At 37.3% G+C, this 144179-nt stretch overlaps 2 protein-coding genes across 6 annotated transcripts in view; one reads left to right on the top strand and one right to left on the bottom strand.

The window, feature by feature from the left end:
- LOC126762147 (hemicentin-1) overlaps nucleotides 1–25679 on the top strand; it is a 268515-nt gene extending 242836 nt beyond the window's left edge. The window contains exons 17-18 of one of the 3 annotated variants that reach the window (XM_050478685.1): nucleotides 9568–9824; nucleotides 19490–25679. In XM_050478685.1, the coding sequence (XP_050334642.1) occupies nucleotides 9568–9824 (257 nt within the window). In that variant the 3' untranslated portion in view covers nucleotides 19490–25679. Of the gene's footprint in view, nucleotides 1–9567; nucleotides 9825–19477 lie in introns of all 3 variants that reach the window. The other 2 variants (XM_050478702.1, XM_050478695.1) reach the window with 2 other exon arrangements.
- Nucleotides 25680–43790: 18111 nt separating this feature from the next.
- LOC126762105 (uncharacterized) lies at nucleotides 43791–141190 on the bottom strand. 3 transcript variants are annotated; one of them, XR_007667422.1, is made up of 8 exons: nucleotides 140238–141190; nucleotides 78936–79206; nucleotides 78458–78773; nucleotides 75457–78390; nucleotides 59607–59886; nucleotides 59289–59409; nucleotides 44096–48854; nucleotides 43791–43990 (listed from the first exon to the last, which is right to left on the bottom strand). XR_007667422.1 is itself a non-coding variant. In XM_050478625.1 (7 exons), the coding sequence occupies exons 1-7, from the start codon at nucleotides 140922–140924 to the stop codon at nucleotides 48463–48465; spliced, it is 5001 nt and encodes a 1666-aa protein (XP_050334582.1). In that variant the 5' UTR covers nucleotides 140925–141190; the 3' UTR covers nucleotides 44083–48462. The 3 variants fall into 3 exon arrangements, 1 of the variants encoding a protein (XP_050334582.1); XR_007667423.1 differs by lacking the exon at nucleotides 43791–43990 and having other exon boundaries at nucleotides 44083–44687; nucleotides 45466–48854; XM_050478625.1 differs by lacking the exon at nucleotides 43791–43990 and having other exon boundaries at nucleotides 44083–48854.
- Between the last annotated feature and the right edge of the window lie 2989 nt (nucleotides 141191–144179).

Genomic DNA, 144179 nt, shown 5'->3' with positions numbered 1-144179 from the left:
TTAATAAATTATTCGAAGTTCAACAATATTTTATTTAACAATTTTAGAGCATTTTATTTACACTTATTTTTTAATTCTGACAGTTTTTAAATTTAAGTTTTCTTTAATTTGAAATATTTACTCTAAACTCTCTTAAATTTCAAATAACCTTCAATACGAAGTTTTTAAATTTTAGAAAATTTTTATTTCTAAAAATTTTTAAATTTAAATTTCCTTACACGTTAAACACATAATTTCAAATAGGTATAGTTTAATCCCAAAAACTTAGTCATTAGTAAATGTTTTAATGTTAAACAATTATTTACTTACAAAATTTTTTTTGTTAATTCTGAGGATTTTAGAATTCATATTGTTTTTTAAGCTTTAAAAATTACGAACTTAAAATTTCTGAAATAAAATTAAATTTCCTTAAATTTTGGAAAATTTCGAACTTAAAATTCTTTAATTATAAAGATTTGTAGATATCTATTTTTAAACATTGAAAATTTTCGAACTTACAGTTTTATAAGTTTTATTTAAATTTTCCTTAAAAATTACTGTAACTATAAATTGTTTTACATATGAATTTTTAAGCTTTGAAAATTTTCTTCTTTCTTAAATTCTGATAATTTGTGAATATTTGAAATAATAATAGATCTAAAAGAAACAATTTTCGAATTTAAATTTTTTAAATTCTGAAAAATTTTCGAACGTAAATTTTATATAGTTTTAAAGTTTCTTTAGTTATACAAGTTTTTAAAAATGAAGTTTGGAATATTGAAAGTTTTCGAATTATTTTTAAATTTGGAAGTTTTTTCTAATAATATATAACAAATATGATTTTTTAAATTTTAAAAATTTTCGAACTTAAAATTTCTTGAATTTTCAAAACTGTTGAACATAAACTTTCTTTAATTATAAGATTTTTTAAAAATATTCAATCTCAAATATTTATGAATTCTGAAATTTTTTAAAATAAGTAATTTGAAATTTTGGAAATTTGTTATCTTATCGTTTTTGTAACTTTGTAAATTTTTAAATATTGAGAATTTTCGAATTTTTGAATTCAAGTTTTTTTAGTTCTAAATTTATTGAACTATTGTTTTTTTTAACACCGAAAACTTTCGAAACTGAAATTTTTTACTTCGAAAATTGAAAATTTATATTTTTTAGTTATAAAAATGTTTAAGTTTAAATTTTAAATTTTAGAATATTTTCGAAAATTAAATTTCTTAAATTGTAAAATTTTTGAATTTCACTGATGAAATTTCTTTTTTTTACAAAAATATTTAAATATGAAATTTCATACTTTGAGAATATTTGAATTTAAAGTTTCCTAAATCCCTTTAAAAATTGTCGAACTTATAATTTTTTATATTTCGAAAAATTATAACTTGCTAAAAAAAGTTTCGAACTTAAAATTTCTTAAATTGTAAAATTTTCCGAATTTTAGATTTTTATTTAATTATGAAAATCTTAAGGTTTCTTCAATTCTATAAATTTTGCAAACATGTTTTAAATTTTTCTTTTTGAATTTCACTTTTTCTCGATTCTCATATGTAAGTTTTTTAAATCTGAAAATCTTTGATTCATTTTCCTCACACTTTATTTTGTATTGCAAATATCGAAACCACTTATGTATAAATCAAATTGACATAATACCTTAAAATAAGTTCATTCTATTTAGGATAGATCGATCAATCGATTTCAAATATTCCTAACGACTTATTCAAGTTTTTTTGCTGTATTCCAATACATTACTTTTAGGAAGTAAACTCCAATGAATTAATAAATTATTTCAAAACCATAATAACAGATTTCAACTCGAAATCAAAGTAACGAGCTTGAAATAAGTCGACCTATTTTTTTTACCAGCATGCTACCGAAATATTGCTCTACTCATTCAAACTTCGAATGAATAAAATAATTGTAAAATTGTAAAAATTTAGCAACTAATCAAAAAATATTATAATTTTTAATAGAATTTCAAAAATTTCTGTAATTTTTGTAGTTATGTAATTATAATTTTGATAAATATTTGTGATGCGTTTTTATTGTAATTATTTTCTACTTTGTTGGCATGTAAAAATCGTAATTATTAAGCACAATGTTTGTTTGTTGTTTTAAGTTTTAATTTTATTTCACTCAATTTATTTATAAATTTTTACTTGCTTGTGTAAATACTACCAAAGCCACTGTCAATTTACATATGTATATAAATCGTATTGTACAAATATTTCTATCAAATTAGTAACGTTCTGTGTAATAAGATTATATTCAATTGTTTAGACTACGTATATTTGCCTAGTCATAGTATGAGTTTAAAAATTATAGTTTTTAGCTTAATAAATATATTGGACGATGCTCTCCCTGTAAAAGTACTCGTATGATATTTTTTATTTATAGCATTTGTTTATTTTTTGCAATATTTTAATTACTTTTTTTATAACCACTGCTTACACCAATATATGTGAAACATTTGAGTTCAAGTGTATTCAAAAATAAAATTTGGCCTCAAAAGGTTGAAATGCAAATTTATATAAAGAGAAGTTCCGTTATATGTCAGAAATTTCTCCACTATCTTGTTCATATTTTATAAATCGTGTTTATCAGTACAACGGAACTCATCTTTTATTTGATAATTTTTTTTAAGTAACATAAAGCTTTAATCTCAAATTATTCGTCGGATATTATTTTCTATTTGAAGTACTTGCTCCTGTTCTCTCTCAATCTGTCTCCAGACGAAACACTCCCTCAAAGCACTTTGATATCTACAATGGGTTGTAATGCATATGCTTAACTCATATCTTCTTATATGATCGCTCAGTAACAAAAGTGTGTAACTTTCTCTGTAAACCCTAGAAATTTCAGTAATTATTCGATTTTGGTAATTCACCCCCTGCCCTCGTTTGTGAAATCATATGTATTAAGTGTTTCTGTCCACTTTCATGGCAGAAAATAAACGAATTTTGTGAACTATTTTAATATCTCCGACATGGTTTCTTGCAAAACTACAAGTGAAAATAACCCCTTATATGATATTGCGTTATGTTCAGTTAAACTCCATCAGCAAGAACACTTTGTTCGGACCCTTCAGTTTTTCTGAACTATGACGAATGACGATACTTTGATTCAAAGAAATTATTTTCTACTTCTTTACTTAGTGATAAAATAAAAATTGTGTATTAGGTTCTCTCTATTTTGAAGTTGAGTCCAATCTACGATGACTCGTTTGAGTATTTCGACTGGTAAGTGAGGAATGAAACACCTGATGTTTTGCTCCAAAGCCTGATTCAAAGCGAGATCATAGACTCTAGACTTTACATATCCCCACAGGAAAAAGTTTAACGGTGTGACTTGGTTGCCGAAAACGTGAAATTGTCTGTTCACCGACGTGTTCTCTCAATAAATCCATTAATGGATGCGATGTGGAAGAAATATCACCGTCTTGCCGAAATCAAAAGCTTAAATTTTAGGTATCAAATAGTCGGTTATCATTGTGCGACAACGGTCGCTATTGACGGTTACGTTCTCACCGGCATCTTTTTTGAAAAAATATGGAGCAATGATTCCACCGGCCAACAAACCACATCAAACAGTGGGTTTTTAGGATGAAATAACAGTTTTGGGATCCCTTCAGGTTGTTCTTCGTTCCAAATGCAGGAATTTTGTTTATTTACATACACATTGAGCCAGAAATTGGCCTCATCGCTGAACATAATTTGACTCGAAAACTTCGGATCTTCTGGGAGCTTTTCAAGAGCCCATAGAGGGAAGTGATTTCGCTTGGGAAGATCGAGGGGTGCCAAGATGGGTGATGGTGTTGCGAATAATGCGCTCAGTAGGCCGATTATTTTGACCATAAGTTAAGCGAAGCGTGCGAAACACATTTTACAAGTATACAGAACGTGAATTCTCGCAATGAAGTTGAATGCTTTGTAAACGTTGTTCAAGCGGAAGTCTCTTCAGGATGAAATTCCAAACAATACTGAACAAAAATAACAATACAGTTTGACTCACGCTTGAGGTGTCAAAAAAGGCTATTGAAAAAGTGCTTCTGCTTGGATCTCCTGTTATATACATATTTCGTCTGTTTAAAAATTTATATGATTAAAAATGTATGATCTTTATTTGGATCAAGGCTACAATTCTACTCATAGGATTACAAACACTTTCTATGGTGTATTCTCTGAGCCTTTCTCCTTATTTTCATCAACTTTGTTTGAGTAATTTTCACGTATTTTAATACAAACCTTTATTATCGACTTCAAAAAAGGCAATGCAAGCTTTTTAATGCTTAACCAAATATTCTAGACACTTTTTCTAAGTGATGGCTGCGATATTGCTTTTTATTTTTGGAACACGAACACGGAAATCATATTCATAAGCCCAAATCATCGTATCAGTAATGATGCATTTGATGAATGCATGATCCACGTTGAGATCTTCCACTATTTCCCAGATGTCAACACGACGACTTTCAAGCAGTGTTTCCTTATCTTTTTCGATGTTATCATAACTAACAGAGGTGGAGGGACATCGCGTATGCCATAAATTTTCAACGTCTTCTTAACTCTCACTAAATTCTCTGTGTCACTCAAGTACTTGTGTTCGTGATACCACCTTGTGCTTCTCTGTGTCTGATTTAATACTTCAATCCGAATTCAGCCGATGTTAAGCCATCGAACAATATCGCTTCTAAAGTGCAAACGCTCGTTCGCTCGCGGCACTGCGTAGCTCTTTAATCCCTGTTGTTCTTATTTTTAATGATTTAATTTTCCTTTATTTCAATTTATTATATGTTTTTGTTACTTTGCAACAACATTACATCCGGTGAATCCGATGTCCGTACAACCCACAGCGTCTGCGGCACTTAAGCCCAAATGTTGGCTCAAAGCGACAGACGCGCCGAACTTTTATGCCGCTCCATCGGCTATTGGAAATTGAAGTTAAAATTTCAATTATGCAACACTCGAGGACATGCACGATTGGGGCCGATGATTTTTCCGCCGAAGCGCTTGTGTTTATTGTGCGCGGCATTGTTTGAATTTCATTTATTGTTAGTCGGCCATTCAGGCTTTGGCAATAATTGTTGGCTACGAATGCGGCTGTGTATTTGTATATGTATATGTGTGTGTGTGTGCTTATGCATATAAATAAACGCTTATGCATATTAATGTGCGTGAGTGTGTGTGCGCGTAATAAATTACGAACAATGCAACGCACTTGTGGCCAGTTTTGTTGATTGTTGTTGCCGCTGTTGTTGTTGTTGTGTTGGTTGTTGTTGCACTCAACAGTTTGTGGCCTGCATCATGGCGAAAACACGAAAAATGCATTTGCAATACAACAAAGGGAACACCGGCAGAAAAAAAACAGTTAAACAAAACAATGAAAAACTAAAAAAACACGCTTGCAAGCTACAACAACAAAAACATTATTGCTGAACTGGCGTGTGCACACACAAAAATACGCAATAAAGCGCGCAAATAGCCACGAAAAGTAACAATTGCACAACAATCGAAAATGCATTTCACCGCAATAACAGCAACAACAACAACAACAACAATGGTATAACATATAACAACAAAACAAACAGCAGCCACAGCGCGTACATCGCTGAGGCCCTGAGCTACGCGAATAGCACTGAATGGCCGGCAATAGCAGCGCTCTACAACAACAACAACAATAATAGCGCCAACAATAAGCGCACACAACAATAACAAGAAAGTTTACAATTTGTTATTTGATGTCAACATGATGAAGTTGAAAGCATCAACAATGGTGTCCACCAAACCGACAACTAAATAAACTTTACGTGCAACATTTCCGTTAGTGCCACATGTGCACGCCAATAAATATACCGCTCACATACGTACACACTCACAAACATGTGTGTCTAGTTGTCTGCGCCTACATATGCAGTTTCAATAAATTTACTCATGTTTGTATTTAAGGGCGAACCAATTGCACAAATTGAAAGACAACAAACAGCGGTGTCACCCTCCTCCCACCCTGTGGTGGTTGCAATGCTGCACTTTTTCTTATTTTATGCGTTTCAATATTTTTGTTCACTAAATGCAGGTGGGAGTTTTGAAGATTTGTTGAAATATCACATAATTTAGGGGGAAATCGGTCTATGAGAGCCACAAGAGAGCAAAACTAGAGCCTTATAGGTAGTCAATTTGAATAGTCTTTCATTATTTGATTTTTGGTTTTCGATAAAAGCACCTGCGACCTTCGCCAACGCAGAGACTACTCTATTCAGGAGAAGATCAGTAATGACGTTCTGTTACAATCTCTACTAACCTCATCAGTTTATCTCTTTAGCAATCAGTCAGTGGACTTGCCAGAAAATTTTCAAAAAGCCGGTATTTGCTAGCTTAAAATCAGCGTAGTATCTTTAATTAATAAAACAGCGACAAAAAATAATATTGCCCTATTCCATTCGCAGTAGTGTCGAAGCATTCAGATCAGTGAGTTTCAACGCTCTGAGCGAATGAGCTTCTAGATGCGCCTCGTCCGTAGCGACACCCTTGAAAAATATGATTTCCTCTAGTAATAAGTTTAGTTCGACATAATATACAAACAAACGATTTCGATTTTTTCTTTTTTGAGCCTCAGTGAAATAGTAAAAGAGTCTATTTACTATATAGAGCTTTCTAATAGCCCATATTGCCTATAATATAGAGTATCCGACAAAACTATGAATACCCTATGAATGTAAAGATCAAAATGATTATATCTTTCGAGAAATGAAATTTATTGCCTAGTTTGTTTTCTATTTTGCTTATGTGCATTAAAAAAATTTAATTTAAATATTGTACATTTGTAATATAGTTCCAAAATTCGCTATCATCTGAGAAAGAATATAAGTAATATTTAGCAACAACAGTTAGTATAACCCTATACATTATAGGGTTACCTTCTAAGTAGAGTTTAAATACTTAGTGTTGCCACGTTTAGCGTTATTTGCAACCAAAAGACTTCGAGACATGCTGTCTACCAGCAGAGGAGGAAGATATTGTGGTTTGTTATTCCAAGAGCCCTTAAATATAATAAAGATCTTTTGTTTATTGGAACGACAAGAAGATCGTTCCGCCTTAACATCCATATATGTATTGGTTTAAAACTCAATAGGATATAAGTCAAGTACAGAAATTAGTAGGAGCTCCATCAATTTGGTGTTATTGTCCTGCTGGTATATAAAGTTACTTTCTAAGCTTATTTTTTGCGCTGTGGGCTCTAAATTTGAACTCAACATCTGTACGTAGGACTATCCCTTCTGTTTACCGTTGACCATTAAGGTGCTTTGTATGCATTTACTTTGGAGCCTCCCATGACTCTTTCGCCAAATTTTTTCTATGCCTTTTGTATTTTTTAATTCGAATTTGCTCTCATCACTCCAAATTACTTTATTCCAAAAATTTGGCGATATTTGATAGTACTTTTTGGCAAACTCCAATTTCGCCTTCTAGCTATTTTTACTGATGAAAGGCTTTTTGATCTTGTAGTGGCTGGAATTACCATCTTCTCGAATTCTACGCTGAATTGTTGCTCTGTTGAATAAATAGCGCTGTAACAGTCAGGTCTTTCTTCACTTCTCTTATTATTTAAGTCTATTCGCAAGTATGGCTGCTTTTGGGAGGCCTGGTCTTGCCGCATTCTCCAGTCCACCATTTTTCTTGTAATTTCTGACCACTTTTTGGATTGTGACCGTGCTCCAATAATATTTTTTTTGTGATTTTGCCGTCCCTTAGTTCATAAAGTTGATCCTGAATAATCAGTTTTCGCAAGTCAACACTTATTTCTATAGATCTTGGCATGTCACTGAATAGAATCTTATAAGTATTGACTAAAACAACTTATTGAGATTGAAATGATAAAGCTTTACCATTCTTAAGTGTGTGTTCTGATATTTATAGTATAAAAATTATTTACACAAGAAACACTACGCCCAAATACTCGTATTGTCGCGGTTGCTTGCTTTTGTCGCGTGCATAGCTCCAGTGATCATCAAAAAGTCTTCATTCTGCAAACGAAGCAAAAGCTAACGGTAAATAATATACCGTTGTAATATGTGCAATTTTTTGGTTGTTCAACACTTGGAAGAAATATTCAAAAAGTAGTATGAAATGTGATGGACTAACTCTGACGGTTACAATATATAAATGATCAACGTGATGAGCTGAGTTGATTTAGTCATGTCCGTCTGTCTGTCCGACTGAACATACGCGCACTAGTCGTTCAGTTTTTTAGATATTGATCTTAAATTTCGCATACATCCTTTCCATGCCAAGAAATTGCTCATTTGTCGGAACTGCCGATATCAGACTAATAGCCGCATACTGATGTCATAGAAACTTAGCGCTCGGTATCAAGAGCTTGTAAGGTAAACTTCTTTATTTGACGAGATATCTTCACGAAATTTGGCACGGATTATTAACTGCGGTAACAATGCGATCTCCGAAGATATTGTTCAGAACGGACCACTAAAGCATATAGCTGCCACACAAACTAAGCGCGCAAGCTCAAGTCCTTGCTTAGACATTTTTTTCATCTTCACAGTATTTAACAGAGGTTACTATTTAAGCCAATAATAAAACGTCTGAAGAAATATTCCAGATGGGATCTCTGTATATTTTAGCTGCAATGGAAACTGCATGACTTAAATGAACAGTTGCGGTGTACCCGAAGTTAGCGTGTTTCTTGCTCCTTATTTTGTTTTTAATAAAGCTGTTGAACTCTGTTTTAGAGCAAATGGTATATTTCATATATTGCATACATTTATTTTCTGATTCTTTTGATTTTATCGTAATTGCGAAAGCAGGGGTTTATTGTCCACCGAAGCTTTGATTCAGAGAAGTGAAAGATAAAAGTTCATATAATTTTAGTAGACCAAATAAGAGAAATTTTTCGATTATAATTCGATCAAAGGACAGTTCATATGCCGACTTTGTATCTTTCGCTCAGCTTAGTCACAAAATAAGCAATGCGCATGCTTACAATTACATTACATCCAACATTGAACATTGACTTAGTGTGGCACTGTTGTGCGAAAAAAACACAATCACCAGCCATCTACTATAATACACATTTTAACATATAAGTATACACTGAAAGCCGATATGTATAAGCAACTGTGTAATACGAATATTACAATTAAGCCAAAAGTACTTTTTGAACTCTTAGATGAACCAAGTATTTAGAAATTTCTTTTACATACATGCGTTTTCGAAAAATTTGCGAAGTTGCGTAGGTTGAGTAATTATTGTTCGGTCTTGTTACATACATATCCCTCTTAGTTAGTCCAGCAATTAGTTAGTGCTGCTATAGCTTTTGTTAAACCTTATATTTCTTCTCTCACTCACTCTATATCTCAATTTTTTCTAACTCCTACTATCTCCCTATGTAATCAAAAATGTTATTCGAGCGATTCGATTTTGTACTCATCTTTTTCCAACTTTCTCTTCTTACCTCACCGCTGGTAGTAATCACGACAGAAAATCTTCAAATTTCCCAATAGAAAATTATTCCAACTTTTTTCTCACTAAAAGCAAAAAAAAAACAACAAAAACAATTTTCTCGTAGGCGACTTCCTAATACCTCTGCTTGATTGCACCAACAATGCCGGCAGTAGCAACAATTTCACAGTCACAGCAAGCGATGGCACCGGCAGCACAAGCGGCAAGAGCAAGCAGTGCTCGGGCGTTGCAGCTGTCAGCCGCTCGAAGCGTTATCCCCCCTACCTATTCGTGCCGTGCGGCGGCAAGGGCAACAAAATCATGGCGCCACTGAATGGAAGGCAACAGAAATTACTGATTTATCAGAGCTGCAGTGATGTTTGAGTTTGTACAATTCGACTACCACTTAGCACACACACACACACAAAATGACAGACAGACAGGCAGAGTTACAAGCACTCCTACTTACAGTAGCCAAAAAAACAACAACTTGTCTAATTAATAAATTCAAACCTGACAGACCTTTGCACACTTCTACGGGTGTGTTTTGTCCTTCATTGATATAGTCTCACCCACACATATACACAAACCTATGGTTGCACAATTTTACGACTTTCCAATCATTTAATTCATCTCCTTATGCACTTTCATTTCTGCATTTGTTTTGACTTTTCGGTCTCTGGTAATTCCTTCAACTTTGCTGATTGCTAGAGTACTCAAGCAACTCGACTACATAGTTGCCGTTACTTTAACGGAGAAAACTGTATTTTTTTAAGAACAAGTTGAGCAGCTTTTTGGCATTTTTATGTACCAACGGCTAAGATGTTCTTTCCACAAGATTTCAGTTGTGTTATGGAAGAAGAAAGATCTTGAAAGTATTTGGACATCCTTCAATGGTTCGACTGCTTGCTGAAGTATAAGAGGCACGAAAGTTTGAACAACAATTGAGTTGAGATTCACAGCCAGCATTACTTGCCCGTCATTAACATGGCCCGCTTTCGCTCACTGATGTCTCAAAAACTATCAGGTTGTTAGCTGGCCTGCTTTCTTGTCTCTTCTAAAATAATAACAGGAACTCTTTTCTATTATTTGCGTTGAAACTTTAGGAAGTTGAAATAAAATATTCAAATTTCTCCGCTCCCAATACTTCTTGACCTTTCTAGTGTACTTCATTTTGGTTTAAAAGCTAATTTTTCTATTTGGTTATAAGAGAACTTGTAGCCTGTCGTATTTTTCTGCACTGAGGTTGTGGAACCAGTAAGTTAGGTGCTTTAAAGAAATTAGCAGTGGCAATTTTCTTACCACACTTGATTTGAAGCCTGTTATTCTGTTTCGCAAAATATTTCAATTACCTAACAACAGAGTGAACACAACGGAAACAAAAACTTACAAACCATGACTCTTAGATTGGATTTCTTGGATAATTAATATTGAGACAGCTTTAGCAAGAATAAATTCTGTATCCATCTAGTTTCCATTTAAAAACTTTAAATTAAATTTTCGTGTTTTTATAAATTATTTTAAGCTTATGTAGAGCGTTGTCTGAAATAAACATTTTTGAAAAATTTCTGTCATTTTTTGTGGCTTTTTTCTTATCGATTTTCACCTCATTTTTAATATTTTTTGTAAGAAATCTTGACGAAAATCATCAGAAAAAACACAGAACCTTCAAACTTAATGGGGAGTATTTCTCAAGCATCATTCGATAGAACATTCTTTAGCATATACTTTTTGAAGATAATCTGAAATGTAATAGCAGTTCTTGAATCTCTTCTGGTTGGTCTTCGTCCCAAATGCGGGAATTTTGTTTATTTACATACCCATTGAGTCAGAAAAGGCCCTCGTCGATGAACAAATTTTGGCTTGTAAACGTCAGATCTTCTGGAAACTATTCAAGAGTCAATAGGCCGAAACGATATGTTTGGGAGCTAAGTGTCGAAGCATAGTCGTAAGAAGCGGCGAAAAATATTCTTTACAGAACTTCAGTTTTCTTGCTGGACGTTGTCTATTCGGTTCGTATTTGTAAATGTTGTTCAGGCGTAAATCTTTCCACAGTGAAATGCCAAACAATACTGAACAAAAATAACATGAAAGCTTGACACAACTCATGCGTTTTCTGTTCAAAAAAGGCCATTGAAAAAGTAACTCTACTTGGATCACCAGTTGCATAGAATGTGTATTTATTAATTTGTTTCTTACATAAGTCGAGTAAACCTATAAATGCGAAACATGCAGAAATTAAGAAAACAGCTTACATGATCAACATGGCGTATACGTAACAAAATGCAATATAATCCTTTTTTCGACGAAGACTATTTTATAGCGCTTTACTATGATATATTTACATTTCTCCGTCACTTTCCTCTTAATTTTTACCTCAGCTATACAATTTCGAAAATATTATATATAAACTAAATATACAGCAATAAAGCAGGCTCCAATTCGATTATGCTAGAAAATTGAAACTTGCAATATAGTTTTAATTTCTTGCTATTGACTCAAAATATATGTTACATAACTCATAGTAAATTTCATTAAATTTTCCTTGCTTCAACTCACTTGTGTGCATACTCGACTTTTCTTAATTGGTTATTTGGCAAATAGTTACAACAAAATTGAATATTGGTTACAGTATTTTTTGAGAAATGTGTGAAATTGAGCCATATGCGAGGTAAATTTGTTTAAAATATTTTTTAATTCCTCGAAGTGAAAGCAACAGCTGTTTATAACGCTGTGATTTGACATATGTAAATTGAAGATTTTGCCAACACATGTTGCAAATACAACAGGAGATTAGCATACACATATAAGCATACATAAGCAAGTGTATTTAGAATAAGCATTTGCTAGTTTCTATTTTCAATTTTTACTTTTATTTCTCAATTTCCCGCAATGATTAGTTTTGCTGCATACTTGCTGAGAGTGCATTCGTTCATTTTGCTTGAATACATACATATTTTTTGCCCTAAAATCACAAAGAGGGCACACAACATGTAAAGCTCGATTGTAAGCTGCTGTGGTTACTAAAATGTGCACAGAAAAAAATCATGAAAACTAAAAGGGGAGTAATTAAAATCAAATAAAATCAACATTCACTTTTCAATTTTTACTGCTTCTAGTATTTCTGGCGCATAAAAAGTAAAAATACTCACAGGTGTTATTTGCATGCGGGCTGAAGTGCGCTCAGAGAGGTGGGCAGTTGGGCCGTTAACGGGTGGGCGGCCAATTAGGCAGCCCGCAAGTGTAAATATTGGCATTAAATACGCAAATAACTGTGAGCAGCTGGTAGGTAATAGCTAATTTGAGAAGTGAGGGGGCTTTTTATATGCTGAGGCACATAAGCACACAAATATAGGTGTAACTGTATCAAAAATAATGCAACACATGACAGCCAGGGCGTATACGCAACATCGCTGTGTATAAGATATGAGCGCACGTGTATGCGTTTGTGTGCGCCATTAACAGACAATTGATTGTTTTCTCAACTCCACTATTTCTTCTCGTTATGCATTTATCCTTTGTTTGTTTAAAAATTGCCTTTGCTTCGTCAATCAAGTCAAATTAATTGATAAAAACTTACAGCTTTACACAAACTCAGCTGTCAAGTGAAGCACTCAAGTTGCACAATGTGACTTTAGATTATTGCTTTGTATATTTTTTATTACTTTTTTTTGTTTTTGTGAAATTTTCGCTTTGCTTTGTAATAAAATATGCTTGTCTTTGCTGCGTGTCAAATGCCATAATTTTCTCAGACCTTTGAGTGCAGCGCCCACTATCAACGCGCAGCTCATTAGAGTAATGCCCTTTGCCACTTACAAAGGTGTTACAACATAATGGCGCATGTCGAATATATTATGTTACGCAACTATCGCGCGCTTTGAAGTTACTTTATCATTCAAAGTAAAATTTTTTCTGTTAAAAAGTGTAATGCGAAGGGCAAACTACTGTGAGTCATAAGTTACGAATTTAATTATATTTATTAAATTAATTTGTTTAAAAAATTCAGCCTGACAATATTGAGTGATTATTGAGCTTATTTTTAGAGCAAATATGGTTTTTTGAAATATTGCGCAGTATTTTAATGTCGCTTTTGTAGTCGATAATGTCCTTCTAAAATTTCTAAAGCCTAACTTGCACTTGGGGTACAAATGTGATGAAATCAAGTTGATATCGCCTTGAGTGGAAAAATGTATTGCCTAAAAATAGTTAAAAAAAATTTCATAAAATATTTATCGGTAAATAGCCTTCAGCATTGATTTACGTGTAGCGCGATATTTTTTTATTCTTATTGATGAGTCGACGTTGCGAGTTTTCGAGAGAAAAGTTCTGGGAAAGATTTATGGTCCTTTGCGCGTTGGCCACGGCGAATATCGCATTCGATGGAACGATGAGCTGTACGAGATCTACGACGACATAGTTCAGCGAATTAAAACACTAGGTCATGTTGTCCGAATGGGCGAAAACACTCCAGCTCTGAAAGTATTCGACGCTGTACCTGCAGAGGAAGAGGAAGACCTCCACTCCGTTGGAAGGACCAGGTGGAGAAGGACCTGACTACGCTTGGAATATCCAACTGGCGCCACGTAGCGAAAAGAAGAAACGATTGGCGCGCTGTTGTTAACTCGGCTATAATCGCGTAAGCATTGTCTGCGCCAATTAAGAAGAAGTATTGAGAACAAACGTTAGGGTCTTTACGATAATTTGCTCGAAAATTTCTTTTTCGTCAGATTTTTCAATACTGCTCGAGAACATTCTTTTTCACTTCTACTTATGATAAATACTTACTTTTCCACAGTCTAACAAGAAGTCATTTTATGGGGCATATCTAGTGCGTAATTCAAATAAAATCGATTTTTCCGATATCTTATATTTGATAAGAAAAATTTTAATATATGTGGGACTGACAGACGGACGCAAGAAAACTAGAAGTGGACGCAACTTTTAAACACCTACTACTAACATATGCAACACTGCGAGCCTGACGAACACAAAACATAAAATGAAGATAATAACGAAGGGACGCTAGCGCGTAACTGAACGAGAACGACGAGTCGTGTTATGGTCATCAAACCTGAAAGACGTACTATTTTAGCATCATCTAAAATATTTTATAATAAACCATTGTTAAACTGGAATTAATAATTTAAAATAAACCTATGTAATTTAATTATAAACCTACATATATAAACGCCTAATAGCCTCCCAAAGTGTTTTGAATGCCAAGTGAGATTTTTGTTATTTTTTGTTTGGCACAAATGTTAAGGTCTTCACGTTAAGTTTTTTTCTCAAAATCTCATTTTCAGTCACATTTGTCAAAGCTGTTCGACAACATACTTGTCTTTACTTCGCTAAATGCAAAGTATCAAGTGCGTAGTTAAGAAAATTGTTTTGTTTTTACGATAATGCAAAATATTTTGAGTTGTAACCTCCTAAAGAGTAGCCGTTTAGTTCTATCAGCACCATTAGCTTAGCTTCAAAATGCGATTTCCTCAAAACTATTTTTATCACATTTCCACAAAATTTTAGATGAATTTCAAATATTTAAAAAAATGCCAATATATTTTCAATTCTTGAATTTTCTTCGAATATAAGCCATTCCATGAACGATATTTTGTAGTAGAGGCTTTTTCAGCTTTGATCTTTGGAGAAGGTGGAGTATCCTTTTCTATGGCTGCTCCAACAATGCACAAAAGATATTTAAGTTTTTTCTTAAAAAATGCTATTTTAAAAAATTAAATTATTTATTTTTAATTAAAATAAATATGTTCAAAATTGTCAGGCTGTCACACTATCTGTGTTCCTTATGGTCGCCTGCTTTCGATTTTCTTCCATGATCATTTTATGTTTAAATCTCCCTTATGAAATAAGCTTAGTTTTCCAAATTTAGTTTTCAGCAGTTTAAGCTTCAGTAAAATGCAAATATACTAAGGGAAATGTTCTCAGCTAAACTGGTAGAACTATTTCACTTTCTGTTGTTTAGAAATATGATTTTGAATTGTCTATAATTTCATCCTTTATAATATATTAATTTCTAGATAATATTGAATTTTATCTGAATTCTGAAAGCCAAGCCTATTTTTCCACTTTGACAATATAGGTACATATCTGACTATTGGAAAACAAGAAACTTCAAAGCTGCACATTTAACTAAAATATTAAAGAGTATCTCTTTCAAATGTGGCCGAGACTGAGTCTCCGATGGTCCATCCATTGAGTCCAATTTTTTATGACTCGTTCGATCATTTCTACTGGTAACTGACTCGCGTATTGCTCCAAAGCCTGAATCGTAATGAAAATGTCCGGAAAGACTTTAGACTTTACATTATTCCCACATGAAAAATCTAACGGTGAGTTTCCACGATCCTGGCGACCAATCAACAGATCCAAAACGTGAAATAATCTGATTACCGAAGTGTTGGCTCAATAAATCTGTTTATTGATGTGATTTGTGGGAAGTGGTGTCATCTTGTTGAAAACAAATTTCGCCGAGATCATGACCTTCAATTTCTGGCATCTAGTAGTCAGTTGTCATGGCTCGATAACGGTCGCCATTGACGGTTGAGTTCTCACCGGCATCATTTTTGAAAAAAATATGGACCGATGATTCCACCGCCCCACAAACCAAACCAAACCATAGTTTATTCTGGATAAAATAGCAGCTCTTGAAACTCTTCAGTTTGCTCTTTGACCCAAATGCCGCAATTTCGCTTGTTCTCATGTTTATTGACGCAGAAATAGGATCTTCTTAGAACTTTGCCTGAACCAACAGAGTGAAGCGATCTCGCTTGGGATAGTCGAGCGGCCTTTAAGTTATAAATGTTCCAACTTTAGATTTCTACTTAAAAAAAAACTAATGAAAACTTGAATCACCCGTTAGTATAAAAAGGCGAATATACCCTACTCTCTCTCTCTTTCCCTCCCTTTTTCTCTCTTATTCGCTTACTTCATGACTACGAATTCAGAACTATTTTAATATCTTTACATTCATGCTGCCTAAAAATTGTTTAGAACTTCTTCTCACTTTGCTTTAAGCAAAAAAAAAAAATTCAATTTCCTATTTTTCCTAACCATTTCTTTGCCACCTTATCAATACAAAAGTGTTTCAGCAAAAACACAAAATCTAAAATTATTTGGTCTGTGCCACCTGATAAGCTGGTGTGTTGATACGACTTCCATTACACACGTGGTTACTTCATACTTACATTCTAATGCCTTCAGATATTAAGTTGAAAAGTGAAATGATTTTTTGCTGCAAGTTCAATGCTTAAGCTGCCTCCAGCAGCAGCACTTAAAGCACCAAAATGCATTTAAAGCTTCGCCCTACCTTCGAGATGGCCGAAGCGCAACCAGCTTCTGCGGCAGATCCTCTTCATGTCGCCGCTGCTGTGAGTGGCAATCCTTACACAAACTTACTCAAGCTTTATTTATGTATAAACCAGTACATGTAAGTGCATGTATGTGTATTGAGAGTATAATTGTATGTGTGCGCAATGCGTAATTTCCGCCTTTACAAGCAGGTTTACTTGCACGAACTGAATGTAATCGAAATGATGAAGTCGGTGATTTGGTTGTGGCTGATGGTTCATGCGTTACGATTTCACATGAATACTATACATGCTTTATATACATATGTATATGTATACTATACATACAAACATACATATGTATGTGTGGCTGCATAAGCACTGTATTATGGCAAGTGTGGTATATTTTCTCTTTATTTCGCTCTTGTGCGAGTCTTTTTTTCGCATATATGCAACACTTCTATCAACGCGATTTGACACACTCAACTGCAGCAACAATAATAGCAACAACTATAACAACATCAACATTCGACATGCTATCAGCGTGATGGCAAACCGCATGAGCTTCACTAAGGAAGTTCTCTGTGTGTGTGTGTGTGTGCGTGTGCATATGAGTGTGTTCGCGTACATGCGTATGTGTGTGTATCTTTATGACCATAAGACGCCATATAGCAAGGAACACAACTGCGACGCACTCTCATATAAAGTGCAATAACAATAAAATGTACAGAAATAACGGAGCTATATAAAAGCTGAAAGTTAACGGCATAAAGCCAAATGCGAACGCGAGTGCCGTGCCCACAGCACTCATATGCTGCAGGAGGAGTAAAACACACACACACACATGTATATACCGCCTCACACGAGTAAATGTATATTACCGCACGTTGCACGCTTGTTGCGTCGCATAAAAATGTTGCGAGTATGAGTAAGTGCCGCGTCGGGGAGTTGGCGCTGACAGTTCCGTAGAAGTAAAAGCGAAGTGTAAGCAAATCTAAAGCAATAGCGCCGCACATAATAAAACGATATAAAAATGAAATAAACTCAAAACATAATGGCGACGTCGACTGAAAATAAAATAATAAAAACAATATGTATATATCTCTCAAGCCATATTGCACACATACACACATATACATAAATACATGCTCATGTATAGTATGTCTTGGCTTGTGTCTGCGAGTGTGCTCTCTTATGGGCTCAGGGGTCAAGGCGGCACTTGGCAGATCGCATGTCAGCGCTGAGCAGTGATTCTCGCCAAGCGGCACTTTTGCGTGTTTTTCAGTGATTTCTCGAAGCTTTAGCACCTTTCGCTTTAATTACTTCGGCATGCCTTTGAAATGGCGTCTAATGGCACTGCGAAATTTGGACACATTTTCCTTTTGGCTTTTTTGCTTTTTAATATGCTTTTTTATTTCTCATTTGCCAAAGCTTTTTATGTGTTCCCTGCTTTTTGTTGTAAATGTGTGATATTTATGTAATTCACAAAAACATTCTGCTAATTAATTTATTACTTATATTTGAAAAAGTCAATTTGTTTTGATATATTAGGTATGCAATAATAGAAAATTAATTTTGAAGAGGCGATCACTAGACGTTTTACATTTAGTACGGAAGTTAATGATGTGATTTGCTATAAAAGTGGAAAGAGATTGTACTATATAACTCATAACTAACCGTGCGTAAGAATATTATAGGATAAATAATTTGCTATAATTATTTAGTTTAAAAATTTTAAGACAGAAAAAATTTGCTATAATTATTTGCTATAAAAATATTGCTATTATTAAGAATGCCATTAAATTTATCAATACATATAGTATATCAGCTCATTGTGGAATAAATGTTTAGCTATAATTATTTGGAATAGTAATTTTGGAACAAATATTTTGCCATAAAAATATTATGGCGTAAATATTTTGCTATAAAACATTACGAAGTAATTGTTTTCCCCTAATTTTTTGCTATAAAAATATCATTGAATAAATGTTTGCTTTGATAATTTGCTATAAAAATTTTGATATAAATATTTGGATATAAAAAATATTATTGAATAAAACTTTTGCTATAAATCATTGCGGCGTAAATGTATTTCTAAACTTTTTTTTCTATAAAAACTGTATGGAGTAAACGTTTTGCTATAATCATTTGATATAGAAACATTGAAATTTACTATACAAATTATGAAACAAGTATTTGGCCATAAAAAGATCTTCAGTAAAACCTTTACTATAAAATATTGTGGAGGAAACAATGTTTTGCTCTAATCATTTGCTATAAAAACATTATGAAATAAATTGTATGCTTTAATTATTTGTTTTAAAAAATTTATAAACAAACGTCTTGCTATAATAATTTGCTATAAAACGAATTTGATTGTTAATCTTATGTGCTTTATTCTATTATTAAAACAAGTTGGCTTCTTTAGCTTACCAGAAATATTACACACACTAAACTAACTGCATCACCGATTTTATATATAAAAATAAACATTTATGTATTTAAAATACTAATAATTCAACTCTTTTTTCAACTTTATTTCGTGCTTTCGCTTTGTTCTACTCTATCATTGCACCACACCTACACACATACACGCACAATTTAATTTTCTAAACCCACAAATACACCACATCCCTTTCCACGAACTCCACACTTGCCACCTATGACCACACTCAACAACAAAAAACTCAAATATTTGCAACTGTGGTGTGTTTTCTTTTATTGCAACGCCAGTCTACATTACAGACCCCGACTTGATTTTGCCACGCGGCGAAATGGAATTCACGACGATGGATCCGATGCTAAAGTAAGCAAATCGCCGCTGCAGAGAAGTTAAAAACTCAACAACAACAACAACAATGTGAAACAATGCATTTTAAGGAATTTCGGTTTGGTATGTTCTAAGATTGCAGCTCGAATTTTTTTATAAAACAAGTTTAGCATAAAATTATTATAGTTAAAATAAATTTAAGTTTTAGTCCAATTAAGAGAGCATAGTTAGCATAAGTTGTGAGTATTATTAAGAAAAAAAATTAAAGCAAAAATACAAAATAGTGTCTATAAAATTTGTAAATATTTAGCATATGAGTACACAAAGAAAACAAGTAACTCTAGAAGTCATTATCGCTGAAATAATATTTCGAAATTAAAGCAAGCTAGAAATTCGGCAAACAGAGATTCATATTCGGTTTCTAAGGTTGGACGCTCGCTCAAATATACTTACTTTCTTCGCCATTGTCCCCAGCCTAAGTTTGTTTATGGCTTAAGTTGATTTAACGATAATGATTTTCGGAAATATGTTGCTTTGAATTTAAGAAAAGATAAATAATCTATGAGCATCAGACAGCCATACACACATTCTGGGTATATTTAGGTTAATTTTTGACAATTATGTAATACAACAACAGGCAATTGGGAACAGAGTGTGGCATGCTGGCTATTAATGGAGTTGTTAAGCAATTAAAATATAGTTCGAATTTCTGCTGATGTTTGTGGAAATTCGCATAGAATCTCAAAAAATTTCAAGAAATTTGAATACGCACCTCAAATGATCTTCATGAAGCGTTGGACATACCAATTGGTGCATATCCAGCTCACACTAAATATTATCGAGCTATGCGCTAAATTTATAAAGGAAAGTTTTTTAGATAGAGGTTATGATAAGAACTTTAACTTAAGTTTATATATTATCATTAAATAGTGTTTTCCCACAGCCAAATTAACTAAGTGCACTAAGATTATAATTGAAAAACCAGCCAGCTGTCAAGATTGCATAATTGCTTGTGTTCTCATTTGGTAGTTTTTCTAGGGCCTAAAATTCTACAGCTGTTTTCTATTTTATCAATGCACACAACAAAATTTTTAGTCTGGACAAGAACCCGCAGAGTTAAAGACAGTCAAGTATATAGTATGGGCAACAACTCACAGAGTTGCTTTCCAGTTTTGACTCGATTTCAAATCGATTAAGAATTAATGTAGTGAAATCAAGTTTTTATTTTGTTCAATAAAAATTCGAAAGAAATTTAATCGGGCAAGGGCCGGTTAATTGATCAATTGACTCCTGTGCGTGGGGGCTATAAAACTTTGTTATACAATATTTGTACATTGTATACTTTATATATTCATACTCTTTCAGCTGGCTAGTTACATGAGTCCTTTCGACGCTGTGAGGTTGAATTACAATCTAATGCTGTTTCATTTGAGATCTGAGTGATTCTGTACAAGAGCCCTAAAAGTCTTGGAGCAATTCCAAAACGATTACTAAAACTTCTACAATAGCGGTTATCTTTATAACAAAATTTCTATAATTTTTCTTTCAAAAATAATTTTATGAGCTAATAGTTAGGCGTTTAGGTTATTAAGCAAGTAAACTATTTGAATTTAGTAGTGCTTTTGACTAATTTTACGGTAATTTTTTCTATCATAGTTCATGACTTAATATACAATAAGTGTTTTTTACAATTTTTGCGGTAGTTTTTGATGTATGTTAAACCCCAACAGTTTACATCTCTGTTGGGGTTTCACCTTAAATATACTGCAGTACAAATAGTACTAATTTTTCTAATATTCAGCAAAATAATATTTGCTGCATTAGTAAATAATTTACATTACAGCCATTAGGGGATAGTATACCAGGAGTATTTTTTTTTATTTTTTGTGAAAATTAAATACTAATTTTGAAGATGATTTTGATCACCTTTCTGGCACTTTGTGGATACAATGTCAATGGAAATTTTCATCTTTTGAAGCAAACAGATCAGACGCCCAATTTTCGGCTTCTACGTAGGAATCGAAAGGCTGCTCAGCCAATATGTGTTCCATTGGTGAAAACAAATGGTAATTAGAAAAGGCCAAGTCTGGTGAGTACGACGAGTGAGATAGCGGCTCCCAGCCAAATACTTCGATATCCTGAACCGACTTTGTTTTGAGTGCATTGCCGTCTAGGGAAATTAATTTGCGATGTCTTTTGGTCCATTCCGGTAGATTTTCGATCAATGCATGGTTCAAAGCTTTGATCAATTAATGTCTGTAGCGATTAGTATGAACAGTTTCATTAGGTTTTAGAAGCTCATGATATAACATACCCTTCTGAGCCAACCAAACTCTTGCCTTCTTACTGATCACATTTTCTTTGTTGATTCTGATAGAGCAAGATCACTATATCTACTATTTTTCAAATAGAAAAAAATTAATGGTCGCCGCAAAACATCACTTTTCGGTACAAAATTTGACAATTTCAAATTTTTTGTTCAATGACTGTAAGGTTATTGAATATGTTTGACAGATGTCATGACGACCAAAGAGAAAAGAATAAGGTTCGTTCCCAACAAATATTTCATATCAACATCTATGTATCTTAACGCTCAGTTCATACCGGTACACCTGGCAGTTTCGGCAATATTCTCTTTTATGGCTACCATTTTAAAGTAAGAGATGTTTTGAGGTAAGATGAATATCGAATTCGAAGTTCGACAGTTTAAATCTTCATATTATTTAAACAAAGCGAGAGAGCTGAGAAACAAAAAGATTCTTAATTATAATTAATTATAAAAAATTTCTGAGCGCTTTGAAGAGTATTTTAGGAATTGCATTGCTTTTCCTGAATAATATTCATTTATAAAGGCCATTTCTCTTAAATTTACCTAAACATATATTGGCTGAATAATCAAAATATTTTTGGAAATACCCAAATGTAACGCTGCATATTTTCTAGGTATGAGAGAAAAATATAATTATTTTAATTCCATTTTTGTTTCAATATGGTTTCACTAACAAGTAATGGTTAAGCTTAATTAACTACTTATTATTATATATACATATAATTAGTTAGTTGTTTCTATATAAGACCCCTGCCATACATTTTAGTTTTACTTATGTTATGATAGTTCGTGAAAAAAGCATTTCAAGCCAGATCTTAAGATAACATCAAGCGAATTCGAATCCGGCCGCACTCTGTTTGTAATAAATATTGCCAACTGTAAATGATTTTTAGTGAATAACTGCAGTTCCCACTAGGCAACCAAGTACTTACACGTGTCTGCCAAAAATGCATTATATAAACTAATTGTAAATTTACAACTCTTACACTTGATTTGCTGTAGGAATAAGCCTCTTAAGCGATAGTGCGCCCACAATACAACTACAACTACAAATAACGTTAGTTTCCAAAGCTAACTAAGAAAAAAATGTGCAGAAAGCGCATTTACAAACGAAAAAGTCACACACACAAACATATGTATATATTCTACTTCATCGTAACCAAAAAAATGTTAAAAAGTAAAGTTAGCTCTGTACAAACAACAACAAAACATAAAAACGAAAATCAAATGAATAAATTCACAGATCAAATAGACAAAGAGAGTAATCAAAATCATTTGTAAATTACTTCATTTTATAGCGATTAGACAAATATATCTAGAGCATATATACATATAAGTACATAAAAACATACATACATACATACATATACATATGTATAAGTTAAGTTTGGTTAAGTTTGACTAGTGTAGCTGATGGAAATCAAAAGGAATTTAATTTAAGTTTAACAAGGTAAATGAAAATGTCTAATGAAGAGCAAAATAAACAGAGAATACGAAGAGAAAACATTAAAAAGAAATAAACCAAATACAAATAATATAAAACATTAAAAAATATATAAAAAAAATTTAATAAGACTTAAAAATATATTTAAAATTGTCTGTAAAATAGTAAAGTTCGAAAATAAATGCAATTGCAACAACAACAAGAACAGTGTTAGTGGCATTTAGTGTTTACTTCAATGTATGCTAACTAATAGACATAGCCATACATATATACATACATAACTTCATATACTCACACATACACACACATGCAAGCAAAGCTGCAGTTTAAACAATAAAAACAAACCGTTGGAAATTCACACATTTTTGCTAACTGTAATTTCTTCTCTTCAAATGTAAACAGCATTCAATTAAAAATAATAATAAACATTGAAGCATATGCAAATAACAGCAACAAAAACGAACGACACTCTTGTATAAAGTTTAAAGAAAATTAGAAAATACTAAAACAACAAAAACAAACGACACTCTTGTATAAAATTTAAAGAAAATTAGAAAATTCTATAACAACAATAAAAAAAGTTGCACTGAAACGCAGCTGTTGCCAAAAGCTGCTAAAAAACTTTGAGATTTTGTTAAAAATATTAAAGAAAAAAATGCTTAATTTAAAATACAAAAAATTGAAATTAAAAATTTAAATACTTATATTTAAAATATAAAAATATTAAAACTAAAATATAAAAAAAGTTAAAAAATAAAAATTAAAAAATAAGCAAAATAAAAATATTAAAGTATAAAAAATTAAAAATAGAATAAATAAAAATAAAAAATTTAAAAATAAAAAAATATTATAAAAAAAAAATAAAACATTAATAACTAAAACAAAAAATTATATATATGTTTATACTGCAGCTGTTGAGGAACTAGTAAATAAAATAAAAAAGTTTAAAAAATTTAAATTAAGTTAAAAGTAATTGAGAGTACACTAAAAAATAATTTATGTAAATGTATAAATGTTATTAATAAATGATACGATTGAATTTACAGCCAAGGCAATGCAATAGCTACATATAAAGCCATAAACAAATACACCAATGCATAAATATACATACATACACGCATACACACAGAGTAATAGAAGATGCGAAAACAAGTGTACTGAATAAATATAACACAAAAAACAAAAATTAATTAAAAAAATTAAAAAAAACATGTTAAACAAACTTAAAAAATCGCAAAAAACGCGCATAACGGTAAACCAAAACTCAACAACAGCAAAGTGACCAACAGATGCATCAAAAACCCAAACAAAAAACATTTAAGCACACCAAAAAAACTGAACAAGAACTCTGCATGCCGGCATTCCTTATAATTTCTTCATTCCGATTTCGAACAATGCAAAATCACATTCATACAAATAACGGTTATCGCTGAATTTTGCATTCTGCGCATTTTTCCAGCCTCAATAACACACATATTTATAGTATGTAGCGCATACCATGCAAAAATAACGCAATAACGCAATGGCATTTTTTAGTGCTGCCAGATTGATGCGTTTATTATTCCAATTTCAATTTGCGCCTGCACACAAAGCTAACTGTAACACATAACTCGCATATTTGCGCTGACTACAAGTGGTTTTATTTATTGTTTTTAATTTTTATTGTAATGCACTCAATTTGCACACGAACACGCACACATACAGGCGAACAGTAATTTTTTTACCGCATTCAGTTGGTCATTAGCTGTGTAATTAAAAGTGCATCATTACTAATGAGTGTGTTATAAATAATTACCGAAATCGCAATTAAAAACTCACAACAAAACTGCAAACACACACACACATACAAATACAAATACACACCGCCATGCATACACACATATATGTACATGTATAGGCATATCTGAGCGTTTGCAGCGGAAAAAAGTAAATAGTAATGGAGGCCAGCAAATATTAGTCGTACGTAATGGCGAAACTTATAATTAATAAAACATCATGGAAAATTATGCACATTTCATGAGCAGCGTGTGTTGCATGCGCGTGTTGCACTGGCAGGCGCACGCTTCCACACACACAGGATCATACATGTTTGCGAGCATATAAAAATATAGACTTTCGATACTGCATAGTACATTTGCCAATATTCACACACTCGCCAACACACACATACACACACATAACGGCAGTGACTCATATGTATGTATTTGTAAGCGCATATACTAATTGAGCATTCATTCACACAACCAAATAATAATAGTAATAAAAGTGTAATGAAATTAAATTAACAAAGACTAAGAGTATTTGCGAGAACAAGAAAAAAACATAAAGCAAAACAAAACAAAAGCAAAAACAAATAAATACAAAAATAATTATAATTATGAAACGAATTAAATTTGCATTTTTTATTTACCTGCAAAGTCGTACATAACTTCCGAAGGCATGCCATTAGCAGGCAATTTGGTAAAGTCGGAAAAAGCGGTAAGTATGTAATACATTTTTATACGAAGTCATACAAAAATTATAACAGAAAGCATATTTTATTTAAACAAATTTGGTGAGGTGCGAAAAAATTGGTCTCTTGCCTTTTTAGGAAATGTAAATATTAGTATGAAGCTACCTAATTTAATTGAAAACTATAAATTATAATTTTGATATTGAGAACCCAAATTTGTATTCAACTATAATTTGCTCAAATATACGGAATCATCAAACCTTTTTGGTGAAAGTAAAGCTATCATTGAGTTAAAAAACAGCAGGATATTTGAGAAATGTGATTTAGCGATTATATCAAAATGAAAGTTAAAACAAACACGCGTTTTTCTGATCACTAATCAAAGTGCAATGGAGCCTGTAAGTTTGGAGATTTTACTAAATAATGAAAGGGTGATACATTTCGAGGTTTCATAATCTTTTAATAAAAAAAAAACAAACTCACAAATTTGTTGTTGAATGTTTTCTTTGGCATCTATATTTTGAAAATTGTTTCTTTAAATGTTGTATGCGCTTACGTCTCAAATGTTTCATTCGTTGAGTTCAATTTTCGATGACTCGTTCGAGCATTTCGACTGTTAACTGCAAATAATGTTTTTCTCCAAGACCTGAATCGAAGTGGGATTGACCACATAAACTTTAGACTTTACATATACCCACTGAAAAAAGCCTAACGGTGTGATATGAGACGATCTTGGTGGCCAATCGACCGGTGCAAAACATGAAATTATCTATAGCGAAGTGTTCTCGCAATAAACCCATTGATTGATGAAATATGTGGGAAGTGGCGCCGTCCTATTGAAACTAAATGTCGTCGAGATTGCGAGCTTTAATTTCAGGCGTCAAGTAGTCCGTTATCATGGCGCGATAACGGTCGCCATTGATGGTTAAGTTCTTACCCGAATTATTTTAGAAGAAATTCCACCGGCCCACAAACCATACCAAACCTTTGATTTTTCTGGATAAAATGGAAGCTCTTGAATATCTCCAAGTTACTCTTCGTCACAAATGCTGTAATTTAGCTTGTTTACGTGCACATTGAGTCAGAAATGGGCCCCATCGCTGAATAAAATTTGGTCCGAAAACGTCGAATCTTTTTGGAACTTTTCAAGAGCCCATAGAATGAAGCGATATCGCTTGGCAAGGTCTAGCGGATTCAACTCTTGCACAAGCTGTATTTTGTCCGCTTTCAATTTAAGATCTCGACGTAAAATGCGCCACGTCGTTCCGTACGTCAGTTTGAGTTGCTGCGAGCGGCACCATATCGAATTTTACTGGAAGCGGTCTGCTTGACCATAACTTGAGCGAAGCGCGCTAAATACATTCTTTACATAACGTAAATATTCGTAATAAAGTTGAGCGATTTGTAAACGTTGTTCAAGCGTAAGTCTTTCCATGCTGAAATGCGAAACAATACTGAACAAAAATAGCATATTTGTAAAAAAAAGGCTGTTGAAAACGTACCTCTACTTGGATTACCCCTTAAAAGGACCTCGGTCGCTTCTAAACAGATTAGGCTTACTCCATGCCGCTCAAAAGCACAGCGGATCAAAATAATGCGTTGATCAGCGCCCTGAGGATGCTAAGCGTTTTCAGTACCAATTGGCAGTGTGGCATGAACACACTAACCCCCTTGGTAGGGTTCGAGGCCCATCTAAAACCTCTGCCGTGCTTTGGGTCCGGCACCCGATTGCAATGCAACTCCACATTCAACTGACAAGGTCAGTTCTTCCGCATTTGGGTTTTAACCACAACCACCACGAATCTCCACAAAAGGCCAAACCCAATGAGCAGATTGGAGTTACCTCCAAGGGCTGCTGCTCCCCGTGGTACCAGAATTAAGTCTCCGGTCAGACCTAGTAGCCAAAGCTACTACCAGTTGAGCTTCCATACGGCTCTGGACTGGTAGCCAGGATATTAGTCGCCACTTATGACAGGCATGCCTTATCACGGGTACATTCGGTTTCCACCCCGAACCCAAGGGGGTCCCCCCTACCCGCAGGGGGAGCTCTTATGAGGCAGTGCGCTTAAAGTCGACCAGCGAAAAGAGGGCGGCATCTCAACTAGCACATACCACACCAACCTAATGACAAAAGGAGGGAAACGTACTCTGAGGTCTGCCAGTGTTTTAACGGGACGAAGGCAGTCTTGACATTAACCTACCAACCGTTTCTGTAGAGTGTCACCCCCACTACCAAGTCCCAATACGTCCTCTTATTCATAATCCGTATTGGTCACGAATCAATGATCCGAAGGAGTTCTACAAGTCCGTGAAGTCGGCAGGCCATTTGATGTTACTCAGAATGCAACGCGCTGAAGCTAACCTGCCATTCATTCCAATACTTGCTGGCTTCAAATTATAATTTGGCATCAACTTTGCGGAGTCGAATCTAAAGCTGAAGATCTCATCCTTGTCTTACCTACCTGTTTTTGTTGTTCGACACTCATGAGCGTTGTAAATAAATTAGAAAAATGTTACGTATACGCCCTGTTCACAAATAAATTAGAATATCAATCATTTTAAAAGCAAACATAAGTTCCGTTAAAACAAACTCTGATGAATATAATGTGATTACTACAGCCTTAAGTTAGTTATTTAAGCCTTGAACGCTAATATTCAGCAATATTTATAATTAATTTAATTGTAAGTCTTTCGAAGTGAGTTTAAACGCCAGCGAGGCTTCATCATACAAACCGCTCCACGACAAAAAAGAAAATAGCATTAAATCAGCAACACTAGAACTTTGCATTGCAACAACTCAATGCTTTACTAAAAGGCACTTTTAATACAATCGGCAACATGACGTATACGTAACATTTTTTAACTTACCTTACAGTGCCCTTCAATGACTACATGGAAGACCAACAACAAATCTGCTATGAAGGTGTTAATATGTACGCAATGAATATAATTAATTTTCCTTTCAGCTTCGATACATTAAGTTCCAAGTTATTTTCAAGGCTGAGTGCCAAGTAAAGCCAAAAGCATTAAAAACAGAGCAATGGCACGCTGAGGAGGAAATGCAATGTACTCGTATATGTTTTTTTTTAGCAATTAAAAAGATGGATTAAGGAAGCTGAAGAAGGTTGCAGCTTGAGGACATGAAAAAGTTGAGCAACATAATGTCGATAAGGCAAATCAAACATTCAGTTGAATAATGAGAATTATATGAGAAGAAAATGAAGAGTAGAATATTTATATAGTATGTAACGCGAAATTTTTCTGTTCACAATTTTGGTGATATTTATAATATTTAATTTGAACTATAAGAAAACTCTCTTTTAAATTACCTCTTAAAGTTACACTTAAAGTATGCTGCATGAGATCAGCAGTTTCGCTTCTGATTGTAGAAAGTTACAACCGGACGATTCATTGTCAAGAGACGAGAGAAAATAAACCGAATAGAACCACTTGAGAAAACCTTCAAGATGTTTATGTATAGTATACTTATTGTACTCGAAATAATGAGTTTACTAATGAGGATGTTGGTCAACAGAAACAAAACAGGGCAAGTCATATCCAACTTACAGCCTCCTTACTTCACTTTTGAAATTATTTCTAAATGTTCAGTCGAAAGAATGTATTGGGTAGTCGAAAAAGTATGTAATATTGGAAAGGTGAGATTTTGAGCTTCATTTAACTAAAAATAAATTAAGTTCGGGGAAGTTAAAAAAAGTTACAGCTGTTCAAAAATGCAATTATGGAAAAGATTGGCATCGCTAAGAAACATTCATCATCAAACGGTTTTGAACCATTTCCAAAAGGCTGTGTAAAAAAAGAAGTCGGTGTTTGGGTATTGCATGAATTGTCTGTGAAAAATTTAATGGACCGAATTAACATCTGCGATTCTTTGCTGAAACGAAATGAAATCGAACCATTTCTGAAGCGAATGGTAACAGGAGACGAAAAGTGGATCAAATACGACAATAATGTGAGAAAAAATCATGGCCCAAGCGTGGTGAAGCTCAACAAATGGTTGCAAAGCCAGCATTGACGCCTCGAAAGGTTATGCTGAGTGTTTGGTGGGATTGGAAAGGAATTATTCACTATGAGCTGCTCCAGCCTGGTCGACCGATTGATTCTACCGATTGATTCTACTGTCAACAACTGATGAGATTGAAACAAGCAATTGAAAAAAAACGGTCAGAACTGATCAACAGAAAAGTCTTCGTCTTCCATCAGGACAACGCCAGACCATACACGTCTTTGATGACTGGAAGAGCTTGCCTGAGAAGTTTCGATGCAACCACCATATAGCCGTGACCTTGCACCGTCGCGCTATCATTTGTTTCGGCCAATGCAGAACTCCCTTATGGGAGTAAAGTTGGCTTCAAGAGAAGCCCGTGAAAATTACTTGTCGCAGTTTTTCGCCGAGAAACCAGAAAATTTTTACACTGATGGAATAATGTCTCTAGCGGAAAAACAACAAAAAGTGGTCGATCAAAATGAAATTTGATTAATAATACGAAAAGACTTTTTTGACTACCCAATTTAAATACAAGTATATATGTATATATATTACATTTTTCGTAGAGTCGATATAGTTCACCATAACAGCAAAAATTACACAGTAGACTGCTTTACCTAACTATATAATAGACTTTCAATAATTTTACCCTAAGTACAAAAGTTTTTTTTTTATACTACAAATTTCGATTTTTTCACATAGAAAAATTTTAAAATATTTCGTATACGCAATGGTAAACGTAAACCAATGAAAGCTGTTATAACTAAAAATTCAACGAAAACTTTTTTTTATAGTTCATTCTTATAATCTCCAACTTCATTTTGCACGACCTTTCCAGCTAAGACACATAACAGATGTATGGGAAATTGGACTAAGCGTTGGCATGTCTATATTGGCTCAGAGGCCTATTTCGAAGGTTATAATAGAGCTTTGTATTCAATTACTTCAAAATTTAGTTTTTTGTCAATTTATGGAATGCCGACCTTCATTATTTAGTTTTGAGTTTCATTGAGTTGAGGAAAGTGGAAGATCCGAAACGAAAACTACAATAACGACCAGAACCCTCAAAATGGTCTGACTGAATCACTCAAAGGAAACGAGACCTTAACGGTCATAACATTAGTCGCACTCATCATTTTGGTGACCATGAAACATCTTTGCGGCGTATTTTGAAAAATTACTTGGATTTGTTTCCATAGAAGAGGCAAAGAGTTAAAGCATACTGCTGACATATTTTACACATTGGTGGATCAACTAAAGGTAAGATTTACTGAACTCCCGGATAAACAGCTTCGACTCTACATGGTCTCTTTTGTGTTAGTTATTAAAATTATATGCCAGCTATACTCTAAATACTAACGAGCTCAAGGCAAACTTTCGTGTGGAAATCAGCGCCATACCAATAGACTTTTTATAAAAATGGCTAATTACATACCCACCTCAAAGTTGGAGTAACCTGCACAATATTTGCCCTAAAAACTACCTTAATTCCGCATTGAAATCTTTATTCTATATTCCACAAGCGTAGCATCATTAAATAAAATTGCTGAGAGTTGTAAAGTTGCTTTTACGCGAGAAATATTGCCACCTGCGTAACGAATAAGCAGTCGAACTACTTGTATGTGTGCGCAACACAAAATGAAATTATATCAATTTTATTTATTTATTGAATTTTTACAGTCTTCGCCGAGCATATTCCACTCCAGCATTCATATCCGTCACAATGGCGCTCAATTATCTAACCATCAAGTTGCATTGAAGTGCTTCCATTCAGTCACGTAGCAATGCAAACAAACTTCCCACACACCACACACACACACACACATGGAAGGCACACTAACAAACACATTTGTAGCACTGCAGCAGTTGAAGCGTGTTCATGAGAGCGCCTCCGGCCTGAGATGAATAAACGATGAAAGAAGATGTAAAAATTTATCATTTTCGTACTCAATATGCTGGCGAGGAAGACGCCCGCAATGCTGTCGTGCTTGCAATTGTGGTTTTCGCATTGGCTGCCCCGGTGCATCCTTCGAATCCTTTCGTTATGTTGTGTCGTTCGTGCGTGTGTTCGTTTGTTCGGCTCGATTAGGGCTTTCAATCGATTGTTCGTGGCGGGAAAGCTGTATTTTGCTGGCGCTCAGGCAAAGCAATAAACAATGGCGCTGGCGAAGAAAGTGCTAAATTGGTATTTACGTTTGTTGCATACACTCAGGCGTTCGGTTACACAACACGCACACACACCCACGCTCACATGGACACACGTGCGCACGGCGGCTTTCCATCAAAACGCCTGTCGAAGCAACGAACAGACAGACAGACAGGTAATAACAAAAACTACACAGTAAAGCAACAAAAATGAAATACAATAACAACAACAACAATGGCAGTGACGAAGCGTTGAGAAAATGTTGAAAATGGTGGCGACGGGGGTGAACGAAACAGACACAAGATTGATTACAATGAATGCGTTGAATTTACAATGCACACTGAGACGCACATACACACACACACACACCGCACACCAACACATATGCATTAGTGTACAATCTGTCGGCATGCACGCAACATCTCAGCTGTCTATTTAAGCATTGGATCCTATACATTCTCATTCAGCTTGTGTCTGCTTTACGGGTGCTCTTTAATATGTATGTGTGTGTATGGGTTTGTGTGTGTGAGTTATCTGATTCTTAGAACGCCGCTTTACCGCTCTATCCTCTTGCGGGACAGCATCCATAAGCGTATAGGTTTACTAATCCGCCACCGAGGCTATCTCCTTACAAACACACATGCATAAACACAAGCATCGACACATACTCACACACATACATACACATGTATATATATACATACATATATACGCACGTATATGCGCCTTACAGCTTACTCTACATGGCAGCGAACAGCTACTTTCCTGCTGGAACGTGAGGCAAAAGCGAGAACTCTGAAAGTAGAGCGATCGATTACCTCGCTCGTTAACAGATTCCACACCGCAACAGCAGCGCTGAGATCTGGCACTTGGTTAGCGGTGTTGCTATCGGAAAAGCTCACGCTTTAACTTATGCATATATGCGCGTGTATATGTGTGTACATGTATGTATAGTCTTGTAATTTGTGTTTCTGCACAAATGCGTCAATAAATTGTTTCCTTTGCTCTCACTTTAAAACGCAAACCTTTAAGTGAAATGCTGGAAGAATTATTATTTTTTCGAAGATTTCTCTAATCTTATGCGTTACTAAATATTATACAATTGGCTTCTAAAAGATCACTACATAAAGTTAACTCAGTTAAGTAACTTCATCGATTTTAATTTCAATATTTACATTCGCATCGCTTAAGCACATCGAAGCTCTTCATTAAAGGCTGCATGCGAACCTGTGTTGGCGAGTTTATTTCATCAGTTTCATTTCGCAAATTTAATTGCCATATATACATATATAGAATACATTGAAGGAATACGAGAATGTTTTTTTTTTTTATATACCAAATAATATTCAAAATGCGCGCGATCTAACTCTAAGGTATAAGTTATGATGGAAGATGTTATCAAAAAATAAAATACCCACACTCAAACAAAAAAAATCAAAAATAGACAAAATGGCGGCGTTTTTTTTTAAATTGTTCAATTTGACACTGACAATTTCACCCCAAAGAAAAACGCCTTTAAAGATAAACTGATGGAACTGAGCGGTAATACTTTAGAAGCCTATAACTCCAAATATTTGGGTTTAAAATATTAGTATTTGTGCAATTTTATTTAAAGTTGTCTCGAGTTCTCATAATGTTATCTTTCAGTTTAAACAACTTCTAAGTGCCCTGAAAATAAGCGGAAATGAAATGAGGCTAAAATTTTGAGAATGTGGCCGTATTTCAATTTTCGAGCGGAGCCAAGGGCTGTGCGCTCTTAAATATGGAAAAATCGGTTTGCTTTTTCATCAGAAAGAAAACCAATGGTTTAAAATCTTGCAACATGCTGCTATCTTTCAAAAGTATAGATTTTTTTATTTTTTAAGAGCTGACAAACTTTTTTTTAAAAAAAAGGTTGACATTTGCATCTCTCATTTGAAAATAATCGAGCTGAAGATAAGATTTAGCGTTATATAAAGTTGAATTCCGAGTGACTGTCTGTGTGTCCGTCTAACCATCCGAATGTTATTCTAATGAAACTTGGAACACGTGTTCGTTGATGGATGGCAAGAAGTTCGTGGATGGCCGTAGTCGGACCACTGCTCTGCCCAAAACACGCTATTAAACGAAAATCTATAAAGTGTCAAACCTTAGCAGTAAATTAAGAAATAAGACTGCAATTTGGTACAAGAGGTTCCAGAAATAAGGGCCACCTGTAGACTGAACTAAAAAAAGTGAACTAGGCTTCGCCCACTTCGAGTTTTAATGTAAATATATTCTAAACTACTTAAGCTACAATATCCGAATTCATTCAGGACAAATCACTTGAGAACCACAACCGAAATGAATAAAAATAAATGATATCGAAAGACCGACCCAACCCAATCACTCCCCATATAACGGTACTTTTAAAAGCGCGATAAATCAATACACAAATACTCTAGAGGCATTAAATTTTACACCTGGCATGATACAAGAGGTATTTATTGGAGCCGGGGTGTAAAATGGTCAATGGGCATAATATCGCCCACATTTCGGTGAAAAGTCATCAGGACCTACTCAGCTCACACAAACCAAGTTTGGAAAGAATTCCAGTGCAAACACAGTGAAATCCAACTAAGACCAAGCCATTTCCCATATAAACCAGTCTCAAAATACATCTTTCTCTTTCCAAAATTCGAATCAAGCTCCAATGAATGTATCGAGATAAAATTTTGTCCAAGTGGTAAGCTTAAAGTATGCTACGTTATATCCAAAATTTGGACGAATCGGTCCTAACTTGTCAAATAATACCGGAAATGTGGATCAAATTGAGGGAGCGTATTTTTCGGCAAAACCTTGTACCAGACCCCATATACTTTACAACCTTTATGTAGCTAGCTTTAATCTTTCGTGTTGCGAAGGTATGAAATATTCGGTTATACTCGAAATTAGCCCTTCCATACTTGTTTTCTTTGTGATTAATACTATGGTACCGTCTGTTATTTTTTAATTCCTGTAATGAACTGCCCTAAATGCAAAATTTTCTTCCAAGAATGTATTGTTATATATTCAATTTATAACACCGTTCAATAAAATATATAAATTTACAATTTTTCTTAACACTAACTTACTATTATTATATATCATAAACTAAAACTAATACTCCTCCTCGATAATCCGGTGACCCATCAACATAAACACAGCTGCATCCTCCGTTTCGTAGGGCTGGAATAACATATCTGAACCCTGAGGTCCAAACAACGGTGTCGATGACCGTTGAACTTCCTCAAATCCCATTTTCCAGTCGCAGTAATCTGTTGTCTCAACGACAGAAGTAACTGTAACGTCCAATGATTCATCGTAGCTTTCCTCTGACTCAATAATTCTGTTACCCATCAGCATAAACAATGCGGCACTCTCCTTTTCGAAAGGCACAACTAAAATCTCCGGTGCTTGTGAACCCAGCAAGGGTGTTGACGAACGCTGAACTTCGTGAATTTTCGTTTTCCACTCGTTGTAATCAATTGCTTCAATCGAGTTATACATATTGGTAGAAATGTCTGCTCCTATCAGTTCCTCAAAGTCCTGTGCTGCGCAGAAATGCTTGTAGAATCCTCGTTGGTTGAGCTCTGTAACCTTCTCAAATCTGCCACTGGTGATCATTGCGATGTATTCGGCTACTTGTGTCAATGTAATTCCGTAAGAGGCCATATTTTTTGAAATATTTGAATTTTTTCTTTTAATTTTGCGGAAGCGTTTTGAACTCTTATCAGCGTGTGCTCGTGAGCTAATGACTTTAAATCACCTGTGGTGTCCTTTTTATAGCTGACGAGTTTTAGCTAGCTTAGTGGAAGCAGGTAAAGAAAAGCGCAGGTAGAGAAGTAATGTAGTGATCAGGTAGCTAAATTAGGCCACCTTTCTTTTATGTAACCTTAACCGGGTACCTATAATAAAACTTTTGTTCAAAATATACCTGACAGTTGATGTTGTGGTTGAGATATTATAAAAGTCATTGGGACAATCGGTACTAAGGAATTCTATTATAACAAAATTAAAGCTACCCTATCTATTGTTGGTCATATATTTATAAGATGCAATTATTGTGCGATGAAAAATGAAGTGGACACCTACTGACTTATTATTACATACGATGTGGGTTCAACAAGGTATCTACATATATCTTTATAAATGAATGACGGTGTGTTACTGAGCTTTTAAAATAATTGCATTACTTGCATTTATCAAACTCATCGAATAGAAGTATTGAATATTTGGCAAAGCTCACAAGATATTATTTTCAGCTTTAACCTACTAATTCAATGTTTTGTGGAACTATTTCTTTATTTTATGAGAATGTTTAGTCGAAGTTTCTAAATATAAAAAAGCTCATTGAATCTTTCATTCGAACTGTGCAACATGAATCGTGAGAGCTTCGGTAGTTAGTCGGCTTAGATGAAGCAATGCACCAGACATTAATTCCAGGTCAAAGTGGAGTCAGCAGCAATTGACTCTAAAGCAGAGGAGTAGAAACTATATATATCTATATATAAGGTAAGTATGTATATGTGTGTGTCAATGTACCGCTTGGCCGTGCAGGTAGGTGCCACATTACAAAATCGTTGCACACACTCCTTTCATAATGGAGACACAAAAATATACGAATATGTATATTCTTGTATTCAACATACATATTTTCCTACATCCACTCGGCTGAGTACATATGTCTGTGTATGCGTTTAGTGCGTACAATTACGAATATGAATGCGTGTGCTGCGCTGCGTTTTGATTTGTGACTAGCAGCGTTTGTCAGGTAATGAAAGTGTTACTGTCCACAATGGTACCACGCTCCTCCCGCCTTACTCTCCTACTGGGCTCTAGGGTTGCGGCTTCAATTTCAGGCTCACATCATCGTTCTCGTCATCGTCATCTTGAAATGGTCAATAGTGAAAATCAACAATAACAGCAGCAGTCGCATGAGGCACGTCGAAATCAGCTGCACAGCACACACACGCACAGACACTATATGTTTACCTTTATAAGTACTTACCAGTGTGTTTTGTGTGTGCGTGTTTGTGTGACGCACTTAGTGATGTTTGCATTGCCATTGACGCAACAGTTAGAATGAGTGAGATAGCGCTGAGAGCTATTGTATATACATACGTACAAAGCCACTCTTCATACACACAAACACATACATACACAAATGTATATATGTATATGAGTTGCATTCGTAGGCACCAAAGTCCTTGCAATGTTCAATATGCATTTGCACATTTCGCTAGTGAATCAGTGTGTCAATGTAATATGCCGACCGATTCAACTCACTCGCCCCCACAAAGTTTCGCTAACGGTACACTGTTTATCATGGTTGACCCCAAACTCAACTGCCGTGCGTTTAAAGGGTGGTTGAGATAAAATAAATGAAAAAAATTAAATATACATATATAAAAGTTAAAATAAAACAAAAAATGTACAATAAATAAAAAAAATTAAAATTAAAATAAATAAAAAAAATATAAATAAAATATAAAAAATAAAACAAATGAAATAAAAAGATCAAATAAAATAAATGAAATAAAGAATGTAAATAAATATACAAATTAAAGTAAAATGAAAATTAATAAAACCAAGAAACAAATAAAAAATAAAAAATAAAAAAAAAAAATAAAAAAATATATAAAAAATTAAATTAAATTAATAAAAAAAAATTATTTATAAAATATAAAAAATAAAACAAAATAAAATTTAAAAAATAAAAAAATAAAGCAAACCATTGAAAGAAAAATTTAATTGAAACTAAAACTAAAATAAAATTGAAATCTAAAACTAAAATTAAAATTAAATTCTATTTATTCATTTAACCACTACCATTTTCCAAAAAATTATTTCAGAATATTTCAGACGGTAAACATAAAAAATAACGTAGAAGTTTAGAGTGTTTCTATATTCAGTAAAATAATTTTTGGAAAAACCCTTTGGGCCACCCTGTACCGCGCATGATGCATACAGGCCATCGGTTTGCTTTAGTGGTTGTGACACAATAAACACACACTAGCGCATATCAGCGCTGGGCAACGTTATGACATTATGATTACGATTCATTGTTTCTGTTGCTGTTGTTGCATATTGTTGCACGTAACTTAATTAATGAATTTATTGCTGTTGCTGTCACTATTACGCAGTGCCACGCTTCACTCCCGCCAGCCAGCTTACCGTTAAGCCGGCCACTTGTTGCTATTTTTGTAATTTCGCCTGTTGGCCCAGTCATAGCAACTTTAGCAGTTCTGTCAAATATGATTCATGCGAGCCCGCACACACACACACACACTGTCACTTTCACCAGCACATGACCGAAAACAACTTAACTTGACAGTGGCAACACTACACACATCTGTATTTGCACTCGTCGGGCGTGCGCGCCTGTGTGCGATCGTGTTGCAACAGACACACGGCAATAACGGTGACAAGTGTCAAGTGAAAACTATGTCGGCCACGTTGCGCCAAATGTCAGCGTGGCACAGCATTCAACATCGTTGACATATGAACTCCTCAGTCGGCAGTGCTTGTATGTGTATATTTCCGCGATTGTGTTCGTCTGTGTAACTTAGTGTTAGTCAGTCTCACAACCATGCAACAGGTGAAGAATTTAATAATGTTTCAGTGAGCCTAGTCTTCGGAGAATTTATATTCATATAGTCTAATTTACATATATTTTGAATTGGGGGAGGAAAATAACAAGAAGATTTATATTAATATTAGAAATTTTTGCGATTCACTCCTAACCTTGTCTCTCGGTGCACATTCTTATTTTCAAATATGCTTCAAGAATTGCGAGACTTTTATGTAAAATGTTGTAAAAAGAAATAACTGATTTTGCATTGAAGATTTGTTTTAGCGTTATTAGAACGATCTGGGTTGGGTCAAATGTGAACCGTTATGTTCTATTACTTATCGCTACTTTTAAGATATTTTTATAAAGCCACTATCATTTAACTCTCGTGGGTCTAGGCAAAAAACTGAATCGGTCGATTTCCACAAGCTACCTTCAGGCAAATTTTTCTCCAGTAAAATCATCTGCCATGGAAAAAAAGCAGGTAATAATCAGCTTCTGGCGAGCCACAATCGATTTGTGTGGCGTGGCATAGTTCTGATGGAACATAATTCTTCCTCTATGGATCAAAGCTGGCCGCTTATGGACGATTGTTTCCAATACCAGCAACCATGTGTTTCAGAAATGTATTGATGTTTTCCAATTCTACAGTGATTCGCCAATGAAAATTTTATCCAAAAAGGTTTTTGCGTTAACTAGTCTTCACAAGCTTCTTCTTGTATCCAATCACGAAAGTATGAAGCAAAATAATTTGGTGAAATTAAGACTTTGAAGCTCCTAGTAAGAGAGTCAATGATCTCAAAAATACTAATTGCCGTTATGTTCACATTTAGTGGCTCTCTTAATATATGAAAGAGTTTCCAATAGAAAAAACAAAATTTGGAATGCGATAAAGTTCCCTTCCTGTGACCATATATCATACAAGATCTGTACTGCTTCTTGACTATAAAACCACAGGAATATCGATACAAAATTTGTTTTTTTAAAATAGTCTTAGGCTATTATCAACATTTCCTCAAGGCTAATGTGAAAATGGAAACGTTTGCAGGATTGTTCATCTTCATCAGCTTGATCGCATCTAAGTAAATTGAAAATCACATTAACTAAATTTTTTTATAATGGGCAACATTCCTTCTTTTAGATTCATATTCAAATTTATTTTTTAATCTACTTAGTAGATCCTCACTATATATACGTGAGATATATCTTGTGACCCTGCCAAACGCTGTTCCACTTTTTCAACTGATTTTGGTGGACTGAAAAAAATTTAACACATAAAATTGGATAAAAGTAGGCATATAAGAATAAGAAAGATTTCTCTGTGAGACTATTAAAAATTGTGCAACTCATACGCTCCTTCAAAATATCGGCGGTCAGTTTCAACTGTTATCTTCTTACCTCTGTCTGTTGTTCGAAAGTGATGAGAGACCCTCTCAATGCTTAACGATCTCTCAGTAGTTAGGTGAATCCCAGAGAAATATTATCAGTACTCGCTGAATTTTTAACTATAAATATATTTGTATTATTTATTTCTTTATGTGTATAGGTAGGTAAATAGTAAGACTTTTTAATTAAAATTCCGCACGAAAACTTATTAGCCGAAATATTTGTTCTTTTTTAGTTGGTATAAGTCTCATTGACATCTGTGCCAAATGTTACATCAAAATAATCATTTTTGTTTAGCATACGCTTGTCTTTCTCAAGTACATAAAGTGCATTCGGCGATTTTTACGATGAGCGAAATTATTCAACAAAGAAGTTCCATTAAATTTTGTATGCAGAATCAAATTTCTGGTGCCGAAACGTTCAGAATGTTGGAAAAGGTCTTCAGTGATAATTGTTTGACGCGAGCAAGTATTTTTGATTGGTACAAATTATTCGAGAACGCGTCGACAATAAACCACAATCCATGGCGGCCATCAACTTCAACTGATGATCATTACTTGGCCAATTGGTCCTTGAAAATCGACAATTATCAGCACCTTCAGAATATCAAAAGGATCAGAGAAAAGAATTATGAAAAATCATTTGAGCCTAAGAAAATTAAAAGCACGATTGGTGCCAAAATAACTCAATTTTTTCGAAAAACATCGTCACATTAAAGCATGTGAAGCAATGTTTACCGACTACCAGGATGTCATGAAACATATTATTACTGGCGATGAGTCTTGGATCTACGCTTACGACCTGGAAACAGACGTTCAATCGGCCGAATATCGTAGCAAAGCAGCTCAAAATCAATATTATATTGACAGTTTTCTTCTATCATCGAGGTGTGGTGCATACCGAATTTCTTCCGACCGGCTAAACTGTCAGCAAGGAATACTATTTGAGTGTCATGCGTCACATTTCGTAATATGTGGTCGGTATTATGGACCGACAACTCTTGGTTTTTGCACCACGATAATAGTAGTATTCATTACATAATTCATAGTTTGTCATAAATGGTTTACAACTTATACAAATAGAGTTGTCAACTTTTTTATTTGGATAGCTAGTGCTTCATTTCGAGGTTATTTATTCGGCGGATAAATTAAGACAGAAAAGTATAATTTTATTTTTAAAAATCCTAGCATCATATGTGGCATAGGAAAGAGAACATAGAAGGACTTTGTAGTCTTTCAGCAATTCGACTGGTAAAAGGCAAATGAGACGCGTGATGTTTTCCTCCAGGCCTAAATTGAATTTGAAGTGGCATGAATATTCTTTAAATATATCTCAATCACTAGAAGTAACAAAAAATAAAAATTTGAAATTTATAATATTTTTAAAAACATCTACAAAATTGAAAAATTTGTGAAAAAATCGACCATTTTTTTGAGTAGCCGCCATTTTATGAAAATTTTTTTTTTTTTAGTTTTGCTGCTTCATGACATAGCGACATTCGTACTCATTTGACGACAAGGGAGAAAATCATGGCGATGAGGACACGGCGTCTTTTTCCCCCTCTTTTCTTCAAGGACGCATAACTCGATGGAAAAAAATTTTTTTTGAAATATATTTTGTGTACTCTTCTAAGTTTAATAAACAAATGATAAAAAAATGTATAGTAAAAATATCTGTTTTTTTTATTAATTGTTGAAAAAAGCTCGAAATTCGAGCCTCTAGACTAGAATACCCCCTTAAGTCTAACGCTGTGATATCACACGATATTGGTGACCAATCAACCGACCTAAAACGTGAAATTATTGACTCGCCGAAGTGTTTTCTCAATAAATCCATTGATTGATGCGATGGCTGGGAAGTGGCACCGTCTTGTTGAAACGAAATGTCTCCCAGATCACGAGATTCAATTTGAGTCATCAAATTGTCGCTTATCATTACGCGATAACAGTCGCCATTGACGATTATGTTCTCACCGGCATCATTTTCGAAGAAATAGGAAACGGATTCCAATTTTTTTCAATTTTGTACCAAAAATTATGTAGCAATGGCAAAAGTTAACTTCTATGTCCCGGAAAGTTTCTGTGCGGCCGCACGATGACCTAGGAAGCACTAACTGCCTAATTTAAGAGTTCTGAAAAATAGAATGAAAGCTAGTTTTTGACCAGCAGCTGAAATAACTGCGTAGTTTTGAACAAAAATCAAATTTCTCTAAGCCAGTCTCAATTTGATGACTTCTGATGGCGTACTTACCTGAAAAATGCACAAAAATACAAAAACAATTGTAAATATATATGTAACAGTGTTATAAACCATATTTCTTGTCCTTTACCTTCCATAAGTGTTTCAAAGCTGCAAGTTCCGCCGCTACAAAGTACACGAGTCCACTGTTTTTATACAACTTGCCCGCTCTTTTGCTTTGCACTGCATATTATTCGCATTACGTTGGTTGTTTTTTTTCGTTAGACGCTATTCTTCACGACTTTTGTACTTTACTGCGCGCCGTCAACGTTGCAATACAAAATGAACTGAAAATATCGTCTGAACTTGAAAACATAAATTTTCCTCCCGATTGCCAGCTATGATGGCTACATTGCACCCGCCAGCGCAGCACTAGCTCCATCGTGCGGCAATAAATTCTGATTTCAATTTAGATATAAAAAATCTGCATAAAACTCAAAACAAAGTGACTGTGCGCACAACAACAACGGCAGCAAGAAAAAATACCGAACTAAAAGCAAATAAAAGAAAAATAAGCAAATAAAAAATATAAATAAATCTTATTGAGAGCATATTATGGCAAACTTGCTTTGGCAATACTTTATTTATTTATTTATTTACTGCTTTGTGTATGTGTGTGCTTGGGTGCGCGCAGTTGTATGGCAAAGCAAATGAAATATTTCACATAAAGCCACTGCAATTTAATCACTGAAGTATCTAAAATTGGCATTTGGGTGTGTGTGAGTGTGTGCGTTTGTGTGGAATATCGGTTCGAAGTATCAGTATGTCTGTATGCGTGTAGGCGCAAAAAGTTTGTAATAAAAACTCCCAATCGAATTTGTAGTACAAAATACAATTAAATAAAATTTAAATTTACATTAGTCCAATTTGCTAGCGATTGGGTAGCTCAGGTCCGCATATGCGTATATTAGGGTGTGCGTTATTTGCCAAGTTGATTATCCATCCATCTGACATTGTCATCGCAAACAACATATCCAAAGATAAACAAGTTCGATTATTTTCAATTTAAAGGATACTTGAATCACATATCGGCACCCAAAATGGTAACCAATATATAACCATTTTATAACCAAAACCCAAATTTGTTTCACTATGAGTGGATCAGTGGTATCTATTATATCGTTTTAACTTTGTCTGTAAACTTATGAAAAGTGACGATGTAAAATACATATGTGGGATTTTTTTTCAATTTTTGCATTACATTTTTTATTTCCAAAGCAAACAAGCCTAAAACTTCCAGGAAGTGGTATTCTTATAAAAAAAAGTTTTGCTAAATTTTTAAATAAAACCACTCTTTTTTAAGTTAGGCGCAGTTAAAGTTATTTATATTGAATGTTGCTCATACGACATGGTGTACAGTGCTCAGTACACTTCATGTGCAATTTTAACTGCATATAACTTTGAAACAAGTAATTTTAAGGAAAAAATTATTAAAACCTTTTCTGTAGAACAAAAAACTTTGTATTTAAATATTACTTCCTCAAAGCTTTAGAGTGACTTGCTTTCTATATGGTATAGGAAATATAACTCAGCCACGGTTTCAATGGCAAATAAAGAGCTTGTTGGGTTTAGATATTTTTTTAGAGCAAAAACTGAAACTGAAAAAGAATCAACATGAAATAAAGCACGCCTTAATGTATATACACGCGTGTCTATGTGTGTGTGTTTACTGAAAAATTGAAAACCCTTCCTCCTCCCACTTTAAAATCACCTTTTTTACTATCTCCATTTTATTTGTAAAATATTACAGTTAACTACAAGTATGATTCACATTAAGGTTACAATTACATATACATACAGAACATAACTGTGTTGTGCCTTTGCTAACTTCGATTAGCAGCACTTTTCAATTGAATATTTCTTTGTTAATTAAGTGTTTGTTGTTTTATTTGTTTTATTTTGGTCTTCATGAATATTAGTAAAATGCAGTTATTACACTTAATTAGAATATTTCTGCTCCACATTTGCAGTTCATGTGGCTGCAAGTACATACACATATATACATATACATATATACATACTTATAAAAGTATTCATATATGGTATATATGTAGGTACATGCCGTTATTGCTTTTTGTTTAACAATTTTAATATATATATTTTTTTGTTGTTGGAGAGTTTGCTTGCTATTTGCACTTCTGAAGTTGCAGTTCTTTTTCGAAGCCACTTAACAGCAACAATAACTTTACTAAATTTACCGTTATTGGAAATAAAACAAAGTTATTCGCAGTAAGCTCAGCTGGTTTAGCAAATAAAAGAAAATTAATAATCCAATTCGGCATTATAATTTATTTATCAAGAATTGTTTACCAACTTAAGAAACTACAAAGGGGAAAAACGTATAAATATATTGTAAATTTCTGACGGAAAGGACATATTAATATGAGTGCAGTAAAATTTATTCTTTAAAATTTTCATTGAGATTTCAACCCTGCTTCATTAATATTTTGATCCTTATTTCATTCAAAGTTCCAACGTCTACGTAAATAGCTCTGGCTAGAAAAATAAGACTCAAACTCATAAAAAATTACATAAAATTTAAATAGCAACAGCCGTCTTCGTATCGCCATTAGTCTGCTCGCAAAGCTTGGACTCAGCTTTCTTAATACGAAGGCTGCTATATATATTCTGGCCTAGGGCAACACTAAGTGTTGCCAGGTGCAAGATGACATTTCCATTGGAAAGTTTGACATTTTTTAGCATAACATCACTCAGAACATTTTGTCATTTAATCGTGAATTGTTTTATTTACAGGGAATTAAAAAATTCATCTCGGCCAAAAAATGGAATTAACTCGTGAACATTTTCGTGCGATCATTTTTCACAACTTTCGACGTGGATTATCACGACAAGAGTGCATCGATGAACTAAAATCTTTGTATGGCTATGAAGCACCATCCTATAGCACTGTGAAAAACTGGTACAACGAATTCAATCGTGGCCGACGCTCGCTCAAAGACGAATTCCGTGAAGGTCGTCCAAAAACAGCCGTTGTGCCAGAAAACATCGATACCGTACGTGAACTGATAATGCAAGACCGTCACGTAACATATCTTCAGATAGAGGCATGCCTATGCATTTCTCCCACCAGCATACATTCGATATCGCATGAACACCTGGCCGTAAAAAAGGTTTGTTCTCGTTGGATCCCGCACAATTTGACAACCGCTCAAAAAAACGCTCGTGTGGATTGGTGTAAAGAAATGCTGAAAAAATACGAACGCGGTGCTTCAAAAGACGTTTATAAGATCGTCGCAGGAGACGAATCATGGCTCTATGCGTATGAGCCCGAAACAAAACAGCAATCGACAAAAAAAAAAACATTTTCGTTGATAAATATGCCTATTTACATTATTAGGCCAGAAATATATATAGCAACCTACGTACTAATGGTACTAATATCGGGTTCTCAACAGGGACGCTACAAAAATAATAGGGACAGAAAACGATGCCATTTTTCCCGCTCTTTTGACATTTCTCTTAAATAAGATCATCATGAAAAAATATATACGATCCAACAAAGAGTCGATATTATTAAATTGAAGAAATGAAGCCGCCACAAGAATCGTCGTATGTTCATGAATTGAGCTGAGGAACAACTTGAAAATGATCCGTGTTTTCATCGAAAAGTTATCTTCAGAGATGAGACTAATTTCTGGCTAAATGGCTTCGTCAATAAGTAAAATAGAAGTTATTGGTCAGGCATCAGTTCACACTTACTCGTTATTTCCTCGCTTTCATATAGCCACCTAAAGAATATATGACGTTTTAGGAAGTTTCAAATGTCGTTTTTTTAGCTTTTCTACAGTTATTTTATCATATTTTTCTTGTTCTGTATAAATTGTATAACGTAATCAATCACTCTGAATCCGAACATGCAATCTTGCAAGTAACCATGGAAGGACGAAGTCTCCGTCTTAACATTACGGAAAGTCTATATTTCCGAATAAAAAATTCGTTAAAAACCTTTCTTGCCAGCTCACATTTTTCTCGAGAAATATCTTAACTAGTAATTTCTTCGGCACTGAATTCAGATCTTTTTTTCTTGTTTTTAAAAATATTTCTTAATTATTTTAAATGATCCTTGATAGTTGATTGAAACCAAACAGCGCAACGAAAGAATGACTGGCGCGCTGTTGTAAACTCGCCTGTAATAGATGTCTAACCAATTACTAGAAGACTAAAATATTAAGTAACATAATTGAAAAGCAGTCTTTCAAAATTCAAAATTTAAATCGTGGCACGCTCGGTTGCCAACCAGTTCCGCCTGCAACAACCCACTGACGCTTTACTTTCGGTGCGTAAATAAAACTTTTCGAACATTGTCCTTCGAGCAATGCAACAACTTCTAAATGAAGTGACTGAGTTACCGAAAGAATTTTGTAACTTTTAATCGCAACTAAGCAAGAGAGAGCTAAATAAAATCATACTGGACCCTAAGTGCCGCGGCGCTTACAAACACACAAACTCGTTTTGTATGAGTGAAATAGGAAGCGGATATTTTTCAGTAGTTTTTGGTGTAGTAACTTGTATATATTCATAGAAGTCCGAAAAATTATAACAAAATGAAAATTTCGATCCGCAAAACTTGCCGATACGGAGAAAAATCATAAACTGAAGAAATACTAAAATGAAAATATTAAATAAAAAACATTTTCAGCTGATTCCAAACTCGCGAAATATATAAAAAATATATACAATATATGTATAACTGAAGTGTGTAACATTTTAAGTTATGGCGTGCTCTCTCTCTGGCTTCAAGAAAACAACAAATCTTTCAGCAAAACCAGTTCTCTCGCATTTCGGCCGGCAACCGACTTATTAATATTTCACTTAAAAACTAAAAACTATAATAATTGGAAAATATATTAATCTAATAGATAAATACCCACAAAATAAACGATGAAAAGAGCCCAACTCAAAATTGTCGAAAATTGAAATTACGTAACCAACCTGCAACGCGATCGTGTAGGGTATTAATGCTTTACTGCAAGGCAACAACAACCAGCATAAGCGTCGAAAAACCAAAACAGTAATAGAACTAAGTACAAAATTGGCGAAAGTTGAACTGCAACCAACGAAGCAATAAATCCGCGCTGCGCGCTATCATCCCCTCAATTTTTCAATATATGTACATAGTATACATATATCTATATATATGTATTTACAAGGTGCGTTCCAAAGTAAAGAAGAACCTAGCGCCCCCTGGTGGCGACATCTATATGTCTGCTATATTTATCGATTGTCCAGTGAGAATTTCATGACATTTCATAGACTAAAGTGAAGTTATTGCGTTTTAAGTGTCAGTATGTTTGTGTTATCGGTGCGAAAATGAGCTTCGAACAAAGAGCCAACATTAAATTTTTTTTAAACTGGAAAAACTTTTACCGAAACGTTTCAATTGATGAAACAAGTTTATGGCGATGATTGCCTATTCCTTAGCAGAGTGCACGAGTGGTTTCAATGTTTTCAAAGTGGTCGTGAGGACATAAATGACGATCAATCCGTTATCACCGGAAATTCCATCAAAACTGTGCGTGAATTCATCAAAAATCAGCCGAAATCGTGGCTGAAATTCATGGAAATGTAATTAAACATCTCCAAAATATCGATTTATCGCAATTTGACTGAACATTTGGGCTTACGAAAGGTTTGTGCACGGTTTGTTCTGCACAAATTGATTGACGACCATAAATTGCTCAGAATCCAACATCCGATCGACGCTTGTGACCGATTATTTGACCAAAAATCACATTTTAACCATTAACCACTCTCCGTATTCACCTGATATGGCACCGTGCGACTTCTTCCTTTTCAGAAAAATGCATTTGCCCATGAAAGGAAAGCGTTATGCAGACGTAGAGGTCATTCAAAAGGCTTGCACCGGCATACTGGCGGCCATATCTGGCCAACGAGCTAAAACACTCGTTCGACATGCTTTTGGACCGTGCAAAAAGCATATTGAAGCAGAAGGAGACTATTTTGAATAAAATAAATTGATTTTGCCGAAAAAAACATTTTTTTTTTCTAAGTCCTGTTTACTTTGGAACGCACCTTGTATATAAATTTGCGTGAGTGTTAATGCCCGCTTGCAGCTATCAAAAAATAAAGTTGTTACGCAGCGCTATTTAGCGCTTCTACGAGCAGGACATGTTTGCACCGCACAACACACTCTCTCTCTCTCTCTTACGTTCTACAACACAACGCGCTCCGCTTGCTGGCCATCAACGTGCAAGGAGCGCGCGCGGCGGAAGTGCACACGACATTATTGCATTTGATTTCCGTTTGTTATTAACTTGTCCGGCTGTTGTGGAAGTGCGTGGCTAGTGGAGTAGACAGCGAACAGCAAGCGTTTGGGTTGATTGTTTGTGTTGTTTTACTTTCCGGTTGCATCGTTGCCACCGCAACATCCGCCAGTTGCCTGTTTATCGGCTGCAACACCGGCGGCATCCGTTGCACTGCCACCACCACAACCTGCCGCAGTTGTGGCGCCCATCGCCGCACCGCTGCCGCCCGACTCCTTCACGGTGAATGTGACGTAGTACCGTTTATTACTGTCCAACTTGTCCGAGGGCAGTGAAATAAGTTGTTTGCTCTTGCCATGCGATAGCTCCAGCGCAACTTTGCCGCCACCACAACCGCCACTGCCACCCGTGCCGCCGCAACCGCCGCTGGTCAGTATCTTCGGCAGATAGAAACTCCCCACACCGGTCTTCTTGTACGCGCCAAAACCGAACTTCGGCATTGTGTGATGGTTCATCATGGGTACTGCAAAAGCAAGAAATGCGTTAAATTTATAAATAACAACTACTGCAACAACAATGTACATATATAAACAGCAAACAGTTAGTTGTTGGACGAGTATTTACTCGCGCAAATATAAATAGAAAGTTGAGAAATTTCTTAGCTAATTAAAGTGCAAAAAAGTGATTACAACGAATTTTACACAAGATTAAGTCATTTGGCGAATTCGCTGAGTAATTAATGAGTGACCGTGAGCGCGAGTTGATAAAATGGCAGCGTCTCCACAAGCGCAAGCTGTCAGAGTAGCAGAATGTAGCGAAGGAGTTGTTTGATTTTGACGAGATTTTTGTTACAAGAACCAGAACGAGAAACAAGAATGTAAAAATAGCAGTAAAAACTCAAATAAGAACAAAAAAAGTTTTAGCAAAATATTTGGTTTTAAACCAGGGTTTCTTCCGTAGAGCAAATAAGTAAAGGTTAAATAAAGCAGTAAGTAAAAGTCAGACGGAGACTGGAGAAATGTCGGGACGACAAATGCGATAGTGTAGAAGGTGTAGAATAGTAATAATGACTTCAACCTTTAAAACCGCCAAATAACTTACAACAAATCGAACCATAACTAAAAATTCAAGTATCGCTTTTTTAAACTCTTTGTGCTCCACAGCACCCGACCGCCAAGAAATAACTCGAGGGAAGGATGTATGTATATGTGTGAAGGAAGTCTGTTTATCTGTGAACTATGCTACTGATCGATTTGTGAAAATGAGATAAGTTTATTTTAACGAGGTTGATCTCCGAACAGAAAATCACAGTTGAACCAATTTCATTACCAGAAATTATATATGGCTGGCTTAAGAAGGAATGTTATTGGTGCTGCATCATCCAAAGTCAAAAAATGTTATTAATAGTTTACCCACGTAACGCTGATAGGTTTTTTGAAATTCCAAATTTTGATTTTTTAAAACATTCTAAACGAAAAGCTCGATAAAGATGAACCGCAGCTATATACCTTTCACAAATACAAAAGACTCCTTACAAGAAATTTGATCGTTGAGTTTACTTATATGGCAGCTATATGCAATAGTGGCCCGATATCTGCGGTTCCAACAAATGAGCAACACCTCGTGAAGAGAAGGACGTACTCAAATTTCAGATTGATATCTCAAACGCTGAGAGACTAATTCGCATATATACCGAAAGACGGACCGACATGACTAAACCGGACGCAGCCCGTCCCGCTAATCATTTATACAAAGGGTCATCCATTTCGAGGTTCCCTACTACATCGAACTTCTAATGTTGTTATCACCCGAAAGAATATTACTTGGCTTTTAGTTTTCGAAGATAATATCTTTCAAATGCTGTGTCTCAGTTGTACCATCCGTTAAATCCAATTTTCGATGACTCTTTCGAGTCATTTCGAATGGTAACTAGCGATGATTTGTTCCAAGGTCTGATCCGAAGAGAAATTGTCCGCATAGACTATAAACTTTACATATCTTCACAGTAAAACTTTAACGGTCTAACCCAAACATGAAAATACTGGCTGTTCTTGATTGATGCGATGTGTGAGAAGTGGCGTTGTCTTGTTGAAACCAAATGTTGCCGAGATTACGAGATTCAATTTCAGGCATCAAATAGTCGGTTATCATGAAGCGATAACGGTCGCCATTGATGGTTACATCCTCACCGACATCCTTATTGAAGAAATGTGGACCGATGATTACAACGGTCCACAAACAACATCAAACCGTTGTTTTTTTTCTGTATGAAATGACAGGTCTTGAATATTTTCAGGTTGCTCTTTGTCCCGAATGCGGCAATTTTGCTTGTTTACATACCCATGGAGACTGAAATGAGCCCCATCGCTGAACGAAATTTGGTCGTCGGATCTTCAGGTAACTTTTTAAGAGCCCATAGAGCGAAGCGATGTCGCTTGGGAAGGTTGAGCGGCTGCACTTCTTACACAAGCAATATTTTGTACGCTTTTAATTTAAGATCTCGGCATAAAAATGCACCAATTCGGTCAAATATTATCCAATAATGAATGCCGAGTCTCAAGATAAGTGGTGGTGTTGCAAATAGTACGCTCAGTAGGCCGATCATGTTGACCATAAGTTGAGCGAAGCGCTATCGGTTGCTTTATAACAACGCTGGATCTGGACCAGCATTGGTAGAAAGCTCTCAATAACACTTCTCACTAACTTTCTCGTTGAGCTTCCAACTTTGTATGAAAAAAATGCAATGTTCCCTTCCTCTAGCAGATCTGCCTTAGTTATAGTCTCTATTAGTTGTTGGCTCGGCGGGACATGTAATATCAACAACCCGCGTTGGAGTCCAAGTTTTCAAGGATTATATATTGTATATGTCTGAAGCCATGCAAGAACCCATATTCGCTGAGCCTCATGGTAGCCTTCAAAGTCTCAGCAGTCACTACTGATGAACAAGTATGCTAAATTCTCTCACTATAGAGAACAATTGCTTCAACGCAAGTATTAACAAAATAACTTATAGAAGTAGTTCTTGATGAAAACTCTTCTGGTCAATAAAGAATTGTGGGGTGAAATTATGAAATTATATTTTTCCTATATGCGCATGACATTTTCTAGTACAAAAAGTTTAAAAGAGTGTCAGTCTTCACCACGGCTATTTCAGACATGGTATTACGGAAGGTCCTTCTGAGTTGGAAAACAAACTTTTATATAGGATTCTTATAAATGTAATATATTCGAAGAAATACTTCCGGTAAGCACCGATTTCTAAAAATGAAGAACTTAAAAATCAAAATTTCTCCAACTCCAAAGACACATCTTTGGAAAAAATCTTCAAAAACACAAAAGTATTGAGAAAACTGTGGTTTATCGGACGTGAGAACCTCTCCAGGAGCTTTGCAGACAGCAGACACATAAATCACATACTTAAATGACTTAAATTTTTGTCAGTTGCTGACAAGCTTTATTGCATTTCGCCAGAAACAAACTTCAGCGCACTACGTTTGTCAGCTACTACAATGTCCGGCTGTGGACGAGCTGCTTCGCTTTGTGGCTCTGCGGATGTAAGTATGTGTGGGTGTATGCAACCGAATGTATGTCACACAACAGAAATCAGTTTCATGTTTACATTCACATTATTCCCGCTAAGAATTTCGGCTATTGTGTTGTGTTGTTGTTGTTTGTATTGCGTCCTTTCGTTATTTTCTGTTACTTAAGCGAAATAAATTGCATTTGCTGATTGTCGCCGCTCATATTGCTACGCATTTATATACATACATATGTATGTATGTGTTTGTGTGCTTGTGTGTGCGTATGTGCGTATGTGGAGGCAACATTCGCTTCATCACCACCAGCGGTTGTTCATTTACCACTTCTCCGTTATGTGGACACTGTCAGTGAAGCAACAGTGCAACGTCTGACCATTCAGACCATTGCATCAACTGAATATTGAAACAACAGCAACAACAATAACACTTCTAATGGGTTTACACAAAATTGTAAGGAATGTTCAACATACACACATGAACACATACACACATATACATATATACTTACACCCACACATGCATGAAACCGAAAATCGCTAAGATATTTCCGTTACGAAAATGCAGCAGCACAATAATGGCGGCGAAGATCTCCACAGAGAAAGAAGCAGACTCAGAGCGACTGTGTTGAAAACTAAAGAAAAAAGTTTGCAAAAGAAAATTATAATAAAAGTTCCACCAGAGTTGCATTTCGGGCTCCCCGGGGGGACGCACTGAAATATTGTATCATTCGCGCGCGCTGTGGGCCAGCACATTAAAACAACGAAAACAGCGACGACAACAACAACAACAATGGCAACAACAACAACAGCCAGCTAAAATGCCAACAATGGATTTGTAAAAGTGAAAGAAAACGACCGGAAAGGAGAGCACAGCCAAAGCAGCGACAGTGACAACGACGAAATGAAAGTAAAGCAACAAATAAAGTAAAATAAAATAAATAAAATGCGAAGCAAAAGTGACATTTAAATGCGAGCAACGGCGAATTTTTAAACTTAACTGGGAGAGAAAGCGGAATACACGTTAAGGAGATTGAGGGAATGAGTTCATATATAAGTAGTACGCTGGCATATGTATGTAGTGGTGTTGGTTCTTTCAGCCATTTGGGTGGACGGATGCAGAAAACACAACACAGAAAACACAACGGTAAATGACAAATGGCGCAGTGTGCGTGAAGTGGCACACCAAAAATACGCGCAAAATGATGTTACGTTTAAACCAGCAGGCCGTGGGCCAAAAGCAGTAGCTGGCCGATCTGGATAAAATGGTAAATTTAATCAGACGATTTGAGATGTAAGAATTCTGGCAAATAAATATTTGGTAAATATTATATATATATTGACGTTATATACTGAAAAGTGTATGTTTATTAGAGCGCGTGGATTTTTTGGTACAAAATCAGGTATGTTTGGGATACCTGAACATCGATTTATCGCAGTTTGACCGAACATTTGGGCTTACGAAAGTTGTGTGCACGGTTTGTTCCGCAAAAATTGATTGACGACCAAAAATTGCTCAGAATCCAACATTCGAAGGACATCATGTGACCGATTATTTGACCAAAAATCACGTATTCACCTGACCACCTGATATGGCACCGTGCGACTTCTACCTTTTTGGAAACATTCATTTACCCATGAAAGGAAAGCATTATGCAGACGTAACGGCCATTTAAAAGGCTTGCACCGGCATATTTGCGGTCATACCGGCCAACGAGCTAAAACACTCGTTCGACATGCTTTCGGACCATGCAAAAAGCTGTATTGAAGCAGAAAGATACTATTTTGAAGAAAATAAATTGATTTTGCCGAAAAAAACCATTTATTCTGTTTTTTTTTTTTAAGTCCTGTTTACTTTGGAACGCGCCTTGTATAATTCTCATGCGAATATCTCAAAAACTGACTAAGAAATTTTATAATTCCAAAGAAACTTTGGCAAGCCTAATTAGCTCAAATAAGCTGGATTTGGTATGAGCTTAACCAAATAATGAACACTGAATAACATGAACATTTTCAGTGTTGTACTCAAAGGGTGTGGGGCTCAAGCCACCACCATTTATTAAAATGACAAAAATAGCTGTACGCGATAGCAAAATTTTGAAGACAAATTCGTAATAAGGACACCTCAAATACCCGACAGCCCTCTTAGCACAGCAGTGGCAAATCTTGCCATCAGATTTTTTGAAACGCCTTCTGATCTGGATTTCGACTAATTTTTCACACGTGAGATGGCATACCTTCAAGCATTATTAGTACTAAGTTTTAACCCAATATATTCATTAGCTCTCGATTTCTATGCCGTAGAATGTCAGAAGGAAATTAAATTGTGTTGCCTGGGAAGTGAGCGCACTTGTGCTTAGAATTCGCCCAGATGGTATTGTCAACGTAATACCACAGAACTTCTTCTGCAGTGACTTAAGTGTCATGAAACGTGTGCCGCAACGCCAGGCTGATCTATCTCGAAGCATATTTGTTTTCATACTGCGGACGAAGTGTCGAAAAATAGCTTCTAGACCACGCATTTGTCACAGGAAGTCTGCAGAATATGCGAAGAAAACTATAAATTATGGCATATATATTGTAGATCTACATCGCAGTTCTTTAACGTTTCCTATGCAGTAGTCGGTAACTTGTTGTCTATTGACTTTTGCTTCTGCCCCAATTGGCACTGCCAGTGATCAAGTGCAACTTTGAACTTCAAACGTCGCACGACGTTGTCATTATCCAAAAGGCCTTTGAATCTATCTATCATGCAGTCCATAAGATTTTCCATTTCTTTGGTATTCAAAGCACATAATTTTGCTGGAAGCAAAAAACTCAGTTGAAATCCATCAATAATTCTCTAGAAAAGCGCTTCCTCAAACCGTCGCCGATTGTATCCAACAGAGGAATACACACTGAGACCCTGTAGTATTCTTCGCAAGTTCTCACGCAGAAGTTTTTGCGTTTTGTTTTTGGTTTTTCTTCATCAACTTTCGGTTCTGCTGCGCTTTTTTCGTGTCTGAATAAATGGATCGAAAATGTTTCTCAGCTTTTTGTATTCGATTTCGGAACGTTACAAGCGGCATATCTATCATATTTAATGCCTTTATCCAGATCAATCGATTCTTTGTGAAGAATTAGCTGCAGCTTTCGCTGTTTCTTTATTTTTCCAATTACTTTTTTTAATATTCCATCCACGCAGAAGCAATTTCCTAGAGGACTCATTTTCTTACAACTCTTCGTTCACCTCGCACTTTAGCAACGTTTTGAAACCAACACGCTACTATATATGTATAAGCTGAAGAAAATTTTCTGGTTAATAATAAGCATCTTCTCATAATTAGAATTTTTTTATTGTCGCGCACGTGTAGGCAAAGTCAACTGCTTTGCGGTTACAGGCGGCGCGCTCTATGACAAACAAACAGATCATTAGGTGGCGCAGCTGGACGAACCGACAAAGTGCGACCACAATCTACAAACATACCTTTACCGTTTCGTTAAGCCCCAAATGCCAAGTGCGACTATCACACCTAGAGCACGCTAATAACCAACCGCCGCAGCCGTTGACTGCCTTTCCAAAGGGTGCCAAACAATGCCTACAGTCCACAACACGTGGAAGTCGAAAGACGAAGCAAAGTCAAAAAAGCCGCAAAGTCACTGCAGGTGCACAGCAGCGGCAACTGGCTGCTTAACCCGCACAGCAAACTGACTTTAGCAGCTCAAAAGTGTCTACTCCCCGCTGTCCTTAGTCCTACCACTTTCATCCAATCTTTGCAAACTAATTTCCTCGTTCGCCCTCTACTTTTCTTCTTCCTCAACTTAATCTAAAGCAAACGCCTGTCATTCAAGACTTTCCGCCTTCCATCAAATCCAACTCGCTGCTGCTGTTGTTGCTGTTGTTTAGGTCTCATCCGCAACGCATCGCTTGTGTCTTCTGTCACCTGCATTCTATTTAAATTTTAATTCTCGCTTAATGAGTCACTTTTCTCTGCTGCTGGCCCTTTAACCTTTCTGCTGTCGCTCCCTGCTTCCTTCCGCCGCATGGCCTCTCACACCGGCGTTGTCGGGCTTTTGTCGCCCGGTTTTGTGTTCATCCTCGGCCGGTTGCTTCAGCTGCGTTCAAAGGAGTTATGTTCTCGACTTTATTTTGTGTAAGCGGCCCGATTAGAAGCTTGTCAAGCTCAACCGCTTTGTCTAACTAAGTTTGCTTGCGAAATTAAACAAAAAGAAAATGTACATATATACTGTAATAGTATATACCTGCGTGTATAAAATGAATATTTAAAATGGTCGTCGGACATTTTGAAGCTGTTTTTGTTTTCAAATATGATAAGCATAATAACAGGCCGCAAAATAAAATGGTGATAAATTTGTTTTGGACCAACTTTAAAGTGGCAGCCACTGAGAAGCTAAAAAATACGGTTATGTCCCTTTTCTTTGCGGCGCTTTTCTTTCAGCGACAAACACATAATTAACTCGCTTTTCATTCAGCAAAAAATGTGTTTTCCTTTTATTTTTTGACACAAGCAGGAAGTTTCATGAAACTGAGCAGCATTTGTAAAGTGCTTTTGGGTTTTCTGGTATTTGTTTGGATCGCAATTTAAAGTGGTTTCAGTGGTTTTATTTATTTTAGAATTTCATTTCATTACCTACTTGATCTAGCTCAGAGTATGTGAAAGAATATAGTGATATTAGGCAAAAATAAGAAAGGCGACGAATTCAAAGCTCTAAGCCAAGTTTCAGAAATTAATTTTTCGTACCCGACTAATTCTTAACCCGTCAATTACTGAAAGAGAAAGGTTTTCATATGTAAGGTCTACAACCGACCAGCTTCTCAACACACCGAGAAAGGTAAATCAATCCGCAACTATTTTTTTATTTTAAGGCCCCTTTCGTCAAACATTCCAGGACTTCAACTTGTAAACATATGATTTTTTCAACATAATGTTGTAGAAAACAAATGGAGCAGCAGGAACTAACAAAGAGAAACAATCAGCATGTAATACTTTCGTTCTAGCCTCCGCGTCCCTGTGGCTAGTCATTATTTTGAAATTGAAGACAACTTGTCCAACTTATGTACAACCAGCATAATAAAAAAATAAAGAAACTTGAGCAATCCATCACAATAAATGATGGAAGTGAGAACAGTTCAAAATAGTAAAAACAGAACTAAGTAGTATTATACGTACTAAAATGGGAAGGTAGAAAACCTTTCAAAGGGCTGCTGGTAGCGTATCGCTTCAACTGAATTTATCTGAGAAAAACTTGGCCAGCTCATAAAAAATAGAAGATAATAGATCTTAAATTGCTCATAGCCTTTACTGTTGAGACTTCCACTTACTCTCCAGTCGATTCTAATAATTTTTCTTTGAAAAAAAAACTTATACGTAACAACTTACATATAATGAGTAGTCGAAAAAGTCTTTTCGTATTTATAATCAATCTTCAACTTATTTTTTGTTTTTATAATGAACTTTAATGAACCAAATATGTACTACTTTGGTTAACCACTTTTTAAAATTTTTTCGCTAGAGACATTATTTCATCAGTGTAGAACTTTTCTGGTTTCTCTGCGAAAAACTGCGAAAAGTAATTTTCACAGGCTTCTTTTGAAGCCAACTTTACTCCGTTAAGCGAGTTCTGCATTGCCTGAAACAAATGGTAGACCGATGGTGCAAGATCAGGTCTATATTGTGTATGCATCAAAACTCCTCAGCCAAGCTCTCCCAGTTTTTTCCGAGTCATCAAAGATGTGTGTGGTGTAGCGTTGTCTTTCTGTTGACCAGTTCTGGCCATTTTTTTCTATTGCTTGCTTCAATCTCATCATTTGTTAATAGTAAAATGTAGACGTTCGACCAGGCTGGAGCAGCTCATAGTAAATGATTCCTTTCCAATCCCACCAAACACTCAGCATAACCGTTTGAGGCGTCAATCCTGGCTTTGCGACCATTTGTTGAGCTTACCACGCTTGGACCATGATCTTTTTCGCACATTATTATCGTATTTGATCCACTTTTCGTCTCCTGTTACCATTCGCTTCAGAAATGGTTTGATTTCATTTCGTTTCCGCAAAGAATAGCGGATGTAAATTTGGTCCTTTAAACTTTTAACAGACAATTCATGTAGTACTCAAACATCGAGCATCTTTTTGTAGTCAGCCCTTTTGAAATGGTTCAAAGCCGTTTGATGCTGAATGTTAATTTCCTTAGCGATGTCATGGCTGCTTATGTGACGGTTCTGGTCAATCTTTTCCATAATTTCATCGACTTTTTTAAACGAAAGTTCGACCAGAGAGAGGTGCATCTTTCACATCGAAACTTCCAGAACGGAATCGAGCGAACCATTGTGGTTGTACCCGAACTGATATAGCATCGTCTGAGTAAACTTCACCATTTCATTGGTGGCTTACGTGGCTATCTTCCATTTTTTATACAAAAATTTCAAAATATAGCGAATTTCTTCATTATCTTCATTAATTTTTGAACAGCTGTAGCTTTTTTTCAACTTCCCCGAATTGTTGAATATTTTTTTTATGGATAAATGAAGTTTAAAGTTTCACCTTTACAACACTATATGGTATGACACAATGTGATTGGCAGCACTACAGATACAGATATACGACTTCAACAACATCTATTGACAAAATACGAAAATACTTTTTCGACTGCTCAATATAAGGCCGGAAAAGACATAAAGGGACAGTGTGGAGTTGACATATGATATGGCAGATGATATAAACTTGAAGTATGGGGATTTAAAGTGAAAAATTTTGCTCAAATATATAAGATCACATGTTGAAGCGTGATCTGAAAGCAAGCGCAAGTCATCACCGTCGATGGTTTTACTACTACTTTATATATTCTTCTATACTTCTCCTTTTTCCTTTCTTATATTTTAGGTGCCATATGTCAATTCATATTCAAAATAATACGCTGATAGCACAACTCTTAATAAGTTCTGTGGTTAAACCATGCTAAAGGTCACACTATAAACGAGTGTGACCTCTAGCAGAGAAAAGCGTGTGAAGACTATGCAAATAATTCCCCTCAAATAATTTCGAGAAAAGCAAGTAAATTATTTATGTGTTCAAACAAGTATTGACAGCTTGTTATCAACAGCGAATATGCTATCAAATACATAAATATCTATGGAAGCGAAGTTTCACTTTACGCGCGGTTTATCGACCATCTGGCAACCCTTTAGTTTTAGATTAATAGCAGCATCTGCATACAAATTTGCGATTCGATTTTACAGCCAATAAAACCCTCAGCAAAGACCTCAAATACAACTGCAAGTGGAAATAAACGCACGCACACAAACATACGACCACACATACATACATACATACATATATTTATAAATGTGTATATGTACTTGTATGCATATATAAGTATTTGAATAAATGTATATATACTACGGACATTGAGGTAAAATACTCACTGTAAGCGGCGCACGGTATGCCAGTGTAGGCGTGGGCAGCGTGCAGGCAGCGGTGGGTCTTGGTGGTGCACTGCAGCGCCTTCTCGTAAGCGTTGTAGTCGGGACTCAAACGGCGTTCCGCCTAAAAGTATGCAAATAAAAATTTAATTTATTACATTTCGCACTCCACTTTTCGCGCCGCTTCGAGTGCTACGCATATAAAGCATGCATAATTTTCAATAACTTTCAGCCGGAAGCTCACTTTCAACACATGTCAATCATAATACGCACACAAACATATATATATACACTTGTATGTATTTGCATGTAAATGCTTACCTCCTCGTAAACCTCGTTGATGTTCTGGAAATTATAGGTGCCCGGCTTCTGCAGTGCCTTCAGTGTCTCGTAGAGGAACAACTCGAAATTCTTGAATGTGTACTCGCTGAATGGATAGCGCCGCAAGCGCGTGCCCGTCTCACCACCCAGCGCGGCACATGATTTGTGGTAATCGTCAACGGCGCGCTTCACCAGCACGGCTTCGTTCAGTTTGGTGGAGCGTATTTGCAGGGACTTCAATTCCAGCAGGTGTTGGAAGATCTTGCGCTCCATGTAATACCTGCGTTAGACAGCAAAACGAGAGGTGATAAAAGTGTGCAAGCACAGGGCGAACAAACACCAACGCACACACACACAGTTAAATATGAACAAACGCTTAAAGCGAGGCATAAATAAGTAAATCAAAGAGCCACCAAGATACTGGCTAGCATTCAGGCAGCAGGCAGGATTTGTTGAACGCGATATATGTGTGTGCGTGTGTAAGTGTGAGTGAGGCAGGAGGGTGTTGAAAAAAATTCATAAAAGTGGCAAAGCAAATAGAGGCAATAGCGCGCTGCTGGCTGACTGCCGCTGTTCTTGCGCGATTGGACTCACCAAGGTGGTTGTTTTTGTTTTTATTGTTGTTGTCACTTTCTCTTTTTCGCATTTTATTCGACTAAGGCGAGTTGTATTGCATTTGACGTGCGAAAAGAGGGAGTATGGCTGATATATTGTTTGCTTGCGCTTCAAAGGCACTTGCTGCTGACAGCCAACTCTACAAAGGCTTAAGCCATAGCGGATTTAAAGGAAATCACTATACAGCAGAGATTTTTAGGGAGTGGCTGGCACAGCATGCTAAACTCAAACGAATGACGAAGTGAACTGTCAATTTTCGACCGCAAGGCATCCAACGCGGCCCCCTCTCTTTGCACTGTTTTTCTCGGTACCACTCTCTTCATGAATCTGCTTTGTTAAACTCACTCATTTAGCTTTAAAACGTTCGCGTCAATTCGTCAAATGCAAGAATAAGAAGAAATTGTTGTCGAAAAGTATCATGAAGAGGCAGATCAGACCTGCGGGCATGCGGTTTTATTGCGGTATCAGATGGTAAGCAGTTGAGAGCTTGTAAGAGTAAATATTGTGCCATTAAGAATCGTGTTTTGGTGAATCAAAACTAATTTCGGAAAATAATTCAACAACAACAACTTCGGGGAAAAAGAGCACCAAAATGCTTCGCAAAAAAATACTTTAAAAAACGTCTTCAATGCAAAGGAAACAACAGCATCGGATGAGAGACTCCCCTTTTGATAAGAAACATGGCAAAGGCATTAAGGATTACAATTTAAGAGTATCCACCTGGAATGTCCGGTCACTTAATTTGGATGATTGATGTCCTCATAAGAGTAAAGTCTGTCATCACCGCCGTCCAAGGAATGCGATAGACGGGACAAGGACTGAGGTAAGTAGGTCCTTGTGGCATTTACTACAGAAGCCAAAAAGAAGCGCAAATTTGGTGTGGGATTCGTGGTTGAAGGGAGACTCTGTCGCCGAGCCCTGGCATTCACCCTGGTGGATGAACGTCTAGCCACGGAAGAGAAAAATTATGTAAATAAAGGTGTCTTCTATGAGCGCTTGAATCGCATCTATGAAAGCTGTCCCCGCCACGATGTCAAATTCGTGCTTGGCGACTTTAACGCCAGGTATCTTTGGCACAACGGTCGAGTAAAATCAGCCTCAATGATGAAAGATCCCTGAATGGGTTGATGCTGATCGACTTCGTCGAAGCCCGAAATATGGTTATCTGTAGTACTAGATTCTAGCACAGAAAAAATCAGCAAGCTACCTGGCTGCCTCCGGACAAAAACCCACCCATTCGATCGATCATATTCGACTTGCACTCCTTCTCTCAGAGGGCACTCATCAGCAACTCGGTATTAGAAAACTGTGGGACTGAAATGACCGTCCTTCCTTCCGGACGGCTGCAAACGAAGCCATTGGTTTTTGGAAAAGGCAAAAAACAGCTAATACGATGACGATTATCATGTCTGCCTACCTCGCAACGTTACAATCGACCACTCCAATAACATCAAAACGGCTAATTAGCATAAATATGTGAAGTTCACGTGCGGGATGGGATAGATACCAGTTGAAGAGAGAACCGAGACGCATTTGCCGACAGACAAAGAGAAAGGCACAAATGCGTGAGTATGAAGAGCTTGATAAGCTGGCCAACAGGGGAAATGCTCGAAAAATCTACGAATAGATGCGGCATTCAACAGAAGATGTCCAGACCGGAGCACATTCTTGTAAAAGCCCCCGATATGATCTGATTCCAAGAACATACTAAGATTATGGAGGGAACTCTTCCCTGCCTGCTGACCGAGCTATTCAAATACGGTGGCGAAAAACCGATAAGGAACATACATCAGCTCTTCGTAGAATATGATATTGTTTTTCAATAATTTCAAATTTTGCCATGGAGAGGCTCTGCATCCACTATGGCTGATTAAGCTAGCAACTGTCAATCTCAGCACGCCCATATGATTACTGTGGGATGTACAGTACGTACATATACGACCAGCAGAATGGAAAGTAAATTTATTCACCTAAGCTTTCTTTTTTCAAGACTTCCGCGAAATCTCGGTACACAAATCCGTTTAACGCTCCGTCCATTTGCGCCACAAAATAGCATATTTCGTTGCGCGATGTACATTTGCCTGCAATTCCAGTGGCGCTGCGCATGCATTTGTGCAAACTCACTTAGAAAAATGACGACTATTAAGAGCTCGTCACTCCAACCACACTTCCCGAGCAGAAAGAGACGTCCAAATTGGTCAAAGTGAGCAAAAGTGAAAAACCCGTTACTTTGCTTAGTTGACGCCGTTGGCGTCACGCTGCTACTGTTTCTAGCATCGTTGTTCTTTAGCGCGTTCTTGAGTTGGTTGCTTTCACCATTTTCGTATATTTTCGCTTGAATTTCTTTCGCCATTGTTTACGCGGCATTTGTTGCACGGTGCACAGCAACACGTTGTACTTGTCAAATTTGTGTCACTAAGTGGAAGTGTCGCAGTATTGCACGTCGCCAACACAGCCGCATAGCTGCACAGCGCACTCGCACAGCCGCGGGCATGTCAATGGAGACAAAAAACTGAAATCTGCTATTCACCGTTAGAGGGCAAAACACACAGTGGGAAGGGTAAGGAAATAAATGAAAATGCCTCGAAATATTTATGCCAAGGCCAACACAGAGGCGCACAGAAAAAGTTAGCAACAACAATATAAAAAACAATCGACTAGTTGACGAATGAAATTCACAGCAATCCAAGCAAAAGTGAAGAGTGAAAACTGTTGATCCTTGCGAGTGGCTAAATAGTAAATGCTCGCCAAGGGGGGGCGACAGCACAACGCACGCCGCTAGGGCTGATGAATAGCTAGCACGACGAAACCGAAAATTTGCAACAAAAACTAGCAATGCGACAAAAACGCTGCGCCGCAGCCGCATTCTTTTATGACTTAACCGCCGCTGAGCACGCCATGGCAACGAACGGCATTCGCACGCCCACACAATTCGGCTCGATATGCGCTTTCGCTTGGCAGGTAAAGTTGCCGTTGGGAAATCGTTAAAAGCACTTAAAAGGCCATTCGTACGAAGATAAAGGTGAAGTGGGTATTTAAGATTACAGTTGGTGAATACCGCCCCGCCACCGTCGCCATTTGACCCCTGCGAAAAAAGGCTGAACTGCGCAAACAAGACAGGTTAGTAGGAAAAGTTAAAAATCTACGCCGATTTGTTGCTGTTTTTGGGGCACGCTGCAGTGTCATAGGGTCAGCGGTAATTGCTGAGTAAGCCATGCGATATCAGTTTGGGGACCCGATTTTTGCCTCTTCAGCATTTGCGTACTCAAAAATTCGTTTTTCCGCGGCTTGTTGCCACTCGTTGGCAATTCTGAATGCCGCAATTGACGGCTTACTGCCGATGGAGTGTTTATATTTTCTTTCGATTATTTTCTTGAATTGCGTAATGTGTATTTCCTAGTACTTTGCTGCGGCTTATGTGGCATCAAATGGCATTGAATCGGTTGCACGTTTCAATTTGGCTTTCTGGCAACGAAATTATTAATTCTGACTTTTCATGGAAAGCGCAAGAAGTATGCGCTGATTTCTTCGAATTTGCAATATAAAATAAGAAGTAATTCATCTTCATCAACCAGTTGACGAGTTTTCTGCAGAAGTGCTCCAAATTGATTATGAACTTATTTTGAAATTGCTTTCTGACATTGCAGCGGGTATCTCTCTTGGCTGACAATTCTTGAAGTGGTTCATTTCGCTGACACAAACCAATAACGTCGTAAGAGTCAAGCTAAGGCAAAAAATCTTATAAGTTAATAAAGTTAGCTGCTTCCTATTAAAATTGCAGTTTAGATACGGCACAAAAGATTAAATTGCAGCAAGAGAGAAAGCTATAAAATAAAATGCAGAGAGACAAGAGAAACGGAATGAGAAAAAGAGAGGGAGGGAAAAAATGAAGGAAATAGAGTTAAGAGAGAACTAGAAAGAGAGCGAGACAGAGTTCGCAGGCTATAACTTGAAAACATTAGCAACAGTTCTTTCTGCGACAGAAAATATTTAATTACAGAGCGGCCTTAAATTGCTTTGAGAGAGAAAGAGGAAGGTAGAGATAGGAGAGAAACATAGTTTCCAAAGGATCCGAAAATGTCCAGTCCCCTTCTATATTCACACCATACGAGTACTAACGCTTGAGATAACCCTAATATATATAGTATGATTTAGAATGTGGAAGGCTGCAAATTTGCTTAAACTACTTATCGCTAATCAATTTGCGGCATCATGTGATAAATTGTCTGTATGGCCTCCCATCATGCCATACGTCCGTCCTTGAAACGGATAGATAGAAAGGAATTGAGAGAGAGAGAGAACGGGGCGAGTTTGTAGACTTTAATTTGATTTTACAAAAGAAACCGATCCTCCTGAGGCAACCGTTTTTGATCACAGATCGTCCTGGTGGGACAACGCCATAAGCTTTCTGATCCCACTGGACATAACATATTTTTCGTATATGATTACAGACCATACGAACACTTAGGATTACTCTGACATATGTATATGTTTTGAAATGTGGAAGGCAGCAATTTTCTTAAATTCTCATGCGTCCAACGGATGACTTTAAACGTAACTTTATGAAGTTTGGCAGGCATATCTATTAGATTGATATATGAACCCGCTATCACATCTCACAGATAGCTTGATTGATTTAAATTTCTGAGCTCAGTTTGATCATGAATAAAATAAGTTCAATAAAAATCATTCATCGATTTTATTTAAAATACAACAGGCAATTAAGTACAAGAAGTGTAAGGTTAGGAAAGCACTTTCTAAAAAGGTTATCGAAGATAAACTGTAAAATATGCCACATCTTCTCTTTGCTGATGCCCTGCTTTGACATGTGTTCAAACAATACTGAGCCAAGCAAGCACAAACAGATGATTGTTTAGCAAATAATATTTTTTTTTATTTAGATCACATAGCGTAACCCCGTCGCATGTTTACAACGTAAGATTCAGATTTTTAAAGACATTATCTATGGGAAAAATAATGGATCTATATTTACTAGATATTATATACAATATATGTTTTAATTATCCAACGCAGGATAACTCTTGCCAGCAGGTGCTACTTCGGACTGAGTAGGCAATTGAGCAGCAAAGTCCAAACTCTATAAGTCACACATAAAATAGATGGACGAGTCGACGTTGCGAGTTTTCGAGAAAAAAGTTCTGTGAAAGATTTATGGTCCTTTGCGCATTGGCCACGGCGAATATCGCATTCGATGGAATGATGAGCTGTACAGATAAATACTTCAGCGAATTGCGGCTACGCTGGCATCATGTTGTAACGAACACACTCCAGCCTGAAAGTATTCGACGCTTACCCGCGGGGGGAAGCAGAGGAAGAGGAAGACCTCCACTCCGTTGGAAGGACCAGATGGAGAAGGACCTGGCTACGCTTGGAATATCCAATTGGCGCCACATAGCGAAAAGAAGAAACGACTGGCGCGCTGTTGTTAACTCGGCTGTAATCGCGTAAGCGGTGTCTACGCCAATTAAGAAGAAGAAGATATGTTTTAATTAACAACCCGTAACCCGAAAATATTGATTTCAAGTTATGGAACAAATTTACACTGGGGCCATATAAGACCCAGTAGACTTGATACCAAAAATCTATGTAAATAATGACAACCTTAACTCCATTTTAGTGGATTGTAGTTAAGTAGGTTAGTAGTTGTCTGATCATTCCCTCGACTTTGTAGTAATGTTCCGAACCTGTCCTTCGTATAACTTATCTGATATCTAAATCCTTTGTCTCAAGCTTTCCCAGTGTAGAGTTTTCTTTTTTAAACGGCACTTTTGTAACAGTTAACGAATGGTAAAAGCTCGGTGGAACAGCAGTGCCTCAGGGTCTGGACTCCAGCAAACCCGAACGAGGATAAGACTTTCTTCTCTAAGAACAATATTTCTAAAGAGGCTGCAAATATGTCGAACTTGTATTTTCTCTGAACTTTTGCACTTTTTTTAATAAATAAATAATCTGTGGACGATCAAAGGCAAACCTTTCGGCATTCTTAATCTATGAAATTAAAAAATTGTTCTGCCTTGCTATATACTCTCATGCTTCTCTTCAATAAGTGTCCGTCTTCTGGTAATTTTATTTCAGATTGGAAATTGAAATTCATTACCCCTATCCTTAAGGGGGATTGAAAGGATATTGTTTCAAATTATAGACCTAATTCTAAACTCCCTACCATTTCCAAGATTGTTGAGTGTTCTGTTAAAAATAAGTTTTTCTTTGCTGTTAAGTCAATCATTAACGTCAATCAGCACGGAATTTTCTCTGGTCGCTCTATTGTACCAAATTTAGCGGTTTTTAGTGATTATTGCATGTCTGCCTTCTCCGCTGGATTTCAAATAGATTGTGGTTACACAGATTTTTCTAAAGCCTTTGATAAAGTTTCACACAATTTCTAACTCTCTTTAGGCCTTCACTCTGTCTTCTTGTAGTGGATCAAGTCATTTTAGCACAATAGATATTGTGTTGTTATTGTCGATGGGGTGTTATCCGACTCTTTCATTGCATCATCGGAAGTGCCACAAGGAAGCGTTTTAGGTCCTATGCTCTTTGTGCTGTTTATCAACGACATTTCCTGTTGTTTGCTTTTTGCTAGATTTTTGCTATATGCAGGTGATTTAAAAACTTTCACAACAATCAAGAACTCCGAAAATGTTATTAAACCTCAATGTGATGTTGATAGTTTTTATGATTGGTATTTAAAATCGCAACTTTTTCTGAATTTAGATAAATGTTATCAAATCTCCTTTGTAAGCTACTTGGGACTTGCGTCCTAAAATGTGTAGCTGAAATTAAAGATCTTGGGATAATCTTTGACAACAGATTTTCTTGCAATAACCAAATCAATTATATCACTTCTAAATAATTTTCAGTGATTGGCTTAGTCCGTCGAAGTGCTTCGAAATTTTCCGACTCCTATACGTTAAAATTATTGTACAGATGATTTGTTCGTTCTATCTTGGAGTATGCTGTGTTCATCTGGAGACTATAGTACCTATCGTCAATTGATTGGATTGAACGTGTTCAAAAGATTTTTCTTAAATTTTCCCTCCGCTCCTTAAAATTTGTTGACCGCGTACCGTCGTATACGTTTCGTTCCTTGCTGATACATATACATACGTTAAATCACTTGAAAATCGACGGTCCGTTTCCCTTTCATATGTTTTCAGTGTAATTAATGGAGGTATTGACTGTCCTTATTTATTAGGAAAAATTAATTTCAATATAACTCAGCTTTGCCTAAGATCTATGTATTTCCGAATTTTATTGTAAAATGGAGAAAACATATTCAAAATCTAAATGGGTTCCACATATCTAATCAGCTTCGAGCTTGATTCAAATCGAATAAGATTTGTCAATACAACAATAACAATGAGAAGTGATGTACCATACCAGCAACCCTTATTCTACATGATATCTTCCTTTCGAATTTAAAATAAAATTATAAAAAGGTTTATTTTGATCTGTGCGCCAATTCACTTTATGGACTTCCAAAGTAAGTAACGGTAGTTTAGAAGTATCAGTGCAACTTCAGCAACTAAGCTTTAATTACGCGCTCATTACTTTGATACTGGCGAGTGGAAGGATGATATGTACGAGCAAAGAACAGCGGGGGGTAGCACAGGCTTACACACACACACACACACACACACAACAATAACAGTGTGCGCAAATGAAAACATTTTGTTGCAAGTGTACTGTTATAATTTGTTGAATGTAATTAAATTAATACGCTTACTTAGACATCAAAAACAACGGAAAATAGTGTAAATAAACGCTTCATATTCAGAGCTGTTGATTCGCTTTTTAGACGCTTAATGCGAGAGCGGCAGAGCGCGACAGCGGGAGAGCGAGCGCACATTGTTCTTAAAGGCGGATATTTGCGTGGGACAAACGAAGTGCGGCGACAAGATGCGGGCGTGCGGTTGAACGCAACCAATTCGGTTAACGCCGCGACTAATAAGGCAGGAGGCGGCCAAAGGGTGGGGTGGCGTGTGGTGAAGATGCGATGCGACAAGTTTAAAGTATTTTACGGGAATTAAAAGTTTACTGTGAGAACGAAGACCTGCGGCTGGGGCTGCGTTTAGTTTAGATCCGTGCGTTGGCAGCCAGCAACAAGAACAACACGCACACAGTCAACAACAACAGCTGTTTAATCGGCAAAGTGGCGATAAACACAAAACACGAAGTGAGCGGCGCTAATAACAACAAACCGACACACACATACAAGCACGCGCTTGCAACAGCGCCACAGAGAGTGGGCGGCAGAATGTGGTGGTTAGGGCGGCGCGGCGGGTTAGAGTGACATCTTAGCAAAACTAAATCCTTGTTAATGCTGCTTACATTTGGCATTAGCGCGAATGCAAATAATGAGCAACAATGACAATGACAACAGCAACAATAGCAACAACAACTACAGCCGGTGTCACGAGGCTGAAGGTGGCACCAGCAATGCGTTTGTATATTTTACAATTAAAAGCACTAAGCGGTAAATACACACTTATTCATATATAAACAAGTGACTTGCGGCAGCGACATGCCAACAAACACTCACACTCATACGCACACGCGCACCCACGCTGGCATACTCTCTGCGGCGCTGTGGGGCACCCACTTCGCCGCTGACAACTAATAAGTGACTATTAGGCAAGTTTAAATTGTTGTTGTTGTAGCGTTTCCACGCAATCGCTGTCGGATTTGCTATTGTTCATTTGTTGATTTGTTGTTGTTGCACATTAGTTGTATTGTTTTTATTACAGCAACGGCAATTATACAAACAACACGCATTAAGCGGCGCATTGCAGATTTTATAATGTGCACATAACGGTTCTTTATCCTTTTGTCAACGCGAAACTTGCTGCAAATGAAGTGCAGAGATGTGTGCCTGGTGCCTCAGCTGTATACAGCTTCTGGCATGGAATGTGGCTGAAAATTAGCAGCAGTGATTCAGACGAAGCAGACTTAAGTGCATAAACAAATGAAAACTAACTTGCTGATTACCATAAATAAGCAACAAAAAATAAAAATGTTATTAACAATTTTCGATAACATCACTGAAATATTCTAATATTGGGCAAAGGAATGGAAAAGGAGCTCTTGGAAACGAGCTTTTAGACAAGGTGACTGAATTTGAGCTGCAGATTTGAATAGAGAAACTACAAATTTCTACAAAAGTGTACCACTGCTGGCATGCGCCGATGACATCGATATCATTGGCCATAACAACCGGTAATGAACGAGGGCAAGACGAAATATCTCCAGTCAGCAAACAAACAGTCGTCGCACCCACGACTTGGGCGCCACGTTACTGTTGACAGTCATAGCTTCGAAGTCGTAGAAAATTTTGTCTATCTTGGAACCAGCATTAACACCAACAACAACGTCAGTCTCGAAATCCAACACAGAATAACTCTTGCCAACAGGTACTACTCCGGACTGAGTAGGCAATTTAGAAGGCCTCTCTCGCATGGACGATGACAACATCTGATGGGTCGACGTTACGAGTTTTCGACAGAAAGTTTTGCGAAAATGAATGGTTCTATGCGCATTGTCAACAGCGAATACCGCATTCATTGACATAGTTCATTGAGTTATGAGACAGCGCCTACGCTGGTTAGATCATGTCATCCAAATGGACGAAAATGTTCCAGCTCTGAGAGTATTCGAATCAGTGCCTGCCGGAAGACCTCCACTCTGTTGGAAAGACCAGGTGGAGAAAGACCTGGCTACACTTGGAATTTCCAATTGGCACCAAACAGCGATTAGGAAGAATAGCTACTTCGCTGTGGTAAACCCGGAGTACAGCTTCTTTCGGGAAGCTGAGCTTTCACTCCGACAGCAAATTCGCAATACCCTCGCAGAATTTGGAAACTGTGCGCTCAAAGTAAGTCAACGACAAGAAATATCATCAATACACTGCAGAATCGCTTGCAGCTAGCATGAAGAAGAACCCTTACCGCGCTCACATTGGTTCTGCATCAATTGACATCGCGTACGCAGCCGTTGGTCGACGATCCGTTTGACCTAAAGCAGAACGCAGAAGATCTACTGAACTACTTGTTCTTGACATAGTTCACCTTACTGCAATCGTAGGGGTTCCTAGGACACATTTGGATATAAACATTCATATGATAATGAAAAAAACGTTTTCAAAATTTTATATAGGAAGTTGAGGTAGAAACAACCAAGTACTATCTTCTTCACTGTCCAGCTTTTGCTAGACTGCGGTTAGAACATCTCTACAATCATGTCTTCATCGAATCACGAGTCATAGCAGAAACTTACACAGCCTTAACAAATTGATGTTTAAGTTATCGATTGTAAGCTTCTTCTTGGCAAAATTATATGGTCTTTGAAAAATGAAACTGCCAGAAATTAAGTCTGCTATAGGCAGAAGGAGAAATGGAATCGAAAGTTTGTGGTCTTGGAAGATGAAACAGACATCTTCGAGCCTGCCGAGTTGCTTTACAATAATCTAAGTAACACATAATTTTGCGAGAAATACAAACTGTTGAGCACTTCGCTTTCCCTAATTACACAATTCAACTTCATTTAGCTGATAAAGAATTATCTGAGAAAATAATTTTTAGTATAATTAGCATCGACCGACATTTCGACTGCCCTATCTTAAACTATACTCCCACAAAAAATGTTAAGTGATTAGATTACATTTAATCACTTCACTTATCCAGACCGTTCTCACTGCCGTTTGTTTACATTAAGGAGAGTATTATAGTTTTATTCACATAACGGTTGTTTTGTAAGTCCTAAAACTAAAAGAGTCAGATATAGGGTTAAATATACCAAAGTGATCAGGATCCACCCGTCTGTCCGTCCGTCCGAGCAAGCTGTAACTTGAGTAAAAATTGAGATATCACGATGAAACTTGGTGCACGTATTTCTTGGCTCCACAAGAAGGTTAAGTTCGAAGATGGGCAAAATCGGCCCACTGCCACGCCCACAAAATGGCGAAACCGAAAACCTATAAAGTGTCATAAATAAGCCATAAATAAAGATATTAAAGTGAAATTTGGCACAAAGGATCGCATTAGGGAGGGCATATTTGGACGTAAGTTTTTTTGGAAAAGTGGGGGTCACTCCGCCCCCCTACTAAGTTTTTTGTACTTATCTCGGAAACTACTATAGCTATGTCAACCAAACTCTATAGAGTCGTTTCCTTCAGGCATTTCCATATACAGTTCAAAAATGGAAGAAATCGGATAATAAACACGCCCACCTCCCATACAAAGGTTATGTTGAAAATCACTAAAAGTGCGCTAACCGTCTAACAAAAAACGTCAGAAACACTAAATTTTTCGGAAGAAATGGCAGAAGGAAGCTGCATCCAGGCTTTTTTTAAAAATTGAAAATGGGAGTGGCGTCGCCCACTTATAGTCCAAAAACCATATCACAGGTACTACTAGACCGATTTCAATGAAATTCGGTATATAATATTTTCTTAACACCCTGATGACATGTACGAATATGGGTGAAATCGGTTCACAACCACGCCTTCTTCCAATATAACGCTATATATATCCCATCTGATGCCTTCTCTGTATAATATATATGTACATTAGGAAACAATGATGATAGCGGAATAAGACTTTACACAAATACGATATTTGAAAAATATGTAAATGACGGACAATGAAATCTCGATTATCACTTTATGATGCGAGAGTATAAAATGTTCGGTGACACCTGAACTTAGCCCTTCCTTACTTGTTTTCTCTTGTAGTGTCTAAATCAACTGCGATAATGTAATAGATTTCCAATGTTAGCAAGTAGATGGTGCTAAATCAGTGTCGCACAGAGAGTTTTCGCGTAGATTAGTTTCAAATTACCTCGGAGATGAGGTTAAGAATTGTAATTTTTGTATGACGATATCTTGTTAAATTTATAAGATTAGTAGGATAAACTACCCAACAGCCGAATTCGTGTGATTAAGTGTCAGTCTGAACATGGTATTGGAGCAGATATTCGAGATTATTTCAGTCGAATTAAAAAACTTGATAAATCATTCAGGTTATTTTGTATGGTGTAGAACTAAGTACATTTCTAAACTCTTACCGCTACAAATTACTGCAAAACTAGACCAAACTGTTATCTAAGCTTCACCGAAGCTGTTACTTTACGCCTCATATAGCATTGAACAGGCTTCGAACAAGAATGGGAAAAACATCAAATAGTTGCAGTCAACTATTGAAAATCAATATGGTTCTGAAGACCTTAGATAAGCCGGCTGGAGCTTTATAACCGAATGGGAGTAGAGTGATTAGCTCTAAAAGTTTTCAATACGGTATAAGGTGTAATAGCGGAGATAGAGAGTAAACCAGATCCACTCTTCCACAAGCAACAATGGCCTCTTTTTACTAGTATAAGTTTAAGTATATTTCAAGCATGAAATCTGCTCAATGATTAACATAACGCTAAGTTCTTTAAGGAGTTCGCTGTATTATCATACATTTTTGAACTCAGCTCTGTGATAAGATCGCGAAGCAGTAATCGTCAAGCCAATTAACGATACAGTTTTAACAAACATTGAAATTAGATAAATGATATCATTAGAACTGTGAACTAATGTGATACAAAATTAATTGAATTTATAAAATCATCAAAAATATGTTAAAGTATTAAAACACCAAAAATACTTAGAAAGCCCCCTTTAGAGTAAGTATATTTTAAAAATACTGCTTTTTCCTCACACTAAAGTCGTTTCTGTAAACTATTTAACTTTCCAAAGCATTGCCTGGCAAATTAACATTTAAAATGTACCCTCTTGTTATGCTTACCAAAAAATGTTGGTAGCACTGAAATTCAGGCCGCAAGAGCCCACCATAAAATCGCATGCCATGAATGCCACTTTGATTGCAAGGGAACCACATTAAAAGGTACTTAAATTCTCACCTTCGAGCCAACAACATCAGCAGCCAAAGACACTTAAACAGGTGAAGTCAATTGGGTAAGTGCACAGTAGGGTGGTCCATACAAATGCGATAAACTTTAATTTTTCTGTTTTTTTTGAGAGGCAGGGACTGCAAACGGAAAAAGATTTAAAATATTTCACTTACTATATCGAATGGAACTGGTTATGGAGCATCGCTCTGGAGTACAAATAGCGTTTTCGTCCCCTACGATATATACGCACGTTTTGATCTCATTTTTAAAACCGATATAACTTAAGTGATTCTAATCGGTACCACCACATATGTGATAACTTAAACCGAAAACTAGGGCCACACACCACCTTTCTCTAAGATCTCAACTAGAAGGAGCGTTCCAAAGTAAACAGGACTTAAAAAAAAAACAGAACAAATGGTTTATTCGGCAAAATCAATTTATTTTATTCAAAATAGTCTCCCTCTGCTTCAATAAAGCTTTTTGCAAGGTCCAAAAGCAGGTCGAACGAGTAGTTTAGCTCGTTGGCCGCCAGTATGCCGGTGAAAGCCTTTTAAATGGCCTCTACGTCTGCATAACGTTTTCCTTTCATGGGCAAATGCATTTTTCCGAAAAGGAAGAAGTCGAACGGTGCCATATCAGGTGAATACGGGGAGTAGTTAACGATTAAAATGTGATTTTTGGTCAAATAATCGGTCACAAGCGTCGATCGAATGTTGTATTCGGAGAAAGCGATTTCGGCTGATTTGTGATGAATTCACACGCACAGTTTCGATGGAATTTCCGGTGATCACGGATTTTGATTGGCCCACATGTTGATCGTCATTTATGTCCTCACGACCACTTTGAAAACGTTGAAACCACTCGTGCGCTCTGCTACGAGATAGGCAATCATCGCCATAGACTTGTTTCATCAATTGAAACGTTTCGGTAAAAGTTTTACCAATTTTAAACAAAATTTAATGTTGGCTCTTTGTTCGAAGCTCATTTTCGCAGCGATAACACAAACATACTAACACTTAAAACGTCATGAAATTCTCACTGGAAAAGCGATAAAGATAGCAGACATATAGATGGCGCCACCAGGGGGCGCTAAATTCAAAAACTTCTGTTCACCTTGTAGGTTCTAGCAACACAAATTATTATTGGAAGAAGGTTAAACCTCCTGCTCATCAACAGATAAAAATAATGAGAAGAAACAGTTAAGTAAACTATAAATCAAAGACTTGAAGTCCAACTTATACACGTTTGTACCTTTGCCTATGATATTACCAACATTTTCAATACTTTTGAACCCCCTTAATATATGTAAAAATGTAGGTATATAATGCAAAGTCTTTTCGTTCACTCTCCGGCAGACGATGAACTCCGGTAAATAAAAATTGACAATCAAAAATGAAAAATGACGGCGAGTCATTTAATTTTAACTAAATTTATTTTAATCCTGGCGGACGGACGGGCATACAAGCTCTCACAGGTAGGCTGATTCAGTTCAGCGGCCGAGTAGCCCTGTTCTCCAATGTATGTTAGTGTAGGCAGATATTTATAGACGGCGTCTCGGCCGGTCATTGTAGCCGGAAGCACAATACAAGCACAAACGTGCAGCCAGAAAGACTATTTAACAATGTAACGGTACATAATTATGTATGTGGTGCGCGAGTGCACAGTGCCTCTGTGGACAGGAGCCACTCTGAAATTCAGCATAAATCTTCTAAACAGTAATAAAACGGGCAGAAGGTCCTTCGAATGATGTTAGAAAGGCAAGAAGATGCAAACTTGATTATAAATAACCCCGCACACACACACACACACATGCAGACGCACGCACAGAGGCGCATATAAATATGCATCAGCAATTACGGGAAGCATCTGCTGGCGTGGCGCACCTGGACTATGTTGATTGAAAAACTCACAGACGGGTTTACATGTGTATACCTCAGACAGCAGCGAGTGGCCGGAACGCGTGGAAGGAGTGGAATTTTATGCAAATACAAACACCACCGAGACGCGAGGGTGGCGAGAATTTACGTCAGCTCATAAATTAAGCAAATGTAACGAAAGTTACTACCGCTGCCGCAGGCACCACGCACCAGAAGGCACTGTGAACACTCAATTACTGGACGCTGTTGCGCTTCTGGCGTGCGCGCCTTTGATGGACCCACAGAGCTGGTCGTCATGAGTCGCCGAAAATGAAGACATTCTTGGAATCACTCAATTCGGCGCAAATAAAATTTTTATAGCTACCAACAACAACTGAAAAATAACCAAAAAAAAAAATAACCACCAAAGCAACAACAACCACTAAGTCAAAGAAAAATGTGTTTACCTTCTGATGTTGCGTTGTATGGAGCGCGTTACCGCTGTCATATCAGTGGCACCGCGATCGCCCGGCTTGCGGCCCTCCACACGACCGCTGCGCGAGCGACCATCGAGTGTGGCATGGGTATGACGTCGCGGCACATGTGCCGTGTATATGTTGCGTGGTGTTGGTATTTTACTCTTCGAAGCACGTGGACTTGGTTCGAAACCGGAATCGTGATCTTTGCTGGATTGGGCAGCTTGCGCATAACTTCCCGTCTGCTCGTCATCTCCGTCGGTAATATCTGTCTTGTTTTTCCAATTGCTACGCGTTTTTGGGCCGCTTCGCACACGCTTCTTTAGACGACGTTTACGTCCGTTCGAGTAATCGTAGATGCCGAGAACGGCGCTGTTGGGCAATGCACCCTCTGCGTTTCCCACGCCGTGACGATTGAGCACACCTGCTGCATTCTGCTTAAGTTCCTCGTTATCGTAATCCTCATCTATGTGATCTTCATCTTGTTCATAATCGCCGGCAGCGGCTTCTCTATGTTCGTCGTCCATGGAGCTTGCTTCCGTTTCTGGGTATGGCTTACCTAAGCGCATTTGTGGTTCGGAAACAATTTTGAAGACCTGCGAGTCGCTGAGTTCGAGCTCTTCATGGTGTCTGCCACTTTCGCCGCCGGAATCATCACTTTTCAAAATTTGGAAGCTTGATTTGCGCACGACTTCTTCGGTGCCCTCATCTTCGGCTGAATCAGACGGCAATAAGGTGAACGAACGCCGTGGTTCTAATTCACGCGTCGGTTTTTGTGCTTCAATTTGTGGCGATTGCTTATCGGAAGTATTGCTAGACGGAAGTGTAGTTGGTTCTGGTGCAGGTTTTTCTTCGGAAGTAAGCGCAGCAGTTGTTTCAGGTTTGGAAGTTTCTGCCACTTCAGCTGAGTCATTGGTTTGAAGTGGCGCTGCTTCTGTTGCAGTAGCATCGGTTGCATCTGCAGTTTCCGATGATTTGATTTCTTCGACTTTGGACGGTGGTTCATCAGCTTGAGTTGGCGTGGTGGTCGCAGCAGCTGAAGTAGGAGGTTCTTCAGCTGTTCCTGCTGGTATGGGACTTGGCAATGGTGTTGGTATTGGCGTTGCTGGAGTTTCTGTTAGATTAGGTACAATTTTTGTGGCTTCTTCTGCTTGTGCAGTAGCTGGTGCTTCAGTTTTTACAACAGGTGTTTCCACTGTATCCGCCATTTGCTCTGTTAACTTTTTATCTTCCATTTCAATCGGCTCTCCATTCTGCTCTTCTTTCTCCTTACTATTATCACCCTTCTTTGCATCACTTTCAAGCGCCAGCGCAGCTATTTTCATTACCTGATCAACTTCTTTCCTCATCTCATCTGCCAGCGTAGTCATATCTTCCGGCTCATTATTAACCTCCTCAGCTGGAACCTGTTCTGCAAACTCTGTCTGCGGCTGCGCCATAGAAACAGAATCTGCTTCTTGATGTACCTCTACTTGTGTAGTTACTAACTCAGCTGCTGGTTTACCATCTTCATCGGTCAACTCCATTGATTGTGTTTCAGCTTGCTGCGTTGACTTTATAAATGTTGCTTCCTTTGCTGTGATACCCGCCATATTTGCTGTCAAACGTGTAGTAGCCGATTGTGGACGACTGCCTTTTTCTTTAGCCGCTTCTTTACTTTCACTCGGCTGTGTTGCTGAATCCGCCTTCATGTCTGGCGCTTTTTCCTCGCGTTCACGTACCACTTCAATCTCTCTTACTTTACTTTTCTCCGGGGAAGACTCTTTTTCACTGTCACGTTCTCGTCCATCGCGCTCTTTCGAACGACGTGATGATATGGACTTCCTTCGTATAACACGTTGCTTCTGCCGCTTATGATAGCAACAATTCTCACAAGAATCTTCGTCGTCTTCATTGTAATCATCGGCTCTATCCTCCCATTCGCTTGAGCTTGCATAACGCTCTCGTGACTTTCGACGCCTTATCTCAATATTACTTTTAGATCGACAAATATCAACTTCCCCGTCGTCATGATGGTGACAATCTTTCGGCTCACCACAACTGCTGGTGCGTCGTCGACTTTGCCGCCGTCGACTATGTTGATGACGTCGACAGGTGTGGGCAAACTTTTGTTCTCTGCGATAGGTTCGCTCGTGGCAGCTGCAGTTGCTATCGCCCTCGCCACCAGCACCTTCCGAGTCCGAATGTTTCAGGTAGACAACATATTTTTTGGAGTTTTGTAAATCATGCAGCTCTTCCTTTTCCACATATCGCAACGGACGCACCATATCGCTGCTGACCTCGTTAAATGGATTCGCCCTTCGTGCTGCCAAGCGCAACTTACTGGCTGGCAAACCGCCATGCGACTGCAGAAATTTGGCAGTTGCGCGATGTCCCTTTTGCAAGGCGCAGTCGAGCGGTGTGAAAACCATACCTTTGCTACTGCGATATATGGCATTGATATCACCGCCATAGTCCAGCAGCATTTTACACACATCGGTGTAATCATTATTCGCAGCAATATGTAGGAGACTGCGTCCGTCATTACTTGTGGTATTAACCTGCTTGGGTCGCTGTTCCAACAACCACTCGACGAGCTCACGTCTGCCCGATGAGCTCGCCTCATGCACTGGCAAGTCGCCTTTAGCATTGCGCAACCACAAATTAGCGCCGCGTTCCTTCAGCAGTTTAACCGTTTCGAATTGGCCCTTCGCACAGCCACAGTGCGCCGGTGTGCGTCCCTTGCGGTCTTGCCGATTCGGATCGGCATCTAAATCGAGCAGACGTGCGGTGGCATCTGCATGTCCCAATGTTACGGCGTAATGCAGGGCCGTGCAGCCGTTCGAATCAATCAGGTCCGTTGGCGCGCCACAAAGACTTATCAGCGTGTCAAGACACTCGGTGTGCCCACGTGAGGCCGCACAATGCAGCGCCGTCAAGCCATCTCTAAAAAATTGCAAGCACAAAATTAGTTTAAGAACTTTCAAAAAAAAAAAACTGTGTGGCAACGTACTTATCCGCGCTTTCCACACGTGCACCAGCCTTCACCAGAGCAATGACAGCCTTCGCGGAACCCGCGGAAGCGGCCCACAACAGCGGCTGACGTCCATCTTTGTCCTGTACGTCAACACTGGAATGCGGGTGTGAAAGCAGAATGCCGAGTATCTCCAACGCCAGCTTAGTGGCATTAGCCTGACCCACTTTGTTGTCAACACTGGCGCCACACATCTGCGCCGCGTAATGTAGTGGCGTGCCACCGTTCAAATCGGGAATCGCAATATTCGCACCAGCCGCCAGCACCGAACGCAAGGCCTCCACTTCACCGCAAACTGTAACGAAACAATGGTTTATCGCCTTTGTAGTCGCATGTGTGTGTGTGTTGGTGCGTGTGCTTTCGATTGTGGCTTCACACATGCAGTCTACACACTGTGTATTGGTGTGAAATGTCGTTGTCAGTCCATTGACATTTGCCATTAGAGCTGGCTACTTACCCGTCGCCCAATGCACCACAGAGTGGCCCTCGTTATCGACCGCATTCACGTCGGCTTTATTCGCCAGCAGCAAATTGACCATCGCCAAGTTGCCCTGAATAACAGCCAAGTGAAGCGGCGTAAAGCCATCCTCGTCGGCAGACTCCAGCAACTCTGGAGCTGCGACGGCGATGCTGGCAGCCGCCACGAGTTCACGTGTCTGCGCGTTCTGCGCGGCACAATAGTGTAGTGCGTTTTTGTTGCGACTGTCACGTTGACGTATGCGTTCCGGCTACAATAGCGTAGCAATGTATCAGGCATCCAAGTGTGGCAGTTGGTTTATAGAGGCAATCAAGTGTGAACGCAGCCATTTAATAGTTGAAAGGCCAGGTCATGAAAGAGAGCAAAAACAATTATAAAACAATTGTTAGTTAATGACATACATATATGGTTTGTAGGTTATAGAATAGTGCTTGAGTAATATGGAACATATGTACTTTTAAAATTGGTTTTTTTACAGAATATTAACTTAATAGAGTTTGGATGACTCCTGCCACCATTTAACACTGCACTTCCTTATTTTTTGACGAGTTTCTTCTAGAACTCGTAATTATCGTCATTAATTTATTCCACAGCTATCCCTTTCAAAGATTGTGAAATTTAGATTAAAATTTTGATTTTTTAAGTCAGAAGTAGGAAATACTAATAATGTATTTTTCAATCAAATTATCCGACCGAATTCAGAATAATCTTATTATTGAGTTCTTCCAACGATAAATCTATGGAAGGAACTCTGCATCGTATTCAGTCCAGAAAAATGCATAGATAGGTATGTTTAAAGGCGCAGGTTCAGCAATGGTGGAAATGGCGATGCCGAGAAGAAAGATTTCTCATTGTGTGCCTAACAAACTGACTTTAACTGTCAAATCTTCAGTACATAATCGATAAATCCAAGAAAAACGCTGAAGTTGGAAGACTTAATTGTAATGGAAGGCTCAAAACAAGTGCACGCCCCAGACTAAAAGTAAAGTTCCTCGGGGTCAAGGAACACCCCAAAATATGCCGTGTCGTTATCGCCACGTTGTTGAAAGAAGCTGGCGTTACAGATATACTGTGAAATATTGACTATATTCCAAAGAGTATATTCATTGTGATAATGAATTTTAGTTTTCTATAATTTTTACCGATGGTTAAAATTTAATTTATTTGGATATAATGGTTGTCGATTTATATGGCATAAGGAAGTCTAAATGCTGACTGGTAAAAATTTAAATACTGTCAAGCAAATGCTTTCGGTAACCATATTTCCATCGAAGGAATAATGAAAAGAATGGACTACTTGGCCATATTAAAAACTAATTTGAATCCGTCTCAACTTACTGAAATCTTGAGCGTATTCACGAATGACTCTCATAGGTATCTCCGGTACACTTAAAACCATTTTAAACATAGCGGTCCGAACAAGGGCACATTGAAATTTTCTTCTCCTTCACCTACATCACTGAAAAGTTGAATCACTGCGTCTCAGATGCCACTCCTAGCGGCTTCTTCTCTGCTCACATACGAGAGATATTTGAACGGAGAGAAGTCGCTGAAGAAAAAACACAGTGAGCGTTTTCACGGATGCACCGAAGCTAAGAAGGAAGCTTGGAGTAGAGGTCTCCCTCAATCTTAGCTTTAGGCTACCGAACCACTGTAGTGCTTTCAAACAGATGTGTTTACTATCAAGGTGTTAGTACACGTATTGCTGCGAAGTACAGCTTCTTTCAGGTAGATAAGCATTCACTACGGCAGAGCGGCAATGGTAGCTTTGAGCTCACAAACCTTGTTGAGGAGTGTCTGTTCTCACTAAAAATAGCATCAAGGTATTTAGACATCAGACTCCTTTGGTTGCCTGGTCACAATGGAGTCGGTGACCACATCGGGACATCAGGATTGGACCAAGCTGGATCTCCATTGGCGTATTGCGCTCCAATACTGGGTGAGTTTAAAACATCTTGGTCCTATCTGTTCCATTGTCTAGCCTTTGCACGACTGATGCTGAAACATTTCGGTAGTCTTAACTTAGGCATATCAGAAGGCATAAATGAAATTAGCATTAACCATCTCAATAAATTTGTGATAGGCTCAAAGCGCTTTGTCGATTTGTAAGGTCTTATAATCCAGTATATTGGAGTTCCACAACGGACCGGCATTCTAAGCTGTCCAAGTAAGATCCGTGTTGGAATCGATTTTATAACCTAGCGTACTGCTTTGATCAAGATAACGAAGCATTCCGATTTAGCCGTTAAGTGGTTACATTTTTATTACTTTATCAAATTCTACAACATCTCTAGAATATAGTCAGTTGTTTTCAAGTTGATCCGGGTAATAGTTTCGAAGATACAGACTTGAGAATTTGTGCGCTCGAGGCAAAGCGCCGTCTTTAAACGCGTTTTTTCCAAACTGTGTTTTTGAAGTCGGTTGCTAAGAGTTCTCCGGAACTACTTACCCTGTCTTCATGAAGCTATACACAGATCTTTAAGATGCAATTCTCAAACACCTTAACCAAGGACTTTTTTCAAGCACAGCCATTTTTGAAAAAAAATTTGCGATATTTTCACTGAAATTTAATTTTTTTTTGTACAAATGTCAGCCAAATAACCATATTTCAGTTTTTTTTTCCTGCGTCCAAGTTCTAAGTTAAGGTTTTAACTAAAAGGCAATCTTTTTCACTTTAGATGATTCTGTAAGAAGTTATCTTGCCAACGCGGGCGCATCTTTTTTTCGAGAGATCACCGGAAATGGCGTTGCAATGGGCGAGTTTGAAATATTTTTTTCCAAAAATGTCAGAATTTCTTTGCTAATAGTTTGTTTGTAACAATAAAAAATTGTAGTAAAATAATTATTTTTTATATGAAAAAAAATTGTTGAAAAAAGTCCCAAGTAACCCCTTAGGGAATGGTTGTAGTACAATCTAAACAAAGTGCAGCCGCATGCTCCCAATAGTCCAGACCGTAATGCCAGTGAACGACTGTGGCCAGTAAAGTTTAACAGCAAAAATGAGGTTAAGGTCGCTCTACAGAAAATGTGGACAAAGATGACAAATAATTACATTTTTTAAAGAGTGTTTTGGTTGAATTTTTAAACCTTTCGGAGAAATTCGCACTTTTTAAAACAAATTTCAAATACATTTTGAAACCTAACAAAATGGCCTTTTCTCACTTAAAGTACAGTAAAGCTTAAAATTTAAAAGAAATAAGCATAAAAAAGAAACCACATAAACACAAAAATTATTTGTTTTTGTTGTATACAATATTGTAAGTTTAGATAAAATTGAATGATTTACGATGCGCGAGTAAATTATACGCACGAACTCACAGTGCATTATCTGTGCCAATGAAAAAACAACAAAATAAATAGTAGTGCACTGTACTAACGGCAAATCTCTGATTACAAATTTACTCGCTAAATGATAAGCTTAATAGTCGCGGTTTTTGTTACATAATATATTGTTAAATATCTTTTTTTATTTAATTTTTTTTTTTTGTAGCACAACTTTTTGTCAAATTTTTTTTGTTAGTGTAAGGTTTTTTCAAATCGAATATAATCAGCGTAATGAATTTCATAAAAATTTTTATATATATACACATATATGTATATATAATATATATACTATACACTATATATATAAATACGTTGAAATTAAGACCAATTATGTGCGTAAATGCGCAGAAAACTGTTAAAAAATATTATTTTTTTTGTGCAAAAAAGTTAACTACTATTTATATATAACCCATTAGTAAACACTTTAAATTTTATCCACATTTTAGTAAGCAAAAATTTCTTTTCCACATTTCACTCGTAAATTTGTTAATGAAAGATAAACTGATGTTTTACTTTTATTAATTTTTTTGTTGTTGTTTTATTTTTAATTATGTGTTTACCGCAAACTGAAACCTGACAAATACACAGTCGTGTTCATAATTAATAATTATTTAAATCACTGCACACGGAAAGCATTGGAATATCGCAAAACATATTAAAATTGTAAAATCCCGACGGCAATTCGAATTCTCTAATTGGAATCTAATGTTTCAGAATAATGACAGCAACTGCTTATTAAATTTTTAAAAGCAAATTATACTTTACATTAATCAGCAATTTCAATATGTTTTCAAAAATTAATTCATCAAATATTTTCAAAAGATGAAAGAATGAATTATTGCAGTCATAAATTTGCGCAAAGGCGTAGTTGGGCTTGAGCAATCGAGGGGAGATATGTTTAAGAAATCAAATTTTTCTCGAAAATTTATTTTCTGTTATTTCAATTTTGCTAGGTTGGTAGGACTGTTCTTAATTACTATCCCAAATATGAGCGCGATCTGTTAACCATTTTCTTTACAAAATCTGTTTAAGTCGGTACACCTCAGTAGTGCGTTGCGATTGTTCCAATATCGAACAAAGAATTTGTCTCAAATTTTGTATTTCTAATCAAATTTCGTGTACGGAATCGTTGCGAATGTTGGAAAAGACTCACTGTGATTTATTTTTAACAACAACACATGCCTACGAGTGGTACGAAGATTTAAAGACGGTCAAGAGATCGTTGAAAACATGCCTTCGACCTCTTCAACTAATTAAAATACTAAAAAAGTGAAGGATGTGGTAGTTAGAGAGATGACGTTCTAATAATTTTGGTGCATATTTTGGGTATGAGTTGCAACAAAAATCACGCCAAAGCCACTCAAAAATCAAGGTGATGCTGAAGGCCATCCTAAAAGGGCTTGTGAAAAGTGTTTCGAGGACTGGCAAAATCGTTGACATAAGTGTATTCATCTGGTGAGGATTACTTTGAAATTTCCGTATACTTTTTGGTATATGTGAACAGTTTTCGATGCGTCAAGCGTTACTCTCTAGCGAATCGAACAAACTATACCAGATACTCGAACAAAAGGGCAGCACTTATGATGCAACGCTGCGCTAACAGAACTTAAAGGTGTTAAGATTCTTTATTAGTTTAGAAATATATTGTTTATTTTACATGAACATTTTCTACAAAAGAACAAAGAGAGCATAGACATAGCGAATCGAAGATAGCTTTGGTATATTTCAGATGTTGCCTCTTAATTGTGAGCTGATAACATTTCCTTTCACACCTAGAACAGAGTGTATTAATTTTGCCACGATATCTGTTATCATCCAAACCCTGTTAAATATATATATATGTATATAAACGACCAATGTGCCGAGTTGAGTCAATTAGACCATGTCTGTCTGTCCGTCTTGTCGTTCGTCAGTCTGTATATACCCGAACTAGTTATTCTAGCATAGACACACTTGTGTTGAGTCAATCTATAAGAAATGTTGAGCAGCTATACTCTTTAAAGACTTTTAAAAGTCAAAAAATTAATTCAGGCTGAGTTTAAAGCAATTTGCCATCGCATCAACGCTTTTAGAGTTTTTAAAGATTTGTTAAAATTTTTATTTAATTTTATTTTGTCAAAGAAGTGCTTCGATTCACAGCGGTAAGGAATTTCACAGTTGAGAGTGCAGAGGAGTAGACTTCTGGTAATTCAAGAATGCTCCTTTGAGAGTTTACCTGCCAGCTGATGATTAAATTAAATTTATTGAATGTAAACATTTAACTATGCATGTGTTGGTATGTGTGCGTGTGTGTGCGTTTGAAATATAATTCCCGCAAAAATGAAATACCATTACCGATATTGGACATAATTAAAAGGAAGTTTGTGTTGGCGTTCCTGTGTCGTAGATAAATAAACGCTTTTTAATTAAATAATTATGAAATATTTTTGCATGTGAAGTAATTGTCTTTGCGCGCGAATATGTGTGCATGTGTGTATGAAATGCGTGCGAGTAATTAATAGGTTTATCAGTAATGCCGCACGGTGGCCGTGTTACACAGGCCGCATATTGCGCTCTTTTATCAGCTGTGGAACGGTAATTAATTCATTTTAACAAATCCAGCATATGAAAAAAACGAAAACAAAAACAATAACAAGTACAACAATAGCTGCATTTATATAAGGATGATTATACAACAATTTAAGCGCTTGAGCAAGCCGGCCTTCAAGCGCACTCGCGCATTTAACGGGTGTTCTGTGGTAATTTTGATGTACTGCATTTTTAGAATCTGACTGCTTTACGACTTAAGATTGTACTCAGAAGAATCATTTCTTGCACAAACTTTCGTTTAATTCTTGATCAAAAATCTCTACATTGAAGACAAGAGATCAGATGCGCAAGGTTTGCTGTTGGAAACTACTATACAGTTCCGATGTCTAGATAGTGTATTACCAAGAGAAAAATTGCCGTTACCTAGTTGTAAAAGTTTAACCACTCGTTTTCCAATTAATGTTAATCATCTTCTCGAATACCTACGTTCGAAGCATCGGTAGGAGACAAAGTAGAACTCTTCTGTTTGACTAACCCACCTAATAGAGGTCAAGAAACAGTTGAAAACTAGGCGAGCTAGCTGGGATCCAAATGTGTCATGCTGTTAACTGTAATGTAATTCCTGTCTCGGCATAACAAGTTTTCGAGAGAAAGGTTCTGTGGACGATTTATAGTCCTTTGCGCATTGGGAACGGAGAATACCGCATTCGATGGAACGATGAGCTTTACCAAATATGCGACGACAGCGGCTACGCTGAATAGGTCATATCGTCCGATGAAAGTACTCCAGCTCTGAGAGTATTCGAAGCAGTACTCGCCTGTGGAAGCAGAGGAAGAGGAAGAACTCCACTCCGTTGGAAAGAGCAGTTGGAGAGGGACCGGGCTGCATTTGGAGTTTCCGATTGGCGCCAAACAGTGAAAAGAAAGAAAGAAAGAACGACTGGTGCGCTGTTGTACACTAGGCCATGAGGTCGTAAGCGGTGTCTACCTAAATCTAAAATCTAACCTACCATACTTTAAGGTAGAAGAAGCATGCGGTCACTGAAGGATCACTGTACATGGATAAAGTTAAGGTAAAAGAAGATCTGGATTTTAAGTGTATTTATATATATATATATTATATGGGCTTAGACTCCCTGATATTTCAAGAAATGACTTCGAAGCTCAATTTGTACATTTTCTATGAATTGTAATACATACTTTTAAGCCCTGAACAGGGAAAATTAAGTTTGTCACTAAGTTTGTAATACCCAGAATAAAGATCGGAGACCCTATGAACTACATATGAGTTGATTAAGTCGTCAATTTTTGAGATATCGATATAAAATTTTTTCTCAAAGCTGAATATTTATTTTTCAGAACCGCCTATTATAACATATAGCTGTCATACAAACTGTACGATCGAAATCAAATGCTTGTATGGGATACTCTTTTATTTGTCAAGGTTTCTTCATAAAATTTAGCATGGATTGTTAATCAAGGCTCTGTGGGTTAATTTCCAAACATATTATTCAGGTCGGAACACTATACCGTATAGCTGCCATATAAACTGACCGATCGAAATCAAGTTTTTGTATGAAATCTTTTTCATTTAACGAGATATCGTCACGAAAATCGGTACTAAACATTCACCAGGAGAATGGTATAATCTCCAAAGAAATTGTTCAGATCAAATCATTATAGCATATAACTGACATATAAACTGACCGATCAAATTTAAGCTTCTGTATGAAATCCTTTGTATTTGCTGAGATATTTTCTCGATATTCGGCACAATTTATTATCCAAAAGAATGGTACAATACCCAAAGAAATTGTTCGGATCGAGTCGTTGTAGCACATAGCTACCATAAACTGGCCAATCATAAATATTCTTGTAAGGAAACTTTTGTATATGTGCACGGTATTATAGCTTCAGTGTAAACGAAGTTAACATTTTTTCTTGGTTTTAAATTACCACAAATAACCACCCTGTAAATATGGCAAATATTTGCAACACATACATTTTCACGAACATATGTTCCTTACCAACAATGCTGAATTGCAACCGAACCAATTTTAAGCCGTTACATTTTCCTGCAGGGTCTCGACTTGTTTATGTTGTGTGAAGGACACCCTCAAACTATTGTAATTATTTACTTACTTATCTCTTCACTAAAGAGTGTTAACTTAAAAAATTATGTTTTCAATTATATTTACACACCATAATGCAACGCTGCAATTTCACTGTGTTTTGTAGCGAATAATATTTGTTTAACTTTTTTACTATTATTTTATTCCTTCTTATTCATTATTTAAAAGACACAAGTAAACGCACTCAGGCACACATATACATACATATATACATACATTGCGCTTATCACAGGCGCGTCATTGTTGTTGCAAGCAATTTTTTTTTGTTTTCGCTTTTTTCTCACCTCTTTCGCCGCAATGTTGCGCAAGCAGCAACAATTCCAGAAAAACAAAAGCTTTTGTTGGCCAACAATAATAAAAGCCAACGAAATTAGTTTAGTTTATTATTCGGAAAAGTAATTCACAATCTGACTGCAACAAAAGCGTTATGCGCGAAAACGTGAAAACGTCAAAAGTTACTAACGAAACGATGCGGCTAATAACACATTCATGGCAGGTAAACAATCGGCCAGCGGCGCTGCAGGAGGGCGCCGGCGTTGGCGGGGTGTGTGCGGCGGTGCAGCAAAACAAACTTTTGTGCGACCACATGGCCGTGACCATAGCAACAACCGTTATGTGGTGGCTACTTGCCGTTCGAGTTGATGACGCGAGCGCGTGGTGAATTCCACAAAAGTGGTGTATATGGCTGTTTGTTCTTTTGAGACAGGGATGTTTGTCATTTTTGTAGCGTTTCATGATATTTTATAAACAAATCAATTTTCGGAAAAAGTTTCATGAAAATTCACGGAATATATGTATGTATGTACGCAGATAAAAGGACAAGGGGAAAATTATTGGAAATCATATTTTGACTTAATAAGCGGTGAGCCAAGCAGAGGTACTTTTTTCAATAGTCTTCTTTTGAGAGATCATGTGTGAATCTTTTCAAGCTGTCATGTTATTTCTTGTTCAGTATTGTTTGCATTTCATCATGGAAAGACTTACGTCTGAAAAGTGATTACAAATCGTTCAAATTTATTATGAAAATTCACGTTTTGTTAAAAAGGTATTTCGCGCTCTTCGTTCAACATAGGGTTCATATAATCGGTCTACTGAACATACTATCTGGGGACCTATCATTCTTAATTGAATAATATTCACCCGAATAGACCACATCCATCCTGCAGTGAAGAAAATATAGCAGCCGCAGCTGAAGGTGTACACGAAGACCATAGAGAGTAGATTCGGCGACGTTCGCAGCAACTCGGACTGACGTATGGAACGACTTGACATATTTTCGACCTCGACCTTAAACTGAAAGCGTGCAAAATACAGCTTGTACAAGAACTGAAGCCACACAACTTTCGCAAGCGACATACATAGCTTCACTTTCTCTTGAAAGGTTCCAAGAACATCCGATGTTTTTGAGCCAAATTTCTGGCTCAAAGGGTATGTAAACAAATAAGATTGCCACACCTTGAACGAAGAACAACCTGAAAAGCTTCAAGAACTGCCATTTTATCTAGAAGAAACAACAGTTTGGTGTGGTTTGTGAGCCGGTGGAATAATCGGCCACATTTCTTCAAAAATGGTGCCGGTGAGAACGAAACCGTCAATGACGACCAAGAACACTTAGGTGAGCAGATAATTTCACGTTTTTAGCCGGTCGATTGGCCACCAATTTTGTGTGATATCACACCGCTAGACTTTTTCCTGTGAGGATATGTAAAGTCTAAAGTCTATGCGGACAATCTCACTACAGTTCAGGTCTTGGACCAAAGCAGCACCTGTTTCATTCGCCAATTACCAGTCGAAATGCTTGAATGAGTCATCGAAAATTGGACTCAACGGACTGACCATCTGAGACGTAACCTCAGCCAACATTTTAAATATATAATCTGGAAAAAATTAATTCTCCTGTTAAGTACTATTAAGCTACTAACCCACTATTTACCAATAACTCCTCTCTAAAGCACTTTGAGTACACCAAAAACTGCGGCAAAGCTCACCAGTACACACACGTATGTAAATTCGAAAATTTTCACCGTGAAATGCACACTCGTCTTTTTCTCCAAAAAAAAACATGCACAAACACACGCCAAGCTCAGACCAAACTTCAGGCTTTAAACCTCAGACGCCAAAGCATGACAGTTCGTCATATTTCAACGAGGCAGTAGCGTTTCAATTACGTTCAGCTATGAGCACACGCTGGCGGCAACGCTTTGGCGCCTAAAATTAGGTAACAAACACCAGTGAGCAGCCTGCAAGCAAACACAGGCGTAAACATGCCAAGCACAAGCATCTATTTACCGTAAAGCCAGCACACACACACACGCACACAAACTCATGTTCGGGCAAACGCTTGGAAAAGGCAAGGAAACATGATGTAGAAACATCGCGTAAACACAAAAGGTATTCACTGAACACGCCACACCGCTCCACGTAGGCGGCTGACGGCGTCGCCAACAACAAAACAACGCGAGCGCTTAGACGACAATAGGTGCGTCTGGCGCGTGTTTGTGTATGTATATGTGTTTAGCACACGTAGTCAGCAACAATAAGAGTCAAGCCAATAGCAAGAACAAGAACAACAATAACACAAGCGTTGTACCTACAACGTGCAACACAAGCGCCGTGTGACACAAAAGCCAACAAACGCGAAATGAAAGAAAAAGTGGAAGAAAAAAAACAAAACAAAAGTAAAAAAGCTAAAAGAAATTGACAAGCAATTTTTCACGGCTTTATGATTTCCAATACTTGTGCGCTGACAACTTCCGCTTGCCACCTTACTTCCACCTCAAGTGCCTTTTTTGCTACACAATTGTCATGCCACTCGCTTCACGCCTGCGTGGCAGCGTGAATGAAAGTGGAAAGCTAAGCAAGTTGCCTGGCTTCATTGCCGTGAGAAATAAATAAAAATACGCGCTCACTGAATAACAAAAAAAAAAACTCACAGTTACATTCACATAAACACACATATTTATACACAGGCACTTGAGCAATTTGTATAAAATATTTCGCTTCCGAGTGGCAGATTTATCGGAGATATGACTTTAAGCGGTCTGTAGAGGTATGTGTGTATACATATATCTTTTACATAAATAAATAGATCATAAGTTCCATGAATTTAGACTAGAACTATTTGGAAGAAAATTGTCTTACAAATTTACTTGTTTTTCAAAATTTCTGAATTTCAAAACTATGGCTGCAGTTATCACCATCTCAAAATATTTAAAATTTCAGCAGAAATATCGTCTGAATATATTCTTTTAGAAAAGATTATTGAAGTTCATATATTTCTTAAATTTTTTTTTGCTTTAAGATCTCGCCAATACGAATTTCACGCTTTGCCTAAATGTAGGCAACATTTAATACATAGAGTTTCGAAGCGCTAAACTGGAAGCAGAGTTTTCATATGTGTTTTTTTCTGCTCAATATACACATCAATAACGATGTGTAATACATATATACTTCCAATGATATCATCCTTGTAAGTATATATCAATCAATTACCACCAAATTTGGTAAGCATTGCCTACATTTAGGAGCATATATTGGCAAATTTTTCATTAGACTTTTCGAAATGGATGGAACTACGCCAAACTATTTTTGGTAATAACATAATTTACGTAACTGATGAAGAATTTGAAACAACAGACGATGAATGACACACACAATGACGGCATAGAGTTGATCGAAAATATTGGTAAGCTCTAGTGAAATGTTTCACCCATGAACATTGGAAATGGAAAGCATTTCTGAAGATATATACAAAGAAAAGTCAGTACATAATCATAAAGTGTATGCAAAATTTTATACATATTTTCCAAAAATGCATTTTGTGGATTTTACTTTGTGTTGCTTTTTTATCAATGACTAATTTTCTTACTGGGTGCGTTGATTATTGGCATCGCGTGCTAATATTTTATTATTTGTACTTATGACGGTTATTTGACACATTTACATAATACCGTCAACACTTCAACAATAAAGGATATACAGGGCAGAGAAGCACCTTTTCACCTTCCAAAGGATAATAAAAAATTTACTACATTTTTTGAGTGATTAAATTTGGTATAAGTGTCAATTTAGGACCAAAAATTTTGCATGGTTTTTATGGGTTTCTTTAGGTGAAAGTGGAATAAAGAAAAATCAGAGAAAAAGCTGGAAAGTTGGAAAATCTTTGATCACTTGCTAAGCGAAATGTGGGTTATCAGATTTATTTTAAGGCTTCTTTAAGGCAAGTGTTTCAATTTGAATATTTTATAGAAGTAAATTCTAGGCAAGGAAAGTTTAAAAATTTGAAGAAATTTTCAAAACGGGACAACCTTCGACTAAAGGGTTTTGCTTTCCTCGTCCTTTGTTAATTAATTTTTTACTTTTTAAACTACTTTTCTAATTTTTTAGTAAATTAAATCAAGGAATTTTGTTAATAAAATGCATGTGGACAAATTTCAGTTTTTTCAGGATCACTGTTCCAATAAGCTTGAAAGTGGCCTGTATGAAAACTGTGAGCAAAAACAAAGCAAACATAAAATTACGGTGTCAAACTGAAGATTACTGAGAAAACTTAGAGCAAAGATAGAGTTTCCACCATTTCAAAATATTAAATTTAATAAAATTACTGAGAAAGTTTGCCATCGGTTTAAAGGTTAGCAAATACAAAATAATACGTTAAAATTTAAATTTTTTAGAGCATAATTTTAAAGTAGCAGAGTTGCCACCTGTTCTAAATTTTAAATTTAATAAAACTACTACGTAAGTAGCTTATAAGTCAGCAAATATAAAATATTAAGTAAATAGTGTTGCCACATATTCAAAATTTGTACTCAATAAAAGTGATAAGACAAAGGAATTATTACAGTACGAATAAAAACTAAAACAAACATAAAACGTGCACTGTAACTCTTTTTATGAAAGATTGTTCCAAGTAGGGTTGCCACTTTTTCAACAATTTTAATGCATTAAAAAAGGAGGGCAAATAAATTATTACAATTTGTATACCGAAGTAAAACTATCAAATGAACAACGAAGACCTGTTTCAGGAAGATGTGGCAACTCCATTTAAAAAATTTTGTTTATTTTTTTTTTTAATTGGGTAAAGTAGAACATATTAGACCTAAAAAAGATGTATCTGTCTGATAGAGATTTAAGAAAAAAATTTTGAAACTAAGGAACTTGAAGGCTTGCCACCTACATATTTTTAAATTACAAAATTTTTTTTTAAAATAAAAATTAAATAAAATATAAAACAATTCAGTAATTAATAAATAATTTAAATAAAAAATATAAAAATTTCTAAAAATTTATTTATAAACTGTACAGAATCTACATAAACTCATAACGGCACAGAGCTTTGACTCTGAAAAAAGTACAAGCAGAAGCCAAAATCCGCAGTGACGTCATGCAAATGCGCTTTCAATCAAATTTTTCAGATTTGCTTTTTCGTTTTTGATTTCAAGTTTCAGTTGCCGCCTACACTTTGTACAACCACCTAACTTTCGTTTAGCATTCCGCTCAATTTTTTCTATGGCTCAACCACGACGAAGAAACAGAAAGTTTGCGCAAATAGAAGAAATAAATAAAGCACTCAAAATATTTGTTTTCAAGCTTTTTGCTAACTTATGAATAATTCAGAATAATTCAAATAAGTTGTAATCGTTACCGCCGGCCAAAGGCGGGGAGCGGCCGCTTTGCTCGCCGGCTAAAACACGCGCACGGAATGCAATACACACACACACACAATGCCACTGCGTTTGAAAATAAGAAATACAGAAATTGAAATTAAAAATACAAAAATAAAAGCGCATATTAATGTCGCGGATCAAACAAATTTGATTAAGAAAAACTTTAAGAATTTTTTAATTTTTCCCTTGTTTACGAGCAACTTGTTTTCTTAATTAATTAAATAAGGGCGCAGCGTTTGTAGCTACTGCAATGCATTTGCAGTGTTGGTCATATAAGTAAGAACACAATGGCGACTTTAGTAGTTGTCAGAATAGTATGAGCGAATTGTGAACGGAAGGCAAAGGATGCCACTTTTATAAGTTGATACGGTGGGGAACATAGAAAATAAAAATATAAGGTAAAACGATTAGAACATTAAAATCAATGCAATTCTGCTAGAGAAACCGGAAAGATTATTACCATACTGCTGCTATCAACTCCTCATACTATCGTCAGACATAGCTGCAAACGAATACTTTTCATTTACCCTCACTCTCCTTGACCCGTACTCTACTCTATTCTAATCTACTTCATTAAATAAATCAAATGTATTTGGCCGAGATGAATATTTCAAGTTATTGTAATCAACGCAATTAGCGTTCGTATGTCAGAAAAGTTGAAAGATGAAAAATGTCAAACTTTACGATGAAGTTTTGAGATGCCAAATTGCAATATTAAGTTGCCAAATATCGAAAAATAAGAGGCAACCCACATAATGCAAGCAGTTGCTAGTCTTATAGTTGCTGGTCGTGGGTAATAATCATAATTATTTAGTGATTATTAAAGCCTATTTGCTTACTTCTAGAAAAACACGCTCATCAGTCCTTCATCTTGTAGCATAATCTAAATTTTTCTTTTACTGAATACAACAAAACCAGCATGAAATTTGTAGGTTAATTCACCTTATAAATATCATAGACAATTTCCAAAATTTCAAACCTCTTGCCAGCTACTTCGAACCACAAAAAGTTAAAAAGAAAAAAATCCACATGTTAAATACTTCCCAAAAAAGCTATACTAACTAATAACTCGGCTATAACCGCTTAAGAGGTGTCTACGCCAGCAAAGAAGAACTATTAATATGACCAGCGCTGTCGCACATGACTTTTATGAAGAAAAATATTGAAATATCTCGCATAACTTATTTGCAATTAAAAGTTTGTATTTATGTTGAAAAGACGCCACTAAGAAAGAGAAAAATATTTGCAAATCTGGTAGTCTGGTGAAATACGAGGCCAGTAGCTTAGATAAAAGCTTATAGAGGAGCAGCGATAAATAATGGTGTGGAGATGATGCCGGTTGTTTTAAGGCATATATGTATTTGTAATATTTGGATTTCTGAAAAATGTCACAGAATTGTCACAGTAAAATTTTCTAAATGACTCTTAGTTATAAGTGGCATGACGAAGTATTCAAGGTTAAAGAATTATAGAATGAAGAAAATGGCAGTTTGTTAATTCTAGTTTATTTGAAAGTCTTTGAGTGACAGTTGTATTAACTGATGACGTCACGAGCTATAGAAGTTGTACTTTATTCAAATAAAAGTTTCATACCATTGTAAAACTTTATCATCGAATATGTCTATCCACCTCTGTTTATTACGATAATATCAAAAAAGTAATAACAACAGTGCTTGAAAATCGGCATACTCAAAAGCGGCGTTGAGTAGAGGTGGAAGAAGAGATGCTTGAAAAGTCATTGGGAACCCTAAATTCTTTAAACGCAGCAACGATTTTTCTTCATCTTTCTTTTCTGGCATAGACACCGCTTACGCGTTTATAACCGAGTTTACAACAGCGCGCCAGTTGTTCTTCCTCTTCGCTGTTTGGCGCCAAATGGTGATTCCAAGTGTAGCCAGGTCCCTCTTCACCTGATCTTTCTAAGGAAGTGCAGGTCTTCGCCTTCCCCTGCTTTCTCCAGTGAGGAATACTTTCAGAGCTAGCCAGCGTAGCCGCTATCTCTTAATTCGCTGAACTATGTGAATTTCATCGTATATCTCGTACGGTCCATCGTTCTATTGAATGCGATATCCACCACTGTCAATGAGCAAAGGACCATAAATCTTCCGCAGAACCTTTCTCTCGAAAACTCGCAGCGTCGACTCATCAGATTTTGTCATCATGCCTCTGCACCAAAGTAGGACGGAAATAATGAGTGACTTATAGAGTTTGATTTTGTCGAGAGAGAACTTTACTTCTCAATTGTCTACATAGTCCTAAGTACCACCTGTTAGCACGAATTACAAGATAGAAGAAATTTTCTACGACTTGGAAGTTTTGACTGTCAACAGCGACGCGGGAGCCTTGTTCATTACCAGACCCATTTCGCTTCCTTCTCCAGTCTGAAGAAAGCAGAACTAACGACGCGTATGTTGAGGCTAATGATATCAATATCATCGGCGTACGTCAGCAGTTGGACACTTTATAGAAAATTTACCTGCTTACGCAGCAACGATTGACGGTCCGAAAATAAGCCGAAAATCGAAAAAGGCAAAATTCGCCTTAGACATTGCAAGTCATCTCAGTGAAGGCTTATAAGGAGTGTGTGGAAAATTTGATTTGGCATTGGCCTTCTTTTGTTTGCTCAGGAGCTAATTTTGAAGACATTAAGTAGGATTTGTATTGAAAGGCGTGTCAGTCCGGGTCAAATTTGATCAGGTGTTAAAATATTGATTTTTTAAGCAAAAATGTACTTTTGGTGTAATGCAGGTATATCCAGGTATTAGATATTAGACATAATGCATGCACCAATAATTACAAGCCAAACATATTGCCGTAAACTTAGTGCTGACTTCAGAGGACTTTAACCTGGAAATTTTGAAAGCCAATGAAAATCAGCTAAAATGCAAAAAAAAAACGTGAATCATCACTTTCATAAGTTTTTAGACAAAAGAAAAACGATAAAATAAAAACCACTCAAATTGAAATAAAATGTTGAGTTTTGGTTATAAAATGGTTATATATTGGTTATGATGTTAGTGGAAGCTTAAAAGCATATGTACTATATATGTATATATGTAATCTGATGTAATGAATCTTAAGCAATAAAAAGTCTATTTAATTTTTTTATGATAAGTTGTTTTGCATTTTAGGTTACTACATGTGGTCGAATCCTCACCAATCCAAGACATTAAAAATATTGAAATTTTTGTTTCGTTTTGGAAATGGTTAGCTTCCAAATACATATTTGTCAGTCAACTAATCTCTTAAAAGGAAAATTCATGAGACAATTTATTATTATTTTTTTTAAATATTTTTTTGCTAAATATATTCGCGCATATTTCCTATTAAAAATAAAAATTCAATATTTTAAGTAATCCGGTAACAAAGCCACTCAGTCAAATGCAAGCGCTGATGACCGCATTCTCAGCAGCTTTTCTGTTTCGTACTATTTCCCATTTATCCCTAAATAAACACACTTAAATTTTCGCCGCACAAAACGGAGTTATTTGTTTTTATTCAGCCATTTCTAGGTAAATCCATTATTTAGAATTTTCATTTCTTTTATTTTGGTTTTACTCGCTTTTTTATGCTTTTGTTGCTGTGAAAAAGTAATAAAAATGCTAAAACGCCATTTCATGCGTCCATCATGGAGCGGCCAACGCGCCGGCACCTCCCAAATGCGCGCTCAGCAACTTTGCCAACAATAATAATAATAATGGTGTGGAAACCGAATGAAAATATTATATTTTTTAGTGGACGTAGGCGAATGCCAAAGTCGTATTTAGCTGAGTCACTCAGCAAAAGCGCTGAGCTACAGTGTCATAGAGTTGTTGTGAGAGCAACTTGTTGATGAAACCGTTATTTATGGTATATCTAACGTTGCGCTAGTGATCTCATAGTTGCATGTAGGGCTGCCAAATGAGTTAGCAATTTTCGTTGATGCCTTCGTTGGTAGCCAAAAGAAAGCTCCCTTCTCTTTACATGATTTAAGAAGAAATGCATTGCCGAGTTGGCTGAGGGTGTGGAGGAGATATTAATAGAGTTCCCCGAAAAATGAGATTATGGGATGGAGAACCAAGTTTGATTGGCTAAGGCTGAAGAGACGGAGACAGCTTATGTGATAGGAGTTGTAATATTGTGTGTGGATTGAGTCATTGGCATTGAAAATTTCTTGAAGTAAAAAATTTGTCTTTATATATCTTATACAATTAAGTGGATTTTGTGGTTATAGCCGAGTTAACAACAGCGCGTCAGTCGCTTCTTCTCTGTGCAATGTGGCCCTAATTGGAGATTACAAGTGCAGCCAGATCCTTCTCCAACTGGTCTTTCAAACGGAGTTGAGGTCTTCCTCTTACTCTGTTTCCTCCGACGGATACTGTGTCGCAAACTGTCCGAACTGGGGTCCTTTCATTCATTTGTACGGCATGACCTAGCCAGCGTAGCCTCCTAATTAGCTTCACTATGTGAATTTCCTGTCGTATAACGCGTACAGCTCATTGTTCCATCAACTGCTTTTTGCCGTCACCAATAAACCTTCCGCAGAACCTTCTCTCGAAAACGCGTAACGCCGATTTATCAGGACGGTGATGATGAGTGCCTTGTAGAATTTGGTTTTCGTTCGTCGAGAGACAACTTCACTTCTTAATTGCCTATTCAGTCCGAAGTAGCACCTGTTGGCAAGAGTTATTCTGCGTTTGTTCCACGTTGTTATTGGTGTTTAAAATAGACGAAATTACCTACAACTGCGAAGTTATGACTGTCAGTATTGACGTGGCAGCCAAGTCACGAGTGCGACGACTGTTTATTTGAGGATAGGAGATATTTTGTCTTGACCTCGTTTACTACCAGTTCCATTTGCTTCGATTCCATATCCAGTCTGAAGAAAGCAGAAATAATGGAGCTCGAACTATGTTCTTTAAAAGTAAATTGAAGAAGTCGAGGCGACGCCTTGCCTTGTCTGAAACCTCGTTTGGTATCGAACGGCTCGGAGAGGTGCTTCCGAACTAGCACTTACTATTACTTAGTTTTAACGAAGTAATCACTGCACCAAAACAACTCAAGTGAAGAGCGAAATTGGAAAAAGCCATCCTGAAGCGCAGTGTCTACTGATTTGGTAACATGAACCCCCCAAGCCTAGTAAAATATATACCAAGCAGAGCAACTGAAGTCTTAAGTTTAATTTTAAGCTCTTTTGAGGTCCCCTACTTTAACTCGGATTGTGCCCGAAGCGTTTAATCGAGTTTTGCGCCACTATGCGCGACTGCTTGTCTCCCTAAGCCTGTACTACGCAGTCACCTACTCATGTTGTTGCTATTTTTGTGCTTGTAACAAGCAGCAAAAGGCATCAGCAGCAGCAACAACAACAACAGCACGCAATAGAAATTGTAAAAGCAACGAAGGCCAGCATTATAAAGCGGCGAGGCACTGTTGTCACTAGTCGCTAGCGCCGCTGAAGCTGCCACTTGGCGTTTGCCGCGCCACGGACGCGCCGCACCGCCCGCTGTTACAAGCACCGCGCCATATTTTATAGTTGTCGACGCAATTTATTGTTGTTTTTTCAGGCGTTCACTTTTCACTCATTTCCAGCCATTGTTGCTGTTGTTGTATTGTGTTGTTGGTTGTCGTTTTTTGTTTTGTTGTTGTTGTTTGCACGCTTTTTCGTATGCTCTTAACACATTATGTCATTTTTAACTGTTATTTGTTGTTATTATTGTTGTAGGTGTTTATTTCTGCTACAGCCAGTGTTTCACGTGCTTTTTTCTGTGCTGTTTGCTATTTGCCATTTTATTGTTGCATATTATTTGTTGTTGTGCTTACAGCAGCGACACTCCAGCGTTCTTTTGCATTATCACACTTCGGCCGCGCCCCGTCGCTGTCTTGCGAGCATAACAGTTATGTATGGGGCGCACAAACACTCGAATATGAGCACAGTCACACACACACACATACACTGAACGGTTGTTAGCCGCACACTGTCCGTCAGCACCAACAGCGAAATACCACGTTAAGTCTACTTTCAGGCGCTTTGCAGTCACAGCGTGTTATTTATTTATTTCTGTTTCATTTTCCCCCCGCGCTAAGCTATGCACATACACACACACAGACATTTATTTTTGCTTTATGCTTTACAGCTTTACATTTATTTCTATGTTTCTTCTTTTTTTGTTGTTTTTTCTTTTGTTTTTTGTTGTGCTTTTTTCATACATATATTGTTGCTGTTATTTTTGCGCATCTGCTGGTGCGACTTTTTGCATCTCAACTGGCGTCAATGCTGTCATTATTGTCTTTGTTGTACCAGCGCTCATTTTGTTCTCCGCCTTCACAGTCACACTGCGCGTGTGTGTGTGTGTGTGTTTGGCTGTGTGCTTGTAACTGTGCACTTGTGTGAGTTCATCTCTTTGGAATGACAGGTTGACGTTTCACTCTAATAGCCATTAAAGCCACCTCAGCAATAACAAAGCAAAAAGCATCGCATTCGTCGCCGGCGAACACCCTCAAAGCTTTGGCCAGCATGTAAAGTAGCTTTCCCTAACACGTTGGCGCTGTCGTCGTCAGCTCGTCGGAGTTGATGTGCATTTCGCTTCACACATTATCCTGCCACTCCTGCAGCTGTCATAGTGCCGCTACTATGCGTTGACTTCACCAGCCGTCAAGTCACTAAAAGTAACGGTAAAATGCGAAGAAAAAAAACACCCACGCAGTCAACTGTAGTAAAGTAGCTCTTTAATGTTGAGAGCACTGCCAAGAGAGTGAGTATGAGACTCACTCGCCACGCACACACTCACCACACACACCTGTCCACCCAGCACACACAAATCATTTAGCAAGGCTGCCATTTAACGGCAACTCTCTAATGGCGGAAGCGGCTCCGTTTGCTGCTGCAACACACCTTACATTGTAGGGCAGCTGGGGCTGGTGCAGTTTCGCTTAGCAAAACAAATGGCCGACACCTGCGCCAACTTATTAGTTGTATCATCTCATAGGCGAATCAGGGCTAATGACAGTCGCCTTTTGCGGTAATTTATTATTTTTTAAATTAGATGATTAAAATTAGAAAATATTTCATAAATATTTTTTAAGGAAAAAAAAAACACCGTTATTGTTGACCTGAACCGTTAGGCATATTTTATATATGTAGACGAGTATATATACTATAACATAGGTCCTTACGGTCCTTAAGATCGAAGCTCTAAACTGCTCAATAATAGCAATATAAAATTTTCGGTTATTCCAATATAACGGTAGTCATGATGAATGTTTTGTTGTTATTTTAATTTAAACGCATGGATCTAAATTTAACAGAGGAGAGGTTTTTTCCTGTCAAAGCCACATTTCCAAAAGGAAGAGAGCATGTTAGACTTGACCGCCTATTCATCTTTGGAAAGAAAGAATTGTTTGGAAGACAGTCATTAACTTATCAAATACAGTTGCATTTTCGATCGACTATTACTGCATTTTGTGACAAACAAAACTTCGCCACAGAATGCCACCATAAAGCAGATGGAACTGTTTTGTTTCATTTGTTCAGTGTACGAAATGCTTTAAGAAAAAAATCAGTAGGTTGCCAACTATTTGAAAGCATGTTTACAATGTTTTGTTGCAATATAAAAAAAAAAAAAAACAAAAGTGTGTTAAAAATTATGTGGTGAAAAATATTTCTATGGAGGGTTGCCACCTGTTTGAAAGCATGTTTTCAATATTTTGTTGCAAAATAAGTGCAAAACAAGCTAAAGTGTGTTAAAAAGTGTGTGGTGAAAAATATTTTTATGGAAGGTTGCCACCTGTTTGAAATTTTTTTTTAAATTTTTTCTGTATAATAAAAGCTCAAAAAAACTGTAGATATTTGAGAAAGCTTACAAACATTTAGAAGAATTTATCGAAGAGTTGAAACCAGTTTAAAACTGTATAACTGTTAATTGACTAAAAAAAATATTAAAAATTTTGAGCAACTAGCTTAACAAAATTAAGAAGCTTTTCTGCCAAAAAGAAAATTTCAAACGAATTTATTAAATTAATTGAGGGCAATGAAATAGTGAACGAGATTGTACGGCTAACATCCGAAACGTGATCAACATTGGGAAACCCATGCATTGTCTATACGACGATCTGGACAAGAGCAAAGTAATTCTAAGCCCGATGCTAGCTGGGAGAAAAACTGCAAAAGTCATGTGCAAAACGGTAGATCGGAAGTAAAAAAATTTCTACTGGCACTCGATAGAAGAGACTGTAACAAAATGAAGGGCTTACGAATTGGTCACTGCCTGGCGGCAACACACGCCCGCAGGATGGGGCCGTTAGATCAAGAAGACTGCAGGAAATGTCTACAGCAGGGCACCAGGGAAACAGCGGATCAGCTGTTGTTCACTTGTCCCGCATTGGCAAGACTACGCTGTAAAATTCTGTGTTATGATACACTGGGGAGATATCGACAGTGAGGCCGCTGAGTCTGTTAAAATTCATTTCAAGACTACTCCTCTTGGACCTAACATCTAAACTGGGTGTAATCTTTTTAATAAATTATTCAATACAATATTGTAAAAGAAATAAACGTTAGTTGAAAGTTCTCAATCTTATAGATGACATTCCACGTTATAAACTTGACAAATACTTAAGAGTAAAGTCTCTCGCACATATCTGATATTAAAGAATCATTTCGAACTTCTGAATTTTTGCACTCAACTTAAATTACCCCAGAGTCGCATAAGATCATTGCCTCAACTATGTTATGCGACGGCTACATAAAAACAACATAACTTATGTGAATTATACCCATGCACACGAAAAATTATTGGCACTTTTGAAGCACTATCTCTACACTACCCTACAGTTTATGCCACCGACTTGTGTAAGAATGCCGTTATTTGCAAATCATTAGCATAATAATAAGACACAGACAACACCGCGTCGACGGCGCCAAGAAACAGCCATAACGGTATACTAATAAAAAACAACGGACCTTATAAGGAGCGGCTATGATGTGACCAGACAGAGACGGGTCAAATGTAGTCAACATGGCAGTTACATGAAATGCGAAATAGACAAACTGCAAATGGACTTCATAATGATATGAGGACCGTTTGATAAGTCTGCAATTAAAATGCATTAGTATTTATATGTACTCTGTACTTTAAACTGCGAAAATTTTACGATTAACTCGACTCAAGTAGACTTACGGGAATAAAAGACTTTAGAAGTCACTGTATATTTTAACGCTCGATGCTCAGCAATAGATGAAGACAATATCTGCGAATGGTAAATGAGAGCCAGATTTAATTAAAGTTTCAAAGATCTCTAATTTGTACTGCTGTTGCAATCTGGCAATTCACAACTTTATAGAAAAGTTTGATATTTTTGATGTTTAACATACTCAGAACTATTTGCATTGTTTACGGTATTTTAAAATATTCGTATGACAAAAATATGGAACTAAGTCGTCTATTTTAGAGATTACTTTTTACAACTTTCGACGTGGATTAACTCAGCATCGATGAATTTAGTTCTGTTTTTGGTTATAAAGCTCCTTCAAGCAATTCAATCGAGGACATAGATCGCTCAAGGACGAATTTCGTGAAGGTTGCCCAAACCAGTTGTTGTTCCGGCAACTACTGATGTTGCGCAGAAACTAATATTGCCAGATCATCATATACCTTTAGTGAGATTGAGAAAACCTTGGGCATTAATGGGACCAGTATACATTCAACATTGCATAGACATCTGACTATAAAACTCGTTAGATCCCACACAATTTGTCGATCGCTCAAAAACAGGCTCATGTGGATTGGTCAAGAGAATTGTTAAAAAAAAAACGATAGCTGTGCTTCGAAACACATATACGAAATCGTGAGAGATGATGAAACTTGGATTTTCGTGTATAACCTCGAATATATAGATCAGTCGGCTGTGTAGTGTTTCATGATGAGCAGAATCCAACCAAAGCTGCTCGGGCACGAAGTAATTTCCAGCAACTGATGACCTATTCTTTTTTTTGAAACAACTTGATCTATCGTAACTATACTACTAGAACAACACAGAGCAATAAATTCTGAGCGGTACATAATCACTTTTGTGCGGGTCGTCTTTCAAGAAATCAAGAAAACCAACCGCCAAAAATGGATCACTCTTCAGCTCACCGCTCACCCATCCACCGTAAAGTCCTAACTTGGGACCGAATGACTTCTTTTTAATACCGTACGTAAAACATATGTATGTATACTAATAGGTAAACGACTTTCGACACCTTAAGAGGCGATTGATGCGTTCAAAAGGCTTGTTTTGAAGATACCTCAATCAGAGTGGGAAAAGCGCTTCGACAATTGGTTCAAACGCATATAAAAGTGTTTAGAACTTAATTAGGAATATTTTAAAAAACAATTAAGCGGGTTTCGTATTTTGTTTTTGTTCTCTAAGCCCGAAGTATAAAAGGCAAGCTAGGGAGCAAAATTTTAGTTCCTAACGAACAACTAATCGGTTTTTAAAGGAATATGTTGCGCAATACGAGTTCCTTTAGCCTTTTTATGCAGTTTTTCTTAAATTTTATCTCAGTTAGAACGCGATTCTTCAAAGATTAGATTTAATTTAATTTATTCGTAAATATTTCTCACTCTCTTATTTGCCTTAGGTACAGCTCTATTCTGTCTGTATAAATAAAAGAGCTTACAGAGGAGTGCGGCTTGTTTACCAAAAACGCAACTTTTTATTTCAAAAGCTAAACTGCTTGTAAATTCAGGACAAAGACATATTTACAACAATAAATTTAAGTGAAACAAGTTTGCAACTTTTGCCTTAGAAAATTTAGCACAATTAGGCATAGTGGTTAGGTGCATGAATAAACTCGTTCAAAGAAGTTAAAGTGAAAGTCTTCCGTCTTAACTTCGAACAAAGCCAGCTAAATAGTTTTTAAGCATCTTCTGCGAATACAACGCTACTGTGACATTGTCTTTGGCCAAATTCCACAAGTGCAGCCGCATATATCCCTGTTACTAAATTCCGCCTGTTAAGTGCCTCAATCACAAGCGCACACATAAACAAAGGCACAAGCAGGTGCAGGATAGTGTGTATGTGTGTGTATTTACGGAATTCTTTGTTTGCCAAAAAACGAAAGTTATTAAAATGAAACTTTCTGCTTTTAATTAAGGTGGCATTTTGCAGTGGAGAAGTATGTTGCATGCGGCACAAAAGGATCCTTACAGCGTTACATATATACAGTAAGTATGAAGTATTAAATTAAAAGGTGTTGCATATTCTGCTCTGAATAGTTCAATTGTTTATAGTAAATTCATTGTGAATTCCTGTACATAGGTACATGTTTGTAAGTGCTAGAGAAGAAGGGACAGTTTTACTCCCTCGAGTTATAAAGATTATTATTTTTTGCCAATTATTTCGAATTCAATAGTATGATTGATAATAAAAAAATTTATTTCAACACTAGAACGTTTATCTTTTAACAGGCACTCCTCTGTAGAGTTTGTACATCGATGTAACTTCATAAGCAAAAAAGCAGAGTTCAAGAAAATTTACACCTTTGTGATGCGTTAAATTAATCATGGAAGTAATATACTATAATGCTAAACTCAGAACTCTTCAGTAAACTCGACTTAATTGATCTCTTCTGCTTAAATTGCGCATTTTACATCGAGATCTTAAAAAAATAGAGATCGAAACAAAATACAGCTTGTACAAGAACTCGACCTTCCCAAGCGTCCGAGTGAGAAAAGCTTCCCTCGATGGGCTCTTGAAAAGTTCCAAAATCCGACGTTTTGCAGCCAAATTTTGTTCAGCGATGAGGCTCAATGCGTATGTAAACAAGCAAAATTGGCGCATTTGGGACGAAAAGCAACAAGAAAAAATACAAGAGCTGCCACTTCATGCTGAAAAAAACAGTGAAATCATCGGTTCATATTTCTTCAAGAATGATGCTGGTGAGAACGTAACCGTCAATGGTCACCGTTATCACGTCATGATAACCGACTATTTGATGCCTGAAATTAAAGCTCGTAATATCGGCGTCATTTGGTTTCAGCAAGACGCCACCACATCCTCTACTAAAGTATACGCGGACAATCCCGCTTCGATTTAGGCCTTGGAAAACACCACACCTGTCATTCGCCAGTTACCAATCCAAATACTCGAACGAGTCATCGAAAATTAGACTCAATGGATGAATCATCTGAGTTGTAGCCGCGGCCAACATTTAAAAGAGATAATCTTCAAAAAATAAATGCCCTAGAATGTTCTTTCGAAAGATAATAAACTTTCCCTATTAATTTTGCGGTTTCTGTATATTTCTTTAGAAAAGTTGGGAACTTCGAAATGGATCACCCCTTGTTTAATTTGAATATAGTACAGAGAATTGGTAATATTCCTCACCATCCGAGGGTATTTACGTCAAAAATATATGTTTACAAGTTTTAACAAAGTAATAACACAACTCAACAAATGTGAACAGGAATCACCGAAGACTGATCACCGGCAACCACTACTTTCCAGATGAGCGAAAAACTTTAACAAATTTCGTGAGCGTTGAGAGTGGGTTGTTCTCTAGTTTAGGAGGACTTCAGAAAGCGTAGAAGAATTTGACGAACAGAACATAGGTTACGAAATTTTTTGTGTTTTCGCTTCTCTCTTTGGCTGGAAGGTTACGATCTGAATTCCAAGCTACCCAAAAATGTTAAACCTACTACGTATTATCCAGATATGCATAATCTATTTGCACTTTCTAAGTACAACTGATTGCAGAAGAATCCCAGTCATGCGAATGCTTAACATTCATCGCACATGTTAATTCCAGGTAAACACGAAAATCTACTCTATCTATAAAGTTCTTCTGGTGTTATCCATCACCATAATGATATACACCGAACCGCAAGCCGATATACTATTCCGAATATCAGCTATCACACTGAGCTTATATTTTCCATGGCAAATGCTCACTTTACCTCTATTCTACAGATTTAGAATTTGCACTCAACAGCCTCTGCTGCCTTTGAGAATTAGATTACTACCGTTTACTGCGACATAAATAGGTTTCCTGGCATACCTCCATCGGCCATTTTGCACCGCACATTTCACAGAGTCTTTGCCGCAGACAGAGAGTCTTATTTAATCTACTCAAAGGCACAGCAAAGTTATTAAATAAAATTAAAGGATTACGATAACCAACCAGTAAAAGGATGTTGAGAAACCTGCACAGCATTGACTCAACTATGTACATACTTGTATATATGTGTGTCTGTGCTGGTGTATAGTTGTGTGTGAGTGCATGGAACTTGTGGCTGCTTAAGAAGAGCAAGAGCATATTAGAAACGATGTAAGCGCTTGTGGGCGAAGGTTGGCTTCACGCAACAGCCGAAGCCGAGTACTTGAACGCTTGACAAAGCAAAGCAAATAAATGCAATTTTATGTAAAGAGAACACACACGCACACATACCACCATACAAATGCATGCTTATGCTTATACCAAGAAGTGCGGAAGTACGGACCTGTAAGACCAACGAGCGAGTCTATATAAATCATTTAAAAATTATGCAGCTGCTTAATCCTTATCTCGCACATAGTGACATATACATAAGTAAGCTCACGTGTGTCTGTTTATTTTTGTATACATGTATGTGTGTGTGTGTGACACGCTAAGATTATGTGCAAAAAGTATAAGGAAGAATCCACTTACCAGTTCAACGCTTTAAGCATTTTTTTCTGCACACATATGATAAATGGACGTTACACACACATACACACTTACGCATACATATGTAAATAATATGCTTACAACAATAATTCTAAAGCTTACTGCATTCTATACTCCTAATTAGTGCAAGACATCAGCGCAGCAGGAGCACAGCAACAGTCTAGGCAGACGGAAAGCGATGAGCGCAAAGACGTTCGAGGACCTTCAAGAGGCGACAGGCAGTTAAGTAGGCGCTCACACACACAAAACAAGGATATACATAAAAGTACACATGTGTCTGCATCACAGACAAATTGTGTGTATGGGTGTGTGTGTGTGTGAGTGAAGGAGGTGTTATGAGCGAATTAGGCGTCATGCAGCAGACACTTTGCTTATTCATGCTGACAGGCAAATTCGCACATCCACATACATCCACTCACCCACAAATATGCATGTGTGTGAGTGTGTGCGCGCATGCATATTAAATGCGGTGCACATTCCTAAGTAGTTGCGACAATTATCTCCAGCCGCTTTGTTTGTCATTCAGTCATTCACTTATCGTTCATGGGCACTCGAGCGGCAGTGGCGGCGCGCCCCGGCACTCGAGCGCCGCCAGAAGAACAGGAAGACGCACAGCTAAGCGCCAGCGCCAAAGCCAAAGCAGTCAAGCACCGGTTACGTTGCTCGTGGCGAGGGGTGAAGATAAAACGAGATGCAAATCGCCGCCCAACACAAGCAAAAGGAAATGAAGAGAATTAACTTAACCTTCATGCTGTTGAAGGTGGCGAAAAAAGAAAAAGCAATGTAGCTGCAGCGTACTGTGTAATAACGGTAAAAGCGGGTGTTCAACAGAAGCATTACCTGGCTGCGTCAGAAGGACACTTCCTGCTTAAATATGCGCATATTTGCTTAGATTAAGGTGTGCCAAATGCAGTGGCCTCTAATTTTTCTGCCATTCACCGTTAATTGCAAAGCTGGCGTTGCCAGATAATTTTCCTATTTTTTCATTTTTATACTCTCGCAACAATGTTGCTAAGGAGAGTATTATAGTTTTGTTCACATAACAGTTGTTTGTAAGTCCTAAAACTAAAAGAGTCAGATATAGGGTTATATATTGATCAGGGTGACGAGTAGAGTCGAAATCCGGATGTCTGTCTGTCCGTCCGTCCGTCTGTCCGTCCGTCTGTCCGTCCCGTCCGTGCAAGCTGTAACTTGAGTAAAAATTGAGATATCACGATGAAACTTGGTGCACGTATTTCTTGGCTGCATAAGAATGTTAAGTTCGAAGATGGGCAAAATCGGCCCTCTGCCACGCCCACAAAATGGCGGAAACCGAAAACCTATAAAGTGTCATAACTAAGCCATAAATAAAGATATTAAAGTGAAATTTGGCACAAGGGATCGCATTAGGAAGGGGCATATTTGGACGTAATTTTTTTGGAAAAGTGGGCGTGGCTATGCCAACCAAACTCTACAGAGTCGTTTTCTTCAGGCATTTCCATATACAGTTCAAAAATGGAAGAAATCGGATATTAACCACGCCCACCTCCCATACAAAGGTTATGTTGAAAATCACTAAAAGTGCGTTAACGGACTAACAAAAAACGTCAGAAACACTAAATTTTACGGAAGAAATTGCAGAAGGAAGCTGCACCCAAGCTTTTTTGAAAAATTGAAAATGGGCGTGGCCTCGCCCACTTATGGACCAAAAACCATATCTCAGGAACTACTCGACCGATTTCAATGAAATTCGGTATATAATATTTTCTTAACACCCTGATGACATGTACGAAATATAGGTGAAATCGGTTCACAACCACGCCTTCTTCCAATATAACGATATTTTGAATTCCATCTGATGCCTTCTCTGTATAATACGAGTATATACATTAGGAACCAATGATGATAGCGGAATAAAACTTTACAAAAATACGGTTTTTGAAAAATATGTAAATGACGGATAATGAAATCTCGATTATCACTTTATCATGCGAGAGTATAAAATGTTCGGTGACACCCGAACTTAGCCCTTCCTTACTTGTTTTTTTTTTTGCTTTTCTCCTGACTTCTTAAAGCTTTATTGTAATAAATTGGTGGCAAGTAAGAAGTGTGTGTGTTTGCGTGGAACTTCTGCAAATAATTAGCAATTAATGAGAGCGCTACAAATAACTTCGTCAAATTACATATGCATTAATTGGCAAGGTGAATAATTGCACGTACTTGCAACTCAGGCAAAAACAATATAATTATCAATATTTATTTCAGAGCGGAAGCTCGCAAATTTAAGCCAACGAAGCCATTTGGCGTGAACTTAATTTAATGGCATTAAGTTAAACTTTCCAACGAATTTGTACAATGCAACAGAATTGGTTTTCATTTAAAGCTCAAGTTCGGCTTACGGTATATGGGGCGCAATTAAACAATTAAAAAGAGACTTATTATAAATTACTGTTAATTCAACTGAAAAATTATGAATATACCATTCCATATTCTTGTTTTTTTCATAGACAAAAAATATTGGTTCTTTAAGTAATTTCGTTTGTTGATAATAGCCGATCTTATTGAATTCTTTAGCAGCCAACGTCACACTTAATCGCTTTACCGTTATAAATTTTAACCTTGAATATAACAAGTTTTCCAAGTAGAGGTACTTCTTTCTACAGGGTTTCTTTGACAGATCACGCGTGCGTCGTGTCAGTTATGTTATTTTTGTTCAGCATTGTTGGGCATACCATCATGAAAAAGCTTACGCCTAAATAACGATTACAAATCGTTCAACTCTATTATGAAATTTTCCGATCTCAAATTAAAGGGATACGAAATACAACTTGTGCAAAAATTGATATCCCATCGCTCTGGTTCTTGAAAAGTTCCAAGAAAACCCGGCGTTTTCCAGCCAAATTTCGTTCAGCGATGAGGTTCATTTTGGGCTTTTTGGGTATGTAAACAAGCAAAATTCTCTGTCGCATTTGGGAAGAGCAGTCTTAAGAGTTTCAAGAGCTGCCATTTCATACAAAAACACAACAAAAAAACAAGCGGACTCACCACCACTTCCCACAATCGCTTCAATCAATGGATTTATTGAGAGAACACTTCGGTGAACAGATAATTTCACGTTCTGGGCCAGTCGATTGGCCACCAAGATCGTGCGACATCTCACCGGTGCACTTTTTTTTTGTGAGTATATGTAAAGTTTATGCTGACAATCCCGCATATGAGTTCCTTACGTTCTTACAGATCAAAATTTGCTTCATGTCATTAACGACTTTGATTTGCTGATCAAACGTCAAAGAAATTATGCATTTTCGATTGTTACCGGTGACGAAAATTATGCTGTTTACAAGAATGGAAAGCGCTCATGGTCTTAAAAAAATGAACAAGCTCAAAAAACTTTGAAGGCCGATAATCACCAAAAAAGGTTGTGTTGTCAGTGTGCTTGGACTTCAAATGGCTTGTCTATGTTGAACTTTTGATCAACAATACCACGAATTATTCTGGAGTCTATGGTGAACAGCTGAACGAATTGAGAAATGCACTCAAACAGAAGAGGCCCGAATTAATTAATAGCAAGGGCTTAGAGTTCCACTAGGATAATGCGAGACCTCATACAAGTTTGATGACTCGTCAAAAGTTTTTGAATATGAAGTGCTATCACACCCACCATTTTTTCCAGATTTGCCAACTTCGGATTATTACTTGTTCCGGTCACAGTACAAATTTTTTGGATGAGTGAATATTCAGCTCAAATCAGGACGTCAAAAACCACTCGGACCACTTTTTTGCCTGCAAGCATCTAAAAATGTATTGAACAACTTAATGTTTTAAGTCCTTTACAGCACGAATGTCGCTCTAGAACTATATTTATAATAAAGCTTGACATTTTAGAAATCGGAATTCAAAGAGTCTCGGTACTTGAATTTTTTCGAGGTTGTTGTGACTGTCAGTGACATCTGTGCCAATTTTCACAACAAAATAATCATTGGCGTTTAGCATACGCTTCTCATTCAGAAGTACATAAGGTGCATTCAGCGATTGAGGAAATTGACAATGAGTAAAATCATTCAACAAAGAAGTTTCATTAAATTTTAAGTACGGAATCAAATTTGTGACGCCGTAACATTCAGAATGTTGGAAAAGTACTTCTGTGATAATTGTTTGTCGCGAACAAGTATTTTTAATTCGTATAATTTATTTAAAGAACATAGACGCACTACGTCCAAGGCGGCCATCAACATCAACTGATGATCAACATGTCAATAAAATAAAAAAAAATTGAGGCTTGAGAATCGAGAATTTACAGTCAAAGTTACTGACATCGTTGGAATATCGAAAGAACAAGTGAAAACCATTTTGAAAGTTTACTACGATTATCGAGGTGTGGTGCACTCCGAATTCCTTCCGACTGGCCAAACTGTCAACAAGGAATACTACTTAAGTCTAGTGCATCGTTTGGCCGAAGATATTCGTACAAAGAGGCTGGAACTGTTGGCCAATAATTTTAATTTTAACATTATGGACAAAGTCTTACTATTTTTTGTTCATAGTAGTATGATCATACAGAGGAGTGCATCTGTGGTAACATTTTCTCTTTGATAATTGGGGATAGCGACTATACCACAAGCACTACTCGACCAATTTTGATATATATGATTATTTTATTATTCTTGCAACATTAATTAAATCAGACTTCTTCCAGAGAACTGAGAACTGAGAACTTTGACGGCTATATCAGACTGATTCGATCTGATCGGTTTCTTTTATATATCTGAAAGTAATTAAGACATATTTGTGGCATATTTCTACAAATGTTTAATAGCAGCATCACCTTGCCCTCATAATCTAATACAATGGTTTTTATACCATGAACGAAGTTTATAACATCCAAAAGGAGCGATCAGAGCCCCTATATGAGGGTATTCTGGTCTAGAAGCATGAATTTCAGGTAATTTTTGAAGTGTCGTAAAAAAAGGCAATACATATTTTTACCATCTATTTTTTTTATTAGTTATTTGTTAATTTTAGAAGAGTACAGAAAATATTAAAAACTAAAAAAAGTAAAAAATTTCAAAAATTATGAGCTGACGAAGTGGGGGGGGGGCTCTAAAAATTTCCACGTAACCATACCCATGATTTCAACCCTCCTAGTTATCTGAAGCCAAAAAAACAAGATTATTAATCTAGAATAATGTCGCAATGGCCGGAACTACGGAAAAGTGGGAAAATTTTTTTTTCACAAAATGGCGACTGCCTGAGAAAAAATTTTTTTTGGATCACTTTTTCTGACTATTTGGAATTTTTAAAAAATAATACAAATAAATATTTGGGGATGGGGCTAGTTCCAACCATAGACAAGCCTATAAAGAAGACTCTATAAAAATTTCAAGTAAATCGGTCAAGTAGAATCTGAGAAATCGTGGGTATCGTTCCGAAAAAGTCAGTTTTGAGAAAAACGTGTTTAAAGTTTCCTTCGTTCGATTAGTTCCGGCCGAACCAGATTGGATGCCTGGTTAGAAAAATGCCGATATCTCCGAAAATAATTTGAATTTTGAAAAATCCTCTTGTACATATATTCTTGAATAGTTAAACTTTGCAAATATAAAAAAATCCGATGTTTTTAAATTTCTAGACCAGAATACATATAGCATATAGCTGTCATGCAAACTGACCGATCAAAATCAAGAAAAGGAGCTTCATAAAATATCGTATTTCTTGTCTTTATTTTAGTTGACTGAATGTTCATACTCAGTTGATATCATCGGCCTTAACACCAGCGCCGTTAGTTCTGCTTTCTCCAGACTGGACAAGGAAGCACAGAAAATGGGTCTGGCAGTGAACGAGGGCAAGACGAAATATCTCCTGTCATCTAACAAACAGTCATCGCGCTCGCGACTTGGCACTCACGTCACTGTTGACAGTCATAACTTTGAAGTTGTAGATAATTTCGTCTATCTTGGAACCAGCGTAAACACCACCAACAATGTCAGCCTAGAAATCCAACGCAGGATAAATCTTTCCAACAGGTGCTACTTCGGACTGAGTAGGCAATTGAGAAGCAAAGTCCTCTCTCGACAAACAAAAACCAAACTCTATCAGTCACTCATAATTCCCGTCCTGCTATATGGTGCAGAGTCTTGGACGATGTCAACAACCGATGAGTCGACGTTGCGAGTTTTCGAGAGAAAAGTTCTGCGAAAGATTTATGGTCCTTTGCGCGTCGGCCACGGCGAATACCGCATTCGATGGAACGATGAGCTGTACGAGATATACGACGACATCGACATAGTTCAGCGAATTAAAAGACAGCGGCTACGCTGGCTAGGTCATGTTGTCCGGATGGACGAAAACACTCCAGCTCTGAAAGTATTCGACGCTGTACCCGCCGGGGGAAGCAGAGGAAGAGGACGACCTGGAAGGACCAAGTGGAGAAGGACCTGGCTTCGCTTGGAATATCCAATTGGCGCCACGTAGCGAAAAAAGAAACGACTGGCGCGCTGTTGTTAACTCGGCTTAATCGCGTAAGCGTTGTCTACGCCAATTAAGAAGAAGAATGTTCATACTGTAGGTAGGTAACGCTATTAGTTTAATTTAGAGGCACACATTCTAATAAGTCAAAGTTTCTTCGTGATATCCTCATTTTTACTCCAGCTATCAACAGCAGACTGCAAAGAGGTAAACATCGAGCAACCATTAATTAAAAATTCAAGGTTTAGTAATTTAATACTCAAGCAATACTCATACAATACCAACTGTTGAAATGTAACCCGAACTATACATATGTCCATATTGAATTAGCAGTTAGTGTCATTAGCGAATTTCGCCAACAATGAGTGACATATCGAACATTAATTAATTACGAAATGACGTTTACCACTGACACTTGGAACACGTTCTGCCGGTTGAGGCACACAAGCACACATATACACTTATGAATAAATACATACATATATGAATGGTATTTGAATACCAGACGGCAACTTAAGACACAATGGCAGAATATGCCGGCTTGCTCACAACAGCAGCAAATGGCAGCAACAACAACATGAAATGCTGCACTTACAACACCAGCACCGCACACACCACTCACCAATGATAATTAATTGCATGCCGCCAAAAGCTCCACTGTTTACCCTAGGCAAGCGGTGCCCCAACACAGTCCCCGCAAGCAGAAGATCGAGAGAGATATAGGAAAAGAGAGGGCAAGATAGAGCGAGGGAGATGGAATGAAGCGGCAGGCGGCTGCAGCAAACACTGATTGGGCTGCCGAAATGTGAAATTAATTACCAAAGTTGTATGCTGAGCGTGGGGTCGCAAATACATCTTCCGCGCCAAGTGGCTGCTAAGGCTTGCTAATAATTGTTAGAATCCTCTACTTGCACACATCTAATACAGCCATACATACAGCCGCTGCACTGGCTGAAGCGCTTTATATGGCATCGAATTTGTAGCATGTCTCAGGGTCTCTGGTTCAGCGTCTTCTATGCTTCCTCTTTAAATTTTCCGCTCCTCTCTTACACACGCTCCGTTCATTCACTGCAATCCGTGCTGATATTCCTTGCACAGCCGTTTGCCGTTGTCGCTGTCATCCTGGCTGACATTTGAATGACTTCCGGCCACGAAAGCTGGACATTGGTTAAGCTCACATGCATAACTGAACAGAGAGTACTTATGTAAATACATATGTATGTGTAGATACTAACTTAGAGTAAATCCAATTCGGTTTAGTGGAGTTCTGCAAATTCCTTCATGACCAGAAGCAACTTTAATTTTCGGTCGACAAATTGGGGCAGAGTTTTCCGTTTACGTACATACTGTTATTTACAGTCACTGAATATACTTATTTTCTCAAGTGTCTCAAGCGAATTTAAGTAGCAGCTTTGGTTGTAAGAGACAGGCATGATTTGAGGTTGCCGGATTCCATCTATTTTCAAAGGAGTTCGGAGTTTGTAAACCCAGCCTATGCCGATCCGTGGAGCTCACCTCTATACGTTTACTAAATTGTAGTCAGGATAGAAACCATTTCTTATGATTCTATTGCAGCACTTCTTAAGTATTACAAATTGGATTTCTACGATAGCTTAGCAATTCAAACCTCCTTATGAAGTATTCTCTATATAAAACAGTAAGCCGCAGAGAACATATTAAAAAAAGGGCTTCCAAAGCCCTTCGAATCTGGAATTCCTGCTGAAGAGACATTGGCCCAAAATGGGGTTTACGACCCCACATAGTTTGTTGGCTCTATACAAGTATCATTCGTCCTAGTCTGCAGTGGTAGGGTGGATGGTATTAGCGAAAATGTGCCATATTAAACTCCTGGAGCAGCTACAACGGACCTTCTTGCTTGGGTGCAATGAAAACTCCCTCAACAAAGGTTCAGTAGCTTATCCTCAACATCCGGCAAATATACATACAAGTAAGGTATCACTCGGCCTTGTTAAGGACCTCAGGTGAAGCCGTAGGGAATATTGGAACAATATTTTAAGGATCGTCAGTCCCAACGGCGAAATTTACGATCGAAGGTTGAAACAGGATCAGGAGCATGCTTCTTCAGTAGTAATTCGTACACAGAAGACAGCTTCAAACTAAATGACTGCAATTCAGACGGTAATAGAAGGATATGAAAAGGCAGAAGAGCTGGCCTGCACCTACTTCCAGGCAAAACGGAGCTAAGTAACATTGTAAGGGTCATCACAGGGCACTTACCCTTAAGATTCCACCTTCAGAAAATCTGAAAAGTGAATTCGGCAGATTGCATAGCATGTGCGAAGGACGATGAGACTCTGGACTGTTATCTATACGAATGCCTGGCCTTCATTCGGATGAGAAGGAACATATTCCACGGTCCCTAATAACAATTTAAGAGACATTGGGCATCTGGAGTTTAAAATAGTGTTTTTACCATATTCTCTGCTCAATGGGCCTAGTTGTCAGATAGTGCACAACTAATACATATGGTTTGTTGGTTGGTTGAAAAGAGAGACCTGGGGCTGTCGGACCGATAGTCTAAGAGTGGCAGCCTGCGGTCCAACGCCCCTGCGTCTCTCTTTTCAACCAACCAACCAACAATGTGTATTTTTTGTGCAATATTTGAGAACGATAGATAGCAGGACGGATCCACAGACCTTCGAATTAGTAATCCTTTTATATAGTGGTCCAGGAATCTGTTCCTATCCAATTATACGACCATGCTGAAAACAAAAATCGCAATTTAGGTTTTACTACAGGGTAGCCTTGCGCTTACATACGCGTTATACCTCTTGCGAACTGAGGTCATGAGCGACACACTTGCAGTGTTGTGTGTGTGTGTTTGTGTGCCTAAGGATTTCCGTGAATGAATTTGAATTTGGAAATTTTCAGCCAAAAGGAAGCGCTCGACTCGAATAGCAGCATGTCATGTGGCAAGTAGCCACAAGTTGCACATACACTGCCGCCAACACACACAACAACACTACCGCTACCACCACCAGCGTAGGTCGCTCTGCCGCTGGCCGCTGCAGGCGCTCTTTTAAGGAACTGCGGTCCACTCGAGCATGTCGGAGCATAGTGCGGTTCAGGTCAGGCGGCTGTGGCAAAAGTTTTGTGCATATATTGACTTGCCGAAGTCACACACATGCCCAAACACACACGCACGCACATGCAACATTTATGCAGTATGCAGCGATGCAAGGATCTAAGCGCTTATGCATAACCTATCGTCTATATATGTTTGTGTGTGTGTGCGCCGCATTGCTCGGCATCGCTTGTCAAAGTTGCCGTTGTTCGGCTAATGCGCTGCAGGATAATGCGATATTTGTTAAAGTGCATAATGACAGGAAAGTTGACACAAATTAGCAGGACTTGAATTAATTGTGGCCGCAACCAACCGAGCGACCGAGCGACCAGCTACTTGACTGTCTAACTGTACGACTGACTGTCGGTCTTCGAATGGTCGCACTCGAATGAGCGAACAGACGGACGCACGGCCAGCCAGCCAATGTAACAAGTGTACTATTGTTGTTGTACACCCTTTTTGTTTTTGCTTTATTTGCATTGCCGCAATTGGTGGCCGAGAGCGGGCAGCGGAAGTGCGCTGCGGGACTGAATGTGCCAAAGTTTCTGATGGTATTTTGATACGGATGACGAAACTTTAAGCGAACCTTCACCGCCTCTGTCTGCCAGCTACCAAGCGTACTTATTATAGGTAAAAGCTGTCGTAGGCATTGGCTTACAAGCTTTGTGCGACTAAATCGCTCGAGTTTCTCGCTGCTCATTCCGTTTGTGTGCCGTTAGACGACTGTTGATTGTGCTAGAATTAAGTTGCATGCTGCAAGTTGCATGTTGAATGTGTGGTAGTGTCCTTTTGGGTTGTTGCAATTTGATGAAGTTGCTCGATTTGATGAGTTGCATAAGTTGCTCTTGCGTTTGCTCTTTCGCCTTGCGGCATATGCAGGCCTAAGATAGATGTTTGCATAAGATTTGGATATTGAGGCTATTTAATAAGGCCAACTGCTATCCAAATATAATAACTGGTCAAATTATTTAAATAGCTTATTTGGTTTGTTCTTAGCATTTCGTTTTAGTAGTCGCTGTAGGCTTTCCTCAAATTATTATTTATGCACAGCCCTCGGAGAGCGGATTTTAATCAGGTCACTTAGCCAGTAGTCGAAGCCAATGGGTAGTGGCTATAAAGTTGCTCCTTCTTCTTCTTCTTTATTGGCGTAGAACTCGCTTACGGGGTTATAGCCGAGTTCACAATATCACGGAACTTGCTGGTTCCTTTTCATTGGGGTATTCTTTACGTGGTGGATCCCAGTATACTTGATCTAAGTCCGGAAGTCGTGAGCTGCTTTAGGCATACATATGTAAATTCCCAAGTGAATGGCACTCAGAGATCTTATCTTACTTGCGTGAATTTCTACACATGACTCCATCTACGCAATATTACGACTTTAAGAAGTTGTAAGTAAAAAGAAATCAAAAATCTCAATTTATGTTTTGAGAGACAATTGCAACTCTCCTTTGCTCTATATATAAGGTGCGTTTCAAAGTAAACAGGACGTTGGAATCTGCTGTCTTTATCGATTGTCCAGTGAGAATTTCATGATATTTCATAGATTGGAAGTGAAGTTATTGCGTTTTAAGTGTCAGTATGTTTCTGTTATCGGTGCGAAAATAAGCTTCGAACAAAAAGCCAACAATAAATTTTGTTTTAAAATTGGTAAAACTTTTAATGAAACGTTTCAATTGATGAAACAAGTTTATGGCGATGATTGCCTATCCCGTAGCAGAGTGCACGAGTGGTTTCAACGTTTTCAAAGTGGTCGTGAGGACATAAATGACGATGAACATGTGGGCCAATCAAAATCCGTGATCACCGGAAATTCCATCGAAACTGTGCGTGAATTCATCAAAAATCAGCGGAAAATATCATTGAAATTCATGGAAATGGGATTGAATATTTCCAAAACATCGATTTATCGTATTTTGACTGAACATTTGGGCTTACGAAAGGTGTGTGTACCGTTTGTTCCGCACAAATTGATTGACGACCAAAATTGCTCAGAATCCAACATTCGAAGGACGATTATTTGACCAAAAATCACATTTTAACCATTAACCACTCCTCGTATTCACCTGATATGGCACCGTGCGACTTCTTCCTTTTCGGAAAAATGTATTTGCCCATGAAAGGAAAGCGTTATGCAGACGTAGAGGCCATTCAAAAGGCTTGCACCGGCATACTGGCGGCCAAACCGGTCAACGAGCTAAAACACTCGTCCGACACGCTTTTGGACCGTGCGAAAAGCTATATTGAAGCAGAAGGATAAATTGATTTCGCCGAAAAAACCATTTGTTCCGTTTTTTTAAGTTCTGTTTACTTTGGAACGCACCTTGTGTGTCTGTGCTTTGGGTTATTTGTCTCCACGTACCATTGACTCATTTTATATTAATTATTAATTTATTATAATAATAATATATAATTTTATAATAATAATTAAATGTTATAAAATGAATTTGAGGCCCAGAGCTCAAAGGATTCAGGACTTTCTTACTTTCCAAATACTTATTTAATTTTATAACTACTGTCGATAAACTAATGAAAGATCCTTCCGGTTAAGCTGACTACCTCTACTTTCGTCAGTGTAGACTGTTATAGTGAATCTAAGAGGGAAAACCATTACTATGTACAGGTATATTCAGTCTAAGCAGAAAGATCTATCTACATACGGGCTCTGCCGATTACATTCCTCAAACGCAGATTTTATCTTATGATCTGAAGGTCTCACAAACTAGCGTATCTTTTAAGGTTCAGAAAAATAAACTAATCTCTAAAACACTAATATTGTTCATAGCAAATCCAATCACCGCGAGCATGCTAAGCGATAGTTTGAATTATTATGAATATTATTATATTCCAGCAGACTAAGATCCTAAGCTCATATGTTGATTGAGTTACTCTTTTTTGAGCTTAGCTATTTAACTGAAAAAGCTAAATTAGTGCGCTTGTGATCCAAAATTTTTCAACTTTGGTGATTGCTTCATCATCATCTTCTGACGTCAGCATGCTTTCAAACAAGGCAACTGACACTCACGATGCTGTTCATATGGAGGAATGTTCAACTCTCCACTTAAGTGCTTGTGCAGACTTTAAGGCCAGACCTTCTTATCTGGGGCAATATTTCTGTTCATAAATTTGTTTACATCAATTGCAAAATTTCTGCTTAATCGATTCAGTCTTACGTTAAAATGTTCGTCATACGCCTAGGCGGCTGCCAAACTTAAAAACTAATAACTCATATGCATGACTTGCTTATTGCAGATTTCACATTAAGTAGGAACTACTTCGACTTATAAATGCAGATATAACTATAATAAGAAATTAAAAGACACACAACTATAATTTCCACAGACACTATTTCAAAATTTAATTTGTTATTAAAGATAAGTAGAATGGAAAATAGTCATTATTAATATACTGTCATATATTTGTTTCGAACTTGCCTAAGTATCGCACGAAAATTTTATGTCACCGATTGGAATTCGAAAGCAAACCAAGTGCGATAGATTGGTGAGTATGTAGGACTTAAAAAGCTCTTTACAAATATGCATTTTATACATACAGTGACTCATAAAATTGAACACGGTATTAATACGTGACTAAACGGTTCGTAAATGTTTTGTTGTGTTTTAAATGTTTTATTATTTTGTTATTAAAAAGAAAAGACTGTTTAACTGAAGCGTGATTATTTTTTTGAGTCACTGTCTATGAATGTGGCGATATTTACAGTGCCGCTTCTGTTACTAGGGTAGTTTAATAAGTATTAAACAAATATATTACCAACTGTTTTTCGTTTTAGTATCACAACTGAAGGAAGATATTTCTTTTCTATGGAATTTTTATTACAAAAAATGAAAACATAGAAAATAAGTACAAAACTGAAAATCTTTCAATAAAAACCCAAATACTTTCGATAAAATTTCGAATTTTTTCAAAAAAAGTTCAATTTCATTCACCAGAAAACTTAAATCGTCGCTGAGATCGTTTCATTTCTCAAGGGATAAAAGAGATGGAACTGATTGGAGTGTTTCGAACCAGATGGCTACTGGCTTCATTGGCTTTTGGTTGTTTTCCTCTGAAAGTAGTTAGATTTTTTACTATAATGTGATATTAGAGAGATAGAGATATAGAGAATGGTCGCTATCAGCTAGGAAGGCTTATAAACATTGCCTAGAAATCCAAAACAAATGACATGAAGCTTGACATTTTTCCATTTTAAAAAAGTCTCCTGCAATGACTTCCTCTCACTTATCATTCAAGTCTGTTAGTTGGGTAATACATATGCTTCAGTAGACTATAGTGAGGATTTTTGGTAAGCAAGGATTTCGAGGGCCTCAAACTTCGTTACTTGTTCACAGAAGACGTTTTGAGAGATTCAAGATGATTTTCATTTTTGGCAGCAGTAAATAAAAGTAAAGCTGTGTTGGAAGCGTGAGATAGGGACTAAGGTGAAAGAATAGTAGTATGCTCTAAATTGACTAACACTTGTGCAGTAGACTTTCATACACTGAAAAAGTAAGGTTTCTTACCTTAAACTACCTCGCAAGAGATCTAGTGGTCTCTTTGCCCTCAGTAAGGCTAGTATCTTTAGTTTTGGGACTTTAGACGGACCATTTCCCTATTGGCATTCACGCAGTAAGGCTGGGAATCCTACCAGACGCCATCTGCAGAAGCTGTGTGGAAGAAGATGAGATGGAAACTACTCTACACTTCCTTCTTGACTGACCCGCGTATGGGTTTCAAGACTAAAACACTTGGGAGTACATACCTTCAGACATCCTACCGAGCTGGCAGAAATGGAAATTAAGAGCCTGTACAAATTTGTATTGACTACCAAGCGTTTTGCTAATTTATTAGTTTGAACACAGGAGTTCTTTTTTTCTATTTTCATAAAGGATCACATATAATAGTCCATGTGCTATTCTTGATCAGCCTTTAACCTAGCCTAACCTACATTAAACTAGACTAATAAATACTACTTTTAATCTAGTAGAAAAGTTTATGAAGAATATAGTTGCTTAGACGAAAGAATTGGCGCGAAATATACCATTCGCCATATTTCGCAAATTTAACAAGAGTTTCAATTTAGAAAGTCTTCTAAGAGCAATAGATGACATTAAATGCTGAAAACTTGATAACAGCGCAATAACTGTTAGTATTTAACAGTAGCAGTGTTGTGTTCAACAACAAGAGAAACTCGAAGTTCCAGCACCTTTCCGAACAACCCTCGCACTTTTGACCTTTTGGCTAAAATCCAGCAATTTCCAATGAAAGACAATTTACTTTAATATTCAATATAACTTAGTTTGATTGTATTCTAATGATGTCATAATATATTAGGCGCAACCAGTTTAGTAGTTGTCTTCGTTATTCATGAGGAAATTAGAACGCAGAAAGTTATTTAAAGATTTCAGGAAGATTTGTAGTGAATCAGCGACCTACGCAGAATTTGGTAAACTTTTGTCTACATATATACACACACAAACACACCGGCTTATTTAAATGCAGTAATTAACTACAGTTATACTGTTTGGAGCAGAGATAGCGCACAAGCCTATTTGTGTGAGTGTGTTGGTGTGTGCGTGTGTGTTTCCTTAATTAAATACAGTTGTAGTCGCCAAATATTACCGGAGCCGGCCGAACCTATGCCGGGTAGCTACGCAGCAGACAGCAACAACGGCAGCTTCAATAACAACAAACAATATTGTTGTAGTCATTTCATTGAACAGGACATTTTCTTAATTGCGAAATTTCTCACATTTCAACAAATAATTGCACATCGCACCCTTTCAATTGTTGCCCTAACACCAGCAGCACACTCCCCCCCAGCCCACTCAGCCTCAGCGACATTCCGCTTTTGAGACAAGTTTCACTTAGCTTTCTGCACACTGTGTCGGGACGCTTCGGAGCGCGAGCGGACCGCATGCGGCCTCTCCGACTACACTGTAAAACACTGTATAACGGCATTGCGGATTAATTAAAGATCGAAATGGAAAATTTAAATACTTCAAATTTCTACACGAAATGATTGTAGGCCAACAGCAAGAACAACAACAGCAACAGCAATGTCGCAAGGAAGTGACAAAAAACTGACGGCGAAGACGAAGAAGACAAAGGAAATTGCTGCGCTGGCAAAGACCAGACAAAGCGAAAGCATAGGACAGGCCGAAAGTCTCGAAGATGCGAAGTCAGCAAATTTCGTTGTCAGAAACGTGAAGCTTCTAATGAAATTACGATTGCGCATGGAAGGCGCGTCAAGACAACTGATTGGCACTGAATAGTTGATGTTCGCCTTGGCTGCTAAAATACGGAGAAAACGCTAAGGTGGCTCAAGGAAATCCATTTCGAGTAATTGTAATAATGAGGGAAAGCGAAATTGCGCTGTGACATGAAGAATTAGCGATGATTGGAGATATTTAAAACTTTGCGATAAAACAGAGTGAGATCAACATGAGAAAGGTGGAGGTAGGTTAGGCAAGTCTGTTGATTGCAGTTAGTTTGTCTGTTAAGAATTCATACAGAAAATGGGGTTTAGGTGAGTTGAGTTACTAGCTACGGAAATAGAGTTAAAAATGATCTCCAGATTTGCGCAATAAACTCGAGTTTATTATTTGTTTCGTTGTCTAACATGAAGCACCTGCCATAAATACGAACCAACATAACATAGAACAAAAAAAAACAATAAATATATGTTTAACTTAACTCAAACACCACTCTTTAGGGCTAATGATTGACGTTAACCGTTTTAGAATGAAAGTTTAGAAAAAGTTTTAAGGAATGCTTGAATCTATTCTGAACAGTATCCAGTCAATAGGTGTTGATCCTGCTATAGAACGCTGGAGTCGACCTCTAGATGAATAAGAACAGATTGGAACAACGGTAAAATTACTAAGGAAATCTGTACTCAATAAACAGCTATGGAACTTGGAAGATAGTGGCGACGACATTGCCAACTTAATAACGGGAAGGTGTCTACAGACTATTAGCAGTATTATGACCACCACGTCCAATACAGTCCAGAAATGAGCATCGCAAGCGCGTCTGCATCATCTCGTTGAACCCCGAGAAAACGGATATATTGGTGTTTACAAGAAAACACAAAATGTCTCTATGGAGGCTCCATTCTATAAATTGGGATAGAACTGTCTCTTAAGTCTTGGACAGCAACCGCACAACCTGGGGTCTCTTTCCCTCTTTAATGCACTGGTGCTTCACAGCTATAGTTAGACCAATTCTACTCTACGGTGCAGTAGTATGGTGGATAGGCGTACGGAAATTCACCTACTGGAAGACAATAGAAAGGGTTCAGAGACTCGCTGCACTGTGCATAACAGGAGCTTTAAGAACACTTCAACGACGGCTCTTGTACTGAGATCCCCGCAGTATGATACACTGGAGGAGGTATCGAACAGTGAGGCCGCCGAGTCTGTTAAAATTCGCGACAAGCGCAGGCATCCTAAACGATTACTACTCCTCTTGGACTTTGCAAGTGAACTCCATCTGGTATCGCAAAGGACCAAACTGGTCTAAGCGTGGCTTATTGGGCTACCAGATCAACTTATCCTAAACCTAAGCCCTAACATCTCTAATTCATAAATCGTTTCTTTGTTTAACAATTAAAGAAAAGCCGTAAACTCGTGTTTATCATTCACTTATGAGTTAAGCATTAAACGCTATATGAAACCTTTTTCTGAAGTTCAACTTCTCGCCACTGCTACATTGTGTTAAGCTCCACTTTTTGTTGACAACGTAGAAGAAAAAATATTTTAATAATATAATATTAAAAAAAAAAAAAAATCATATACTCATAAATACCTTCTCAAAGCTGGCACTTTTCATGTAATAATTTTTACCGTAATTTGAAGTCACTTACCTGAAAGTGAAAGGAAAGAGAAATTTTATCAAAGACATAGTCAGCAAATGTTAAAATTTTAAAGTCTTGTCTCTAAATATTTCTTATAAAGACTGTCAAACGCACGCCACAAATTAAGCTTAGTTCTTCAGCATAATTGCAAGCTCACATCACTGCATCTGCACACATACACACACACACACTCACGCAAACATACACCTATACATACATACAAATATATTTACAAACATTATAGGAGAGCTCATTAATTTCCATCAGTAGTTCAGCTTCACCTTCTGCCCCTCAAAGCACACACATAAAGACCACAGAAAGTCATACGTACATATACAATTACACGAGTGTAACTGTGAATTCATTAGACATATATATTATATAAGCAATACCAGAAATTTGTCATTAGCATAATGACACAATAAAAAATAAATACATAAGTACAGCAATAATACGTTGAACGCAAATAATATATACAAATATATTTGTATAAATAAGGAACCTTTTTGGCCAAAAAAATTGCCTTTCTGATATTTCGTTTGGAGAGCAAATGTTTGTATCGTTTTGTAAAGTCTGTCATAAGATTTAAAATTAAAAGTATTACATAATGTCATTTAGTATATAAAATGTTGCCTACATTTTGGCGCACTCAACAGCAACAGAACGCTAATTTTTAGCTGAGTTACAAACCTCTTTTTAGTATTAAACTTCAGCGTTATATTAATAAATTACAACATTAAAACAACAACAAATAAAGAATTTCTAGCACTTTTATACTTTTACAGAAGCAGTAATTACTTGTGAAAAAATGTAAATGAAATTACTTTTAGTTGTTTTCTTTACTAGAAAAAATTTTAGAAACATAAGCTTTCGAGTAGACATAGTTAAAAATATTACCACTTGTTCCATTAAGCCTCGAATTCTTTAAATTCTGACCTCACTTCTCTCTAGGTCTTTTCACAGTAGCAGGCTAACTAAATTCATATATATTTTGACCCGAAATACTTGTAAGCTCTTATATTATTGGTGCCTGTTAACCTCTCCTATTTGTATGGACCATTTGAAATCACTGATATGGAAATACTAATGCCAAAAAAATGCAAATCATTCTAAATAGCAAGCAGAATGTGTGATTACAAAGCGAATTGCCCACAGTCAGCATACCTACGCACGTTTGCGAAACAAAAATTATTTCTAGCATTACATTTTACTTCTAATATGACATTTGGTTAAATGTGTGTTGAGAAAAGACCAAAATATTTTCGCTAAATAAAATGTGGCAAATAGTTGAAGCATACATTTAGGCGAATATTGCTTATAACCGACAGTGGTAACTAGTCGACAGGATGAGGCAAGTTGGCGGTTAGTTATTCAAATTAAAGAAGGCTGTTTTGCAGCAAATTATATGCAGAGGTCTACAAAATTTTATCGAATAAACTCTATGGTGTGTAGTAGGCAAAAAAATTTAAATTTTTTGATAGTTATTTGAAATAGTTCTTTTTCCACATACAATAATATATTTATTCCCTTTGAAGAGATGAATTATTTGTTTCTTTTAAAAATCTACTTGTATTCTGCTTTCATTAAATTTGCGTTTATGAGCTTTTGCCTTTCTGTGCCACTATACAGTGCCGCGCCTAAAGGTAGATTAGATAATTAAATCATAAAAATCTATTGCATACATTTTGGCGTCGCTGAGAATCACTCAGTATTTTCTACAAGTGATTGTTAAGATTTAAAAAATATTTCATATAGTTCATCAAGCTTCTATGTACGTTTATTTAACTTGTAAATCCTGTAAATAAAACCTATATGAATACACATATTATCCATATAAAATGCTACATATGGCTGCATATATGAACGACTTTTCTTCAAGTATTTAGCACAAATGTCTGCTGGAAAAGCAATAAAGTGTTGTACAAGAAAAATGCCTCAGCACAATGCTTTCGGCTAGCTGTTTTTCCTGCTCAACTTCGATGCTCATTTATTCTAGTTCAACACATACTCAGCAATTTATTTGCACACAGGCAAGCTTATGTAAGCGAAGGGTGCTTAAATAGGAGTAGTTTTAACTATATTTGAGATAAAAAGATGTTGGAAAACTTTAGTAGATAGCAAATAAATCCAAGATAATGTATTTGGTTTACAACTTGGCTAAAATATGCCTAAATGTAGGCAACACTGTATTTGGTTGGGCTATAAAAATGTTTGTATAAGTGTAGTGGCCTTAGGGGTTCTAGATAAGAGCCCAAGTGGCATGTATTTGTTTCAGAAAAAGTAAACCAATGAAAGTTTTTAATATAAACAATCAAGTGATTCGATGATATTTGTTGTTGTTCCGTAATCCTGAAATATAAAAGGCAACCCTCATACACCTGAACAAGACCATCAGTTTTAGATATATTATTAAAGGGTTACATGAGTTTACGGGTTTTTATTATCTTATTAAATTCTAAAACACCTCTAAAATATAGTCAATTGTTTTCAAGTTCATCCGAGCAATATTTTCAGAGAAACAGCCTTAAATCTTGTGCACTCGAGGCTAGCTGGGCTAAGTGCGACACCTTTACAAGCGTTTTTTTCGAAACTGTGTTTTTGAAGTCGGTTGGTAAGATTTCTAGAAAACTGCTCAACCCATCTTCTTAAATTATTACAAAGGTCTTTGAGATACAATTCTTGAAGGCTTGGATTAAGGTTTATTTCTCGAAATTTTCACTGAAATTTTCATTTTTTGTAAAAATAACTGCCCAAAATGCAGTTTTAAGTTTATTTCCTTCGTTCAACTTATAAGTTAAGGTTTTAACTAAAACACGTAATTTTTTCACTTTACATGATCATAAAGGGGTTATGTTACCAACGCGGGTGCTTCTGTTTTCTGAGCGGTCACCGGAAATGGCGTCGCAATGGCCGAGTGCAAAATATTTTTTTCCAAAAATTTCAGAATTTTTTTGTCAATACTGTATGTTTGTAACAATAAAAAATTGTAGTAAAATATTTCATTTTTTAAATGAGAAAAAAATTTTTGAAAAAAGGCTATTTGTTACCCGATGAAACCCATGTAGCCCCTTTAATCATGTTTTTTATTTCACATATTGTTTAAAATTAAATTTGAAAAGTTTTTGAAGTTTCGTTTTAAGCTATTTTTCAAATTCAAGAATAAAACCTTGCGCTCCAATTACGACACCCACTAACACTTAGTTCTGCAAACATTAACGACAGTGTAGGCAAGCACACATGATTCCTTAATAATTTTTCGCAAGCAATCAATCTGCCAGTAGGCCAGCAGTTTAAGAGAGCAAACAGCAGGATTTTTGGTCTAACAAACAAATATTTTCCAAAAAACACCAACAACAACCGGGAGCTTCATTTGAGCGCAGTTCAAATGCAAAACCAAACACGCTTGTGTACATAATAAATTACAACTTTTCTACACAAACACACAGACACATACATATTTTATAAACAACTACAAGTATGCATGTCCTTAAGTATGTGTGTGGGGGGAGGGAAGTGTATTGCTTGTACGCTTTCTAAATTCTAAAGTGTGCCATTGCAAAATGTAGTGCAATGCCAGCAGAGCTGACGGAACCGGCTGAACGGGCTGCACACAGCGAGCGAAATGGAATTGAAGCTGACAGCGCGACACACAAGCGCACAAACCTGCAACTGGGAAGCATACATTCGGGTGTGCAGCATTGTACAAGGCGAGGGTGCAGCCGCCAGACAGCCGGAGCACCCAGTCGAGTGGTGCTGTGCGTCAGGTCATGTCAGTGCGCCCCGCTTGAGTATTTTTTAATATTTTCCTTTCATTGTCACTTGACATTTGATGCTGGCGTTGCTGCCGCAGCTGCTGCTACCATACTTTCTGTGTTTATATATGTGTTTGTTGTTGTTGTGTTCTGCACTCACTGTTTTCGCAGCACACTATCGGTTTGTTGTATTTATTAAAGTTTCGGTTTTTTCTACTTTTGTTAAGTTGCTTCGTACTAGTTGTTGGTGTTGTTGTTGTTGCAGTATAGTTAATGCCACAGCTTGCATGCCAACGCACGCATAGGGGCTTACAAAGCAAGCTCTGCCCGCAGTGTCGTTCATCTGCATGCGCGTATGTGTAATTTGTATATACATACATATATATATATATGTACGTGTGTGTGTGTTGCGGCACCCGGGTGCGTCGGTTGTAATTGCAAAATATAGTAATATATGCGCGGCATCCTCTTCCACTCGCAGGAATCGCAAATACAGTGCAGCACAAAAAGAGTGGACCGACAAAAAAATTATGCACAACTCGAAGAATTTCGCGCTTAGCTTTGCATACTAAGCAAGCACAGTGGGACGATGCTCTACATAATCGGAGAGTAGAACATTTCATCACACTTGTTCTGAATTCATCTATAATTCAAAAGGTGTTGGAGAACTTGAGACTGCGATAAACCCAACTAGAAGTAAAATGCTTTTTTGGGTGTGCGACTTGACTAAAATATGCCGAAAAGTAGGCAATATATCATTTTATTGAGATCTTACGATTTTCAATAACTAGGACAAATGAGAAAATTATGCTTGGACGAGAAAGATAACCTTTGGGCGCTAACTAAGAGCCGAAAAGTACAGCACAAGTTTCGGAAAGAGTTGTCCGAGGCAAAATTTTAGCAGATAAATTTTGTTATTATTGTATGGAGTATTATATTATTCTATTTGGATAATTCTTACGGTCTTTTTACACTAGAAACACTTCCCGGTGTATACAAAATTAACGGGTGCGCAAAAAGTATATTTTACTATTTTTTGGGTTCCCCGCCAGCCGGTTAACAAAGGCGTAATATACACGAAAATAAAAATAGGGAACTGACAATATATTGAGTAAAAACTATCAACCAAAGTTATGCGTTTTAAAATTTCGATTTGCTTTTTATACGCAAATATAAGCATATTATCTGAAAGAGTTGCCAACTATATGAAAAAGTGAACCTACAAAACTAAATGAAATATTCTAATAATTCAAAAAAATTGTGAATAATACAATATTTCTACCAAGAAGTATAATAACAGGGTTGCCAACTAGCTCAAAAATTAAAATGTTTCAATTTTTTTTTTCGAATACATCACAGAAAGAAGAAAATCAAAAGCAATATTTCTAACGGAAAGTATAATAACAGGGTTACCAACTAGTTAAAAAATTATGAAAACCTACAATATTGAAAATGTCTTTTTTTCGAATTTATAATAGATGAATTATGAAAACATAATGCAATATTTTTACCGAAAAGTATCATAAGAGGGTTGCCAACTGGTTCAAAAATTATAAAAACCAGTTATATAAAAAATTTCTTTTTTTCGCATATATGATGATGAAAACGTAATACTTCTACCATAAAGTATCATAACAGGGTTGCCAACTTGTTAAAAAATTATTAAAACCAAATAGGTGTGTGTATGGAAAACTCCTTGTTTCGAATATATAATATATGAACGATAAAATCGTGTACATTTTCTCATTAGCATTTTAATTTTTTTGCACTTTATAAGCAAATATAAGCATATTATCTGATAGAGTTGCCATCTATCTGAAAATGTGAACTTTGAGAATTAAACGGAATATTTCAATAATTTAAAATTGTTTGATTAATGTAATATTTCTACCGAAAAATATGAAAACAGGATTGCCAACTAGTATCCAAATTATAAAAAACTAAAATTTTTGCACTTTTTTTTGATTATTTAATAGATGCATGAATGCGACATTTCTACCGAGTAATAGCATAACAGGGTTGCCAACTACTAAAAAATTATCAAAACTAAAAAGTATGAAATTTTGGAGTATATAATAAATGTACCTATTATTAGTCATAAGTGAAAAAACATAAGTAATTAAAAATTTATAACAGAGTTGCATTTCAATTTAAGTTATTTTTCAAGTTCAACACAAACAGCCGTAAAGAAAAGTTTTGAAATACGAGAATAAAATGAAATATTTGCATTATGCGAGAGTGGCATAGGAAGTGGAATGTAATATTATATATTTTTGAAACATAAAAAATATTTGTGTCACACTAGTCCAATCATAAACTAATTAGCAATAGATTTTGGAAAAAAAAATATTTACAAACAAGCACACTGTGGGTCAGAGTTGCATAAGATCTGGAAATATAGCTGATTTTTAGGTCCTTTCTTTAATGTTTAATTTTTTTATTAGTATTTTTTTCCTGTTTTTTAATATTTCTCTAAGTATTTTTTTAATAATATTTTTATTAAAATTTTTTTAATTATATTTTTTTTTAAATAATTTATTTTTATTAATATTTTTTTAATTTTTTTTTTAATTTTTTTTTAATATTTTTTTTAAGTATTTTTTATTAAATTTTTTTTATTTTTTTTTTATAATTCTTTTTTTTTAATCATTTTTCTTTTACCCACTGTGCTCCCACAATCCCCGATTGCACTCACTCACAGGCATAAATATGCAAATGCAGCAGCGTAATGGGGGCTTCCACATATGTTTACATGTGTGTGTGTGTGTGTGTGCGTAAGCAAGGCTAAAAGTTACATATTTGGTAAAATATTCTATCTAGATTAAAGCAAATTCCGTTGGCAGACAACAGTAGAATCGGAGGCAAACAATAGAGAAGCGAAGAAGTTCACAGAGTATTTGGAAGAAGAGCGCGCGCTTGCTTTCAAGGGAACAAGAGAAGGAGTTGATGCATAAATCGCCACAACGCGGCTGCGTAAATATTACAATGCAAATATACGTGGGTTTAAACAAAAGTTTTTGAAAGTTATACAACACACTTATGTAACACCGTTGCACTCTCACCTGTGACACAGACAGAAGTTGGAATAAATGAGTGTGTTTTTATACATATATAATATCTATGTATCAGCGTCTATGTATGTATGTTTGTATTTTCATTTTCCGCTTATCTTAATTCCATATTAATTTACACCCTGCCCCTCAGGTGCAAGTTTTAATGATACCCCATGTGGGTGCGGGTGTGTCGGTGTGTGTTACTCTTTGCTTGTGTATGCGCAGTCATACAATTTGAATTAATGTAATTTGAAATTCACCCGCTACAGCTCCCCAAACGTGCCCCAAACCTATTTAATCTTTACTCTTTCGGCCAAACACACACACATACACGCACTTACTTATATGCAAGTATTTGCACAGCCCGCCCTTGGCGCTGACACTGTTGCTCCTGCTGTTGTTTTTGCTGTTTTTGTCCCACTCCCAAATGTGCCGAGGAGTTATGCGTTAACGACAAGACGCAAGCATGTGCCAGCCGACACCTGCCTCCGCCGCCGGCGCCAACTTCACCGGGACTGTTCTTCTTATGAACTTTGTTTATCTAACCAAGCCACCGAGTGGCCAAGTCGAGCCAAGCTGCGTCAAGCAGGCACACCAGGCAACAACAACAACATTTATTTTGATTTCTGAGCTGCCTGCCACAAAGCCACACACGCGCACACATATGTGGGCATTCGCAGCGCACACCTTGAACGCAGCTGCTCGGACTCGCCTACACACCTACACACATACGCACATACTTTTCATTTTACACACACACACATCCAACCAAAGTTGGAGCTTGACTTTTTGAAACTTTCGGCAGCGTTTTTCACTTTTAAGTGAAAATAAATAATTCACACCTGCTGTGCTCAAGCGGGCTGAGCGGCGCACAGTGTTAACTCGTCATGTGTCTGTGTGTTTGTGTGTGGGGACGGCAAGTGTTGCCCGAGCAGCGGGGGAAGTGCTATTTAGATCAGCACGAAATGAGTTGCTTCTGACATATTCGAGCGTTGGCTCAAAAATTGGATAGCCAAACAACAGACAAAAGTTGCACAGCAAATGCAAAAACAAAAGCAACACACAAAACCAGAATAATGCGAAACAAAACCAACACCTACAGCAACAACAAGGGCAACAACAGCAGCAACCAAATTACAAAAGTTTAGCCCAGAGCTGCTAAAGCCAACATTGTTTCGACTTTGCCGTCGACATTGTTCGCACTTGAGCTTACTCATTGTGCTCCTCCTTGCACTTCGCCTTGATTGCTTGTTGAGCCAAGATGGCTTTGAATGATTTCCGCAATCTTTGCACCACATTTGCTATTTGTTGTTGGCGCACGATGGTCCAGCACACTCACAGCGACACATGCACACACATGCACGTGCGCTCGCCAGTTGAGCGTAGAGCTCATAAAACGAAGTTGCTTTTCAAGTTTGATATTTCCCGGTGAATTGCAGGAAGTCATTGATGAAAAGAGAGCAATTGCTGCTGTGAAGAGTTCAACAAGCACTCCCTAAACGCCGCAGCAACAACTAAATTGTATGCGGTTGTGATTGGGGAAGATAATAAGATGTAGTCTTGAGTTGCTATAATATTGTTTAATCAAACTTAGACTAAGTAGAAATCGGCATCGTTCGCTAACACAAAGTAGATTGATATTTTTTCTTGAATTTCAGATTGATACCTCAACATTTGAGAGAGTAGTTCGCGTATATACCTTTTATATATAGTTTCTCGATTTTTGAGTTATCAATCTGAAATTTTGCATGCATGCTTTTCTCAGCAACCGATCCCACCAATTCTCAGCCGATCAAAATCAAGAAAAAGTTTTTTTTCATACCCTTTATGCTATAAAAAAATGCACCTGTGAAGGGTATTATAACATCGGTGCAACCAAAATATCTTTTTTTCTTATCTGATTGGTACTTTAGTTCTAAATACATATGTTTATTTGACCGCGCGGACAGCTCTTGTCATCTTTCCTACGGTCATATCTCTACAAGATATGTGAGTGAGATATAGTCAGTGGAGGCGAGATTAGTGAATGAGACGAAACTCAAGGGTAGATTTGATTATAAAACATTTTATAAAATATATATGTATCTATCAAGAAGAAGTAGCTGTCACTAAAGTAAGCTTACTGTTCCAGAGTACTGCCTACTGTAGAAAGGTGAGATTTCACTCCGGCAGGCAGACGAAAAAAGTGTATTGAGTTTACTAAAAGGTGGGCTCACATTTTTTAGTTGTACTGAACATATATTAACTTGTATGGGTAGCTGATTATAGCAGAATCGCTAAAAACTTCAAAGCCAATAAGCTTCCCAGGAAAAAGAGTATTGTCTGATTATAATAGAATAATAATTATTGAGACTAGAGAAGGTTCCAACCTTCGCTATTTTCTTACAATTGCTTGCCAGACAACTGGACTTCGCTTGTGTGATCAACCAGCGATATTCACAAAAGCTTTCTGGCACCAATAAATCCCAAGACATATTGTGAATTCTTAGCTCTCAGCAAAGTTTGTTTTAAGTCTCACAAACCATTTGGCTGTATTATTTACTTCCAAGCAAACTAGCTAGGATCGAAACCAAACGCTCTAGTGAACATGTGAAGACCATTTGCTATTTTTAGCGGCTTTTTCAAGGATGAATTGATTTAGCAAGATCAAATTAAGTAGTTTCTCAAATTTCTTTTCATTATAGCATGTAATTTCTTAAAATTTCTAGGGTATCTGAAAATTGTCTAAGCCTCGAAAAGATGTTAGGTGTTTGTCCTCACTTTACGTTAAATGTAGCGCCGCAATGTAGGCAACCTTGTTGATTTTATTTTGATATGCAAAGGATGGCAAGTAAAATTCAAACATTAAAAACAAAATAATTCAAAATATATACAATTTCAATAAAAAAAGAGAACCATTAAGACTTCTTACTTTTATAACTCAAACTATCAATATTTCAGTTAAGTATAGCTTTGAAAATTTTACACTCTCATGATAATTAACCTAGAATTTTCCCAACAAAATTGACGATTATTATGCTTTCAACACTCACTTGTTTAAGCAGGCAATATATCAACGTTTTCTGTGCCACGAAATTAAACACGAGTAAGAAACTTTAATCGTAAATTTGTTATGCAAACAGTAGAGCTTAGAATCACTCAAATTCGCAGGTTCTGCCACAGTTATAAAAACGCACACACACACAGACTGTCATTCAAAAATACACCACGAGCGGCAAAGTTGCGTTGAAAAGTGTGTCACAACTTTTTGTTTGCTCACTTCATTCAACCGAAATTGGGTCAAAGGGGCTGTGCTAGAAATCCAGTCAAAAGCAAAAATCAACCCTCGCACCATTCGCGCAGATGTTGACAATTGATATGCGGCTAATATGACATAATTGTTACAAACGAAGTATTTGCTATGACAGATGAATGCTTTTGCGGTGAATTGAACGGCTCGAAACACTTGTAATAACCTAAACCGCTATTTAGCGGCACGTCTCAAGGTGTGCGTGTGGAATTATGGTAAAAGTTATATATTAGTGTGTATATATGAATGTGTTTGCGCTGTGGAGAAAGCATAATGCGTAAAATTTGGCTCAAGGTTAGCAAAGCATTTAATGCCGAAAGCCAACAAGAATGACTGGTGCGTTGAGGCGCCTAAAAATATACAAGCGTACTTAATCCATAGGATACGAGTGACGCTGGCTTTGTCACGCACAGAAGAATTTGACGAAAAGTCATTCGAGCTGATGGCATATTACATAAGTAAACGATTAAGATTGTGGAATTGAGCGAAAGACAGACTGATTGCTATAAATATATTGGACTTTTCTGCAAAAAAAAAACTAAATTATTTTTACTTTCTGTAATGTAATGTTACGTGGAGTGTTGTAGAAAATAGCTAGCTGTATATAATATTCTGATGGGAATCAAATTTAAATAAAGGTAGGCATGACTGTTACTAAACCAATCATCTAAGCCCAACCAACTCAGAATGTTTATCCGAGAGTGTTCTCACCAGGAAGTTTTTTCAGCACTTTTGCCCTGAGGCAAGCTCACAAGTGAACACCAACTTTGAGTTATGACGCTCTCTTTGCTAAAGAGTATCTAAAATCAATACTTGCATTTTCGTCCATATGAAAATTTTCCTCCAAATAGCAGTATCGAACCGAATATTATAACAAAATGGGTATAAAACTTTGCTAAATCCATAAAGTGCTCCTAAATGTAGGCAACAAAATTGTGTGCTCCAAAGAGGAATGTTTAAAGCAAAATATTTATAACTCAGCTACCGTATATGTTTTTAGGAGCTTAATATTGACCAACTCTTCCTCTAAAGACAATCAAAAATTTGTCTTATAAAAGTTCCTGCGATTATTGAAACATTTTTACGTGTTCTTCTAATGTGATTTCATATTTATCGACTCATTTAAAGCACATTTAATTAAAACAGAACATTTCTTCTTTTCAAAGCGGTTTGAAACTTTGTTAAACCCGTAAAGTGCTCCTAAATGTAGGCAACAAAATTTTGTACTTCTCAAGAAGAATGCTTGTAGTTAAATATTTATTACTCAGCTGTCGTATATGCTTTTAGCAGCTTAATATTGAGCAACTCTTCTTGCGAAGGCAAAAAAAAATGTTTCTGGCTTATGAGACATTTCTGCGTATTCTTCTTTCGTATTTACCGACTCATTTAAAGTCCACTTACTTAAATCAAAACAAATTGCAATTTAATTGCCCAACAAGCTACTTAATTTAATTCAATGTTATTTCCTATATACAGATATATAGTTTACCTTAAGCTTTATGCTATGTAAGTGGCAACGCCAAATATATTCCAAAGGTTCAGTATATATATGAGAGTCTTGGAATGAGCGTAAGTGTGTTCGAAATCAAGATAAACGTTTCAATGTCACCTCTCCCCAAGCCGCGATCTGCGCTTTTCAAATTTTATTTACTTTATCTCCTTCTCCTATGTTATTCTGTCTTTTGGTTAGTTGGCTGAAAACTTACAATGTGCCTTTGTGGTTGCCACTTTGGAAATTATTTCCGCAAAATTAATGTCGTTCAATAGCCTTCACCCGAATTTCAATGCAAAGCAATCAAATTCGTTTTGTCGTCTGCTAAACGAGGCATACAAACACTCAGCGCCGGAGAGAGCACTCCGCATTGAAAGCATTCGAAATTCTATTACTTTTGCGGCAATTATGCGTTCTCAATGGCAGAACAGTGCGGCTCAAGTTGCCGTTGCGGCAAGATGTCGTGGCCCGGTCGTCATTTATCTTGCACCAATTAAAAACTTTTCAAATTTCAATTAAATTCCACATAAACAAACATACATACAGATGCCGAGTGCAAGTGATGGCTATACGACACGCACCCCTACACTCTATCGCTTTTCACACTCTCTCTCTCTCTTTTAAAGTACAAAAACTTCGCAGCTTCAAATAACAACTTTGATTTCGTCAATAAGTTTATGAGCGCGCGTTGTCAGTGTGTCGACTACATCTCCATTAGCTGTCAGTTTGACAATTCGCTTTATTTCGTTTTAGAATTTAATATCGCTCTCCACCCTAGCCAGTTATCTCATCGATTTTTAGCAAAAGCAAAGTTCAACATGCGACGATTATCCCAACATCGACGAAAAGGCATAGAAAAGGAGAGGCGTAGTCTACAAAAGAGAGAATGAGATGAAAACTGTGAAATCATAAAAGAGAAAGAGTAGGAAGTAAAGGATAAATTACACCAAAACTATTTAGCAATTTCAACAAAACTCTATAAGAAAGGAAATCGCATGCAAAACGAGGTCGACGTCAGCGCCGTTGTCAATAGAAGTCTTTGCACTTGCAAAAAAACTCAAACAATACAAAATTAAAGTGATCTACCCCCACAGCCTTAAAGCTCTACTTCCGTTGATGGAAGTCAATTAAACATAAACAAACGCCTTGCGCCTCCGTGAGCTCCTTCCTTGCGTCTGTTTTTATTTAACCGACGCCGGCTATAGACGCCGATGGCGTCAGCGCTGTTAATCAAAACTTGAAGCTGTCACTTGAAAACAACAACAAATGCCAGCTTTGACCTTTAGCTGACACATTTCAAAACTTTTAATTCGACGAGCAGCGCGGCACGAAGGCCAATCAAAGCGTTCGGCTGGTAAAAGTGCACTTGGGTTAAAATAATTAATGAATTTCGATTTATTTTAATTGAAGTCATGTATTTAAATGTGCGGACGAAAGATTAAGTGACTTAAATGTGAGTGAAGACAAGCTTTATTTATAAAAAATTAAGCTGAGCGGAAAATGAAAGAAATTATAGCTGGTTAAGCGACTCTCCAAGTATGAGAAACTCAAAAGCTTTTGAGTTAAAATATTTTATCTAACAAAAACAGCAGGAAAAATGGTATTCATCTGACAACTTGTTTAGGGCACGCGGTCTTTGAAGCCATCACCTCTTCGAGCTGTTGGCACTAGCTAAAATTTCAAACAGTGTGACTCCTTATCGTGCGACTCGTTCAATCCGCTGCTGGAGAAAATAATTCGAGCTGCTGATCTGAATAGAGAAGGTACTATCTTCTTTAAGTACAGCTGCTAGCGTACGCCAATGATATTGATATCATTGACCTCAACAACCGCGCAGTTAGTTCTGCTTTCTCCAGGTTGGACAAAGAAGCGAAGCAAATGGGTCTGGTAGTGAACGAGGGCAAGACGAAATGTCTACTGTCATCAAACAAGCATTCAACGAATTCCCAACTTGGCTCATGAGTCATTGTTGACCGTCATAACATCGAAATCGTAGATAATTTCGTCTATCTTGGAACCAGTATTAACATCAACAACAATGTCGGCTTCGAAATCCAACGCAGGATATGTCTTACCAATAGATGCTCCTTCGGACTGAATAGGCCAAAGTAAAATCCTCTCTCGACGAATAAAGACCCAACTCTATAGATCACTCACTACTCCTGTCCTCTATATGGTGCAGAGGCACGGACGATGACAACATCTGATGAGTCGGCGTTACGAGTTTTCGACAGAAAGGTTCTGCGGAGGATTTATGATACTTTGCGCAATGGCAACGGCGAATAACGCATTGGATGAACCGATGAATTGTACGAGATATACGACGACGTTGCCATTGTTCAGCGAATTAAAAAGGCGCATGGATGAAAACACTCCAGCTCTGAGAGTATAATAAGAGGAAGACCTCCACTTCGATGGAAAGATCAGGTGGAAAAGAGTCTGGCTTCGATTTGAATCTCAAATTGGCGACAAACAACGAAAAGAAGGAACGACTGGCGCGCTGTTGTAAATTCGGCTATAACCGCCAATAAAGAAGAAGAAAAATAGATTAGATTCGAAATAAACTGAGGCTTGCAGCCTAAGTTATATACTGTCCTTTACTCTCTCACATGAGCTCACAAAGACCCAGTCCTTTGATATATTCCAGGCTACTGCTGGGCGCTACTGAGGCGATGTGATCCCTATTCGGGTATCTAGATTCAAGGGCCTAGATGTTGCGTTTACAGATTGCTGTGCAGTCATAAATCAGGTTTTCAAAAGTTTCCAGCTCCATGGTGAGAGGTTTCTTACTCAGCCGCTAGAAAACTACAAAAAGACAAGGCCGTAATGGTTGTCAAACTTTGCACAGCGAATTGTTTTACAAATAATGTATTTATGGGATTGGTGATGCTTGGTCGAATAAAAATGCTCCCGATTAAGCGTACGAAAGGTTCGGCTGGGCCAGACATTTTGAATGGATTCAAATAAGACTCCAGGTATTTCTGATATGAAATAAGCTAACAAGCAGTAAATGTGCGCAAAGGAACAGACACGTTTTGCATTGGAAAGTCCAAACGGGAAATGGCTTGGGGTCAAACTGACCCTCCCTGTTTAATTAAAGGAATAAAAACGCTATTTAGGAGGGGAAATATGAGTTTGTGCTTTCAAGGAATAAATTTATTTCATTTTTCGCGGAAGCCAGCAGTCGTTTCATGCAAAAGTTTTACAGTTCTAAGCAAACAGTCACTTTTAAATTGCCGGCAGCGACGTTTTCAAAAACAAATAAAATCCACTTCTTTGAAAAGGCACCGCTTATGCCTTAATACTCGGAATTTGTTTTGAGGCAACACAAAATATTAGCCAAATGCGCAATGCTGGTGCCACCACCCACATAAACACACACTCGCACACTTCATTTGCTGCTAAAGCCTTTAATTTTTCAAGGACACTCGTGTGCGCCATAAAATCTGTTGTTCAAATTACGCGCAAAACTTTACCAAACCCTGAGGCCTAGGCATAGCCGGGCTTAACTAGTGGCGGTGGCTGGGTTGCTAGCCACTTTGTGGGGGAGGGGGGTAATAGTTGCTACCTTTGTTGGGCGCACATTTTACTACTGCTACCTGAGACACGTTCAAAGGCATTCTTTGCTTGTGACCTACCCGCTGTCCTTACCCCCTTGCAGCGTTACCCACTCGGGCATGCTAAATAGTTAGTTACTGCCTTCTACGGCGCTGGAACATTTGCCAACGTCGAAGACTTTTTGACTTTCCCGCTTGTTTGCTTATTTACTTGTTTGCTTTTCGGGGAAAATATTGCCTGAGCCAAGGTAAAGAGTTACTAAACTCTACAAATACACACTCGTGCGCGACAGTCGAGAGTTTTTAAGCACATATTTGTACAAGTATATACATATATGCGTATGTGTGTATGCATGAGCTTGCCACGGCAGCCGGATGTGTCGACAGGCGACGTGTGAAGGCATTCAGCGGTGTGGATTTACATAAAAGTTTCGGTGGAAGCTAAGAGAGCTCGAAATGCGCAAACACTCACCTAAGCAGCAGCAGTTGAGGAAGCGTCGGATCTGATTATAGTGTCGCATGCATGCAGGCGCGTTACGACCACGCCCGCGCAAACAATATTGCAACACTTCATCACCGAAATTTTACACACTTTGCAACACTAATTGTGTGCGTGTGTGGCGGAAGTTTAAACTTTAGGGAGTGTCAAGGGGTGAAATTGAAAATCGAGTCTGAATTTGCATATATAAAGATTTGCCAACCAAATTTGTTGTCTTGAAGATATAAAGATGTATGGAGCTCTAGAAAATCCTAAAATCAACACTATATTAGTCTATGAGGACTCACAAAAGAGATAAGCAACTATATCTTTATATAGTAGAGTACGTGAGCTTCTGTTTCAAGATTCGGAGTCGCACACTCAGAGCCTAGAGAACAGTTTAAGAGTACTGCGACATTATTACGGAAGAGTCGGAAGAGTATATATAGTAAATCTTAAGCTACCAAAAGCTTTGACCACTTTAGCTTTCGGACGAAGAATTTTGGGAAACTTTTTTGTTTTGTTATAAACTCGGAAATTTTCATTTCGATGTTCGAAATAGCAGGAATGGAAGCATGCATCTTAAAAATGAAGTAGGGAAAGACTTCAAAGAGATTTAGGAGAAACGTTGCAAATTCCCACTTTATATTACCAATTGTCTCTTTAGGCTTCAAAAAACCTTGATTTTACACTTAATTTCATCCCAATAACTAAAAATTAGCCTTAAAGGTTCAACACGAATCACCATAAGTTCCTACATAACCTCACATGGCAACAAAATATTTACCTACCACCACACGCACACATGCAAAAGTCGCGTAACTGTAAGCATTTTTGCGCTAAATCGCTATGATGGCACATATGTGCGCATCCACTTTAAAAGTTCTTGCGCGCTTATCCGCCGAATGCAAGCGTGCGCCTGCATCCACCGGTCGAGCGCGTCGCCACCGTCTTTAACTACTTACCCGCGAACGCAGCTGTGCCAAAACTTCGGCAATGTCGCCATGTTGACATGCATACATAAGGCTTGTGCAGCCGCGCGCCAAGCGGATTTGCGCGCCGCCTTCGTCAACGCCCTCGCCGCCAACCTTGATGTCGCATACAGCTGTCGCCGTTGCTGTTGTTGTTGCTGGCGCTGATGCTGGTGTTTTCGCTGCAGCAGCTGTCGCTTTGCGCCCTGTCAACGCGTAGACGTTTTTTATGGTCGTCGGTGTCGGTGTCGAAGTCGGTCTCGCAGGAAATATAGGCGTTGCAGTGGAAGCTGCCACACTATCACTAACAGTTGGCGTTGCTGTTTTTTCTTGCTTTATGTTGCTGGCGCGCTGTTTGGCATTCATTTGGGGTTGCTTGTTGCCTTCTTTAACGGTTTCGCTGGCAATGTCATGTGTTGGCCGTGTCGCCGCTGCAGTTGCTGGGTAGTGCGGTGTAGTAGTTGACGCCGTCAGTAACGGACTATGGAATTGTAGGCGCTTCTTCGTTTTACCATTACCCGGCTTGTCGGTACTCGGCACGGCAATGAAGTGTTCTCCAGCGCTTGCGTCACTCCGCACGCGCCTGTCGGCGTTGCTGGCTTTCAAGCGCGGTGGCTTTTTGGGCGCGTCACCTGAAACCGATTCCATGACTTGTTGTGCTGGCAAGCGCTCCATTATCATTGCTTGACGCTGATGCTTCACTTGTTTTTCGTTTGCCACGCGCGCGTGTTTTCCGCCGTTTCTTAAATTTGTGTTTTTGCTTATTATTCACTTGGTGTACTTGGCGCGCTTCGCGTTGCTTGCGCGTCTCAGTCATTTTCGCTCAATTGGCCACATTTTAGCAAACAGATACACCAAATTATTATGCTCGTTGTAAGATTGTATACCGCGCTAGTGCTCGCGCGTTGCCTTTAGTAGATATACAAACTGAAAAAAAGTTAATGCCCATTGTGTTCTCCACTTAATCACAATGGCGCGGAGGCTTTCCTTTGTAAAGACTGCAGTGACTTTACATGCATTACTGTCAATGTGCGCCCCGTGACGTAAACACAAACTAACACATTTTTTCAACCATATATGCCTGCGCGCCTGTGCTTATGCTACGCGAAATCCCTTAAAAGCGCTTACTCCACTTCACTGAACTCGATTGAATCGCATTACAATCAGCTTAAAGTCTTGTCTTCTTTTCATCTCTCCAGCCAACGCCGCGCTCAGCAGCGTGCGCTCGACTTACTTTTTGTAGATGCCGGAGCACGTAAGTACATGCCAAGCAAGCTTTTAAATAATTAAGAATGCACAGACACAAATTCGCACACACACACGTACACACTCCCACGCTCTCGCACATATTCGCGCAGCATTTGCGAAGGCGACTTATGTGAACAGTGTGAAAATTGTTGACACCCACTCTTGGCTTCGCTTTTCTTGCGCTACACTACCGAAATCTCCATGCAGGCAAATCCAGCCAAAAAATACAACAACGCAAGTTACAAAAACAACCAACTCTCGCCAGCGTTGTCACCTTGTGTCGCGCACAGTTCGGCGCGCTAGTGTTCTTCGCGCCGCTGATCAATTCACGCCCGCGATTTCACACGTCTCATCGCATGTGTCACGTGTGCTTGTAGTATACATATGTGTGTGGGTGTGTATATGCATGTGTGGCATAGTTAATCGCGCGGAAAATAGTTTTCACTACAATTCGAGCGCAGCAAAGCAGAAACCGAAATCCATTTAAATAGATTCCGTTGTAACGAACTTCACTCACACACACAATCATGCGCCGACTAGGACGTGCGTCGGTATTTTTGGCCAACAATTTTCCTAAAATTTATATTTTCTTATATAAAGTATGCAAGTTGCTGCTGAGGAGTATGTACATATGTATATGTGAGCGTCTCTTAATAGTTTAAAATATTTTATCGATTTTTATACGCTTCACCAAAGCAGGCTTCGCTGAGTTGATTAAAGACTTGCAATAAAGAGTGTGTTTAATTGAAGTTTTTTATATTTTGGCAGAAAAGCTTCTATATCCGGTTTAATGTACATAACTTCCAAGTCGCTGAAGCTTAATTTGCCAACCGTGTTCAGAAGAAGCGCTTTTAGCATTTCTTCATAAACTGTGAAAAAGGGTAAAATCACTTAAGAACCACGCCCACTCCTCATATGACGGTTATGCTCATAACTACTAAAAGTGCGATAACTCTCGGAACAACTGCGCCATAAGCATTAGATTTGACAACCGAGTTTGTAGAGAAGAGCTTTATAGGTTGGGTTGTACGAATTAGCCAAAGGACTCCGGTCCCGTTCCCCTCTAATTGCTTTCCTATAGTTCAGCAACTACCTAACCAATATCAACACTATTTGGTGCTGAGGCTACCCAAACAATCCAATCACAATCTGTAAAAATTTGCGAAATCAGCTGACAACCACGTACTTACTTTGCACATAAAAACATTTTAAAATTAATGTTGATTTATTTCAGTTTTTAATATGAAGTCTTCGAAAATGTTCCATTTTACCTGAACTTAGACCATCCTTACTTATTTTGCTCATAAGTTAGTAGCAAATAGTCGAAGAGATGGGGGAACAGAACGAAACAGTTCAGTATCTCAGTTGTTGCTCAATAATTACAAAAAGGTACAGGTCATCATCTCAAAAAGTAGTCGCTGCGGTTAGAGACTAACTAAGCTCTTACGAAGCAATGCAAAAGTCTTTATTCTAGTGTGATCGATTGAGGGACTATCATGTTATATAAAGGTTCTAAACTTGGATACTGAAAGACTTATTCTGGTCGCAAACCGCCTGATAATTTCAATATATTTCGAAGAGGAAAGTAAGCAAAAAATAACGTACAATCCAAGTAGAGGTATTTTTTCAAAAGCCTTTTCTGACAGATCACGCGTGAGTCATGTCAAGCGCGCATATTATTTTCGTTCAGTATTAATTGGCGTTTCATCATGGAAAGGCTTACGTCTGAACAATGTTTACAAATCATGCACTTTATTCATGAAAATTCACATTCTGTAAAGAATGCGTTTCGCGTGCTTCGCTCCAGTTATGGTCAACATAATCAACCTCTCGCAACACCGTCACTCATCTTAAAACCCAGCATTCATTATTGGATAATATTCGGCCGAAAAGGCCACGTGCAGCACGCAGTGAAGAAAATATAGCAGACGATGGCCGTATGGAACACATTTTACGTGGAGATCTTAAATTGAAAGGGTAAAAAATACAGCTTGTATAAGAACTGAAGACGCTCGATCTTCTTCGCGGTTCGGGCTCTTGAAAAGTTCCAAGAAGATTTTGAGCCAAATTTTGTTCAACAATGAGGCTCATTTCTGCATCAATGGTTATGTATAATAAATAAGCACAATTGCCGAATTTCGAACGAAGAGCAACCTGAAGAGATCCAGGAGCTGCCATTTCATCCCGAAACAAGAAAGGTTTGATGATGACTGAAATTGAAGCTCGTGATCTCGGCGACATTTGGTTTCAAGAAGACGGCGCCACTTCATACACATCGCATAAATCAATGGATTTATTGAGAGAAAACACAGGTGAGCAGATAATTTCACGTCTTTAGCCGATCGATTGGCCACCAATATCGAGTGTTATCACACCGCTAGACTTTTTCCTGTAAGGATATGTAAAGTCTAAAGTCTATGCGGACAATCTACTTTTGGTTCAGGCTTTAAAGCAAATCATCACGCGTGTCATTCGCCAGTTGCCAATCGAGATGCTCGAACGAGTCACGCAAATTGCATCCACCGGATGGACCGTCTCAGACGCAGCTTCGGCCAACATTTGAAAGAGATAATTTTCAAAAAATAAATGGCAAAGAATCTTCTTTCGACTGTTAATAAACATTCCCCGTTAAATTTGAACTTACTGCGTTTTTTCTTTAAAAAAGTGGGAAACCTCGAAATGGATCAC

Source organism: Bactrocera neohumeralis, chromosome 2 (assembly GCF_024586455.1).
Source record: "Bactrocera neohumeralis isolate Rockhampton chromosome 2, APGP_CSIRO_Bneo_wtdbg2-racon-allhic-juicebox.fasta_v2, whole genome shotgun sequence".
NCBI lineage: Eukaryota > Metazoa > Arthropoda > Insecta > Diptera > Tephritidae > Bactrocera > Bactrocera neohumeralis.
This window is presented reverse-complemented; position numbering and strand designations above follow the sequence as displayed.

Coding starts and splice junctions, on each gene's coding strand:
- LOC126762105 (XM_050478625.1), bottom strand. CDS start 140,924: ATGATAATGGAGCGCTTGCCAGCACAACAAGTCATGGAATCGGTTTCA. Junction 79,207..140,237: donor TGGCACAGCTGCGTTCGCGG/GTAAGTAGTTAA, acceptor ACGCTATTGTAG/CCGGAACGCATACGTCAACG. Junction 78,391..78,457: donor CGTGTGGAAAGCGCGGATAA/GTACGTTGCCAC, acceptor GCAATTTTTTAG/AGATGGCTTGACGGCGCTGC.